Source organism: Petromyzon marinus, chromosome 8 (assembly GCF_048934315.1).
Source record: "Petromyzon marinus isolate PM22_M1 ecotype Great Lakes invasive population chromosome 8, UKy_Petmar_22M1.pri1.0, whole genome shotgun sequence".
In the NCBI taxonomy this organism is placed as follows: Eukaryota; Metazoa; Chordata; class Hyperoartia; order Petromyzontiformes; family Petromyzontidae; genus Petromyzon; species Petromyzon marinus.
The window spans coordinates 20,846,238-20,990,416 of record NC_133674.1 but is presented as its reverse complement, the minus strand read 5'-3'; the positions used below and the strand labels follow the sequence as shown (position 1 = coordinate 20,990,416).

General features: G+C 50.1%; 5 protein-coding genes across 13 annotated transcripts in view; 1 reads left to right on the top strand and 4 right to left on the bottom strand.

Moving 5' to 3' along the window:
* Nucleotides 1-7,667: 7,667 nt before the first annotated feature.
* Nucleotides 7,668-19,256, bottom strand: LOC116940371 (heterogeneous nuclear ribonucleoprotein F). 5 transcript variants are annotated; one of them, XM_032950144.2, is made up of 12 exons: nt 19,165-19,256; nt 17,712-17,823; nt 16,780-16,935; nt 16,265-16,414; nt 14,103-14,241; nt 13,332-13,510; nt 12,654-12,791; nt 11,777-11,898; nt 11,540-11,675; nt 10,239-10,322; nt 9,154-9,321; nt 7,668-8,085 (listed from the first exon to the last, which is right to left on the bottom strand). In XM_032950144.2, the coding sequence occupies exons 2-12, from the start codon at nt 17,800-17,802 to the stop codon at nt 7,967-7,969; spliced, it is 1,482 nt and encodes a 493-aa protein (XP_032806035.1). In that variant the 5' UTR covers nt 17,803-17,823; nt 19,165-19,256; the 3' UTR covers nt 7,668-7,966. The 5 variants fall into 5 exon arrangements, with proteins under 5 accessions (XP_032806035.1, XP_032806038.1, XP_032806037.1 ...); XM_032950147.2 differs by having other exon boundaries at nt 9,154-9,282; XM_032950146.2 differs by having other exon boundaries at nt 11,777-11,874.
* Nucleotides 19,257-25,334: 6,078 nt separating this feature from the next.
* LOC116940370 (MOB kinase activator 1B) lies at nt 25,335-37,484 on the top strand. Its single transcript, XM_032950143.2, has 6 exons — nt 25,335-25,618; nt 29,961-30,127; nt 31,825-31,918; nt 33,637-33,770; nt 34,450-34,613; nt 35,525-37,484. The coding sequence occupies exons 1-6, from the start codon at nt 25,605-25,607 to the stop codon at nt 35,600-35,602; spliced, it is 651 nt and encodes a 216-aa protein (XP_032806034.1). The 5' UTR covers nt 25,335-25,604; the 3' UTR covers nt 35,603-37,484.
* Nucleotides 37,485-41,792: 4,308 nt separating this feature from the next.
* LOC116940368 (protein transport protein Sec24A-like) lies at nt 41,793-70,503 on the bottom strand. The gene is made up of 26 exons (XM_032950141.2): nt 70,210-70,503; nt 66,908-67,675; nt 66,631-66,699; nt 62,732-63,610; nt 61,559-61,627; nt 59,030-59,089; nt 57,249-57,284; nt 55,870-56,009; nt 55,297-55,469; nt 54,688-54,790; nt 53,872-53,998; nt 53,086-53,195; nt 52,189-52,301; nt 51,767-51,885; nt 51,148-51,203; nt 50,580-50,777; nt 50,226-50,349; nt 49,631-49,789; nt 49,136-49,309; nt 48,492-48,602; nt 47,806-47,981; nt 47,497-47,634; nt 46,957-47,061; nt 46,329-46,421; nt 45,681-45,787; nt 41,793-45,259 (listed from the first exon to the last, which is right to left on the bottom strand). Exons 1-26 carry the CDS (start codon nt 70,256-70,258, stop codon nt 45,145-45,147), a joined length of 4,371 nt encoding a protein of 1,456 aa, XP_032806032.2. The 5' UTR covers nt 70,259-70,503; the 3' UTR covers nt 41,793-45,144.
* Nucleotides 70,504-74,769: 4,266 nt separating this feature from the next.
* Nucleotides 74,770-125,784, bottom strand: LOC116940367 (uncharacterized). 5 transcript variants are annotated; one of them, XM_076065763.1, is made up of 17 exons: nt 125,293-125,784; nt 117,813-118,778; nt 111,798-111,906; nt 109,639-110,059; nt 107,713-108,141; nt 104,512-104,757; nt 104,282-104,362; nt 103,818-103,930; nt 102,787-102,845; nt 96,361-96,450; nt 90,644-90,687; nt 88,267-88,517; nt 87,939-88,009; nt 87,119-87,276; nt 86,565-86,709; nt 83,417-83,560; nt 74,770-82,667 (listed from the first exon to the last, which is right to left on the bottom strand). In XM_076065763.1, the coding sequence occupies exons 2-17, from the start codon at nt 118,671-118,673 to the stop codon at nt 82,146-82,148; spliced, it is 3,744 nt and encodes a 1,247-aa protein (XP_075921878.1). In that variant the 5' UTR covers nt 118,674-118,778; nt 125,293-125,784; the 3' UTR covers nt 74,770-82,145. The 5 variants fall into 5 exon arrangements, with proteins under 5 accessions (XP_075921878.1, XP_075921877.1, XP_075921880.1 ...); XM_076065762.1 differs by having other exon boundaries at nt 117,813-118,775; XM_076065765.1 differs by lacking the exon at nt 125,293-125,784 and adding an exon at nt 125,128-125,216 and having other exon boundaries at nt 117,813-118,775.
* A 15,755-nt stretch (nt 125,785-141,539) lies between these two features.
* Nucleotides 141,540-144,179, bottom strand: part of LOC142924122 (solute carrier family 35 member D3-like) — an 11,109-nt gene continuing 8,469 nt past the window's right edge. The window contains exons 3-4 of the mRNA XM_076065761.1: nt 143,338-143,531; nt 141,540-142,933 (exon numbers count right to left, since the gene is read on the bottom strand). Of these exons, the coding sequence (XP_075921876.1) occupies nt 142,346-142,933; nt 143,338-143,531 (782 nt within the window). The 3' untranslated portion in view covers nt 141,540-142,345. The remainder of the gene's footprint in view (nt 142,934-143,337; nt 143,532-144,179) is intronic.

The following is a 144,179-nucleotide window of genomic DNA, read 5'->3' as shown; positions in this document are numbered from 1 at the left end:
ACCACACACCCATCCCATTCCTCTTTATCTTCTCATTCATCCTTCCACACCTTTTCATCCTCTTTCTCCTCCTACACCACACACCCATCCCATTCCTCTTTATATTCTCATTCATCCTTCCACACCCCTTCATCCTCCTTCTCCTCCTACACCACACACCCATCCCATTCCTCTTTATCTTCTCATTCATCCTTCCATACCTCTTCATCCTCCTTCTCCTACCCCACCCACTTCCACCACCACGACGGCACGCAGTAAATCCAGGCCGCCTGACGCTTTTACCGCACAGATGTCTCTTCATAAAACACCCGCGCGACATTCGCCTGCCCTTGTGCTTGCGCGGCGTGGGAAACATGCTGGAGGAAGAGAAACCCTGGGATCCTCAGAGTTCTGGGGTCTCGAGGGGTCCCATATGGAACCCCTCCCCGAAAACGTGAACTTCAAAGTTTGACCACCTCGTTGTGCAAAGGGCACACCTCCAATTAGCACTTGCCTACGTGCGGTGCAAAAGAAGTCCAACATACTGTACATACATACTGCTCGTCTCACTCTGCGGCACAGAATCCCCAGTCCTCGTTACCCATCCACTCTGTCTCTTCTTAATAGTTTAGCCGAGATGCGTCGCGCAAATATAAATTAGCGGCGTTACGCTCGCTGCACGCGCCCGATGATTTGTAAACCGCGTCCCACAATCACGTGGAAACGCGGAGGAGATCGTGGAGAGGTGGAGCCGTTACACAGACGCATGCACAGATCACAGACATCCGAGTTCTAACCACCCCACCATCCGGTCCACCGTGACAGACTTCATAGGTGCTCGCGAACAGCACTTGCCTCAATACGAACAGCACTTGCCTCAATACGAACAGCACTTGCCTCAATACGCACGCGACGGTACTGCAAAGGATAAGGGCTCGGTTGAAAAACAAGGATATCGACAGGATTACATTTCTTTCTTCGCATCTTGGTTACAATTGAGATGATTCTAATATATACATGAACGAGATAAACCCCATGATAACAACGGAATTGGGCTTTTCTTATCACGGTGATAGGACGACCATCGGAGAGTTGGGGCGATGAGATCTGCTGATGTGGAGGCTTGAGATGGATTGTGGCATTTGATAACAGTGAGAGGTGGCGACGGCATGGGGAGGCCTTCATCCAACAGTGGATATAGGTCGTGGCTGATAAGGATGATGAATACATGTAAGAGCTAGGGTCAAGACTCAGGATATTGTAAATTATGTCTGGGAGTTAGGGTTTAGAGTGAAGATTAAGAGCGGAATTATTGCCAGTATTAAGGCCATCGCGATGATGTGGTTGCAGCAGCCGTGGAAATTCGATTCGGGAAGGATCCACGCTCTCTCATCGTGGCAATCGTCGCTGCGTGTACTCAGGACTTGCTTCTCTCCTCCAATCTCACGCGGCCCTCTGCTTCATCCCACATTCAGCACCTCCACCCCGAACCCCGCACTGGGGCAATGGAAACACCGGGGTGCTGAGTGCGATGCTTCCTCTCTCTCTTGTTTTGATTTCGTTGCTAAGCGGAGAGGCGAGCAGGGAGCGAGCGGGGCGGGGGGGGGCGACTGGAAGGGGAGGGGGGTGTCAATTAAAGGAAACGAATTCACCGCATACAACCCGTAATTGAAATGTACACAGCACCTACCAAGAGTGTACACGTAAACAGAATCGCCATAATTAACCATCATCATCGTCGTCACCTGCATCACCATCATTAGAGCCGTAATCACCGACAGCGAGGAACGCCGTGAACGCCATCGCGATCACCATCATCGCATCGTGATGAACCTCTCGGTGATCACGCTGTGTGTTGTTGTTGTTGTTGTCGCGTGCTCTGAATGCAGTAATCAAGGGGCGCGCACTCAGACACCACTAATTGGCGACAGCTCACGTGACTTCCACGTGATCGTGCCGCGTGCTTTGATGTCGCCGGCCGGAGGCCGATTTCATTGTCGCGATTTCATCATCGCGAGCAACGTCGCATCCCGTGGCGCACTCCGCGGGAAGGGAAGTGGAGTCAAGGATGTAATGAATGGGGAACGAGAAAGGAACGGGAGAGGGAAGAGAGGAGAGAGAAAGAGTGCGGAATGAGAGGAAAGGGATGGGAAAGGAACGGAGAAACGGGAGCAAAGAGCTCAGGAGAGTTGAGGATGGGGAAGGAGGGAGAGGTTGCGTGAGGACCTCCACGCTGCTGCTGCAAGGAGGAGGAGCAGGAGCACGGCGTGGGTTTTCACAGCGGGCGGAGTGGAGAGGGAGCGCTTTCGAGTGCGGGTGGCCACACGGAAGTCACGTGATGCTGGAGCTGGCTTATGTATATAGGATAGTATTTATTTATTTCGCTTCTTTGCCCAGGATAGCCTCACGGAGACTAAAGACTCCTTGTTTAGGAGGGGCCTGCCAAGTGTTCACAGTCCGGGGACGACAATGCTGTCATCACAATGGAGCCATTTGTAGACACGTTTAGCATTGGGGAGTGGAGCCAATGCAGGTTACACTGTGTGGGGGGTTTTAGCTGTGGCAGGAAATAGGAAGAACCCGCAGGAAACCCGTGCGGAAGAGGGGGAGCTCGCACACCCAATGTAAAGTCAGCTGCGATGATGTTGGTGAATTAATGGCTATATGATGAGTAATTCGTAGCGAACATGACAAGGGAGACGATGCTATTATTACAATTACAATCAGAAACCCTCCTGCTGATCTAAAGCAACATCGGTGGGAGAGGCGTGGGTAGATTATTTACACTCCAACCTCGGCCTCCAGGGTAGGTGGTGGTGGGGGGCTGCTGCTGCTGGATGGGGCGTGGGGGGTGATTGGAGATTGTGGATGGAGAGGATGCGAGACGGTGGAGTCAGTAATTAGCAGCCGGACGAGTTTAATGAGGGCGCCAGCTGCTGCATCTTGGCTGTGGGCTAAGGGGACACGGGGGGAGGGAGGATGGGGTCCAGTGGATGCCCCCTCGCCAGGTGCGATCGCCAATGCGTGTCATTGCACTTTCGAGTCGCTCACTTTCGTTTGCAAATTGATATCAATGGTCTCAAGCAGTCGGTAGGCGTCAGTCGACTGCTGGATGATCCGATTCATGACCGAGAGAAGTTGGGCAAAACAATGCACTGGCACGGAGGCTTGTATCTCCAAGGTTTGGGGGCAAACTTTGGTTCAATTTTGGCCGGTTTAACACAGGGTAAAACCCCTCAGCAACACGATTGTATACTAAACACATTATTCGGCGATGCTCTCCGTTGGCAGTGGGATAATAAATATGATGAAAACTCAACACATGTGTCAATAACCCTCTGTGTGGCCTTAAAAATAAACATATAAAAAGACGTTTTGGGAAATGGCCCTTTTTCATAGCACTATGTGCTCAAGTTTGGTTCAACCTGAATCGTATTTACGGGAGATATCATGGTCTCCCATTACAGACGTAGGGACAAAGCGGATGCATCCTGTAGTTTTTTTTAAAGCATTACAAATAGCCATGAGTTTTACCAGCCGACTAAACCGAGGTTTTCCAACATAATTTATTTCACAATGTCCACCTTTTCTGTGGCTCATCATCCACGAGCAGCCACTGCTGTCAAAAGGCGCTTACGAAACACCGCTGCCCATTGTTGTACTTAACTGAACCAACCCGCACTGTGACCAGAGGTGGTGAGGTATGGTCAAACAACCCCCATGATAATCACGACATGGAGGCAACAACAATGGAAACGCGGTGTGGAGCAAGGACTACGGAGTTTGTAAAAGCCCGGCTCAGGATGTGCGCGTGGAGCTGGGATCGCCGTTGCTAAAGGCACGCGGGCTCAAGGTTGCCACCTCCTTGTTACAAAATCCCAGGACGTCATGGGAATAATAAAATAATCTCACCAAAGACGGTGAGAATCTACATGTAGACGCGTCGTCTTGAGTGGTGCATTACTGCATAACCAACCTGGACTTTTAATGTCCCAGGAAGATTTACGATTGTCCAGGCCAGCAGCGACCTTAAAAATAGGTCGTCCTGGGAAAACCAGGAAAGGTGGCAACCCTAAAGTATATCCCGTGCTCCATCCATCCCTCCCGGCGAAAAGCCCCTCCCCCAGATCCTGACTGATGGAGGCTCCAAATCAATGCGAGCCGACGTTTTCGTTCTTGTAATATTATCATGAACTCTCGTGGGAGGGCCCGAAAACTGGCGCCCCCTTTAAAGGGCATCCATATGAGGAAGGGGGCCCTTTTCTGATCCCCAAAGGTACCCACCAGGCAGTGCGGTAATGAAGCAATAGGAGGGTGTGGGAGGTGGGGAGACTGGCGAGGGCGGAACTCACGGGCCGTGGACCGTACGCAGGCCGCAAGAGATCTAACTCCTCCAAAAACGGTCCAGCACACAATTATCCACCACAGCAGGCCACGTAGCTGCACTAATAAGACACGAGAGCCAGGAATAGATTATACCTGGCAACAAGTGTCCAATTGTGTCACTGCAAGAGGCCCGGTGCAGTGAGGTGCGTTTGAGTGTTAATACGTGGCCCATCGAACGGGAGAGTATTTGCAAATCATAGTCGGCACGTGGTAAGGGAACGTTTCACCAGCGCTGTGACCCCTGCAAAGTGACCTTGCTTAATAAACTGGAGCAAGGGGGTGGGGGCACACAGCACAATGTCAAACAAACGTAAAACAGAATGTCAGAGTTTGACTTTTCACGTGTCTTTGAGGCTGCGACGTCCATCGCTCGTCATCACAGGCATTAAATATTACGCAAACATTTTTTCACGAATAGTGCAGAGGTGGGGAGGGTGCGGGTTCAGCCCTCACCAACCCCCTCCCCCCCACCGACATTAAATGGCTGACTGGAAACATGGGTGCAGAAGTGGGTGGTAATGGAGAGCGAGCGGGGCACGCAGGGCTTCGTGCGGGGATGGACACAGGGGGCGTGAGCTTTGCTCCTGCTCCAAAGGTCCTCATCTGTGTTTGAGAGATGCCCTCCGCAGCAGCCTCGCCCTCAGTGTAAACGCGCCATGCTGTTTATGGAACACGAGCAGTAATTTACCGTCACTGTGCAACCTCCCCTTGGCCCTGCCGGTAACTCAGCAACTCGGCGCAATAAACGTCCAGGCCGTGTTCTCCACCACCCACACGTACAAGATACACATACGCACGCACATGCATCATGGTCCCGAGCCGGTGATGGAAATTCAGCATTTCTATGACAGTAGCAAGTACTTTGGAAATGTAGCATTCCTATGAAGCCGATCGGGGGGGAATAATAGCCAAGGGTTAGGGGGTAATGCCCACCGCAAAGATGGAGGCAATGGAATCCAGAGGTGTTGGGCGATTGCCTTGTAGGACATTGACTGCTGGAAGGGGCCTTTATTCTGCAGTGGATTGGCCAAGAGCTGTAAATTTAATAATACACGAGAAAGCGTTTTGACCAATGAGCATTCTTTGAGTAAAGGGCAAACAACGTTTGAACTCTGCCCAAAATATCATCCTTAAAAATGCACGCCGTGTTACACAATCGTCGCACAGTTTTCTTCAAATTTGATTCGAAGCTTTCGTGTTTTGTCTCTCAAATTTGGCAATCTTTGTTAGAACGTAATCAACCAGGTGGGGTGTTGACTGTTTTGTTGGCCGACTGTGTTGTATTGCATATTTCTAAGTTTACTGTTTTCTCATTCATTTGTACCTGATGGTTGTTGCAATGGTATCGTCGTATTCTATTTAATTTATTTCTACTTGACTTTACCGAAAGAACCAAAGTTTTCTTCATTTTAGGAAGTTTTTGCAGTGGCACCTGTTATTCATTCACGATTTTTTCGATGGGTCCCAGTCTTTCAGCAGAGGCGCAGCGCTTGGTCTCCTCTCGCCGGCTTCTTTCATTTTACGCCTCAGACAGCAGTGACATTGACCATGACCAGGGCTTAATTTCACAGGGCTGCAAGACGGAAAATAAATCCGCGAGCAGCACACCACATTCAGTCCGCATTCTGCTGTGGAGACTAGTTATGCACCCACTGCAGTCTAGGAGCAGCACGGTATATAACATGAAGCCATGGCCATCGAGGTTCACCTCAAGGCACCATGCAAAGGGTTTACCCACCCTAGGAGGCGCCGAGTAGCCCTTGATCCAAAACTCGATACTGTGCTTTGTGAAGATGAAAGGCGGTGTGAAGACTCTGGCGAGTCAAGTTAACAAGCCTCTTAAAGATGCAAATCGAAAAGCAAATCTGTCATCTGGCACACACGTGTATTCGGACTATTGCCATGAACCATTTGTACATTAGAAAAAGCTTGCAAAGTGTTAGTGCTTCCAGAAAAGCTACCCTTATCACGAGTCTTCAAATGCATTAAGGGACATCCCAGTTGTCTAGGTGTATCCAAAAGGGCTCGTTTGATTCGACTTTTTTTTCCCTCTTAAGAGTGGTGGGAATACTTCAGTATTCACCCTCAACCAGGGCAATTCGCATGCAAATCCCATCGTCCGAGCCACAGTACACTTGTTAGCTTTCATTAGATTCAAGCACCTTGCTTCTGCGCCGCCTAAGTCTCACCTACCCAATCATTAAAATGTCAAAACGCAACCCTATTTGCCAAAAAGAAAAGCTTTCCACACTTAATCTTCACTATTAAATAGACACGCATCTAATTCATGGGTAGTTCAATATAAAAACCATGGGCAGCGGAATGGAGTTTGTCGGTACCCAATAGCAAAACTGTTTTTGAAAAGGTCTATAACTACAGATCACACGTGGATACACTGACCAAATATGACAATTCACTTTTATAGGCCAAATAAATAGGTACAAAGTTTGTTTTCCCATCTCTCAAACAATGTGTTCCAGCCTGTAGAATAAACACATTTGGATGCGACTCATGTTATTGATCAAGGTACTACACAGCACCTTAGCCTCACATTCATAAACTCCTTTTCAATGAGAGCTGTGATATATGTAAGTGGTCATGCATTTAAATACTGTATAAAGCCCAATTTTAAGTACTGCATATTGGAGTCTATATAATACAATTTCTAAGCAGTCATGCTGGTATTCCAACATCAATAAATTGGATTCCCATTGCAACCAAAGGCCCATGGCTGTATTTTAATTAGGAGCAGCCAACTCCAGTTGACATTCATCATGCCCAGTGAGTACAAATCCTTGAAGGCAACACTTATTTTGCTTAAAGGTCACTTCCTTTTAATAATGGCACAGTGATAAACCAGTGGCCCACTGGCCTCCACTTGCCCCATAAAGTACTTGTGCATTACCCAGCTTCATGTTAATGATCACACAAGTTAATTGCTGCCTGTGCTCGAGTGGTGGTTCCAAACCTTCCTGGACCCCAGAACCACCACCGACTGGTCGGACACATTTTCGTGGAGCACCATGAAACCAAACAGCTTTCAAATTCAACTCTAAAAGCACCGAGATTTACAATTAAAACCCCATTAAGGAGCCATTAGCTTTTATATGTGTATAAAGTTGCAGTTTCTATACAAATGGTTGTGCAACGGGCAGTAAAAAAGTAATGGGTATCTGCAACAGTTCCACAAACCACTGCGGAAGAATGGTCAGACATGGGCTTTAAAACTGTAGATTGGGCACTACCACCACCTGCAGCCCAAAGTGAGAAAATGCAGGGTTGGGAAAACACACGACAAGTCATTGTAATATGAAAGACATTTATTCACACGCACTGCCAAAATGTATGAAGTTGTTCAAGGAAAATTAATACAATAAACAAAAAAATAACAGTATATATACGTCTCTGCCATACATACTGTCAACACAGGGTGTTATAAGCATAAAAGGTTGGAATTACCACAACCAGAGGCGCTTCCACCTATCACAACAGGATTCAGAAACGGGCGTCTCAGAAAGAGCTCAAACTGGCTGGCTATCCACAAAGACCTGTCTACAAACGAGAAAGAGACCAAGCTTTTCACTATGCCTCGGTTTGGAATTCACATGTTCCAGTTCCCCCTGCCCATTTTTCCCATGGCCGAACCACCCATTCCCATCCCGCTGTTCTGCGTACTGCCGCTGTAGAAGCCACCCCCTGCCCCCATGCCGCCTGTGCCTCCTGTGTGAAAAAGGTGTGACACGAAAGGTAGAGATTTAGGACTGAGCATATGCACAGTGTCCCTCTATGTATTTCACTCCCCAGCCACCCTCCAACCCTCAAAAATCTTAATCCCCCCACCCCAACCCCCTTTTCTCTGCTAAACAACCAATTGCTCGTTGCACACCCGCACGAATCCGAGTGCCCAACGGCGAACAGTCGTGAGACTGTTTGATGCCTGCCCACAAAAGCATGCTTGCCCTTGCTGCCGTGGCACCAATGAGAAGAGCGTTGATCCCAACTTCCCACTTCGGCACTCTGACCTCACCCACACCAACCCCCTCCTGGCTACAAGGCTAGCAAATTACTTGGTGCCAGCATCAGTCCAGAGTTAATAATGGGGTGGCCATCACTAAGAACACAAGCCAATCAAAGCTGCTTAACTCTGAAGAATCTAATCATGGCTTACCAATTGGACAGGGCAGCATAATATCCACTATGCATTTAGTCTCCTCCCCTCCTGGTGAACAAAATCATGCCCATACTTTGACAAACCGATGTCACAAACGTTTTGTTTTACAGCAGTGCGTGGCTTCAGTTGGAGCCCGGTCAATTCCCCCCAAAGATGTTGAAAACCAAATGGATTTAAATTCCTCTGGCCAATACCAGTGGAAGGCAAAGTAAGGTGAAATACCACTTGAAATTATAATTACTGACCAACCAGCGAGTGCCTCCCAAGACCCCTCCCCGAACCTCCCTCCCTCAGTGCTCAGATTGAGCAACGTGGGGAAAAAATATATATACGCCCGTTTCAACCTTTACACTCACCAACACAAACAGCGAGAATTGAGATGATATACAAAGTCAGATATTTGTTCTTAAGAACTGGCAGCCACATTTCTCATCCTGACAAAATGTGCAATTTTTGGGGTAAACTGCATGCAAGCGATGATTTAAATTTGATATAACCTAACGAATCCTTTAACTTTCAATTTTCACAACCACGTTTTTTTTACTAGAGCTAAAAGGGAATTTAGTTTTTTGTAACTTCAGGTGAAAGGTTCAAACTGTTGCACTGCCCTCACTCACCATAGCCTCCTCCCATGTTACCGCCATAGCCATCGGCGCTAAAGTTGCTGTTGCCATATCCGCCAGACATGCCAGCGGCAGTTGTGTTGTAGCCGCCCTGGTTACCGGTGCTGAAGCTTGACTGAGAGCCTGAAAAACCCGCAAAACGGCCTCCATTATAACCACCACCTAGACGCACGCACAAACACACACAGGAATATAACTTATGGGGATTTTAACATGTCTTAAACAATGATGCAACACAAAAGACAAATAGCTCAATTTTGCACGCATGTGCCAAGGCTGTGTTGTCGTCGGTAAGTCTGACAAGTGTTATGCCTCATGAGTAAATGGACTTTTAAGCAGAGCTGTCACTTCACTGGCATCACAATTATATGGTAGCACGCCAAATTAATTTGTCAGGTATTGCAGGAGAGCCAAGCACACAAGTGAAGTGTGTAACTACATTACAATAAGCCATTTAGTTTTCTGGTTGTCTTCCTTTAAAAACGATGCAGTTTTCAATCGCAGATAATTAAAACCTAGACGCTTTTTGGCAAGCAAGAGACTGCTTGTGATATTTCAAAACAGATGTTCATAACCTTTCAAAGACGAAAACATTCATTTTGAACTTCTTTTGCACCATACTTAAGTCAACCATGCAAAATCGGAGGTGCGGGAGCTCGACCAAGTATTGGGAAACCTCAAGAGCTTGGGGCGAGCATTAAGTTCCCAATTAGGATAAAAGCCAAGACTATCCACCAAGTTGCTTTAAGTGAGGAATCCAAGAGATTGGCAGAATGAGTTAGCTCTGGCACCCAGCCTATTTGAACAAAGACTCAACACTAAGACAGCACTCTTAAAAGGAAGAGGATTTTAATTTAACATTTAAACCATTGCATTGCCAAGGGCACTAGATAAACTATCTTGCATTTGGTTCTGTATGCCTACTGGTTGCTTGTTTTTGGTTACCCCCGGCAAGGAGAAATAGTTTTAGGGACCACTGCTGAAAGAACTATCAAGACAAAGATATTGGTAGGTCCTGTAGGGGGACCTATACCCCGTGAGTGTGGGAGCTGCCATCCTCCATTGCGTGGGGCACCTACCCATGCCATTGCCACCACCGTAGTTACCCCCACCCATGCTGGCTGAAGCAGAGGAGTTGAGGAACAGCTCGATGTAGCGATGTTCTGTGGAGAAGCAAACAGACGGCACAATGTTATGTCGCAGCCTGGCAAGCATTTGTCAACCAACAAAGCACCTCTCAAACAGTACAAATCCTAAGAATATTGAAACAAGGAGTTATTTTAGCACACGTACAGGCTCAACCAGCCTATTTCAGCTACTGCTATCTCATCATGCGTTAAATCCCGCAACCTCCGATCATCCTCAAGTGGCCTCCTCGTCAAGCCCGTCTCTTGAATCGGACCAGGCGAACGTCGGTTCCGTCGCAGCTTCAGGAAGCCTGAAACGCAATAACTTTCACTGCACATTGGCAGTGTTGACCTCCAGTCAGAATCTGCAGACTTCCTTTAATTCACCTGCACCTCCAAATGTCATGTTTAAGCTCGATACATTTTAATAATGAAATGATCACCAGCAAGCTTGCATCACCATCATGGGTGACCACTGGGTGAACCAGTTGACTGTTGTTTAGTACCTCATTTGAATTGAATAACCAAACAACTTGCATGCAAACAGAGGCCACTTGTCATCTATGAAGTTGTACATTTACAAATCCATTTCACAAGTGATGCCGTTTGTCACAATCCTTTGCTGCACTAGACAAACATTTAAAGTGGCTTCAACATGTCAGGGCTTCTCTTAACAGGTTAACTTTCACAGCATGGACTCATATGTTATCATTCACTCAGAGCTATGCTATGGAACCGAAGTTAAATAAATATGTAGAAACCATAAACACCTACTCACGTACAATAGTCTAAACTACAGATGTGATTAATTTAGGCATTTGTTTGGATCCGAAAAGTCTCAACGCAATTACCAATGAGAATGGCCCCTTTTTAGGGCCAAACAAAAAATATAGGCTTCATCACTAGGAACTATGCAGCGATCCATTTATACAACCCCACCGATTTATAATGACCTACCTATACACCCAATACATGGAGTGATGGCTCCATATCTTTGTGGAAAAACTTAGTGTATTACGATCAGTGGGAGGAGACAGGCTTTGAATGTAAAAATGTTCTCCAATTTCCCTCGTGGGGACATGTAAAAGGATGGATAAGCGGATTGTTCTATTGTTGCAATGTAGGACAGTGAAAGATGGCAACGATTTGGGCAGGCCTTAATCCAGCAATAGATTAGGTCGAACTATTAATCAATAATTCTGTAAAAACGTTCCCGCCGCCTTTCAAATGCCACAGCAGCGTGTGCAGCTTACGCATGTGAGCCTTGTCCTTGGCCATGGCGGTCACGGCATCCTCGTGAGAGGCAAACTCGACGTCACACTCTCCCGTGGGCCTCCCGCTCCCGTCGTACTCGATGTTCACGCGAACAGGGTTCAGCGGCGTGAAGAACTGCAGCACAAAGCACACAAGCAATGACAGATGCAGCTCTTCGACTTCCACGACTGCTGCAAACTGCGGTTGAGCTGCGAGCAGCAGGAATCTGAACCTACGTTGTTAATGTCCAATTCTGTGGCTCTGAAGGGCAGGCCCCGCATGTGCACAAAGTGTCCAGAGGAGCTCTGGTAGCTGGATTCTCCTCCTCCTCCACCTCCATAGCCACGGCCAGACATGCCTGCCACAAAGCAGGCATATACAGAAATACTCAGCCCCAACGTTCACTTTACAAAAGAAAAAAACCAGTGCATTAATTCCAATTCCTTACAAAATAGAGCTATACAAAAAGGAACAACGTATTCCCAGTGGCCAAACCAATGTTTACTTGAGCATAAAGTACACACCTCTGATTATCATTGTTGGCTAGATATGGGGCATAAGTTCATACATACATTTAATGTGCAATAGGAAACCAACAATAAGTTTGACACGAAATAATAACTTCAGGCAAATAGCATAACCATTCCAGAATAAATTTTGATTTAAAGCTTTCGTGATTGCAGTAATTCATATTCTTAGCTCTTTCGGTAAAGTCACGTTGAAGGGAAACAATAAAATATATATAAAACAAAACACAATAAAAATTCTCACGACGTTTCGACCATACACCTGATGACGACCGTTTGTGTTTTGGTCGAAACGTCGTGATAATTTTTTATTGTTTTATATATTTTTTATTATTTCCCTTCAACGTGACTTTACCGAAAGAGCTAAGAATATACATTCTAGAATAGCCAAGTATGGTGCTTTAAGTTTTATTGTCAATGTAGAGATGTCTAAATGGAGAAATTCTCAAACCCCCACCCCCCAAAAGCCGCCTTTAGACGTTTGGGAAAGCTCCGTCAATCAATCACCTAATCTTTAGAACAGCATACAAGGGGTATATGGGGGGGGGGGGTGTAAAATCCCAGCAACACAGGAACATCAACTCACCTCGGGACATGCCGCCACCTCCCATGCCACCCCCCATACCCATACCCATCATGCCCTTCCCACCCTGGTCAAAACCACGGTCATAGCCATAGTTGTCATTGTAGCCATTGAAGCCATCGTCATATCCACCGCCATAACCTTAAACGAGAGACACCACACGTTCGCCACTCAAGTCCATAAAATCGTCACTTTACAAGTGTGAATATAATCAACATCCCGAAGTGAGCACATGGTTCACAAACATAAGTCTGGACATACAAATCAGATTATTCTATTCAGACTGGAAGACTTTGAGCGAGGAAGCCCTTTCCCACAGGTGCAATCGAATGCAAAAACATTTTGCATAAAAACCCTATTTTTGATTGGATTTCCTTTGAGATGTGATCACCATGGGTTTGGAATGGAAACGTTTTAATCAAAGTGTTTAAAGCAATCCATTAAACCTACACGGGTCATACGGTAGAAGACTATACACAAAGCATAGCCCATCTTTAAAAGGTAGTTATATATTTAAATTGTGTGTAAATCTGAATTCACACATGGCTATACATAAAGGACTTTTCTCCTTTCAGTCAATCTCACAATGGTCAATCATGAAGCCAAGGAGTATTCAGGTTAGCATGTGTATAGCAGAGGAATTGGGGAAGAGGGGGGGTCATCGTGCTGCAGTTGCCTCACCTCCATAGCCACCGCCTCGGCGCATGCGGTCAAAGCCTCCACGCATGGGAGGGCCCCCACGGCCACCTCCCATAGGCCGATCGTAGGGCCCGGGCCTCTGCATTCCCATCATTAGCCGCTTTGGTGGGTCGTAGTAGGCGCGTACCTCACCCCTGTTACTCTTGAATACCTCGATGTACCTGCGGGAAACGGATACAATTCAAAGTGAGACTTTGCACGAGCCACATCGCAACGCTTAATGTCACAGTAAAATGTGAACATGTGCACTAACACGAGTCGAGTTTTTATCTTAAATGCTACATTTCAAAATTGCCATTAATTAATTTCACAGGTGTGTAAAGACCAAACTTCTGAATAAGTTGACTTTTTGAAAATGTGTGCAAAGCCAAACTATTTAAAGATGTAAAACAGACAAGTAAACGTTGCGCTGGAATTTACGTTGAAAAATTAATTCAATGTTTGAAGGAGTATGTGAAAGCTAACCAAATGATCTTTACAAGGAGGAAACAATACACCTGTGTATGAACTGTAGAGAGGACACTTGTTTGCCCTGCCATGTTTCACCCACCTCCCACCTCCGTTCAAAGCAATCGCGATTCCCAGGACATCCGTATACCACCTTACCCCGGCCAGTCGCACTAAAGAGGGCCCAGGGGAAGGGGGGATGCTTTGCCCAGCACCCACTCCCCTTCCAGCTCAATGCACAGTCCCACGCAGCCTCCCCCCTCCCCGCCAGGGGGAAAAGAAGTCTCTCTCTTGCCGTCTCCCCACCTGTGCCCTATCCTTTCCTTGTGCTTGCCCAGAGCCTTCTCGGCTGCCTCTTGCGAGGCAAACTGAACGAAGGCCTCCCCAGTGCTCCGCCCCTGGTAGTCCACCGGCAGCGTAATCCCGTTCGGCACGATTTCCAGCCCTTACAATTAGACAAACCCAAAACCAACATCACTTAGACGAGGGAACGCTAGCCCAAGGCCCGCGACGTGTCAGCACTTCCATTCCAGGTAAACAGGTGTCAGGGTCATGGAATCGCGTGTAAAAGCGATGATTAAATAAATCAAGCGCCCGCCGTTCCCTCGCCCGTCCCCCAGCAACTTAGCGGAGGAATCTCTGAAGCAGCAACGGTTTTAATGCAATCTGTGGAAACGTCAGCAAAAGCCATTGATATACTTAAGAGATTAAGGTGTTCATTCAGACCACCCCAACCCATGTCCCGCTGGCGTCCCTGAAATTGTAACAGTTTTGGTCAAAAACTTTGGGCGTCTCTTCCCCCCACCCCTGGAATAAAAAAAAATCAAGGGCTGGGTTGGAAACATCTCCCACCCACCCCCCAGGTCCCCATCGATACTCAGCCTAAAACAATCCCTGAAACAACAACAATGTTATGAATACGACCGAACAGAGTTTGCTTTTGAAATGCAACACTGGGTGAAGGCAGTGTAGAGATGCTCATGGCCTCCCCGCCCCACCCACCCGAACCCCAACCCTGAAAACAGCAATAGGGCATATATGCCAACAAATTAGAAACAGCAGATCATGCAGAACACGGTTGATAATTTTGCACTTGACACAAAACAATGCACTGTTATCTGCATTGAACTAGGATGTGGCCGATGCATTGTTACAATAAAATACGAAAACACTGTCAAGAGAAAAGATAGACATTTTGGACAACTGGCTCTCCATATGATACTGACATTTAAGAGCCTGCAGTATTGAGTAAAGTTGGGTGCTGCATGGTTGGATTAATGCATTTTAGAAAACAGATTGACTAAAGTGTAGTTCTTTAATTGTGCATGTTTAACCGGCCAAATGGGATTAATCAAGTTGCTGCTTCAGCTAACACACGTAGTACAATGGGTTTTCTTTCAGCCCTAGTCTTTACATCAGTCACATTATTACACGTCAGGAAATCTGCATATTATCTTATATAATGAATTACATTTTTTTGTTACCAAGGTTGAAAACCCTAGTTAGTTCAGCTAAAAATGAGTCACTAAAAGTCTAACCCTCTGTAAAACTCAAAATTTCATGAACACCAGATGGTTACAAGACAAATCTTCCTTTCGCTTATAATAACATAAGCCTTTACTTGATTTGGAGCTTTCGTGACTGCAGAAATTACTTTTTGGCTATTTCGAAGGAACCATAGAGTAACATAAGCCTTTATTTTACACAAGTTAAATGAAACAGCAACTTGATAGCTACAGGTCAGCAATTATGAACCACAATTTACTTGACTAACCAGGAACACACAAGCCAGCTATTCTCATGACCAACATGGTGTTTGTGAGGCTTCCTTCCAGCAGTGGATTGTCAAAAGGACAATTATATTCGTCACAATAAATGTTCACCAGAGAAAGTATAAAATTGCAAAAATATTGTATTCCAACGAACAAACCTACCCCACTTGACTTACCTTCGGGTTATATTTTTTCCAGATACAAAGTTAAAAGCCATCTATGAGAATATATGGCATGATGAGGTATAACACCTGTTATTTTCTACCAATTTCCCTTTGTTTATTATTTGTTTTATTATTAATAAGGCCACTTGACAAGTAACCTTGGAAATCCCCAAGACAAAGTATACAAACCATAAACCAACCAAAAAACACAATTCAAACTTTACCAAAACAAATTAAATTGAGGCTATAATGGGTACAAAATCCCTCGGGCAGCCACACTGAAATCAAGCAACAAACCCAAAGCTAAATGCATCACATCTGAAATGAATTAACAATGTTGCAAAAATGTAGTTAAAATCAACTCTTACGTATTTCTAGCCAGTATATGCCATTTAACATTTCCAGCTCAGGACTCAAAACAAGTTTTACATGCTGTGATAGGATTTTTTTGTCTACACCTTCACTGCCCATTTAGACAGGAGCTTTAAAGCTCAAGAAGAGATGCTCTCCCCTTCTCTTGGTGACAACTTACCAGTAAAGAACTGCGCAATCTCCTCCTTGCTGCAGGAGAAGGGCAGGCCGCGCAAACGCACGCAGCCCTCAGCCTCCCCACTCTCGGGCAGCGCCACCGGGTTCTGCTGGTTCAGCACCCAGTTGAGCTCGCTCAACTTCGATCGGAACACTGCACGACAATAATAAACAACCATTAAAATACCATGGGGGGGGGGGGGGCTTCTCGCACTGGTAAACTGCTTAACTTATATTTTTTAAATCAGGATTAACGGAGTGGAAGAAAATGACATTACGTGTAAGCCTGCAATAATATTCAGATCAAGTCAACAGAATTGAGTTCTAGCATACACGTTAATATAAGATATTTTACATTTGGCAGTGAGGCAGTACAAATGAGTGGACCTGGCAGTGAGCAACTTACCTAAAAAGTAACCCGTTAACTCAAGGGCCCTTAACTACTGTGTTCCAAGAATCATACTGTGCCGATCACCCAGGGAATTAATCACCATCGCAGATATGACAGTGTTAACTTGCCTTCAATGTAGCGGTGCCCCATGTTCTTGTGGTCACGTTCCAAAGCCCTATCCAGGTCCTCTTCAGACTCCAGCTCCACAAAAGCCTCCCCGCTGGGTCGGCCTTCACGCGAGTTGGTGAAGTGTACGCCGTCGGCACTATTCACGATGGCACATCCTGCACCGCAAGATCAGCACTGCAGCGTTACACTACTTTTTCCTTATGGCAACATTTTTCAGGATAACATTTTTAAGATTCAATTCAGTTGAATGAAAACCTTTTATTCCTCACCATCAAATGTTAGTCCAAAATGATATTTGCCCTGCTATAGAGTTGTGGGCTGTACGACATCTTTTCATAAAAAAAATAAGCTGTGTGCTCACTTTCACAGTTTTACCCAACGTAAAAGTGGTAACGTCACATGTATGCCTGCACGATAGCGTTGCTGACCTTCACTTACACCGAAACCTATTAACTGTCAGTTAAAATGACCATCATTCACTTTAAGATATCTATTGAAGATGCCTCAAGTAAAAAATAAAGCAAAATACACGACTGCATTCTTTTCTTGACCAATAATTTATTGTAAATTATAAGCGAGGTTTATTTCAAGTCTCCCAAACGAATAATATAATTACATAGTTCACGTAAGTAATGCAACTCGTAGGAACTGGTTCACATTGTAAAACTTGCCACTACTCCTACAAAAATTAGTTTTATCTCACACTGTATTCAACTACGTAGGTAAACACTTCTTGCAGCTTGTTTCCTCGCACTAATCAATTTTGGAATACCCAATCGTTTCTATCTTCTTTCCGACGTCCTTACAACCGTGCTAAATTCAAAAATTAGTATCATCTATTACACCTTCAAAATTGCCTCTTGTTGCTCGTCATTTGGCGCCCTTTCTTAGCAACCATGATTTTGTTAAGACGCAGGCCGCCCGGTTGTACCTGAGAGGAACTTGATGACCTCCTCGGATGAGCAAGACCAGGGAAGGCCCCGCAGCCGCACCACGAACCCTTCCACCACTTCATCAGCCATGACGTTAAGTTGTACTAATTCCTGGAAAATGCAAACAATGGACTAAGTGAAAAGACTGGCACGAGACCACGCGGTTTTCACGCAAGCTCATTTACACGCGACCGCCTCGTGGGTACAATTTATTGTCCGAATGCGAAAAGAGGCTCGGTTAATGAGGCATACATCGAACCTTTATGAATATAAGCAATCCCGAATTCAATACACCTGACATGGAACGGAAGTTGAAACACGTGTCAGACAAACATTTTAGATTGAATAAACTTCGAATATAAAAATGCTAAAATCCAAAAGTAATCTAAATAAGTTAAATTCAGGGTAAACCAATGATTAAAACCGTAAATCGAAACTAAAAACGAGCTCAGGTCTGGGACGGACGAGCCGAAAACAACAAAGCCAAATCGAACACCGCATGGATTTGTAATCAAATTTTCACTAAACCAAATACGAATACAAGTGGAATATCAATTACAGCTCTGGCAATCCAATGATGGTTGATAATACAGTTCGGACAAACTTCGACACTGAAATTGGCATCGACTCCATATAATCCTGTATTCATCCGAAAACGCGATGTAACGATGTATACAAGACAAAAACCCCACACGGCACGTGGAATTTATACCTCCCATGACAACTCCGTGATGAACTCCAATCAACGCTAAATAACCCAAACCAAATTAAATGTGCACTCGCATCATAACGTTTAAGGTTGGATTCGGGTCCCACGGAACCTTCCCGAGATGGCGGCGCGGGGCAGCACGCGTGGCGACTCGGGGCCCAGAATCCCTCAGGCTCCCCTGCCTCCCCACTCTTTCCAAACTATAGGCAGACGACGCCGCACGCAGAGAATAAGCTAACGAAACCCGTCAATTGAACCGCTTAAGTTACTTATTCATCACAAATATCCCGCTTTACTTGAAACCTTGGGATGAAAAAGGCCTAAGCGTAGTCCAATTAGGAAATGGCCGCGCAAGGCCGCAACCTCGCACTCTGCCGGGATCCAGTCCCTTGTGTATTCAAGCTTTGCAATGAATTACCAACTCGAGCCGCACGCTGTGTTGTTACTACTAAGTAACATTAATACAACACCTAGTCGTGCGAGTGCAAACCGAGGCTGGGGGGGGGGGATGCAAGGCCTCGGCCTTCTCGTCCCCGCGCCGCCGCCATTTTACCGCCTCGCGCGCAACAACGAAACCAGAATCCCGACGCCTCTCGGGGTCGCAAAGAGAAAAAAATAAACTTCATACTTAAACAAATCACTTGAAAAGGGCGACGCGCGGCTCAATAAAACAGCGATAAATCCAAATAAAAAATCGCGACCGATTCATTGTCGTGAGGAAACGCAACGCAGCTTTAACGCACCTTACAAACACCCTGACGTTCGCTCGCTCTCTCGGTCGACAAGAACGCGGCTGCGCATGCGCGGGGCCAGCTCCCCTTTTCGCCCCGCCTATTTTCTCCCCTAACCCCGCCTTTTTCTCCCCAAGCCCCGCGCTTTCCTTCGCACAGCCCCGCCTTTTATTTCCTTTAGCCCCGCCTCTCTCGGCTCTGGCTCCGCCTTTTTATTCCTTAGCCCCGCCCTTTTCGCTCCCCTTCCTCCCCCATTTCACCATCCCGTTCTCGCGAGACCCACCCAAGATGTCGCGAGATCTTATCTGCCAGGCGTTGGTCGATTCAATTGGCTGTTGAATGTTTCACAAATCGACTGCAGGCCCGTGGCTCCAATTTAAACAGAGACACTCGCGGTGCAAGCGCAATCTAGAATGGACATGGGATTGTTTTAAGACTATCCAGTGTCCATTATCTATGTAATAATTAGGCGATTCTTACTCTCACAAGCAATAGCAAAACAATCTTCAACACATTCGTTATATATCACTGGTTTAGATATATGCAACGACCCTTTACAGCACATAGGCCCTCGGTGTTAACGGATATTAAGAGAGTATGATATAGATTTATTTTAATGAGCATTTTATTTTATGTTCATCGGATAACGATCCGATAGAATGAAGGAGGCAATATTAAACCAGAAAAAAAACATTGAATTGTAAGTTGAATTGTGAGCTTTTAATCGATCTGATTAAACAATCCTACATGTTGCGGTGCACGTGACAATGGCTGCAGGCGTTGCATGAGCGAATAATAGTTTCAGTTTCATTTATTTGGTATAGCCCTGTGAGCCATTCGGCTCTTGAATCGGGTGCAACCACAACGAACAAAAAACAACATGAACAAGAAAACATCTTAAAGTGACTATGTGACTGTGCAAACAGAAAATCGAGGAAAAAACAGCAAAATATTCCTGAAAAACCACCATACACCAACGCTGTGTGCAGAAATCCCAGTGGGATGCAAGTCAAACAACAACAACCACAAGACAACTTAGATTAAGGCCATCAGTCTAACTCCGTACTACAACAAACATGGCCAAACCAAAAAACGTTTTCGACATCAAAATAAAGCCATAAAAGCAATATAATAGTCATCATAGGAACTGTGACAGAATTTTCACAATAAACGACATAAACAACATGTAACACCAAACCCTAGAGCCATATCTGGCTGCATGAGTCACTCCACAACAGAAGCATCAGTCGGAGTATCAAATTTTTCAATGCACCTTTAAGATCAGCACACTAAATCAAAATACAGATAATACTTTGCAGCGGTCATCCGGAGCAAAACATTTTATTCTATTTTAGGCCACTGAATAGCAGTGGCAGCTAGGGGTGTACAACTCCTCTAGAGCAGTTTTGAGTGAAGATCTCATAGGTCAGTGGTTCTTAAGCTGGGTTCGATCGAACCCCAGGGGTTTGTTGAGTCACTCTCCGGGTTTCGGCAGCGATCAAGACACACACAGTATAGCAGCCCGGTTCGCACTAGCAATGTCCGGGCCGTTTTTGTCGGCTGTCAAAAAATTGGCAACACTATTTTTCTTCGCCGTGTTAGATTACAAATATTTAGTTGCTTAGTAAAAATGTGTCACGCTCCGCTTGGCCATCATTGGCTGCAGCTGATCACGCCACGTTGCGTGATCAGGAACTTGGTGCGCTCAGTAGTCGTCTTGTGGCTGTTGTGATTGTACGTCATTTGTGATTTTCTTTTAATCTTTCAATCCCTTCATACTAACTATGTCAAGCAAAAAAAGAAAGTGGTTGTACGAATACGTACAATATGGATTCACGTGTATAAAGGAACATGATGGGAGTCAGCGTCCTCAATGCATGATTGGCAATGCCAAGTTGAGCAATTCTAGTCTAGCACCGGCAAAACTAAAGGAATACTTCCTAAAGCTGCATAGAGATGGGAAATACAAGAACACAACGCTCGCTGAATTCAAGGTGAAGAGAGCCAGATTCGATGAAAAGGCTACTCTGCCTGTTCTCGGCTTTGTACCCATCGACAAACCGATCCTCACAGCATCGCACAAAGTTGCGTACCTGATCGCAAAGCAGGGCAAGCCACACACCATTGGTGAAACACTCGTAAAACCAGCTGCATTGAAGATAGCGAATATCATGCTGGGAAAAGCTGCTGAAGATAAGTTATCCCAAATTCCTCTTTCAAATGACACTATCAGCAGCAGAGAGCGATGGCATCTTGGCTCAAGTAGTTGCAGATCTGATTTCAAGCCCAGCAAAATTCAGCCTCCAACTCAACGAGACCACCGACGTTTCCAATCTAAGCCAGCTTGTTGTATTCGTGCGCTATATGAAAAACGATGTGATAACGGAAGATTTTTCTATTTTGTAAGCCTCTTACAACAACAACGAAGGCAGTCGATGTGAAGAAACTCGTGGATGACTTCTTCAGAGACAACGATCTTTCGTGGAATATGGTTTCTGCAGTTTGTTCGGACGGAGCTACAGCCATGCTGAGACGACACTGGTTTTGGAGCCCTGGTGAAATCCGATGCACCACACATCATTGTTACACACTGTGTTCTGCACAGGCATGCGTTGGCAACAAAAACCTTGCCTCCAAAACTGGCAGAAGTATTAAAAATTGTAGTTGAATGTGAACTACGTGCAAAATAGTGCTATGAAGCACCGCATCTTCAAAGAGCTGTGTAAGGAAATGGGCTCTGAATTAGAGGTACTTCTGTACCATTCTAACGTTCGGTGGTTATCCCGGGGAAAGGTGCTGAATCGTGTTTTTGCCATGCGTGTGGAATTAGCCCTGTTTTTGTGAGAGTACCAACATTGTCACGCAGATTGCTTAGAAAATTCTGAGTTCATTCTCATTTTGGCGTACATGGCCGATATTTTCGATGCTCTCAATCATCTCAATCGACAGATCAGGGCGGTGGAGTCAACATCATCGAAGCGGAAGAAAACCTGAAGGCATTTTAAAAAAAGCTATCTTTATGGAAACAACGAACAGAGAATGATAACTTCGCAAACTTTCCCCTGCTGGACGACTGTGTAAGTAAGATCGAAGACGTGTCTGGAATTGGAGACATTTCTGTACCTGGGGAGCTGAAGCAAGCAATTGCCATGCACTTAGATGAGCTCGCAAAGTCTCTCGACGGATACTTCCCCACCAGAGAGTCATATACAGCATGGATGAGACAGCTGTTCACTTTTAGTGTTGCAACAGCAGATGTCAACGATGAATACCTCGAGGAAATCATTGAACTTCAGCAGAGCCAGCTTCAACAGCAACTCTTCAGAACAACAACGCTCTCAACGTTTTAGTGTCACCAAATCGTACCATACCCTCTTATTGCTAAGAAAGCCCTTGAGATACTCACACCTTCTAGATTTGAAGCTTTCGTGACTGCAAGGATCCATACTCTTTGGTTTTATTCGGTAAAGTCACATAGGTAAGTGATTTTTGTTGTTTTATTTTTTTACCTACGTGGATACTCATACCGTTTGTTACAACGTTCCTTTGCGAGTAATCTTTTTCGAGGATGGTAGACATAAAAACTAAGAAAAGGAACAGACTTTGTTGCGAAAATGATATGAGAGTGGCACTTGCCAAGGTGAAGCCGCGCATTTCTGAACTTGTATCTGAAAGGCAACAGCAAAAGTCACATTGATTTGCAGTAAATATTCATTGAGTTATGTTTTTGTGTGAAATTCATGTTTTGTTGGTTTTGTTCTTTAAACACAGTGATTTTGTGTGCAACTGATGCATGGTTCATTTTGTGCGCTAAAAAATATATTCCTAGTTTTGAAGAAATCATATTTATTTTTTCCAATTACGAAGGTTTCAGTGAATACACTGATGAAGCTTGCAGGGTTCAGTACCTCCAATAAGGTTAAGAACCACTGTCATAGGTAGTGATTCAACTTTCAGTTTATTGGCAATAGCATTCCAGACCCTGGGGACATCAATAGCAAAGGCCCTTCCTCCAGTTTTTGTACGGCAATAGGGAATGTGAAGCTGGTAAATGAGCGAAGACCTGAGGTCAAATTTGTTCTTTGAAACAGAGAGGAGATCCAGCAGGTAGTCTGCAGATTTTTTTTGTAAGTACATTGTGAATAAAGAAGATCTGGTGCACAAGCCGTCGAACATTAAGAGATGTTAAATTTGACCCAAGTTAGGGAGCGAGTCGCAATCGATAACCCTTTTGTTTTATGTGCAAGAGTGAACGAACGTGCCGTATAGCAATACGAATGTAAACAATGTAAAGAAGGCTGTCTGGTGTAGGCCAAAGCGTTTACAATGCATATACAGTGAAGGAAAAAAGTATTTGATCCATGCTGATTTTGTACGTTTGCCCACTAATTTTAATGGTAGGTTTATTTGAACAGTGAGAGACAATAACAACAACAAAATCCAGAAAAACGCATGTCGAAAAATGTTATAAATTGATTTGCATTTTAATGAGGGAAATAAGTATTTGACCCCCTCTCAATCAGAAAGATTTCTGGCTCCCAGGTGTCTTTTATACGGGTAACGAGCTGAGATTTGGAGCACACTCTTAAAGGGAGTGCTCCTAATTTCAGCGTGTTACCTGTATAAAAGACACCTGTCCACAGAAGCAATCAATGAATCAGATTCCAAACTCTCCACCATGGCCAAGACCAAAGAGCTCTCCAAGGATGTCAGGGACAAGATTGTAGACCTACACAAGGCTGGAATGGGCTACCAGACCATTGCCAAGCAGCTTGGTGAGAAGGTGACAACAGTTGGTGCGATTATTCGCAAATGGAAGAAATACAAAAGAACTGTCAATCTCCCTCGGCCTGGGGCTCCATGCAAGATCTCACCTAGTGGAGTTGCAATGATCATGAGAACGGTGAGGAATCAGCCCAGAACTACACGGGGGGATCTTGTCAATGACCTCAAGGAAGCTGGGACCATAGTCACCAAGAAAACAATTGGTAACACACTACGCCGTGAAGGACTGAAATCTTGCAGCGCCCGCAAGGTCCCCCTGCTCAAGAAAGCACATATACATGCCCGTCTGAAGTTTGCCAATGAACATCTGAATGATTCAGAGGATAACTGGGTGAAAATGTTGTGGTCAGATGAGACCAAAATGGAGCTCTTTGGCATCAACTCAACTCGCCGTGTTTGGAGGAGGAGGAATGCTGCCTATGACCTCAAGAACACCATCCCCACCGTCAAACATGGAGGTGGAAACATTATGCTTTGGGGTGTTTTTCTGCTAAGGGTACTGGACAACTTCACCGCATCAAAGGGACGATGGACGGGGCCATCTACCGTCAAATCTTGGGTGAGAACCTCCTTCCCTCAGCCAGGGCATTGAAAATGGGTCGTGGATGGGTATTCCAGCATGACAATGACCCAAAACACACGGCCAAGGCAACAAAGGAGTGGCTCAAGAAGAAGCACATTAAGGTCCTGGAGTGGCCTAGCCAATCTCCAGACCTTAATCCCATAGACAATCTGTGGAGGGCGCTGAAGGTTTGAGTTGCCAAACGTCAGCCTCGAAACCTTAATGACTTGGAGAAGATCTGCAAAGAGGAGTGGGACAAAATCCCTCCTAAGATGTGTGCAAACCTGGTGGCCAACTACAAGAGACGTCTGACCTCTGTGATTGACAACAAGGGTTTTGCCACCAAGTACTAAGTCATGTTTTGCAGAGGGGTCAAATACTTATTTCCTCATTAAAATGCAAATCAATTTATAACATTTTTGACATGCGTTTTTTCTGGATTTTGTTGTTGTTATTCTGTCTTTGACTGTTCAAATAAGCCTACCATTACAATTATAGACTGATCATTTCTTTGTCAGTGGGCAAACGTACAAAATCAGCAGGGGATCAAATACTTTTTTCCCTCACTGTCGACTCCTGGATTGCACAAACATCTCACATTCCTAAATTCACACGCCCAGCAGGAATCCGACTCTCTCCAGAACGGGCCTCAAATTCACAGTCTATCTCGTGTGTATATACACCGTATACATACAGTATATACACAAAGACTGCATGTAAACTGTCATCGTAAGTACAGTTCAGTAATGTAATTTAGTTAAGGGAATGAGTGAAATGCCAAGCTTCTGTGGCGGGCCACGCAGAAGCGATTACGGGGGCGCTGTCTCCCCCCCGCCCCGCCCCGCCCGCCCTCGCCGGGACGCGGAACGAGAGGAGGGAGGCGGCGAGAACGCGCGGCTGTCATTACTGCCCTCTGTGTGTGTGTCAGTGCCTCTATCTCATCATCCTCCTCCTCCATCTTCTTCTATTCGTCTTCCTCGTCCTTCAGTCTCATCTGCCTGCCTGCTCTCGTTCATCCATTCGTCCGTCCCTCTCTTAATTCGTTCCCCCTCCTCCTTCGTTCCCTCCCTTGAGCGACCAAAGCACAAGACGAGCAGCCGGCGCCATGAGCTTCCTATTGTGAGTTTCGTCTCCAGAAACACACTCTTCAAAGAAACACACATACATCGTGTGTGTGTGTGACTGTTACTAGAAATGGGCTTGGGCAAGACACGTCCTGCCAAGAAGATATGATGAGGGTGATGATGATCGGCAGATAGGGGCTATGGTGACGGAATGGCAGCGCGAGGAGAGAAGATGCGAGCGACCGAGAGGGAACAACCTCCTTCGGCGATGTAGCGATGAGATCTGTTGATGTGAAATAAATTATATGAACATCGTGTGGCATCGCATAAATAGTCAAAGGATGGCAAAGACTTTCGTAAAGACGCTGGTACGGGCAATGGCTACTGCTGATGATCCTTTTCTTTCTGCGTACTGTACGTGTTTATGCGCGGTACGTCGATAAAGATGAAAGCCATTGCAGCATCACGAGGATAGAGGGAATTCACTCAGCAGTGGATAAACAGTTGCCGCTGCTTAATACTATTTAGCCGTGTATGTGAGTGTACATTTGTGCTAGATGGCGTGAAGACGGCAGTGAGATTAGCAATCGTACCAAGAGCTTGAGGGAATGGAGGAAACATGAGATTATTTCCATCCAGCAGTGGATGAGACGATGTCTGCTACTCATGACGATGCTGCTGCTGCTGCTGATCGTGATGCCACAGTGAACACACTCATGAACACCCCAGTGGCCCCGCGATCGCCAGGACGAGCGCCATTGTGCTCCCCTTCCTCCCCGCCACATCGCGACGTGACGCACCCTCCTCACCCTCCTCACCCTCATCCTCCTCCTCCTCACCCTCATCCTCCTCCTCACCCTCATCCTCCTCGCCCTCATCCTCACCCTCATCATCCTCATCCTCCTCACCCTCATCACCCTCATCCTCACCCTCCTCACCGTCATCCTCCTCACCCTCATCCTCCTCACCCTCCTCCTCACTCTCCTCACCCTTTTCCTTACCCTCCTCATCCTCCTCACCCTCCTCACCCTCATCCGCCTCACCCTCATCCTCCTCACCCTCATCCTCCTCGGTGACCAAACGCCGGAGAGGAGACCCCAACAACACTCATCTAGCCCGAGCACTTGGTTGACACAAACTGGCACACACATGTACACGTTGCACACTGACGGGTGTTGTACACACATCCAGTGAATCATTAGCACGGTGAAATACTTTATCACGGTAAGCCAGACGGAGTTAATGACTCAGGCTTTTATAGGGCCTTGAAATCTTCCTCATGTGTACAGTGATGACGGGGTGACCGTTGCTTCGTGGCGTCTTAATTTCTTAAATTAAACACTGCACATTTAATTTGATTGAATGTTGCTTGTTTTACAATGTCAAGATTTTCCTCGTTTTAAATTTCCTAGGGTCGCCTACGTCGTTGCCACTGTGCCGTAGTCATAACATGACTACAGGAGTGTAAGTTGATATCATCACCCAGCACCAGCCCAACTGGGTCTCTCCCTGGCTAAGTTTGTCTAGATTGTAACGTTAGGGTTAGTGTACATACACGCTGTTGTAATTACACTTGTAAAAGCAGACTGCCGGTGGAATGTCACGATTTATGACCCCATCCACAAGACTTAATTTTCCTCGGATGCAAACACACGGAATTCTTGTTGACACAAACATGCAAATTAACACGTGTACTCACATACACACATACTGTGCTTATACACGCATACTGCACTTGGTGTACTTGGCTATGGCTGATTGTGAAGACAGACAAAGATCCCTCGTATAGCCTTAACATACTGTAGGGACAAGTTCTGTGAGCGAGCATAGATGGTGGATGGCCACTCCCTAGTGCTGTTTAAAAATCGCACCAGGTACTCATTGGAGGCAGGGTCGACCTAGGGGAGGCCCAGAACCGATTCAGATAATCGTCACTTGTGTTGGCCGTGAGCTGGAATCGAACTCTGGTCGCTGGGTTGATATCGGAGTGTGCTAACCGCTATCAATTACCGCTCCCCCCTACATACATATACAGTACACACGCACCAACACAGTTATTCAAGTACTCGTATAGAGATTTGTATTATACATATACTGACATATATCAGTATAAACATACATTGTTTTATACATGTAAATAAAAGCTCGTACACTAACGTGCTCATACATACAAAATATATATCATGGGACCTCCTTTGCCAGTACCAAAATATGATAATAGGTTTTCCGCTTTTTTTGGCAACAAAACAGGTGTTAAGATGTTAAAACACCAAACTGAAACCTTTTACAAGGAATCGTGCGCCTTTTGGCGTCCTCTGGTCTAAGACCGTTTGAGACGAGGCTTGAAAGAAAGCTGTATCTGGTGTGGACCAATCAGCTTCAAAGACAATGCCACATAAATTATCAGATTCGTTGCAAAAGGTTTCAGTTTGGTGTTTTAACATCTTAACACATGTTTTGTTGCCAGAAAAAAGGGGAAAACCTATTCTCAATCTATATACTTTACATACGCAGGCCACTCTTGCCCAGTTAGTTCTAACCTGGTTAAACCACCAACTACACACGCTCATGAACACAGTTTTGTGCCAATACACGTACACAGATACTTATATACATATACAGTGCATGTACTCGTACATAGCATACACAACTCGGATGGACAAACCAGTTATGGCACAAATGTAAACCTTATTTTTGTTACTTATCCCCCCCCCCTTCTGGCCCTCATAATTTTCTTGTGGGCCCATGGCATTTCCGCACAGGAATGGGAATCCTTTCTGAAAGAGAGCGAACATTGAACCGTCATGGCTTAGGTGCAATTGTCAGCAGTGGAAACCGATGTCGATTGATCCATTCATTCGGCAGTCCTTTATTTAAACAATGTTAGCACACTGTAGTGGGCAGTGTCCTGAGATAGAGGTCATGCTCACCATCTTTAAGCAAATATGCTGATGATTGTTAATGTATTACGATTAGCAATGTTTCGAGGTACAAAACTGCTTAACTGCGGATTATTTTCCTCTGTGACCACACGCTATAGCTGATAAGATTTGTTTTTAATATGCAGTGCAGTACTTACTGTACTTGTGAAATGTTATTGATGCATTCAAGTGTGGGATTTTGACATGAGTTTGACACAAAACACGCTGTTCAAGGTTGGTTAGTGCGTGTCTTACCAGCAGAGTACGTTTTGTAATTTCCTGTAGAAATGACTGGTTTTCTGTGGGGGGGGGGGGTGCTATGCTGCCCAGAACACACAGCAGAGGTCATGGAGAGAGTACGTCTCTTCCTGTTGTGGTGAACATTGGTTATATCAATAATGTAAATTAGAAACAAAGCTAAATGTTATTTTCACTGCAGTACTCAACAGAGCAGACTTTAGTCTTTGACGGCAGTATTTAGTCTAACGACAGTGTTCAAATATGAGCGTTCCCACTTCCCCACAGGCTCAGCCCTTCGTATTTACCTAAATCTTCCATCCACGTGTGAATTGGGTAATTACATGTGACTTGTCACTACTGAACGTTGTCCTGGACTACAGGGAGGCACGATAAGCTCAGTGAGATGGCTTCGCAGAGCCTTGCACTGGAACAGCATCTGTCATCCGAGCCATGATTTCCTGGGTAGTCCATTGTAATAAGTGGCGATATCATGACTCAAGCCAATTTTTTTCTCAAATCCAAGGCTCAAGCTTAAAGTCCGTGTAATACCACCCGACTCCCAGTCGACACTACTTTCTCACCCAGCCTTTACGGCGGCTACTAGGTCACACGCAGTAGGGTCCCCGCATGTATGTCTATGATAGACAAGCTGCTGACATTGTGGCTATGTCAGTCCTCTTCTTCGCAATGCCTCCAGAACTATGCCTTCAGTCCACCTTTTCCACAAACGTCCTCTGCCTCTGTTGCCTTCAGCTATCATTGTCACTGATTTTGATGCAAATATGTTATATGGCATTATTCTAATATGCCCACACGACAGCAATATCAATTCTTCAGTTTGTATTATAGTTCTTTCCATTTTCAGTTAATTTGTTGATGAATGGATTCCTTATTTTGTCCAGTCTGGTGACAGCAAAATCACGTCATCCCCTTCACAACCAGTTTTCACATTGTAGGTCAAAATACATTGTTTTGCTTCTTCCCTCGCACTGTGTGACCTTGGAGTTCCATCCCAAAGTTTTTACAACCTCGTTCAAATTCAGTAAATGTATACATTTTTATTTTTTGCACATTTAACAGTGCTGTTTTTTTAGTGACTTGGGATTTTGGGCCTATGCTTAAGCAATCGTGATGCCAAATAAAATAAGAGCGTATAATGTGGTGGCCTCGGATGAAACTATTGAGAACCCCCTGTGCTAGAAGCCCTCTCCTTTCCATTTCTTCTGGCCCCTGCAGCAGCGGACGCTCGTCCAAAACATTCAAGCCGCGCAAGGCTCTGCCTGAGGGCTCGCGCCAAGCGGAGCTGCTCAAGCACGCGGAGGCGACGCTGGGCTCTGGAAACCTGCGGCTCGCCGTCGCACTGCCCGAGGGAGAGGACCTGAACGAATGGATCGCTGTCAACAGTAGGCCTTCCTCCGCGTGCCGGTGGTGATCGTAGGGAAGCAGATCCACGTGGTCCCGGTCCCATTCACGTGCATCGAGCGTTACGAGTCTCTTGAGAGTCCCGAGTTTGTTCGTAGTGAATAAATCTACCTGAGCCCTGGGCCTTAAAGGAAGACAAAGTTCAAAGTAAAACACCTGCATGTGTAGTCTTTCCAGGTTAGATTATTTGTTGAGCATGTCTTCTCACAAGCTTTCGCCATAGAATACTGTGGGAATATTCAACTCCTCAAGATGCAGTAGTGAGTGGCCAGAACTTGATAGAAGAAATGCTCTACACTCGACCTAAACTGGAAGAACACATTTTGATTATGGTTGGCTCCAAAAATCTACATGTTAAATCGGTGTTCCCTTATAAATGCATGCCTAATATTGTGCTGGCCTGGCATGAATTGGAATTTTATTGTTGCTCATGAGTGATGTCACAGCATTGACAGTGTGTTAAAACTTTGGAGTGACATCTCTAGAGTGCCACAATGACACTCTAATTTTTTTATTTTAAAGTGTGCTAAGCCTTCAACGTGCATTGCACAGTGTGGGACACAGATCCTAGATATGCACAATATCCAAATCGAATATTAGTTTTTTGGGTTTTGTCTTGTAATAGTGGCTCTGAAACTGTAAATTGTAATAGAACCTTGAGCTTAAATGGCCCATCCATCCTGTCAACATTGTCGCCAGTTTTCCCATGTGTTATATAATACACGTCTATAAAGAGACTGAGCACGTTTCCACACCCATGTTCATAAGAATACACACACAAGACAAGGATGCCTTTCATCGTTGTAACATCTTGGGCAAGTGCCAATTGAGTATCCGTTAAGGGGTTGGCATAGCACATGACACTGCAGCCGGCTCCGATTCCAAGCAAATGCAGATTGCCAAAGCCAGTCATGAGGAAGACATGCTGACACACGCGGATGTATGGAGACACGCACACTCTCATACACGCACACCCAACCACGACCAAATTCCTGGCATCCAAAAATGTGACGGCAAGCTAGACATAATTCGGCAGCAAGTCGCAACATTTGCATCCTCTTGCGAGACATGCAAACTCTCGTTGCCAACTGGGAAGCTTTCCTAATTGTGCACTTGCATGCGCACCTGGTGTTAATTACTGGAGAGCGCGAGCCACTCGGCATTTAGAGAACGGGCGGCAGCTGCTGACGCTGGCCCTGGGTCCACGCCAGGCCGGGCACGCTTGATTTGGCTAACAGCTGCAATGTCAGAAAGGTAAACACACGGCTGGAAGTGGCTGCACGGTTCACTGGTGTCCCCGGGGCCTGTTGCGTTGCGGCATGTCGGCCCAACCCACTGCCACCCAGCCCTATGACCACCTACCCATAGCTCTGATGAAGAATTCATGTCTCACTGAATATTTTATGGGTCGCTGGCAGATAGACTAGAGTAGGTCGCAAGTGACGCGTATCTAAAGCTGTTGTGAGAGGTATACTTGATGTGTGCTGGATGTGGAAATAATTTATGGGGCACCAACCCAAACAGACCTGGCTTCGATAGTGGAGGCTCGACGATGTTGAACCTCTTAATCATGGCAACTCCAGCATCACCCCTCGCCATCATGGGCTTTGTCTGCTCGCTCTGATGGTGGTTTCATTTCTACTTTTTTGTTTTTTTCCTGTTCTGTGTTTTTTCACAGCCGTGGACTTTTTCAACCAAATAAATATGCTCTTTGGAACTATCGCCGAGTTCTGCACAGAGCAGAGTTGTCCGGTTATGTCTGCAGGGCCCAAGTGAGTGCCACCCCTCCTTCACTAACACAAGTTAACAGCACAGTTCAGAAATGGTCGTGCGTGCAAAGATAGCTCGACTGTCCGTAGCGAACACCGGTGTTTTTTTATATTTCATATTAAGCTTGTGGGTAATATTTAAAGCTCGTGACCAAATCACCCGGAATACTTCCGATCTTCTCAGATCTCACAAGTTCTCAAGTTAAGCAGGGTTGAGCTTTGATAACGCTTAGATAGGGTGCCAACCACCCACTAGCGAGTGGTCATAGCGATTGTATAGGGGCTATGTGGTGGGCGGTAGAGGGAAGTGCAGCAACATTAATAGTTGTGCTGTACTTCTGCGTATCCACATCTCTGCTCTGAACCAACACACATTGACCGGCGTGGTCAAGTAAGGTCAACCCACACAGGTAGCGGGGAGGAAAACTGAAATAAATGAAACCTAATCCTGCAATGGATTGGCGGGAGTGCTGTACGCGCACACATTAGAAAGTTAAGGTTTATACTTTAGCGAACGCCGTATTGCCACTGCTACTACTACTATTGTTATGTTACCAGGTAAGGCCCACTGCGCTATATAGCTTTTTTTCAGAAGTGACCTGGTCATATAGCTCAACCAAGGGGCTTATCATGTGGAAATTGATAGCAGCCAAATACTATAAAACGCAAGTTGATTCTAAATGTGCTGGGAAAAACCTGCACTAGCCAGCCACTGTCACAGGAGCCACGGAGACTGTTTTGTTCCAGATAATGCTTCCAATCCATTGTTTGTAACATAGAATGTCCAAGGATGCAGGCCGACAAGTGCGTTTAATATTAAAAGTGCTGTCAGTATTCGAAGTCTGGGCAAGGGTTGATAGCTTAATCACGAGCATGGTGACAGGTGCGTACTAGCCAAATCCTGTAACTCCATTTGTCGCAAGGTAAGAGCATGGGCTAAGGGGAAACTACTGTACGGGTATTTCGTATGTTTTTAGTTTCTGCGCAAGCGGCAGTCACATAACTTCCTGTAAACAGCTGTGACGTTTCTCTTGAGGTTAGCTTCTCGCCATGGCGATAACATAAGGCCTGCCTGCCTGTCGCTTCCTTGTTCGTTCGCTGTCAGCGCTTTACATAGCAACCAACGTGGCCTCCGCTGCCTTTTTGTCCCGGCTCTGTACGAGACACAGACGAGCACAATAAACAGAGACGGCAAGTGCAAACTTAATGTTGGCGATCAATCATTCCCATCTGTTCCAATATGAGAGAGACCTCCACTTTCGTTGTTAACTCTGCCTTGTAATAACACATTGGCTGGAGCGGTGGCCATGGTAGTTAACACATTGCGCTCTGAGCCGGGCAAACCCGAGTTTGACTCCCGGCCAGTGCTATCATCACTTCACATCAATGGTGAGTTATATCCGAACTAGTCCTGGGTATTACCTCCCCGTGGCAGTTTAACTCCCACTGCCAGTTTTGTATTATTTATCGTTCCTTTAATGATTTTGGGAGTTAACATATTGGTTTTGTACCTTAATTTAGACAGAGGCCAATTTTGAACAAGGTTGGAAGAACCCTTGGACAGACACCCTAACCCTGTAGAGTAAGCTGACCGACCCCACGGGGAGAGGGGAGTCATATTGCTTCGATATCATTTTTTACCGCGGTGTTCAAATAATATATAGTATACTGACCCCTGGGGTCCAAATTTTATGAGGTCAACAATACGACATCTCCGGCAGGTACGAGTACCACTGGGCCGACGGCACCAACATCAAGCGCCCCATCAAGTGCTCGGCGCCCAAGTACATCGACTACCTCATGACATGGGTGCAGGACCAGCTGGACGACGAGGCGCTCTTCCCCAGCAAGATCGGTGAGCAGCCGCCGCCGCCACCCTCATTCCGAGAGGGAAAGGGCAGTTTAGGAACTTAATGCTCCCTTTACAGTGTAAATAATTAAGAGTATGCATTCGATTGTTTACAGATACATTTTGAGCTGAAGCATGGGTAGAGAAGTTGAAAATGTAATACTTGGTTAAGACCATTGACTCGTTCATTAAGCCACATCTTCCCCCTGACATGACCCAAACCCCACGAACCTGCTACACAATTTGGCCTGATCACATACATTCTTACACTACAAGTCGGGCATGACAATCATTCGGTTGACTTGCCGTACCTTTTGGGGTCTAACGATCAAAATAATTTACTTCAAGAGTAACGCTCCACAGCTTTGAAATTAGCAATTAGAACTTTGTACTCGATATTTTAAAATATACATTTTTAAATAATCTTAGTAAGTCTGACTTTCCCAAACAAAAAAATCATATATATTGTTTATACAATCTTGTCACAGTAATCATTTATTGTTTTATCCCAGATCTTACTCTGTGTCACTCGCTGGAGGTTGTGTAAAACTTAAACTACTTTGTCTTGTATCTCCGCCGAGACGTTGCGACAGAACATTTATTATTGCTACTACCCAGCCACCCGCGCACCCTGACCATCTTCCAACAAAGTCCGCCCTCACCTGACCCACGTCCCCACCCGCAGGTGTGCCCTTTCCCAAGAACTTCTTGTCGGTGGCCAAGATGATCCTGCGGCGGCTGTTCCGCGTGTACGCTCACGTGTACCACCAGCACTTCGGCATCGTCACGCAGCTGCAGGAAGAGGCGCACCTCAACACCTCCTTCAAGCACTTCATCTACTTTGTGCAGGTGGTGTCCCCATTGCCCGTCGTGCTTTGCGCGTTCCACCGCCACCCACACCACCTCGGAGGAACGGCACGCGTGTCGTCCTTCAGGAGGGACGTCGTTTAAAGCGCATTTGCCGGGCTGCTTTATGGCGTCGTTTTCCAAATACCGTCCCCGAAACATTTTCTCTACGGTGCGGCGCTCCGTGGTTACCGACTGTCAGGCGCATGCACTGTGCAAGTGGATTAATTTGCATAGGAGTGGGAATGGTCATCATGCATGGGCTGAGTGTGGGCAAAGGGTGGGGAAGGGTCACTCCTTGGAGTTGAGAAACATTGACTGTTCAGGGGACCTCTTCTTAAAGCTTTCGGGACTGCAGGAATTCATATTCTTTGAGTCTTTCGGTAAAGTCACGGAGCAACAAAAGGGGTTGATGACGACTGCTTTTGTTGCGATCGAAACGTCGTAGTTTTTTGTTATGTTCTTTGAACATATCTACGTGACTTTACCGAAAGACCCAAAGAATATAAATATTGACCTTATTTATTTGGCCGTTCACCTGTAAGTGGACTCATTTTGATGTCTAGATTTCGAGTAAAGCCAGGATAGAGCAAGAAGGAACCTACGGCTATTTGCTTTTTGTTGTTGAGACTCCGCATCAGCGGAAGTCACGAGACTTCTGAAAAACGGCCGTGGTATTTCTTCTGCAAAGTTGCTCCGAGGTCAGCCTCTGTGTTTCCACAAGGGCACCGGGCCTGCGGCACGGCACGGTTTAAATTTCCACCTCTGCCCAAACGGCAACCAGCACGGCCAAGTGAAACGCCCTCCGTTGAACATCAGCCAGGGGAAGTACGACCGGTCTGCTACAACCGCCGTAACCCCCCAACCCCTCCCGTCCCCTCCCCTACTGCGCACCATCTCATCCTCCTCCTAAGGAGTTCAACTTGATCGATCGGAGGGAGCTGGCGCCGCTGCAGGACCTCATTGAGCGTCTCACCGCCAAGGACAGATAGACGGGACCGCACAGCTCTCACCACGGTCACCGCCACCGTCCGTCGCCGACAAAACCACCGCCCGTCGCCGGCCACGACGAAAGCCCCAGAGTGCACGATCCGCGGCGCGTGCGGTTGAAGCAGCAATACCCGAGGGGGGGGGGGGTGGCGGCGGCGTCATTGTGGGGACGGCGCCACCCGTGCGGGCGACGCATTCCTCCTTTCCTCTCCCGCCCACACGGAGCTCCCATCGCCCCCACCCTGAAACGTTCCGATCCTCTTTCCGTTGTACAGAGTCCGATGTACCAGGTGACCCAACCAGTTGTGCGAGCAGAGGTGTACTGGGGGATTTTATTGTAATTGTTTTCGATTTTCTCTTTATTATTTTTGTTAGCTTCATTGCTTTGTTTAATTTGCGTAATGATTTTATGGCCAGGATCTGTAACAAAAAAAATCCTCGATTTCGTTGGAAAGTAAGAGTTTTGACGTACCACATGCAGGTGAAAGGACAGTGTGTTCATCGTTATTCGTTTTATTTTTTACCATTAATATATTTTAACAATATTTTACTTATTTCAGTTGATGGTAATGTTATGAACAAAGACATACCTAGTTTTAGCAGGCTTTTACGTTTTAGTGCATGTGTGTAGAAAGCTTTGAGCTCACCTCGGATGTGTGGCGATACAAGCGTGCTTGCGTGTGATGTCGTATGACATTCTTGGCGTTTATTGATCGACATTGTCCATTTTCAGCGGAGTGAGGGTGGAAAAAAAAGTGCCTTTCTTGCCGGGTCGACGCGCCCGTTGATGTCTCCCACGACTGCGGAGAATGATGCGCAGCAGCCCACATTTGCGGTGCAGATGCTAACAGGCCTTGTAAACACCTGTACTTGCACAGTTGCGTCCAGAAATGTGTTTCAGGAATCTCAGTTTTGTGCCGGCTTGACAATGATGGGCCGAACACAATGCTGCCTCCTTGACAAACGCTGCCCTGATTTTAAACTGGGGTCAAAAAACTTCAGACGAAAACTTGATGGAAGGAACATGGATTGCTTGCAAATTAAAATCGCAAAGCCTCGTGGAAGAAAACCACATTTCTGGATGAAAACACAGTTGTTTGTAAGTGTTCTGAGCCTTTTAGTGCCACAAGTAAACGCATCTGGAAGACATCGACGTGCGATTTGGCAGGTCTGGGTGTACAATTGGGACACAGAAAACTTTAGCGCTTGGTCGGTCGGTTAGTCCCCCCCCCCGCCTGACGTTCCACATTGCTGCCTGTCGTTCGTGACAGCGCTGCCATAAACTTAACTGCGGAGACATTTCCCCGGCACCGTCCCCTGCCTGGGCCGCTCGTCGGGGTCTCTGCTCGAGTTGCGCCACTGTCTGTGCAGTTTCTTTTTGCGGCTGAATAATGCCGGTCTGGCCCACCAGCACCAGTACAGCTTATGTTGTTTTGGGACGTAGGCTTTTTCATGGCTTATTACAATTTTAATTGACTCGTGCGCTCTTTAGGTTAACTTTTAGCGTCATGAAGGTCATCAAGCATCGGTTAAAAGTGTTTTGCTCGGATTTGTTAACAACTGCCTTAACCTTGGGGGTGCGTGAAGGAGTTTTTCATTGAACTCATTCGGGCAAAGCAGTTACTAACAAAGCGCGTTATTAACTCTTAGGAGGAGTCGTTTGCTCGCTTAAGGATTGCTCTTGGATTGTACGAGGCTCACCTAAACGTGACTGCATGCAGCCCCAAAAACCCGGGGGGTCAGATCCACACCCTCCCGGATGAGCCCAGGGTTTTCCTGGACACGACCACATGGGGGGTATGATTTTTTTATAAGCGTCGTTTTCCGTTCCTAAAGAAATCCATTTTGAGTTCGTTTTAAGAGTAAAATAAAATGCGGTGCGAACTCAACGTTTCCCGCCCGTTAATTGTGTGTGTGTGGGTGCATGCGTGGGTGGGTGGCGTGTGCGTGTGTGGGTTCGTGCTTCAAGTCCGTGCTTGTTTCAGTGCCGCCAGCATTCTGAGTCGGCAGGTTGCTGTCAATACAAAAGCGGAAAATGGAAAGACCATGATTGAGAATGTGGGGAGCGGCAGAGAGGGTGGGGCACCAGGAGACAACTGAACAGTTCAGCAGTTCCACTGCTGGATTATATTTTTTCCGCCTGAGGACGACTGCTTGTGTTGCGATTGAAACGTGATTTATTGTATACCTACGTGACTTTACCGAAAGAACCAAAGGGTATGAATAGCAGCCCCCTTCTATGCCTTATCCTCACCACTCTCTCCTTCCACCCCTACTCCACATCTGTCGCTCTGCCAAACCCAAGATTTACTGTTTGTGTTTAGTGCCCAAGCACCTGTGCTTGTTTACCCAGAAAAGCCTCACTGATTATCATCTGCCAAGTTTTCCAAGCAGGGATTATGATTGCTGTGTATATTCCAATGGAGTACTTATGGGTAATTTTTCAATTTGGACCATGACACCAGCATCAAATCGCCTACTTTTGCAAGTGACATCACCGGATCTTTCACGTCCTCTGAAGTGGACGGCACGCAGTATTTTCATGGCGAATACACCGATAGTATTAGTCGAGGCAGCCTCTGAGTTCGAACCACAAACCTCTTGCAACAAGCGGCGAACTCACTCCTGTACCGCAAGACATTGAGAAATGACTGCTGTCGTGGTGAGCTCGCTGGACTTATAATCCAAGGGTCACCAGATCAGTTTGCCGTCCTGCAGCAAGAATTCAACGGTGCAGCAAGTCTCCTCTCGCCTGTCCACTCAGCAGTAGAGATCGGTACACTCCAGTTAATTGGCAGATCATGTGTGGTGGGGTAAGGTGTGGGTAAATCTTGGCTTAAAGCTTTCGTGACTGCAAGAATTCATATTCTTTGGGTCTCGTTAAAGCCACGTAGACCACTCACCACTGATGTCATCTTCATTGAGTGTGAACACTCGGGTCGACGGATGGGTCCGTCACGTGAAAATTCAGAGACAGCTTCATAGCTCAAAGGATTTCATCCAGTCTAAATATAGATTTTGATCCTTTCTGATTAAGCCACTAGGCTTCAAATGTAAATTGCAATGTCTGAACACGTGTGATTGCGTACAGTACACGGTACAAAACAATCATGTGTAGTACGTAGATCGATTGGTGACGCTGCTTAATGTAAATTGCTATACAAATGGTTTAAAATAATATATAATCGATAATAAATACTGAAAGACCCAAAGAATATAATAAAAATCGGTGACGTTTCGGGAAATATCCATTCAAGGCACATGCATAGCGAAGAGACCAGTGGATTTATAAGAGAGACTGCAGCACACAATGGGGCCTGATGAAAATGAGATATCCTCGCCGTGGCTCTTAGAGAGTTTCAACGTGGCCCTGTTCGTGCAGTGCACAGCACGGGACAGCGGGAGGCAGCAGCGAGCTAGAGAGTGCCGCGCCCTTGGGGCTGGGTGGGTGGGGGGCGGGCTTTAATTACCGTACCCGCGTTAATTTGTGTCCAGCCACTCGGTTCAACAAACGGATGTGTTTAACACGTGGCGAATGTAGCGGCCTATAATGGCTGGGGGTGTAAGCGTGCCAACTCGTTACAAATGAATGGTAAACATTGAATCTTCTTGCGTGATTTGATGCTGGCCCTTTTGTTAAAATCGATGTTTAACCGTAAAATGTGAAATGCTTCCGATGACAGGACGGCAAACATTCCTGCAATCTCAAGCAGCACTTTTAAATAGCGTATCCATCACTTTTATAAAGTTAATGTTTACCCAAGAAGTCGATGTCCGTATTAGCTGGGCGCGGGTGTCTCCTCACGTGTCCTGTAAACCGCTGTGAAGGCAGTCGCCAGGGTTGGTGGATCACACAAATGTTGCTAAAGTCCCTTCCCAGAGAAACCACGTGTCACGGGGCAATGTTCGATCCCCATACACCTGGCGAGGAGTCAGTTTGGTTCACTGGTTCCTCCTGGCCAGCCAGGGTATGACGTCTCGACGCAAGTGTGATCTGCCAACCCCATGATGATGATGTTGCTACCTGGCAACCCTTTTGCACAATGCATTTGTCCTCTTCTGCCATTGAGATATTCTTCTTCGCATAATGTCCCGTGTTTTGATATCTCAGAGATGGCAAGCCGAGACGATGATGCAGCCACGTCTCTTGTTCCCAATGTCCCTCGCGCTCCATCTCCTCTGCGCGTTCAGCAGTTTGATGAACACGATGCGGTGTTGGGTGCAGACTAATTTCCACATGGAATGGCTAGGCACATTACAAATAGCCCACAGCCCATGGTGATACATATATAGATACTGGATGTGGTGTGCCGGGTGCAGTCATAATCCATGGTCTAGGTCTAGAAGCAGAGATTCCAGCTCCTCGCGTGGTGCAGACACGGTAGTGGGGAGCATCAAGTCCCGGTCGCCTCCACCCTTACCTGACCACGTGCCATTGTCACTTTTAAGACAATGCGATCGGAGTTCGTTAATTAGTCATCACGCAATCATTCAATTAAGTAGCGACGCTTCCGTGCAGTTAGGTTGTCGTAAAGTACAGTGAGTCTTTATTAGCAAGTGAGAACCGGTGAGAAGTCTCGTTTTCCAAGAAATGCCTTGCTGTGTACGTGGCAGTGCAAGAACGTGGATGTTTTAATCTCGTTTGCATGTTGCCGTGTTGCGATATCTGCGAGTTCTTGTGCTCCTGTGTATGTGCTTTTCGGTAGCATGCTTATGACCAGATCCGGTTTGGCAGCAGAGGTCTCACTCCGAATCGGTTGGGCAGCTTTATATTTTAATCAGCTGCGTAATGTTGTGTGGAAGTTACCACGTCTGTCGCCCCACACGAAGCTCTGGGTCTTCTCGGTCACAGCCTTCCTTCTCTCCGTTCTCTTTTCTGGGTCACTTGGAACCCTCCAATGGAATATTTGCGCTGGTTTGAAATCTTCAGGCTGGCCTGCCTACGATCAATCCTAGGTTGAACCAGGCTGAATTGTGAGCTCACGAATCCGTGGAAGGCCTGGACACATTCCCATCAATGAGCTCCTCTGGCGGGCAAGACTGTGTTGGCTGGGTCATGTAGCACGCATGCCCAGCCACCGCATGCCCAAGTAGCTTGTTTGGCCGGACGGCGAGGGCTAAACTAGTACGACAGGGGCTGGAAAAGAGATGGACTGATGCGGTAGATGATGTGGAGCGGAGTGGAGTTGCCGATGACTGGTATCAGCGGTTTCAAGGTTGGCATCTATGGAGGAGGCTCGTGAAGGACTCTGCGACTAGGCAGTTGGAGGCAGTCTCCCTCCAACAACAACGCAAAGGAGATTATCGACGCTCCCAACGAGCAGAGCGCCAGGCGGCTAAAATTCTGCAAGTTGGCACAGTGGAGGGCACAGGTTTAGTATCTGCCAGTCATCCGAGTCGGTCAACCTATGGCACCTGGATTTGTCCCGTGACCTCCTGTCAGCCAGCCTTCAACATTTCACGTGGCCTCCGAGTACACCTAGCCTGGCACAAGCACCGTGGTGACGTCACCAGAACTTAGTGGCCAATGGCGGCTGTTGTGGGGAGCGGTCGTGTCGTTAGGGCGCTGCACTTCAAACCCAGCTACCAGTTCGATTCCCGATTACGGCCAACACGAATGCCAAATATGTGAATCAGTCCTGTGGTTCCCCGAGGTCAACTCGGCCTCAAATCACGAATTGGTGCGGTGTGTAACATCAGCACTGGGGAGGAAATGAGTACGCGTGTGTGTCCCTTGCCGCATACACACACCCCGTACAGCCTTAACAGACTGTTGGGGCAAATGCTGTTAGAGAGCACCTATTAAGGCAGACACGACACACAAGCGTGGGTGGCCTGCACCACACCCGACCGCCTTTGTTTCACTGATTGTATTTTTTCGATTGAAAGCTTTCGTGACTGTTTATACACCGCACCAGGTACTCATTTATGCACCAGGTACTCATTTAAGGTTGAGTCGACCTCTATAGGGAGGGGCCCAAGGAGCGGTTCAGATATTCGTCACTGATGTCGGCTATGAGTGGGAATCTAAATCCAATCTCACCACTGTTTGTAGCACACTGCACTAACGACTACACTACCGCTCCCCACACACGCACGCACAAATCCTCTCACATTCTCTCCCACACTCCATACAGCGCACACCGTGACACACGCCCATCCAGTACAAACGCACTGTGGTATGGCCGCAGATCGTACAAGCAGCTTGTTTAATAATTCATACATTTGAAGCATAGTAAATCTTAAATCACGCTCTTTGTTTGCGTCTCTTCTATTATAAAGTAATATCTTAACAGTACGTGAATCGTAAAAAGCCACCGCCATCTGAGAATGACAGCAGACTAATAAGGGAAGCCACTGCAGTCCGCTCTCAACCATCGCTCGTCCCCGAGTCTGTGACTGAACACGCAGCGCGATGGGGGGGGGGGGGTGTCTCGACACGCGCTGCTGCCTGGGTCAGCAGCTGGATTGGCGGTGGAGTTCAGGGCCAGGGGTTCCAAGCACGATTGTGCATTCGTTGTTTGCAGTGGCAGCTCATGACCTCAGCTAGAGGAGGTCGCAAACTCCACCCCGGGTTTTCAAGTCTCACATGGCAATTAGTCAAATGAGGCCAAACCAATTTCACTTGTGGGTTACACTTGTGGTGGTATAACTTTAGCGGTTCCAATTTGTTTACGTGGACATACCAGTGAATTTCGATAACCATTGGAAGTGGGTGGGTTATCACATATTTAACCCTTACGAGCCATATAAATAGTACATCAGTGCTACTCAAGGTTTGCTACCTTGGGGGGTACTAATTTATTACATGATGCGATCAGTTTTAAATCGTCAATGAATCTACCTGCACATGCCGCATCACCCGAGATTGTAAAACAGCGCAGAGCTTGCAGCCTCATCAACCTCGAGCTCTGAACCACCACCAACTTCTTAGAAATTCCAGGGGCGGGCCTGCTGAAACTGCAAGAGCCTCCCTCGCCCAATGTATGGAGATTAAATGTAAAATTGACGTTTACCAATGTTACATTTGCGAACGACTGACTGCAGTAACGCATGGCCAGTTTGGTAAATGCATCATGCTATGCATGACTCACGGGGATCGAGGTCCCAACACTGCCCCCCTCCCCCACGGAGTGCTGGAGACCAAGAACTCGGTGCGGCCGTGTGGCAATCGCCGACCCACAGTGGCACCACAATCGCCGGGGCAATGACGAGCGCCAGAATCTCCTGACCGTCGCATCGCAAAGCCAGTCAGCTGTGAGAGTTCATGGAAGCCGAGAGGAAACACACGTGTCCATACACGGGGCCACACGTCTGTCTCTCATCACCCACCCTGACCGCCAACCTCACCACTGTAGTAAAGTGGCAACCACCCCCCCCCCCCCCCCACGACTGAACAGATAAACCAGGTCGAGCGCTCAGGGAGCGCCCGACTCGGGGAGGATGGATCTGACCGTCACTCAAACCAGGGATGGATTTCGCTGTAGCCCGGACAACACGATCGATCCTCAAGACGCATTCATGTTCCCATTCATGCTGCGACAAGAAGCAGCCTTCACATGATCTCCCAACGCACACTGCTGAATTTACCTTCACAAGTGTCATCCCGCACCTCCGATTAGCACGGTTGGCTACGTACGAGAAAGAAGTTCAAGATACATACGTACATTCGTTTCCACACATCCGGTGTTTGTCTCTCTTTACATAGACTCCACGTGGTGGAAACCCAACACAGGAGCGTTACAGCCTCAGGACACTTGAGTTAAAGTTGCTTTTGGAAGTGCATTTCTCTGCTTTACATTGCCTCTTTTTTTTCAAGCAGCTATTTTTCTCCTTTATGAAATTCGTTTTGGGAATCTAGAGTTGATTTGTAGATGGGGGGGGGATGCTTAAACTGGCCCTTAAGAAATTACTTCACATTATTTCAATTGGATAGGAACACCGAGCTCTACTCGGATTAGCCACCTTATGCTGCGCAGTCCAAAGTTGCCGCACGTTCGTCATTTTGCTGCTGGGCGGCGAGGAAACACTTCCGGATGCAACCGGGACTAATGTTCCGAGGGCTTCACACGAGCGATTTTATATAAAATAAAAACCACAGTGGTGACAGAAGGTGGAGGTGACTACTTGAGAGGCACTCGCAGGATGTGAATGAATGGACACGTGGCTGCCTTGGCCTCGTTCGGGACTCGCGCGGTTTCGGGACTCTGTGTTCGCATCGAGTCCCTTTCGCAAAACTTTCGTGAGAACCGGCTGCATGGGAAACCAGAGACGCCAGCCGTGGCCTGCCCCCTCGCCGAGCCCTGCCCCTCATCCCTCTTGCACCGTCTTCGCTTGCTCGCCCGTCCGCCGCTGCACGACATCACGGAGATTACTCCTCACGGCCGTCGGCAGGATTGGCCGATACAAAGTGTTCCAAGTTTACCCAATTGCACCGGGTTAATCAACACGTGTATTTGTACACGTCTGCGCCCCTCGTCTGATCGAGTTTCAGCTTCATTTGTAAATCGATTGCATAAATACAGTCTACATTAATTCGTAACGCAACTCACGCTAGTTCGTGTCCCATGCACTGCTAATCGCTCACTCGCTTGCTCGCTCACACCACAGCCTGCCTCGCCCCGGCTGGCCTGGCTCGAGAGTTGCGCCGATAATCACAGCGATGCGCGGAACTCGTCAAGCACCACAGGTGTGCGCGCACGACCAGTCGGGCCCCCGCACCTCCCTCCCAGCTACTGCCCGATCTCTCTACTGCCGTCCCGCAGTTACACAGGCACGTGGAATATATCATCGTCGTCATCATCATCTAAACTTCCACCCCCCCTTACGCTCTGAAAACATATTTACGAAGCATTTTAAAGCGTCGAGATTAACAAACCGGAAGGCGGGCGATTCGCAAAAATGAAATTTCACACACTCGCATAACCAGCCTCCTCCTCCTCACCTTGCGAGGAACCAGTCAAGCGATGGTACCACCCGGTGGTGAGATAAGAAAAACCAACAACATCCGCACACCGAAACACACCGTAGCACATCCGCACCTCCTCTTGGGCACACGCAGGAGAGCGACCTCGCTCGACACAGCAACAGGGCTGGGCCCCCCCCCCAATTCGGCACAGACTCCACTGAAGGCGGCGCCTTATTTACAAATTTCTTCCGCGAATCACGCATGCCAGTTACTGGTTAATTAGTCCATTTGTTCACTCGTTTGTAATTTTTGCTTATTCAATATAAAGTGCTAATTTACTGCACTTTTCAACTGGACCAGTGAGAGGCGAGCGGGGCCCGACTGAGTCTGTGGGCGGTGGACCCGGTAACCCGGTGACCCGGTGACCTCCACGAATCCTGGCCACCCGCTCCGTGGTGCCCTCCTCCCGCGAGGCACGGAGACGTGCAGGGCGCCGCTCGGTCGTCGCGAGCCCCGCACCGCCGCAGGACCGCGTGTGGGAGCGAGAAGGGCGGGGGAGGGGGCGGTCGGGGAGATCGGAGCGGCGGTGCCACGGTGGGGGAGCGCGGAGCGCTGTGCCGTTGCCGGCGGGGGCCCTCACTTGCAGACCTGCTGCTGAACATGCAGCAGGAGCTCGTAGTAGGACATGGCGGACTCCGTGCGGTCCTCCACCAGGCTCTGCACGAAGGCCGAGCGGCTCGCACCGTCGTCACTGGCGCGGCGGTGGCGCAAGTAGGACACGGGCGCACACGAGCGCACGCGCATGGGACACACGCACAGAGACGAACATTAATTAGCCATACGTGCAAATCCCGGCCCGGCTGTTTACTTTAAGCTCATTAACAAACAACTGCTTCACTTAACATTTTCCGAAGTGAAATAAGACTGGGTGAATATAAACATTTCGATGTTGAACGTTATCAGCAGCAGTGGCTAAAGAAGGGGGATATAACGTGAAGAAACGTGAGTGGAACTGGACAGGACGGAGTGGAGACTCGTGTTGGAGTGGCAGCCGCAGGAGAGAATGGGGCCCAAGAAGAGATTCAATCAACTCGTGAGATATGGCAGCGGCTTGAGGACACATTCATCCAAGTGGATCGATCGTGGCTGCTGACGATGCCGTAATTACTCACCGAATGATCTGCAGTGGCGGGGGGAAGGCCCGGTGGCGCCGTAGCCACGACACGAAGGCGCGCACGCGCTCCGATGCCGCGTTGGGCAGCTCCGGCAGGGACCATTGCTGCAGGGATGCACAAAGCACACACACAAACACGTGTCACACACATACGTACACGTGTTACATACAGAAGACTTCACACAATATGTAATTTCAAACACAATGAAGGCGGACGAGCACAGGCAAAAGGAGGAGGAACTCAGTGGTGGGATTACACAATGGAGTGGACTCCACTCAGCATGGGCAACTTCGCGAGAGGCACTCACGGACCGTCCATCTCCAAACCCATACCTTCTTCTTCGTCCCATGACTGATCTTGATGTAGAGCAACAGCTCTAATTGTATGTTTAGGTGCTTGAGCACCTAAAGATCTGTTCTGCGGTTCTGTTCTGGGTGGTGACCAGTCACCGCAAACTGTTCGTTTTCCATGTGTGGCCATGGTTTGTGCAGATGTGTATTAGGGGTTACGGCCCATAAGCTTCACGGAAGATCAAAGCCAAGGATCTTCTGCGTCAGGTCTGAGAGTGATGGAAGGATGGACACAGGCGTAACTAGCTAGCGCTAGTGACGGCAGTAGGGGCGCGGGTGAGCCATCGATTGTTACCGTGTTAGTCTGGATGGCTGCGACGTTCTGCACACCCAGCACCTCGTGCAGGAAAGCCAACCCGACGCCCCTGCCCACCCACAGCTGCAGTACCTGGACACACAAAGACAAAGATACCCTGTATAGCCTTAACAGACTGGTAGGGCAAGTGCATTCAGCGATCAAGGCCTGCACGGCACACGAAGCAGGTGGGTGGCCAACAGCATGCCCAGCCACCTTTGTCTCCCAAGTGGTGATATTTACACACCACACCAGGTACTCATTAGAGGCTGAGTTGACCTAGTGGAGGCCATAGGACCTGGTTCAGATAATCATCACTGGCGTTGGCCATGAACAGGAATCGAACTTGGGTCGCCAGGATCGTAGCGAAGCGCACTAATCACTACACCACTGCTCCCCACACGCGCACACACGCACACACATGCACACATCCACACGCATGTAGATGACCCCCATACAGTCTCACAAACCATAGCAACGAACGGCATTAGTGAGCACCTATCAAGACCAGTACCCCGCACGACAGGTACACCTCGGTGTTAGATCGTGGTTGGGTGAGAAGCGCGAGTGTAACGGTGGTGACGCGTGCTGGCATGGCAATGTGCAGGTGGCGCCCGTGCCAACTCACGGTGCCCGAGTCGAGCAGGAAGGCTCCGTCCCCAGACAGACGCTCGGCAGACAACTGCAGCACCGGCGGCTGGGGCACCAGCACGTCGCCCTCCATCACCCCGCCCTGCACACGCCATGAACGCAGAGGTGCCCCACACGTAGAGTCTTTGAGAGACTGTTGGGGAAAATCTTGTTCGTGAGCACCTATGAAGGCCAGCATGGCACACGAGGGGTTTGGGTGGTAAGCACAAATCTCGGCTGCCTTTGTCTCTCCAGGGCTCATGTTTATACAATGCACGAGGCACTATTTTAAGGCCGAATCGACCTATACAGCAGGGGGCACCCCTGGACCGGTTAAAATATTCGACAATTTTTATTGTCCGTGAGCGGGAATCAAACACGCGTGGCTGGATTGGTAGCGCAGTGCGCTATCCATGGCACTACCGCTCCCCACACGGACACACGAACGCACTTCCCAAGTGGTGTGACTAGCTCTGTGGGCGAGGGGGGGTTGTAGGGCGGGGGGGGGGCAGGGGAGGTAAGGGGCAGCTGCCCACACCTTTTCCGTGAGGTTGTCGACGCGGTAGAGGCTGGGGTGCACAGCGAGCATGAGCTGGCCCAGCGGCTGGTGTTTCATCTCACACATGGCAAACGCTCGTTCATCCAGGCGCACGCTCTTTCCCGAGCCAAACGCTTTCTGGAATGAGAAGACGACCGAAGTTAGGATGCGGCAATCGCCATCGTAGAAGCAGTGGGGGTGGTACTTCATCAACACTTACGGCTGTTACATTTGCTGCCCCACACTCAAAAGGCACACCGCCCACCCGCCCCACGGTTCAGCGCCGACACCCTGCAAAACGCCTCCCACCTGCTTCAGCAGCGCCAGCGCGTAGAGCGGCAGCAGCCGCAGGCCGTGTGGCGCCGTGAGCCCAGACTGCGCAGGGCCGCCGCCCGAGCCCCGGTACGCAGCCAGGAAGTCCACGGCGGCGTTCACCAGGGCGTCACGTGCGTCGCTCAGGCTCGACGAGAGCGTGCGGTCCACCGCTACACGCGTACACAACGTGCACACAAAGATCACCCGGGTAGACTCTCAGAGCATATCGGTGCAAGTGCCTTTAGTGAGCACCTGTGAAGGCCGGCATGGCACACCAGCGGGTGGAAGCGTGGCCATCACCAGGCCAGCCTTTGCCACCGCTCTCGAAACGCAACAACCGCTGCGATTCGCCACGAAGTGACGGCGAAGTCACCGCAGCGCTTACGCCAGACTAGGGCCACTTTGAGGCACGTGAAACATCAAAGGATCACTGGCAGGAGGTCACGGGACAGACCCAGATATTATGAGTTAATTGACCGAGATGACTGGCAGATACACCACCCACGCTTCCCACGGTACCAACGACACACCAACACGTGTCCACGCGTGCATATGCACACGCGTGCCCTGGAACCAAGAGCGCTGGCAGAGTCGGTATATTCACTTCGCCGGAGCGAGTGTGGATGCCGTGCTTAAGTCATGGGGGGGCAGCATCTGTGGGGGTGCGCCGCGGGCCTCACCCATCTTGGCGAGGAGCGCCGTGACGGCCTGCACGTCGGCGCCGGCGTAAATGTCGACGAGCGTCGTGACCACGGGCAGGCACAGCGTGTGCACGCGGATCCGCCGCTCGCCTGCAGGGTGCCGCGAGACCACATTGGCAAGAGCAAATAAATAAGCGTGATCGCACAAACATTAACAATGAAAGGTAACCGCAACAATTATCGTACTCATCCTGTTACAATCCCTCACGGTCCAGTGCTGCTACCATCCATCACCATGCATCCATCTCTTACACGTAAACTGATCTCGTCGCTCTCCATCACCAGTCTCATCCGTTGGCCATCAATCACTATCATGATCCCATTTAAGCGATGCGTCTTGGTCCAAGCAGATTTACTTATATTGTCAGTAAATGTGACATCTCAGATTGGTGCTTGTTTCTTAATCCATGTGTTCCTCTTTCAAAATTATGGTGTAACTCCAAACATGCTCCAATCCATACTTCTTTGCAAATTTTGATCAAGTAATCTTGGTTAAATAAAGACCAGCGAATTTAAATCAATGAGACAGAGCGCAGGAGCGAGAGGCACGGGTCAACGTAACCTGGATGGCCTCCCCCATGTCCCCCACCGCACGTCACGCCCCTGGCCACGCCCCCGCGCACCCTTGCTGGACGTGTAGAGCAGCGCCGCCTGGAAGGAGACGGTGGCGGCGTCGCCGAGCGCTTCCTCGATGGAGACCTGCACGGCGAAGCCGGCGTCCGGGTTGACGTTGGGAAGGGAGAGGAGGTCCGTGGAGCGCACGAAGAAGTTCCCGTGGAACGTGTGGATGGAGAGGCCTGGGTGGCGGCACGAGAGCAGCGCACCACGGTCACGCGTCCCGCCTCGCGTCCCTTGGCCCCGCCACCGCAAATCTCTCCTCTCTATGGCCACCCCAAAATCCTTCATCTCAAAAATTCCAGATGATCCTCGCCCGTAACCCATAGACGTGATCGTATGAACCAATACTCCTGATCGTTTCACTGGCTCCCAATCCAATTCGGGGTAAATTTTCAAAATCGCACTCTGCCAACAAGATTCTCCAAGGGAAAAAAACAAAAGAAAGCAGAAAATAACGACTCGAGACACCAACGATGATAGCGATGACAAGAACCGCTCACCCTTGGTGCAGCGAATCCTCATAACGGCCTCGAAACCGATTTTGCGGGTGAGGTAGCGCTGCAGGTCGCTCCGCAGTCGTTCCAGCTGTGCTGGCGCGTGGACGGGATGCGGGGACGGGTAGTAATAGACGGCGCCCGAAGAGAACCGCGATATGCAAGCTGCACGCGACAATCGAGCGCACGTACACACGCACCCGTGGTCAACAACAACAACAGCCGCCAGTTGTCACTACGTGATGGTGATGTCACCACAGCGCTTGTTCCAAGCTTGGTGCACTTTGAGACCATGTGGCGTGTCGAAAGCTTGCCAAGCAGGTCACAAGATAGCCCCACGTGGGTTAACAGACCTCGGGGGGGGACTGAGATGACTGGCGGACGCACCGCCTGTTTTAGCCACCTAGCTCTCTGCTCATAAGGTCACAAAACCATAGGTTGGCGAGTTACAAGAATGAAAGTGAACATTGCTCAGGTGAGTATCATTCGTCTAGCCATGAGGTCGTCTCCAAGAAACGGTGACAGCATCGGTGTGACCAGCTCAAAAGAGCACCCAGGGAGTGCGATATGCGTCAATGTGGGACTGCCCGGGGACACTCACACAGCGTAGCGAGGTCGGCGTACTGGCTGCTGAGCAGGAAGAGATCAACGGCCGTCTGCTGCGCCGAGCAGTCCAGCGCCAGCTTCTTGTAGAAATCGGTGACTGGAGAGAGGCCCTCGGTGCCCTGACCAAACACACGCACGCACACGCACAACGCCACGACCCACGCCGCGTCGATCACCACTCGCTCACACATTCACTCGCTTGCCCTCTCATGTATGGAAACTTTCAGAAGCTTTGGATGCTGTAGATGAGCGCGATGATGATGATGATGTTGCTGCCAAGGACAATGATGACACTGCTACTGTTTTTGCCAATGCTGATGATGAAGACCACGATGACAATGGGACACACCTTGGCCCCGACCTCGCGTGGCTTGAGGGCGCCGGGCCCCACTGAGGGGAGCTGGCTCTGGAAGACGGTGACTCGGCCTCCGGTCGCTCCCAGCAGGCTGTGAGCGGCCTGCAGCGCGGGCCCCAGGGCGCTCTGTGTCTCGCGCTCTGCCCCACTCGGGAACACGGTCGGCAGAGACTGCAGAAGCTCGCGGAACAGCTGGGGAGAGAACAGCGCGGCAAGAGTAAGAGCCACGCATATGGCATGATTCTATAACGCTCTACAACATACGTTTGTCATTGCGTAATGAAATAATCTTGTGATGACACATAATGTTAGCCATGCATTGAGTGGTGAGGTGAAACCATTTAGCACTGGTTATTACTGCAAATTTAGGTAAGGCTTTGATTATGGGTTAACTCCTTAATAGCAACACAACCTTAAACAAAAACTGATTGTATATCCGATCATCTTAGAATGAATTATTGTGCCCCCACTGTTACAGACAGCCAGAACTAACGCACGAACGCTTTCCCCCTTCGTTACTAAATGACGATGGCTGGGCCGGCTTGGCTTTGATGACACTCACCTCTTTGCTTTCCTGCAGGTTCACAAGGAGGCCTTCGGGGCTTGGGATGAACACATCTGCATGGAACACACGACGGAAAAACGCGCAGTCTCACCACTCCGACCGCCACCATCACGAAAGCAACGACGAGACCACCAAACGGCTCCAAAAGCACATTTTTTTCCCGCGTGGAATAGTTTGCTTGTCCATTCATTCTTGTTAGCAAACGAGCTGGTACACGGTTCGTCTCAAAGAGCAGTAAATTTCACCGTGTCTGTGCGTGCGTGTGTGCATGGGCCCTTACAAAACTTAACTGTGGAACTCATTCCCCAAGCCAATCGGGTACTCAAAGAGTCCATTAATGTGTTAAAACAATATTCTAAACGCTCTTTGTTTTGAATTATACAGTAAGACCTTGCTTAATGCGTGTTCACACAACGCGTTTTCGCAATAATGTGGTTCTCCCATGAGGGAACATTTTCCGCGGAATGCGCCCGTTATAACACGGAATGAGTTATTGTGTCTTATACAGTGCTTTGAGACCGTTAATGAAAGGTGCTTTATGAAAATAAATATTAATATTTCTTCTTATTACTCAGGGGTCCGGGGGAACGTTGCCTTTGTTTGTGTGGGTGCATACCGTCGATGTCAGTGACCACCACCATCTGTGGCCGTGCCTGCCCCTCCTGCAGGCTGTAGAAGTGGATCGCGCTGTCAAACGTCACGATGCCCACCTTCGTGCGGCTGTCGCCCGGTAACCTGCGTCAGCACGTGGTTAGGGGGGGGAACTCGTGACGACGAGGCCTCTACCATGGTAACAATAGGAACCAAAACACTTTGAGGAATCATATGAGTTAAGTTTCACTTGCAGATAGACTGCGCTTCATCAATTTTTGATAGGCCTTTTATAAAGGTCGTCCAGTACAACCGCCCTCTTATCGACACTGACACTTGTAACTTGCGATGGAACCTCTATTGGTTTGTCGGTTCCCCCAGGAGCCATGCACGACCGCGCCAGGCGACTGACAGATGCACACACACAAGCACACAGACACCACACACCTGTCCAGGTGCTCCAGGATACTATTGCACACGACGGGCAGGTATCCGCACTCGACGGCATGGAAGGACACGTCCAGCAGGAAGATGTAGACGGCCGGCTGGGGCGGCCGCACCTGCACACGGTCATGCACGGACAACGAGCACGTGCCGGCCTCACCGTCCGCCCCTCGCCACGATCATCCGACGCCACGCGCTACTTCAAACGACCCCGACCCTGGCAAAGTGCTCAGCGGGCGAAAGGAATGGCTCTCTGTCACGGAGCAGTGGTCGGCATCGCCTATCGGCGTTGATAGACGCCCAGCGGCCGAACGGCCCGACGTTCCATGAGGCGGACCCCGCGCCTCGCCCAGCTTACCTACTGGGCTGACTGTCCTTGACCTGGCTACTGGGCCACATTGAAACATACAAAGACAAACCCCCCCCATATAACCTTGTGAACAGACTTGGGGCAAGTGCTGTTGAGCAACTGTGAAGGCTGACAAGGCATATGAGGGGGTGGGTAGATGACCAGTACCATGACTGGCCACCTTTGTCTCCCTCGTGGCATTGTTTACACGTTGCACCAGGTACTCATGAGGCTCAGTCGACCTAGTGGAGGCCCAAGATTGGTTAAAATAATCGTAACTGGTGTTGGCCGTGAGCGGGAATCAAACTCGGGTTGCCGCGTTCATAAAGAGCATTGCACTAACTGCGCCACCATTCACCACACTTATCCACACAAACACAAAGACCACAGTGCTGGTCAACACAAGCCAGCACACAATGCGATACTCATGTCCTTCATGGTCACTCCAGTCGTACGCCTTGAATGGCGGTATCGATGTTGCACGTTTGCTCACATCGCCCAGCACTGCCGTGTAAACCCTCGACATAAACAGACCCCACACCCCTGCTCACCATGTACTCAGAGGGAGCGATGAACTCAATTGTGGCGTTGCGGATTTCGGGCCGCTTCTGGGGTTCGCCATACGAGCGCGTCAGTGGGTTGTACATGAAGTCGTCCGGAACTGATGGCAGGGAATAAGCACAAGCATGGAGTTTTTATTATTTGTTAGACTGCGGTGAACAGTAGCGCCGACTTAGAGGCTATGGCCTCAAGGCCCCTTTGTCAGGCCACTGCTGGGCAAATGCCGGGCAACTAGCGAAACGGGATCATCCGTGTAACAAATCAAATCAACTCAAAGGTGATAATAGGGTTTTTTCCTTTTCTGGCAATAAAACAGGTGTTAAGATGTTAAAAAACCAAACTGAAACCTTTGCAAGGAATCATGTCTGCATTAACCACATATACATGTGGTGAAAATGAAAAACTATGCTCTGACAGTATGTGCATTGTCTTTGAAACTGACAATGCACATACTGTCAAAGCATGTTTTTTCGTTTGCATTTTCACCACATGTATGTGGTTAATGCAGAAATGATTCCTTGCAAAGGTTTCAGTTTGGTGTTTAAACATCTTAACACCTTTTATATTGCCAGAAAGGGGAAAAACCCTATTATACTAATTCAATACTGGCAAAGGAGGTCTCATGATGCAACTCCAAGGTATTTGGCAATGCATTTGCATACCCAGTTGTACGAATCCTACTGAACATATTCGTTGCAGACATACGACTTGACTGATGCGTTGCGAGCATCGCAACCGGCTTTTAATACGAGAAGCGTTACGCGAGCGGCGCCTACCTTCGTTGACGCGGAAGCACAGGTTGCACTTCCAGCGGCGCTGGTCGATGAAGGTGACGAAGGGGTTGATGTAAGTACGGCAAGCGCGGCAGCGCACGATGGTACTCGCGGTAATCACCGGCAGCTGCTGCTTGCGCCGCGCAAACGAGGGGGGACGGAGAATACAAACGGCACGCGGGCAGAGTGAGGGTGGGTGGGGCATGGCGCCAAGTGGGACGTACATCGTGAGCACGAAAAACACCAAACGGAGAATGTAAATGCGATTAAACGGAGCGCAAAATCACACAATACAATATACATACAAAAATCTTACAGTACATTGCAAAAATCACAATTTTTAAAAGCAATTTAGCACCCAATCTACAACAAAACATAGAACATAACCCACAAAAAAATCATCACTTAACATACAACCCACTAAAGACACACTGCATCACATAAACACAACATAAAAAGACATCAAAAACCAAAACAAACAAAAATATCAGTTCCCAATGCAAAATATTAAACAGAAAGACACTCATCACAATACACAACACCACAATAGACAACACGGATCAAAACACACAAACAAGACAGACCACATACAACAAAGCACAACACAACATACAACACACGCTACATCATAAAACACACACACACACCAATAACACACACACGAGCGTGTTAAGAAACGCGAGTCACACAATCGAATCCACGTGGCGTGCCTGATGCTGCCGCTGGCGACTGTACGACGCGTTGTTTTTGTCCCAGTTTCTCAGAGTCTCCAGCTCGTGGGCTCCGGCAGGAGTGGTGTTGGCAAGAGGGAGCGCTCACCTGCAGGTCCTTGAAGGGGTGCAGCAGGAGACCCAGCGGAAGCTTGGCCTTGCTCAATAGGCTTGGCGTCTGTGGTATGTTGGTCAGCGTGCAGCGGAAGATGCTGCCAAACGCGCACAAGGGAACGTATGTGTCAGCGTGGATGTATTAAATGCACGTTCAGCGCACGTGCGCCAATCTGTTGATCCACTCCTGGATGAGGGCCTCTGCGCGCCGTGATGAGTTGTGTAGGTTATTTGAGGATGCTTTATCAGGCCGCTCAGTCTGGATTTGCTCGTGTTTCCTTGCTCTGCACATTAACCGAGCGGCTACGGTTCAAAGCAATTTAATTTTACGCAAAGTTGAGTTGGGGAGTTTAACACGCAGGCTTTCGCGACCAATATCATCCATAATAGAGGTTTTTTGGTTAATTTACACGATCTAATCCAAAAAACCTCTAATATGGTTGAGTTGGGGAGATGCCATAGATGGCACTACAATGTACAATCAATGTCACACCCAGCTTCCCTGACAGGGGCACATCTCTGCAACAAGTTACTTGTACATGTGAGCTCTCTTAGCAGGCTGGCTTGACCGGCTTAGCGATACACGTGCCCTGTCACTACTTACTCAGGATGGCAGTTGCGCTGCTGCATGTCGGGGTGGAGGTTGGGCTTGGGAGGTTCCACCGGCGTTGGGGGAAGGATGTTCCTCTCTTGAAGCAAGTTGACTGGCCGCAAGCTCTCAGGTTGGACCGACAACCCCCCCATTGAGGAGGACAGTTGGTTGGGTCCAAAAGCAGTCTGCAGATATTGACGACAAATTTTACATGCACTGTAAGCACAATAAAACCCATAGAAATACAACCGATTTGTGAACATCATTATAACCCTGAATCAGGGAAACCCATGGGAATCACTGCAAGGTGAACCATTAGGTACCAATTGTTACACAGCCTCGCAGGAGCGCATTTGCCGCTTTTTGCGGCTGAATTAACTGTAAAAAAATACACTGCTTCTACATTACAGTAGACACTGTGGCCTTAAAGAAAGTATAGAATGGGTGACGTCTCAGCCAATGGCCCTCTGTCAAAGCACAGAGAGAAGCCAGAGAGGTAGAGTGTCTGCAAACGCAGCAGCAGCATCACTAAATTATTTGTTTATGAAGGTATCCAGACTCCTGGCGTGGGAGAGCATTACACACCTGTGGGTACTGCGGAGGATAGCCGGACATGGCCGCGTTGTGGAAGGGGGCTTTCTGCGTAGCGTGCGGGTAGCCCTGCGGTCCGAAGCCACCACCACCACCTCCGCCCATGGGAGGTCCCGTAGGGGAATTTGGTGCCGCTGATAACAATGAAGACGATGATGATGCCAAAAACAACAAAGTAATGTCACATATGTCATAGACTTGCTCGTGCAACGCAATGATAGGCAGCTACGAAAATCGCTTGTCATTAATAAAAAAAGGTTATGACATTTTATCCACAGGTTTTGACGGCTGAAGATGGCAGTTCAATTCAAGAATGGGTACAAATTTTGATCATATGTTCTATCTCTCTGCCACAGCAATGGGTGTTGACTTTTTTAACAAGGGTGTTTTACAGATGCTGACGATTCAAGATCGCAAAACAGTTAAAAATTAAATAAATTGTTGTGACATTTGTACAGCAATCCCTATTCTATATTTGTCTGTATTCCATGAGTATTGTCGATATTTTGTGTTCCGTCTCATTAATAGCATTAGCTTAAAGGTGATATTACTGTATGTGATGATAAAAAATATATTTATATCCCTTCGTCCATCCACCACTAGATGAAGGCCTCACATATGTTGTTTGTCATGTATTATTTGCCCATACTTCACCAAGCTGATCAGTGAAGGTTAGTGACGTTAGCCAAAGCTAATAATTTAATTCAGATCAACATGTTCAGTGCTGTGCACAAACTACTGAACACACTGATCCCTTTATCCCATTTTGCATATAGTTTGCATAAAATTTGAATAACTTTGAAGACACTTTACACTGCTATTCAATACACATACATGAGTGTAAAAAAACATGAATTTGTCAGAGAAAATAAGGGAGCACGATTAAGATACCTGGATTTAAATCAAATTTCTATCAAACTCAATTGTTGACTAAACCAGCTTCTCCACTCCTGAGAATCTGGGTTCCAATCTGATTCAGCTGCAAATTACTACAGTGGATTCTGAAACTGTGAGTGTAGTCTCAACCCAGTGAAAGATTTCAGAAAAAAATATATAATCACGATAAATTTGGTGTAATTTCTGAGATAAAAAAATCCAAGCATTTCACTGCCATCTGATGGACATTCTTTGCAGGGTAAATATACATGTGAAAAAGCAGCCTAGAGAAAGCAATTCCAAAGTAGTTCTACGAACGCTGCTTTAGGGGCCGTTCCCTGACACAAGCTGAGAACGCTGCTTTCTTCCAGTTCCAGAAAAAACATTTATTCATCTCCTGACAAGATGTGGACCGCACGCACAAAATACATTTGGTCGTTTTTTGTGTTTATTACCATGCAAATGCATTCCCGTATCTGCATACTTAATGCTGTTACCATTATGTGTGAGAAGACCATGAGAGGCTGTGTCCCCTGTGAAACAGCAGACAGTGGGGAGGGGAGATATGGGTCGGTGGGTGGTTGTGGAGATGATGGTGGCGCTGGGGTACAAGGAACGAGTGCCACATGCACCCCTCGCTGCCGTAAGAGCCAAATAATTATGATCGTATTATCGTGTTCAAAGGCAGCCGCTATTGTTGCACAAATTAATGAATGCTTTCTGTTTCCCCTTCGCACTGATGTTGGCGTGGGGGAGAGGCCTGCTGCGATTGTACGGGCTGTTGCGTAGGTAAGGGGGGGCCCTTGCCCCCCACCCCACCTTGCAGGTAGGTTAATTGGGACAATGTATTTATGGGCAGTATACATAATTGGTTAATAATTAGAAGACCCAACATGGTGACTTAAGGTGTCCCTCCCTTTCCTCCTGGTTCCTAGCCCCAGAATTTCCCACTGCTGCATTGGTTCTAAACAGCACCGTACAATCAACTCACTTATGCACTATTTAAATGTACATCAGGTACAAGTACGGCAAAGTACGGCCCTGTGTTAATGCACTGCTGGATGGGGAACCTCCCCATGCATTGCGGATTGTGGGGGTTATTTGACCGTATTTGTTCAGTGCGGATTGGTTAAGGCAGGGAACAGAGATGAGGGAGTCGTAGCACAGTACAACACTAGATCTTGCAGCATTGTCCTCTGTGGAACACAACATAGGCCCCCGCGGCCGATAATGCCGGTCGTGCACAGTGGTCAACCACGCAGGCACCATCCAGGCTCAACCCTGCTTAGCAGCTTCCTAAATCTGCCGAGCAGTGGGTGCTTTCCAGGTGATTTGGCACAGGCGAATATCTATCAACAGTTTAAGAATAAATATACATCTCGCCACGGTGGTGAGATGTTAACTACCTTGCTGGTATACAGGAGGTCGTGGGTTCAAACCCAACCTTGACGCCTGCTGTATATTTGGAGTTTGCTCGCGTGGATTTTCTGTGGATCCTCCGTTTTTTTCCTCCACAGTTAGAAACACGCTTTGGACTATTTGGCTACTATAATTTTACAAATGATAAGCCACTTAATTTGTGGCCAGGTCACTTCTGAAAAAGAGGTACATAGCTCAGTGGGCCTAACTTAGTAAATTACCAACAAATTAATGTGGCGTTTGAGCTACCAAACCACCAATAGCAGCCAAACTGTGAAGAATTCACCCGGTGAAGAAGAGGCACCGCTTTGCCACCTCCTCACCACCCCCCAGGGAAGGCAGCGCCCGTTTCCAGGGCTGCAAGCTGCTGCTGTCGTCGTCCTCTAGAGGCTTGCACAGCGCACGGCGGCCAGTTCCGGCGCCGGTCGGGAAGCTCGCCACAAGCTGCGGCCGCTTGGTTGGCTAGCAGCAACTGGAGCTGGGCTCACCGAATAGTGAAATAATCGATCAGACAACCGATTATGAGTTTGATTACTTGAATAACACCAACATTGCTGGGGAGACGGGGACGGCGATGAAAACAATGCAGGTTGGGTGCTTCGAGGTGATTCGGCACTGGGTTGGGCCTGCTCAGTGCTTGTTGCACCGTACTTCTATGCTGCCACGTCTATGTTCCTCACTTTCACAAACCCACGCTGACCAGCGTGATGAACCACAATAAATTATAACCCCCGTGGACCTGCACGGGGTTGGGGAGACCCTCATCCAGCAGTGTGTTGATGAAAGAGCCGCATATGTGTACTATTGCACGTAACACAGCTGGCGGCAGAGTGCGACGCAGCGGGCAGAGCACGCTCACCGATGATGCCTCCGCCCTCCACGCAGTCGTAGTTGCTGAGGCTGGACGCGGAGTCACCATCTGAAACACAGACGCCATTTAATGGCAGCCAGCACCTTTAGGTTGGGGAGCCACACCGGGCCGTGTTTGTGGTGACAGCGTCGGCAAAGAATGTGCCGCCTCTAAGTGGTGACCGAGCAAACCAGGACGAGCACAGTGCTGACACTTTCCAGGTTGGAGCCTGCACTGACACCTAGGTATGTATGCATGCACATTGCACGTAGCCAACTGTGCTAATGGGAGGTGCAGAAGAAAGACACTATACAATTCAGCTTAGTAAGACACAATATACTATACAGCTTATTAAGACACAACATACACCGTGTACACACGGGTGTGCACCTATATACATACACACATAACGTGTGCATGTATATATGTACACATGAAGAGACACGCGCAGATACACAGACACGCATGCAGTGTACATGCAGACTCGGACAGCAAAGTGTACACGAAACGGAGATTGCTCACTCTGGAGCCTGCATAGCCTGCTGGGGCAAATGCTGTTTGCAAGCACCTATCAAGGACCAGTGAACAAATGTGTGGCACAACCAGAACCATGCCCGACAGCCTTTGTCTTCCCATTGCTGATTTTTAAACACTGCACTAAATATAAGACCCGAGTTAACCTAGGGGGTGGGCAGGACAAGTTCAGCAGTGGCCGGGAAATGAATCCGGGAAGTAACTGCGAATCCATGTGCCCTATAATAATATGACACAAGAGCTCCCACGTATAAAAACAACACTGTACCTGTCGTACCCCCCAGTGACTAGCCTGCTGAAATTAATCTTCGTGACAACGAACTCTCAAACGGCCAAGCTGCACAGGTGAGATAATCCGATCCAAGACTAGGCACGTACATGCGTGGACATGGGATCAATGTGCCGATCGCCGCACGCACGGCTCCCCTGCGCTCAGCAGCCAGTTCAGAAAATAAAATTCCAAACATCCGACCAACATCGGAGTTTGCCGCGCTTATTCTGCAGTGTGTGTTTGGGCTTGTACCAGAACACCGTGATGACAAAACAGTGGTAGTTACTAGGTGCCACGACAGGCAGATACCCTGCACACTAATTCACAAGTGTAAAGGTTAAATGACAATATCCCCTTTGTGCAGCTGACTGAGCTCCATCACATCTGGATGGTCACGAACACAATTTGTGATGTACGCGACGTAACGATCACTGGAGCACCTGCACACGAGCCGATTGCATCGCTCTGTTTCTGCCAGCTCACCTGCTCTTGGGAGATGTGTCCTGCCCAAGCTCAATTATTATTCGTGACAAAACGTTTTCTTAAAAAACATTTCCACCCATCCACCAAGTTCTGGACAATAAAACTGACCGCGGCTTAAGAGATCCCCAATCCCCTCCACATGTTGCTGTCACTTCACGATGCCGCCTCCGTCACTGTATCCCACATGGCCCACGTCTCCCCTTCTCCTAGAAATGGTGCCAAATTTAGGGCCCCTCCATGCATCACACCACACACTCCCCTCCCCCCAACAATGCCACCCCCATCCCACGTCAAACCCACCTGCCCGAAACGGGTGAACTCTTTTGCGCTTGATTTTAAGCAGCAGCAAAAGCGTCATCGTTGACAAGCGGCGGCGAAGAACACAATAAAAAAATAGAATACGACTAACAGTGAAGACTCAAAGAACGTTATCTTGCTTGCTATAAATCCCAGGCACCGGAGGGAGTCGAGACAGCTCTCCTAACACAATGGCAGGGACGGTACAGCCGGGAGCGAGGCTGGCTGCTGCCTCGCCCAAGCCCTCCGCGGCGGTTGTGATGCAGATCGCCCGTCCTTTCAGCTCTATGCCGGGACAGCAGCGGTGGCGGTTCAAAGGGAGCGGCGCAGAGCGTGTTGCCAAGGTGAGGGGTGGAGCCTGGCTCCTGAGTGCAGGTTCACGGAGCGGAGGAGGGAGGGGGTCTGGAGGTACTAACGGGCACATGCTACGAGATGCTGATGGAACCCCGCAGGTATGGAGACACACAAACTACACACAGACATATGTAAACACACATGTATAGGGACACGCATACCCGAAGGCATACGCATTTGGATCCTAGGATGGAATGCGCATTATCAATTGAATTATTATTACTAACTTGTACAAAAACCAAGATCTCCCGTGTGGCCTTAACAGACTGTTGGGGCACACGCTCTTAGCGAGTAGCACCTATGAAGGCCGGCACTGCACACAAGAGGGTGGGTGGTCAGCACCACATCCGGCCACCTTTGTCTCTCTCGTGGCGATATTCACACATCACACCCAGGTACTAATTAGAGGTCGAGTCGATCGAGGGGAGGCCCAGGATCGGTTCAGATAATCGCCACCGGTGCTGGCCGTGAGCGGGAATCGAACATGGCGGCACGCAACCACACACAGACACGCCGACACACAGATTTGGGCGTGATCACATGGAGCCGCAGGCCGTGTGTTTACCTGTCACCCCCCCCCCCACCCCCCGGTACTGCACCTGAGTCGTTGTCCCCAGCGAGGCCGGGAGAAACGTCATGCGCCAGACTTTGGTAACCGCGGAGCAAACCTAGTTGCCCCGTTTGCGACAGCGCAAATAATAAAAGCCGAGATGGATAGCAAATCAAAACAATGATAGAAAATAAGAGAAGGAAGTGTTTTTCAAGAACTCAGAATTAACGAAAAGGGAAGAGAGACAAAATAAGAGAAGTTGTTAGGCAGAGGCAAGCGACAGGAATTCCATAAGATGGTAATTTACAAAAAGCTCTGTAAGCCAATTAGTAAAAAAAAATACGGAGATTGAATGTAAAAGCTCTTATCTTGTAGTTACACATCGAAGCCGTGCGTTCTGGGTAGTCACACATGCATAACGAGCTTAATTAATCGGGAGAAAGACTTTGGTAATGGTCAGAAACGTTATTATGTCACCCTCATGACATCGCTGCAATGACCATTTTGTACATTTTAAGAAACACTCATGCAGTCCCGTCACTCGTGGCATGACATTGCACTGCGACTGTAATGTAAAATATATATAAATGTATGTTTTAATAGAACCTTCTGATGGGGAATTCCTTATTAGCCGTGGTGGATTTGATAGATGCCTGCAAACAGCACTTGCCCCAACAGTCTGTTGAGGGCAATATGGGAGCAGGGGTCTGTCTTTATGAAGGCCTGCAATGGATGGTGGGGGTTGCCGCAGCCAACACGACGTCTCCCAACACCACATCTGGCCGCCTTTGTCTCCCCAGTACTGATATTTACACATCACAGCAGGTACTCATTTAAGATTGAGTCAAGGTAGCAGGGAAGCTGAGGACTGGGTCAGATGTCACTGGCCACTTATGTTACACCGATACAATACATATACACACACATGGCCACAAAAAACACATACATACGTACACAAACAATTATACATTCGTGTTGGGCAGCCAGGAATACAGCATTGATATGTATATTTTGACAAGATGAGAGCTATTTGTTTCCTTGGGTCGCATCTTCCTCAAAGAATCACATTTAGTCACTTATAATCACAGCAGACCAGGATAGTTAATTGAAGTTGCGTAACTTGTACTGCATTGCCACAATGTACTTGCAATGAGATAACAATACTGCTGGGAATTACAACTGACCCCAGATCTGAATGATGGAAATGTAAGCATTGGCCTACCAGCATCTGGACCGCGAGACATCTGGGCCTGTCCATGTGGAGGCGGATGGTATGAAGACGACTGAAGAGATGCAGGACCCAGCTGATGTTGCTGCTGCTGTTGTTGAGTGGGTGGAGGCGGCAGCTGCTGCTGATGCTGCTGCTGAGTGGGTGGAGGTGGCACCTGCTGCTGCTGATGCTGCTGCTGCTGAGTGGGTGGAGGTGGCACCTGCTGTTGCTGCTGCTGAAACTGCTGCTGAAACTGCTGCTGAGTGGGTGGAGGTGCCACCTGCCGCTGCTGCTGAGTGGGTGGAGGTGGCACCTGCTGCTGCTGTTGATGCTGCTGCTGAGTGGGTGGAGGTGCCACCTGCCGCTGCTGATGCTGCTGAGTGGGTGGAGGTGGCACCTGCTGCTGATGCTGCTGTTGATGCTGCTGCTGAGTGGGTGGAGGTGGCACCTGCTGCTGATGCTGCTGCTGAGTGGGTGGAGGTGGCACCTGCTGCTGATGCTGCTGCTGAGTGGATGGAGGCTGCACCTGCTGTTGGTGCCACGACTGCATGGATCCTGGTGCCATTCCGGTTGGAGGTGGGGCAACCAGTGGTGGCTGGGGCCTCCCACCCATAGCCATGGGAGGGCGGCCCGCTGATGGAGCACCTGATGAAGGAGGGGCCATTGGTGAAGGCCCCACTTGTGGACGACCCAATGATTGAGGGCCCCCAGATGGAGTGCCAATTGGTGGGAGGCCTAATGACGGAGCGGTCATTGGTGGAGGTCCTAATGAAGGGGCCCCTGATGCAGCTGCCATTGGTGGAGGGCCCACTGATGGAGGGCCCAGTGGAGGAGGTGCCATAGTTGGTATCGCTCCATATGCTTGCCCGGCCTGCGGTGGTCCTGGTTGGCCTGAGACGCACACGATCATCAGACAAGTAAGTTACATGATGCGTAACGACGCATCGATTAATCAAATAAAAATATAGGATCCTTACACGCTCGCGATAAATACGTCATATCACGTGTGTAAGGATCGATTTTTTTACATCTACGTTATATGCAATGAGTTCATGCGGTCACTAAGGGCTGCGATTTTCACAATGAATTGGATTGGAGGAATCATTGCATGCATACCAGTCACACCGCATTAAACAAAATGACATGTCTTTGCATTAAACACTTCCAGTGAAGGAGACCTTCCGCGACAGCTGAAAATGCTGCATTCGCCGGGCAGATGTTCCGGTCACGTTACGGCTCGGAGCCCAGCACAAGCAGTTTCAACCGTCTCTCCAGTTTCATGCCACGACCCGCTGCTTACTGCCCCTAACGGCAGCGCTGCTCGATGCTGCCACGCCAGGAATTCTAATTCAGGCCCAGATTATTCACGCTGGCAAGGAGTCCGTTCCGCGTATTTAGAATGTCTTAAAACTTGTGTGTGAAGTTGGAAATCACAATAATAAAATTTCAGTTAAATAATATATTTACTGGCTACATTACGGACAACGCAGTAAAATCAATTGTTGTACAGTGCTAAACTCTCAAGTCTATGCTCCCCATCATTAACCAACTCGTGCTCACCAGCGTGATGAAGAATGTTGAAATAATTCCCCACAATCCGTATAGCATGGGGAGGCCCTCAATCCAGCAGGGGATAGACAAAAGGGCAGTACATGTACATGCACTTCCATGGGCATTGCCAATGAAATCCGCATAAGCAAGCACTGAACTAACTACGAGGCTACTTTAAACAGTCCGCTATTCTGACAAGAAGTCACAGTCGTTACGCTGCAGCAGCTGCAGGGTCCGCATTACTACTGATGGGGTAGCTCTTTCCATATGCAAACAGGCTTCACCTAATACTTGCACTAACACTGCGTGACCCCTTTGTGAACAGGAGGAAGATGACCCCGTTTTTTTGCGAATAGTTGAAGGTTTATTGAGCAATACTGCATCATGCATTGGCATGCACACACAGATAGGCACATCAATATAATGGATAAAAAAACTGTATTGCAAAACGATTTTTTTTCCATACCTTTTCAATTATTTTACAAAATACCCACTTTGCAACAGGAAGAAAATGACTTGCTCATGATTGTGCTAAGATATTTTTTTTAATGAATTCCATCTTGAAACAAAAAAATTTGATTTGTGAATAGATACACACACGTGCACGAGGCATGCCCTTCATTCTACTGTTTGTAAAATGTTCTCATGTATAAACGAAGAGCATTGCGGAGCCCCAGCGGTCTGTGTCCGCGTGCATAGAGGCATTCCTCCCATTACCTACAGCAGCCGCCTTCCTTCAATCATTCACTTGCGAAGGAACTTGTTACGCGACTTACTAATGGTGCAGTAAAGCTGCCAAGTTCCTAATAAGCGGACGTGTAAGAGTCTGTTTTATCAACTAAGTAGCAATTGTTTAAACTGGGAACATCTTGGAATGTTGTTGACTCCTCCGAGTCATCAGCAGAGGTTATGATGACCGTAATGATGACCATCATCATAACATCATCAGCCATGATCTAACCACCGCTGAATGAAGACCTCCATAAGTCATAGACAATATTACGGTCTCACGATGCATCAATCCATCTAGCGCCTGCACAGAAGAAAAACTCATCACTCCATCTCCCCTGTGGATATTTTATAGCATATTTCCTCCTCCTTTGGCTGTTTTTAGTCTCGACGACCAGCCATCATCTCTTCTCATGACATTAGAATCATGACCTGCCCAAGCCGACTTACTTTTCTTCACAGTCAATGTTGTCTCTAACTCTAACTTAGATCTTTTCTCCGATCCATGAATTAATTTGTCTCTAGGTGTAATTAGATGCATGTACCTCTTTATGCTTTTGTTAACTTTTAAACTTATCTTCTATCTTATTTGTCATTGTCCATGTTTTCAATTTACATGTCATAGCAGGTAATATACAATTAATTAAAAACCTTAAGAAAACTTTCCAACATCTGCAGTGTGGCCTGTTAAATAAATGCTGCTTGGTTACTTGGTGTCCTAGGCAAGAGAGCTCCACAACAACTGAGTGCTTATTCAGCAGAGGACTGAAAACTACAAAATCATGTTATGTCTTGGTGGACTGTGGGTTTTCCCAAAATAATTATGACAAATTAACAAGCAAAAATGTGGAATTGCCAAAATGTTAATAACAATGTCAGCCAACCACGGGGTATTTAATTAAGTTCACATGTTGCGTTACAATCATGTTCTGATAAGGGAATGCTATAGTGTCACGTCTGCAAATGCACTTTTGGCACGGAAAATGTTAGTGTCGATTTGAGTTACCGCAGCATCTTAATGTATTTAAATTGAAAGGAAGATGAAACCTAAATAAATAGTTGTCACCTTGCAGACGAGTGCATAGGTGGCCTCTCCTGCTATCCAACAAATTTCTGAGGCTTTGTTAAAGGGAAAACTTGAAAGTGATTTTTTTATTAAACGTCTGTTCCCAGGCACTTGCCTACATCTCACTGACAGTGATGTTACGTTGGAACACACTGCATTTGATTTTAAAGTAAAAAAATAATTGACGAAGCTTTATATTCGTATCGTACAGACACCTGCACACAATTGAGGGATACATATACGTGAACTATGTTTGTTTTTAAGTAGCACCTTCCTTCAAAAACACTGACAAAGGTATTCTTGGTTCGTTCGGTAAAGTCACGTGACTTTACCGAAAGAACCAAGAATATGAATCCCTGCAGTCACGAAAGCTTTAAATCAAAATTGACAAACGTAGTTTAAAAAAAGATCACACAGTCCAAAAGTCAAACATCAATAACTAGTTAGTAACTATTAAGCGTGCTTGGTGTAGTTTTAAAATAAAAAAGCATAGCTATGGAGGTTGCAGATTTTTTTTTTTGCAGTGAATCAGACAACCAGTGAGCCAGCAATGTGACCCCATTACCTCGTCTTTGACCTACAGACTTGAGCAGAGAAATGGGAACATCCCCTAAATAGACACACCCTCTCTCCGCTTCACAGACACACACAGAGAGTGCGGGAGAGAGAAGGCTGAACACACAAGCTCACTCAACGAGTCCAAATAGACAACAGCATCACCAAATGAGCATGAACATGAAACTCAAATAAGGATTTCCTTGTAAAACAAAAGGAATGAAGAACACGTAGAAAGTGTGGCTTAATGCTGCATAAAAACCTTAAAGCAAAACCATTTCAAGTACCTGGACGTGGTGCGGGGTACGGCGCAGCAGCCGCGTGCGATCTAGGCGGCTGATATAGCCCAGCACTCTGGCTGCCTGAAGTCGGGGGAGGCCCTGGCCTGGGATTGAACCCAGGCTGCTGCGCTGGGCCAGCGGTGACATTGGTGTTGTTGTTGTGAGGCGGAGGTGGCGGAGCCACCGCCGATGATGCCGACCCGTACTCGTGGCTAATGGGTTGCGTGTACATGTAAGTAGGCATGGGCTGAGAACCACCCATCTGATGCCCCTGACCACCTTGAGCAGGAACGTAGCCGTTCCCCGACATCCCTGCAGGCCCCAAAGGTCCATTCGCCGGCCCAAGCCGAGGGCCAGACATGTGGTTCATGCTGGTCCCAGGCGTCGGTGCCCAGTGGTTGACAGGCGATGGCTGCTGCTGGTGCAGCTGAGGAGGGAATGGCTGGCACGTGCCAGGCATTGGAGACACCCGAGTCATCATGGGTGAGCTCCGGTTTGAGGGCGGGCCCGAACCGCCTCCTGCGTGGTGGTGGCCCCCTGTGCTGTTGGGCGCTGTCGGCGGAAGGCTGTTGGGTATGGGAGACAGCCGGGGTGGCTGTAGGGTCGCCAAGTTGCTAGGGTTGAGTGTGGCAGGGTGGCCGCCCATGGGATTGTACGGGGGAAACCCGGGCATGGCAGGAGGGGGCGCGTGCTTGCCGTCCGCTGGCAGGTGAAAGGTGCCTGGAGGTGGCGTTGCCTGCTGTCCTTGCACAGGCGAAGAGTTCTGATAGGGTCCTGTTGTGAGGGAGAACATGCTTATTCAATTAATTTAATAAGGACGTGAGATGAATACCATCTAATATATCCGGTTTGCAAAGCAATTCACTCGGTCTGGGGGGTTTCCAGTCTGGGAGGACACAAGCAGGTGGCTTCATTGAGTAGCTGAAATGCAATGGGCACTGTAGTAGACAATGCTGCTGCTATAAATGTTGTGGATTTACTCTCAAACACACCGCTGGGATGAAGTAGTAACTAACTGGCGTGTTTTGTTTACATGACAAACCTTATTGACTGTGTCGGGTGGTGGAGGGTTACGACATATTTATATTTATGGGATCTAACCCAAAAACCTTTATTATTAATTATATTGGTTGTGAAAGCCTACGTGTTAAACTAATCAAAATTAGTGTTGGAACCATTCGGTAGTGATATTCCAAGCGCTAACAAATTCTCTATCAGTCCCCATTTTCCCCTCTCATATACTGTGCCCTACAAGGTCCAAATCAATCATGGTTGGTGGTACCAATATATTTTACATCCGGTGTATGTCACTAAAGCAGATTCAGTCTTTACAATTTCCCAGAGGAAATTTTCCCAGAGTAAATTGTAAAGCAATAATGAACTATCACATGTTGCCTGTGCATTATAATTATGAATTAATGAATCCACCTGCAAGCATCACACCTGACACTAAAAACAGCCAGATGGAGCTCCACGCCTCCTCCACTTGAAACATGATAAATCACTACACAAGATCGTTGTTAAAACACAACTATGGCTGGCCATTCTACAAGATTATAAAACAGGCTCAGGGTAATAAACATCTTCAACACTCTTTCCCCAAATCATTCCGGCCTTGGCATCCTGTGCTGCGTTCAGCTCCTTGTGCGACCGCTGGCAGCGAGTGAACTTTGGAATGAGAACGGCGTCGTGGCCGCAATCACTGGCAGCCCCCACCACCCAACTGCTGGAGCTGCGCCGTGCGATTATCGGTGGCATAGCTACTGAGTGTGCAGGTGGTGCGACTGCAACGCAATGCATGGGCCAGAGGGGACGCCCAGGCACTCGTCTATGAAGAGGTGGGGGAGACATTGGACAGCGAGCAGAAAAGTGGGGAGGGGCGGTCTATTCCATACACAAACCATGCTACGCTGCTGGTAGTGAAGCATCAGATTAATTATCTATTCGTATTCAATCTTAAATTTACGATACATGCATTGAATAGCACATGCAATAATTCATTATTTTAGATTGGTAAATGCGTTCAATGGCATGACCATTACATTCCCGACCATGCAAAATGTTTCAATTTTTTTTTTATTGCGGTCTCTCCACATACAGATATAAAAAACCAAGTCCATCGGCCTATTGTCTTCGAGTTTTAGCTGAATTGCAACCGTGAATTTCAAATGACAAATCATTGAACTGCCATGATTGGGGAAGTCGGACGGAAACTGTTACACCTCTGCCGTGTGCCACCACCTTGGGCTACTACTCCAACACCGGCAAAGCAAACAGACTCAGAACGAGTGGGCTTGGGCAGGACACATCGTGAGAATAGATGACCAACGATGGATAAGACTGGGGAAAGAATGTCAGTCAACTGAGGGTACACACGATGCACTCAAAACCTCTACCTCATGACCTCTGAAAAAATCATTCACAACATTATCATTCGTTTCCCTACCTATTCACTCACACATCCATTCGGATCACATTCCTCTAATATGTCCCTAGGAGTATGTGCAGCCTTTATAAATAGTTGCTATCATATTCAGACATAAAAAAATATTGATTGTATTACATCACTCGTGATCTTAACGATGACCCTCACGGCGATAATTGGGTGAACGCTAAAAGTGATTTTGCCACTTAATTCGATGTTTCCTCGCACAAATAAACTATGGTCCTTACACCGGTCGGACATTCCTACAGTCGTGAAAAAGGCGGGGTGGTCTCTTTGCTAAAGGGAATCCGGCCAGAATACGCGTTAAGCTTCCCCTTCTTAGATTCTAAGCCTCACCCTGCCTAGCGGCGCGCGGCTTAAGTCCTTTACTGTTCCCCGCCTGAAGCAAAACTCTCACGCTGTGATACGAGCAATGCGTGAGAGCGGTTAGCAGACTTTGTGATACCGACTGGTATAATCGTGACATGAACGAGTATCAGCGTGAGATCTGAGTGAGGACGTGGACTCTGAGTGATTGAAGTAGCCTCAATGTACGACTGGGTAACAGAGGCCTGAAATTAGCGTCGGTAAGAGATTGACGAGTGGCGGCGTGAGACGCTTAACAACTAGCTGTAGTCGAGAAGGGTGGCAAGTGTGGCATCACAACATTCGCTACACACAAAACAAGTAGTACTCCTAACGTACGTCCTACCACCACACCGAGAGACCCCGCATATCACACCCGAAAAGTCAGTTTCAGACACAAATCTCGCGTAACTCCCTTCCCCCAAACCCCGCAGCCTAGGCCGCAGACCACGACACTCGGCTAGTCACCCTGCCGAGTTCTGTGCACCCTCCCCGGTTGGACCGAGCGGCCGCGCACCGTTAGCGTGGGGCCTCTGCCCACCGGCGTAAGGCGCCGTCGCTGACATCCCGAGGCGCCGCCGCCGCCGAGTCTCCGCGTCGCTAAGAGGCTGAACCTCCTCGTCCCGTCCCCGTCTCTCCGTGTGGGGCTCCGCGCCGCTGCCGCCTTCGTGGTATCCTCCGTCTCCGCCCGGAGTCCCCGAGTCGTCACGTCCCTTGGCGGGGTGGGGGGGGGCAGCCGCATCACTTCCGACACCCGCAGGAAATGACGCACCGCCCCGCGCGTGCGCGCTTGGGACACGTGGCAGTTTACCCAGGGTGCGCAGCGATTGGGGAGGAGGAAGGAGGGGGCGGGCGCTGATGTCACGTGACTTGGTAGTGACGGGGAGAGGGAGGAGCGATGGAGCAGCACGTGGCAGTGAGCGCGCACATGGTCCATGCACTCAGTGACTCGTTCGACTGCAGCAGGAATCCGATGAGCTATAAAGCTCATTTTTTACAGTTTCAGTTTATTTTGCTATAGCCCTATGAGCCATTCGGCTCTTGAATCGGGTGCAACCACAACAAACAAACAAACAAAAACACGAACAAGAAAAACATCTTAAAGTGACTATGTGACTGTGCAAACAGAAAATCCATGGAAAAAAAACCAGCAAAAATATTCCCGAAAAAAGCACCGTACACCAACGCTGTGTGCAAAAAAATCCCAGTGGGATGCAAGTCAAACAACAACAACCACAAAAACTTAGATTAAGGCCATCAGTCTAACTCCGTACAAAACAAACATGTCCAAACCAAAAAACATTTTCCATATCACCAAAAAACAAAGCCATAATTGCAACGTAATAGTGATCACAAGGACTGTGACCGAATTTTTACAATAAACTACATAAATAACATGTAACACCAAATCCTAGAGCTATAGCTGGCTGCATGAGTTACTCCACAACAACAGAAGTATCGGTTGGAGTATCAAAATTTTCAATGCACCTTTAAGATCAGCACGCTAAATCAAAATACAGATAATACTTTGCAGCGTCATCCGGAGCGAAACATTTTATTTTATTTTACGCCAATGAATAGCAGTGGCGGCTATGGGTGTAGAACTCCTCTAGAGCAGTTTTGAGAGAAGATCTCATTGGTAGCGATTCAAGTAGCAGTTTATTGGCAAAAGCATTCCAGACTCTGGGAGCATCAATAGCAAAGGCCCTTCCTCCAGTTTTTGTACGGCAATAGGGAATGTGAAGCTGGTAAATGAGCGAAGACCTGAGGTGAAATTTGTTCTTTGAAACAGAGAGGAGATCCAGCAGGTAGTCTGCGGATTTTTTTGTAAGTACAGTAGGGGCACGGGGTCAGAAATGTACAACAACAAACAATTCAAAATACGATAGAAGTGCAAAATATAGAAAAGGTAACCAAGTAACTAAATATAAATAACTAAAGGTATATGTCCGATTTTACAATTCTGAATGCAAGTTTGGACAAGGCAGCAGAACAACAACAAAATCAGTGCCAGACCACACCAAGAGATCGCAGAGTTCCTCAATAAAATGTCATCTTAAAATTGTGTACGGAGCAAAGGTGTAGTGATTAGCGCACTGCGCTACGAACAAAGAGGCCCGAGTTCACGACCAAGGTCAGTGACGAATACCTTGAACCAGTGCTGAGTCTCTCACCTATCGATGTTGACTCGTCCTTAATTGGGTATCTCGTGTGGTGTGGAAACATCATCACTCGGCAGACAAAGGTGGCCGAGCGTGTTGTTTGCGACAACATCCTCGTGGGCTGTGCAATTGCCCCAAGAGCCAATGTAAGCTATACGCGGGATTGTTGCGTATATGTCAACACAGATTGGCGCGAAAAATAAAGTTATATTTTACACATCCGCTGGGCCTTTCTGGGAGTGCATTTTTCTCACAGCATTGGCTTCGTAAAAGTAAGCTCTAGATCAGTTTCGACATCCAATGTCTCATCAGTAGTCAGGCTTACTTAAAGCAATGCTGGTGAGCCGCCAATTTCCATCTCCATGGAGAGCAGTGGGTCTCAATCGGGGGTGATTTATAAGGTGATTTATAAATGTGTCAAATTATATCGGAAATTTGAAACTTTAATTGCATCAATTCGTGTGCAGTTTGTAAGGGCGCGGTGACACAGACCTAATTCATTTAAAGGGGGAGGAGGCGCCTCGCCCCCCCCATGTGGAGTGACGTCATCCACTAATTAATATTAATAGTTGGGGTGTCCATTTGGAAGACGTCACCACTTCATGATTATTAATGTACGGGGCTGCTCGATGTGGAGTGACGTCATCTGCTCATGATTATTAATGAGGTGTGGCGCTACATGTGGAGTGAAGTCACCCGCTCATGATTATTAATGAGGGGGGGGGGTCCATGTGGAGGGCGTCACCTGTTCATGAGTATTAATGAGGGGGGCTGGCCGACGTGGAGTGACATCACGAGCGGGACACACAGACATTGGCTCATTATAGTAGTCAATTAGAATCATTGGTGAATAATTATGTATGAATATGCCAATACTGTATAACATAGCTACGATAAAAATGTAAATCCACATGGTTACCTAGAATGATATAAAATACCTTTATAACTCATGGATCGTAAACAAGGTGGTTTCCAAGAGCAACCAGCGAGCGTAAACGAATAACCTTACCCATGCTGAGCGTCCGTTAATTTGTTTTATTCGCTTGCAATTAGAAGCTAGTTAGGACACTTCAAAAAAATTACCTCATAGTACCCCGGCTCTCGCATAATGTCCGTGATGCAGTCATTTTTAGTCTGTTGATGGTCGGCGATGCAGCAATCGAGTCATCTCGACGAGCTGTACACGATACACTATTCAAAGTTGAAATTTTCGATAACGGATTTTGTTATGCTGATGTTCAGCGTTTCGACATCGCAGAGTAGCACTGATTTCGGATTGATTGGTACCCCAGTCGCGGAGTTAAGTACACCCCTGGAAAAAATAGTGACCCAGAAATACAATATTAAATTGCCTCGGCCATTTAGTATTATTTGGTACCCCGAGTACCGTCATAAGGATCAAATGGACAATTGGTTAAAATATTGATGTTCATTATTCATACATTTATTTCTCAGAACCATGTTGGGTCAGGCAAGGGGGTACTCGGTTGCGCGTTACAAGTTGAAATTATCATTAATTACTGGATATGTTTAATTTTAACATACAGTTCTTGAGACCTGAACTTTAATTCCTGTATCTTCCTGTGTACTGAGTCCACGCACTTCTCAGGAATGCGTGGAGGAACGCAGTGGGCGGGCCATGCGGCGGGGGGCGCTCACGTGGTGTTCCGCGTGCGTGCAGAACCTGACGCACTTGCGTGACGTCATGACTCATTCACAGGTGAGGTCGCGACTGAGTCACGGTTGTGTTGCGTGAATGCCCAACGAAAAACACCGACGCTGACTGTGTGCGCACAAACAGAAGTATGGGCAGCGGTAGTGTCGCGGTTAGCGCGCTGTGCTACGAACCCGGCCACCAGAATTTGATTCCCGCTCACGGCCAACACCAGTGACGATTATCTGAATGGGTCCCGGGACTATCCTAGGTTAGCCTCAAATGAGTACCTGGTGCGGTGTAAACATCGCCACTAGGGAGAAAAAGGCGGCCGGGCGTGGTGATGGCCACCATAAACCTCGTGTGCCGTGTCGGCCTTCATAGGTGCTCGCTAACAGCACTTGCCCTAACTGTCTATTAAGGCTATATGGGGGTCTTTGTATTTGTGCCTGTCTCATGCCGCGTATGCCTCTCCTCTGTGTGCGTGCTCAAATGTGTAAATGACCAGGAACACCCGACAAGAGTGTAACAGTGCTGGCTGGACAACCACACGTTTCAAACAACAATAGCAGCACCACCACCACCACCACAGAAACGCGTTAAAATCTTCTGCATTATGCAAAACACCATCAGCAGTTCCTGTTGCTCACCTTTATTGTGATGGTGGACAAAGACAAGAGGACTAAAATGCAGTTCTTCAGGAACTGATCATATTCTTTGGGTCTTTCGGTAAAGTCACGTAGATAGGTTCAAAGAAAATAACAAAAAACTACGACGTTTCGATCGCAACACAAGCGGTCGTCGAAACCTCGTAGTTTTTTTTTATTTTTTTTTATTTTATCCTGTCTACGTGACCTTACCGAAAGACAAAAATAATATGAATTCCTGCAGTCACGAAAGTTTTAAGTCAATATTGAACTGCTAATAGTTTGTTTTCATAATGCACTGAGGCTGAGTGGCCTTTATACATTTCTGTTGTTTGAAACTCCGTGTGTGCGTTTGCCTCACTGTCTCTGTCTCTCCGTGTCTATCTCAGTCCGTGTCCATCTCCACAGCTTCTCTTTCCCCTTCAGCATGGGGCCTCAAGCACCAACAGTACCCAGTTTCATTGTTCATAGAATGTCAGTCAACTGAGGCTACGAAGTTTGCTGCCAAAGTTTTGCTTCCTTAGGTGGTACCAATTAAATTATTCTTCTGGCTCATTCACTATATGCGCTGGCAGTATTTAAAGGACGTACAATAAGTAAATGCATAACAATAATTAGTAATTACACGATTTATGTTTTATTAAAATCTCCACCAGAGAATCGCGTTTCTTAAGCGACGAACATCCAACGGTAGAAAGCAGCTTAGACATCCTCCTACACCTCCCGTGGGTTGGTGGATCACGCAGAGATCTGTGACACTATTCCCCATGGGTCGGTGGATCATGCAGACTTGTGAACACTCCCAAACCCCACGCTGAACTGCGAGGTGCACAGGAGATGGCAATACAGCACGTAGGTTGACGAACCCAGGATGGCGTTAACCCCCTCTCGTCCACGTGGCGGGTTGTTTTGGGTTCTCCGGTTTCATCTCCCACGTGAAGTTAAAACAAAAAACCCTCCTTATTCATTTTAAGGTATTCCCAAATATATCAAGGTTCTTGTGAAAAAAAAGTATTCATAAAAAATATACTTTAAAGTTACGGTCAAGGGAATCATTACAGTCCTCTATTGATGTCACGTTGGATTGCCGTATAATGAATAATATAGTCCATGGGGATTATGCCACGGTGATGCCAATGGGTCATTGTAATGGCACGCTTGACCAAACTTTCAAAGCCATCTTTGCGTCGCAATAACGAATTTTGCAAACGTCACGTGGGGTAGCCTGGGACCCACCGCCGAGATTGTGTGTAGCTACAAGAGCTGCATAATAGAGTTTGTTTTGGATTAGATCGCGTAAATTTATAAATGTGTCGTTAAAACCCGCCACCACCCGACACAGCCAACTAGTAAGGGTTGTCACATAAACAGAATATGCCAATTCGTCACTAGTACAGCACACCGGTGTGTTGGAGAGCCAAGCCACAACATTTACAATCTGAGTACGACGTTTCGCCAGTAATTACATCTAGCTTCATCAGGCGACAGCCAGATTTGTGGAGAAGTCTTAACTGTTTCGTTCCTTATATAGAGGCGTAGATGTGGTGACCACACTTCTGCGCTCTTGCGCAATGTGTGTGGGGGGGGGGGGTAGTTTACCGAGTCAACGTACATTATGCATGTACATTATGTATGTTCTGTTTACGTGACAACTCTTACTAGTTGGCTGTATCGGGTGGTGGCGGGTTTTAACGACACATTTATATATTTACGCGATCTAACCCAAAAAAACCTCCATTATGGATAATATTGGTCGCGAAAGCCTACGTGTTAAACCGACAAGATCTGCGTTTATGAGTGGAAGCCAAGCAGGTTTAATCCCGGATAGAGCTTGTGGTGGGTGATCAGCATGCATAAACAGCTTGATGCAGGGCTGCATGGTGGACAGTACAGGAGGCAGTGTAGCAAAATCAATTGTTGTTTTGTACTTCTATGTCTCCAAGTCTATGCCTTCCCCAGCTAAACAAACCTGCACTAACCAGCATGGTGAAGTATGGTCAAACAACCCTCCAGGACCCACGCGGCGTGGGGAGGCCTCATCCACCAGTGGAAAGATAAAAGGGCCGCAAATGTGTTTCTTTGGAGGGCCACACACGGATTAGGTAATATGAAACTGTGATCACACTGGGGGGAGGTATGCATCGACTGTGTTCGATATGACTTCAAAGACAACAGGTGACAGACACCGCGTGCTAAATTAGAAAGTTTTGTCAGGCCAAAATGATCCCCTCTACTACCCGCTTAGTGCACATCACGAACTTGCAGTGATGGTTAAATATCGCTTGCTGTCCTTTAAGTATCGTGGTATGCCTCATTTGGCCACTGGCCGTATGCGGTGATGTCACGAATCGTGTGAAATGAAGTCACGGGCCGCGTGAGATGAGTTCATATAATCTGAAGTCGCGGGGCATTGACGACCGTCAGTTACCGTCCCTGATTTGAAGTGTAGGGACGTGGAACTCTTTCATGCGAGTGCGTGCCATTGCCACCAAAGTGCCCTCTCTCGAGTGTGCGATGTGTGCACAAGTGTTCACTTGTGTTTCAAGTGCTTCGCTTCATTCCACGTCACAGTGTACAACACAAGTGGTAACCACTTTAAATTATGTACAGTAGTATACACGTGTATGCGTGTGTGGTCTTTCTTTTTTAAATTAATAGATTTTTAAATACGTTTCCGTTCTCATCAAAATACAAACCTCATTTGAAATTACAAATAACTGGGGAAAACAACTTCTAATCACAAGAAAAATTGGAAATAACTTATACCAACGTACAATATATACATACGCAATGCACAAACCACAGTGATGACTGATGGATAAACCACATGGCAACGATGGTGCTGCCACGTGAAGATGATGGTGCTACTACGTGGTCGTGATGGTGCCACCACGTGGAAACCATAACGGTACAAAGTGGCTGAAACGTTCTGCCACGTGGAAAAGCTGCGATACGTGTTGTTGCCGCATGACATTGATGATGGTGCTGGTACGTGGCGACGATGGTGTCACGTGGTAACGATGAGGTGTTCCATCAAATTACTACTGATGGTACCCGCCAAGTGGCAACGGCGGTTCTGCCACGTGGAGGATATGGCGCAGCTACGTGGCAAGGCAAGCAACGGATCTCCGTCATAGCTCTCACGGCACCGACGTATTACAACTTTTTTTAGGGCGATTGCGCGGTGACGTCACTGCAGTGCCAAAACGACGAGCCTGAAAGTAACTTTTTTGGGGAAATCAATAAGGAAGCTTCAAGCTCGCACGTGCCAGCACTGGGCACACAGCCTACATGCGCGTAGCTACGATCTAAGAGCTTCCTGTAGTAATCTGCCAGAGGAAATCTTGGCGCTGATAATATCCCCTGTCGAAGATTGTTGACATCCAATGGCTCGCGCGCACATGTTAACGCGGCTGCCAAATACAAACCCAGACCATTGCTAATCTCACGATCCTTCACGGTCCACCACCACCACCACCAATATCACCACCCTTGCCCTGTCTCATCCCAGAGTCTCCTCTGGCGTTCCCGAGCGCCCATAATTACAGGGTATTTTGTAGAGTTTGCTGATCTATAGTTTTGGGAAACATTCATACAGAATAAAATTTTGGGTTTATATAACGTCGTAAATTCGACCCCCATAATCGCGATGCTGAACAGCAACAATTGGCATATTTTTTTAGGTTTTTATGTAGACAGATAGTCATAGGTCTCTCTGTAAGTTTATGGGTCTCTAAACGAGTCTATCGGTCTGTGTGTGTGTGTTGAGGTGGCCGCATGGCTAAGTGACTGGTTAGCACTCTAAGCACGCACCAATGTTGAGATCTCAACAGGTTTAAACAAGCCTCATCGGCCACACGGCATGGGGAGGTCTTCATCCACCAGTGGATTCACCAAGGGCCTGTGTGTATGACTTTATTTTTTACTTGATATGTGTGTCATGTGTGTGTATTAGATATCAAAGACAAAGATCCCCCGTATAGCCTACACAGGCTGTTGGGGCAAGTACTGTGAGCAAGCACATACTGAATAAATGCCGGCAGGGCACACGAGGGGTGTTTGGCCAGCATCACGCCCGGTCGCCTTTCTCTTTGTCGTACTGTGTACGTTAGAATATACTCTCTGATCTCCAATAGGCTTTATCCAGTCCATCTATAATTATCATCTCACTCTCTCCACGAACAGTGATGTTTACATCAACTATACTCGTTTGAACACGTAGAGCATTTACAATAAAAGATACATCAATCCACTCGCTTACAAATATCTATAGAGAAAAAATATCATCACTCGTGATAATCGAAGAAAATTAATTGTCTCACAAACGTGGATAGATTGGGAGGAAAGGTGGAGGTTGTTTAAATGTAAATATACAAGCCCGAAGCAACAACACGACCTCAGCTCTTATCTCGTAGCTCCACCGTACACTTGGCCGCGTGTCCTGGGCTACCCCCATCGGCTCCCCGCTGACCAAGTCTGGAACTCACAGCAGTGATGAGGCGAGCGCGCTCTGGTGGCGGGGTAGCTACGAGATACGAGGTCACGTTCTTGCAAGGTCGTGTTTCGTGTAAACTAAATACTACACGGAGATGGAGGCTGTGCCAGGGGGGTCCAGACCAAATGCCCCGCACGCCCCACTCTCACAAGATCAACTGGCGATCTTTTAAACATAACGAACTGTAAAGTCGACGGTAATTTTAAGGCCGGCGGATCAGCTATGCATTGGTACCCCCGACCCCCCGCCCGACCCTCGTGGTGTTTGGACTCTATTCATATTGAGCCCCAACCCCCAAATCTGAAATATCCAACGGGTTGGTACCTACAAATACTGTGTAGTATATAGATCCCTCTGTTCAGCCTTAGAGACTGTTGGGGAAAGTTCTGTGAGTGAGCAGCACCCGTTAGGGTTGGTGCACAGGGTTGGTGCACAGCAAACACAACCATGCCGTGAACAACACAAGCACATAAGCACTCATGTACCAAAGACAAAGATCCCCAGTATAGCCTCGAACGAACTGAGTGCAAGTGCCACTCTCGAGCACCGATTAAGGCCGGAACGGCACACGAGGGGGTGGGTGGCCAGCACCACGCCCGACTGCCTTTGTCTCCCCAGTGTTGATGTTTACACAACGCACTAGGTACTCATCTGAGGCTGAATCGACCTAGGGAAGGCCTAGGACCGGTTCAGATAATCGTCACTGGTATTGGCCGTGCAGCCACCCTCATCCATCCACTCCCGTGCATCGAAGCACACCTCCAATGCTCATAGAGCCAACCTAAGGCACCCCTATTGTAAGCAGGGAGAAGACCCCTGCCGTCACGGACACAAGAGTTCGTGACAAGAGACGGGGGTGGGGGGGGGGCTGATTACAGAGGTACACGACTCTCCCTGCTGGTACTAGGCGAGGGGAGCCGGCGTCGTGACGGAGAACTGGGTGAGGGGGTCGGGGTCCAAGTCAGGGTTTAACTTCAGCCGCGCACGGCACACCACATCCAGTACACATCTCGCTATGGTCGTGGCTACTAGTCACATGGCCTGCTCCTCCAGTCTACCAGCGACCCGTAAAGCACTCTGTGAGAAACACGGAGGCATGGGGTACAACGGGGAAACGAGCCCCTGCCCCCTTCTCCTCCACCGGGTAGAAAACGGTGACCCCTCAAAGGTCACAGTAGTCACGAGTCACGTGGGCGCTCGGCCACGTGGAATTAGTTCCAGGGCAGATGAAAGGAGGGGAAGAGGTCTGGCGTGCTTTGTCTCGCCTCAGTGAGCAGCACCAGCGCGCACAATGGTCACGTGAACAACATCTAAGGGAATTCATTTCAGACGGAGCTGTCCGGGGCTAAACTCCGGAAACGAAGTGGGGGGTGGCGGCGGGTGTGGGGAGGGGTCTGGTGGAATGTAGGCTTGCGGGACTACTGGAAAATATTCCGTGAGAAATGAAACCCCCTCTTCATATCAACGAGGACAACAAAGCGAACGTGAATGGCCAATAAGGAGGCAACGTGACGCCCCTCAGGACGCAGGCTGTGAAACTAAAACAGCCTCAACACATTGCTCAATAACCCTGCCTGCACAGGGAAAGACACGTCTCGGGCAATGGCCCTTGTTCGTGTGCTATGAAGAAGGGCCATTGCCCGAAACGTTGCGTGGTGTGTTATTTTAAGGCCATAGTGTTGACGAATGTATCGAGTTTCGTGTTGTTTGTGCGCCACTCTCAACACAGCAGCAGAAGCAGCACCACATACTTGGTGACAGATTAACCAGACGCCTGTGTCTTGTGGATATGCATCCTACTGCAACCGAATCTCCCTGAATGATGCTCATCTCGTCAAATTTCAGAAGCTAAGCAAAGTCGAAGCCTGGTGAGGTCTTGGGTCTGGTGACCACCAGGAGCTTGGCAGCTGTCGAAGTGGCGCTGCGATGCCTGCGGGAAACCAGTAGATGGCAGTAGAGACGGGAGATACAGTATGACACGTGGTCTGCTGGCTCGCATTGCACGGGAGATACAGTACGACACGTGGTCTGCTGGCTCGCATTGCACGGGAGATACAGTACGACACGTGGTCTGCTGGCTCGCATTGCACGGGAGATACAGTACACGTGGTCTGCTGGCTCGCATTGCACGAGAGATACAGTACGACATGTGGTCTGCTGGCTCGCATTGCACGTATGTGGATTGAATCTGTGCGGAGCTTTGAATGGAACACTGAAAACGCGGAGTGGCTAAATAGAAAGAACATGGAATGGAACAGTGAAAAAAATCACGGAGCGGATCAGAGGAAAACACGAAGTGGATCACTCAAAAATATGGAGCTGATAAGTGGAAATCAAGGAATGGATATAAAGTAAACACGGAGTGGATCATTTACAAAAACGGAATGCATCTGTGGAAAATACGGTGCGGATCACAAGACAACAATGAAACACGTGGACTATATCACAGGAAAACAATGAATGGATCACTGAAAAATGCGGAGATTAGACCACTATTCCCACCCCAGATCTAAAGCTGCAGTCTTCTCAGTCCGCCCGCACTGCTCGTGTATTAAACGGCACACAGCAGAAGGGAGCACGCCCCTCTCCATCACACGGATAGATGCTGGAAACTGAGGCTCCTTACTCCACTGGGTATATACTCCAGGCCGCACTTCACGAACCACACATCATTATCGCAAGTGCACACTCAGTGGTGATTCTATTTTGGGTATTCTAGGGAGCTCCGTTCCCACCGCCCCCCTTCCCTAACCAACAACAGTGCCCCCAGAAAGTCGCGTGTGCTCCCAAATTCGGAGGCAGCTGGGGGGCCACTCGTGTCAGGTTCAGAGGTCATTTCCGACACCGCTGTTGGACTCCAGCTCACTCCTCGCCAACGCTTCTTTCTTGCAAGATACCGCAGCAGCAGCACGGTCGTCACCACGCAACCCCTAGGTCCGGAGTCCCACTCGTTGAGTCCTAGAACCACCGCTAGCTGCTGCCTCGACGCAACGGCGCAGAAACAGCGCCAGCAGCCGCGAGCCACGGGCGCCTCTGGGTTCATAATGTCCGTCTCTCCTCACGGCGCTAGGAGCCTCCGGCGCCGAGATGCTGCAGGGCTCTCAAGCCCAGAGTCGGCCCATGGAGCCGCGCGCTCACGTCGAGTGGCGATTCCCCGTGCTCTCTGCCCGCTCAATTTCGCTTTGGCGTAATCCTCTTCTCATCCCACTCGGGGTGTGGATAGTTATTATTATTAGCCCGTGTGCCCCCCCTCCTCCAAAGTTAAGTGATGCCCCCCCCTCCCATTCCGTTACCCCATCTTCACTGGGCACGACACCCAGCACTGGCTCGCACACACAGCGCGTGGTTGAGAAGCCCCTGACAGAGACAGCTGGGCGGAGGTGAGCAAGGGGTCGGTTGTGGTGAGCGAGGGGTCGGTGGGGGAGAGAGCCAAGCGATGATCCCCTCTCTCCACGGACTCTTGAGTGAACTACCTCCCCCCCGCACTGAGGTCGCTCACCTCCGCAGTTTCCCGTTGATGGCCTGTCTGTAGCTGCGCCGCTCAGACACGTTCCGGGGGGCTCCTTTACCGCCCGCCGCGCCCGACGCAGTCTGTCCCTGCTGCTCCCCCTGCTGCTCGCCCTGCTGCTGCTGTTGATAATCTTGCTGCGGCTGCTGCTGCTCACTCACAGAAAGGCTAGAACAGGTCTGGGGCAGGGTGCCAGGACTCTGGCACAACTCCCGCCCCTCTCCTTGCCCTTCCTCTTGCCCTTCTCCTTGCCCCTGCGCAATCCCTTGCTCCCGCCCGTGCCCTTCCTCCAGGCGTTGCCCTTCCTCCTCATGCTGCTTCGGGTGACGCTGCTGAGGCTGCTCCGCTCGGTGCCGAGAGCCTCGCCTCCGCTCCGGAGCCGCGCCCTGCTCGCTCTCCTGCCCCTGGCTCTGCCCAATGCCCAGGGCAGCCTCCACCACGGCCAGGTCGTCGGTGCCGGCCGCAATCTTGTGTCTCAGCAGGCGTAGGTACGTCTCGTAGCGCGTCTTCTGCTCAGACGCACGGGGAGCGGAGGGGGGTGGGGGATTTGGGATCGTTTATCAATCACACGTGGGCCGCGCACGGACCGCCCACAGTGGCCTGGCGCTCGGTGACCAGCTCCTGATGGAGTGCTCGAATGTGACAATGCAGACCCTGATTCTCCTTCTCGTGTCCTACCACCACCGTCAATATGTTTACCCAGTATTGGACACGTGACGATGAAGACAATGATGGTGACGATGATGATTATGACGTGGCTCGGTCTGCAAGCCCTGACGAGATTCCCCACGGTGCACCGGTCCCGGGGGAGCCGGCACAGCGGTGTTGGTGCGGCGCTGTCTGCGTCTCTCCGCGGTGACACGCCCGCCGGTGTCGCTAGAGTCGCCACACAGTCCGCACGCTGACTTTTAACCCGCCCACTCCGAGGAACATCCATCATTCGGGGTTCGCAGATTCAATTCAACTCACTGGGGCCGTGACGAGAGCGTTCCTGCTTTGGCCCCCGAGACCCCCCCCCCCCCACCTGGTGTTGAAAGGTGCCGTCCCGTGTCCGTGATACGGATCCTGCCTCCAGGGGGAGCCCTCACACAGCGCAGCTCAACCTCAGTTAAGTAAGGACAGCCGCTGGTGCGGTTGCTTAACGTCTGTGTGGTGCCGGTCACCGACCCCCCTTGAGAGGCGCTCGCTACCAGTGCTCATCCCGACGTGCTGTAGAAGGCTACGTGGGGATCTTTGGCACACACGTGCAGGGGTGCACCTCGAGCAGCAGGTAGGTCTCGCGCAGCCGGTGCTCGTGCTGCTCCTTGGAGCGCGAGCGCCGATCCGGCCGCGCCTCCTGGTGCTGGGCCAGCTCCGCGCAGAGCGCCGCCAGCCGGTCCGCGTGGCACCGCATCTGCTCCTCCTTCCAGCGCCAGCAGAATCAGCGCCAGCAGAAGTATCGGCACCAGTCGTACGCGCATCAACAGCGGCAACAACACCAGCTCAAGCATCAGCAGTATCGAAACTAATTGTATATTTTCGGGCGTCTTTACTCAAGGCGCTGGACATGGCTTACAAAAGAGTGACAGGGGCGTGCTACAAGGATTGAGGAACGATTGACAGTGATACAGGGGTACTTAGGGAACAGGAAAGGGCTTTAGGGGTGGGAAGGAGTGGAGGGGCGAAAAGGAAGAGAATGGGCGATAGAGAAGGGGCGAGGCTTTAAGAGGGGAACGGAAGGAGGTTACGGAAGGGGACTGCTTCATGTACAGGGGACATTGATTCCAGTGGAGGGGTGCAAGGAGGGAGAAGGCTCGAACATGGCGATTGGGCACAGGGGGACGGAGGGACAGAGAGAGAGAAGATTGGGAACGAAGAGGGTGAAAGCCGACATGGAAGGAGATGACAGAGTTCCAGCAACACATTCACCGTCATCAGAAGCAATGTCAGCAGCAGGAGCATTCGCAGTATTAACAGCAGTTTAATGCAGCAGTTGCTTCAACAGTATCAGCAGCATCAGTATCAGCAGCAGTAGTAGCAAAAGTGTTGACACCAGCAGTACAAAGCATCATCATCAGCAAAAGCAGCAGCAGTATCAGCAACATCACCATCATCAGAAGCAGCATCAACAACTATTGCAGCAGCCGTGTCAGAAGCAGTGCCATCAGGAGTAGTGATCTCAGCAGCAGCAGGAGGATTAGCATAATTGGTTTGAGTAACAGCAGGCTGCTGCAACAGCTGCACCAGCACTATTAACACCAGTAGAAGCAGCAGCAATAGTATCAGCAGCGTTATAACAATTATCAACATGTTATGATCGTGCTAATTATCATCGTCATGTTTTGGTGGTTCATTGTAATCACCAACAGCATCAGCATGTCATTACTTCCACCTCCATCATCATCAGCACCATCACATACTCATCCCATTATCCTTACTGTCCCCCCCCCCACACTCACACTCCCCCCCACCCCGTACAGCCGTCTCCATCCACAGCCCTCTACCACCCCCACAGCCACCCCAGCCTCTCTCGCACGAGGACATCGTTAAACCACAACGCTTCGGAGTCAAATATAAAATAACTCCCCCCCCCCATCCTCCTACTGTGTAAGCCTGCAACACCTGGCAAGTTCACCAGCATTGATTCCAGCAAGCTCGACTCTGCTGATGAGAAAACTCTGGGTGTCAACACCGGTCCAGAGTGCTGCTTGTCTTGCATCGATGCTGCTGACGTGAAGCACTCCCAGAAGGCCGTGCGGCTGACGGGTTGTGTAAACAAAATACTGTTTTACTTTGTGGAAGGGCGGCTATGTGAAGGAGGCGGCGGATCGTCTGCGTGAGTTTATTTTGCGTAAGCATCGCCGCTTCAGCGGATTTCAGCTCTAATAGATATTTGAAAAATAAAGCTGACATTTAGCGCGAATATCGTCCTGCCTGTGTAAGTTAACGATACAACCATTGTTGGCTTGTGCTTGGCATGATCTCAAAGGCAAAATCTTCACTTCCAGGCCCATTAAATATTACGGTCTGCCGGGTGATTGATTTCCCTACGAGGGCAGGGTCAGGCTAAAGTCCTACATCGCTCCACGTCTCGTGCTAAACACTCACGCTCACCATCCCCATCACTCGTCCGCGCACCAAGTCACTTCCCCCCCCCCCCCCGTGCAGTGTGACTCCGTCGCCAATAGAAACCGGATGAAGCCGGCGAGCACGGACTGGTGACGAGAATGGAGTGGTTGTATGTTCCATCGAGCTAATCCTCCCCCATTACACCGGGGGCGTCTCACATCGCTGCACATCATCGCATCTCAACGCGTTTGAAAGGGCGCACCCCCAGTGGCAGCTGTCCCTGTGCAGCACGAGGCGACTCGGTACCTGACGTGCACAGGGGCTTTCGGCTGCCCGTAGGCAGGAGAGGGGGGCGGTGATGGCCGCTCCGCATCATCCCAACTGAGTGACCTACGGGGGCCGTTTTCGAATTTGGGCAAATTTGGACCCTGACGTCAGTGTTCTGTCAGCCAATTAGTGATGAGTGTTTCTACACGTGGGAAGAAACCGGAGCACCTGGAGAAAACCCACTCGTGCGAGGGGGCAACACTCTATCCCATGCAGTAGACAGTGAATACATTAGTCCGCCACATTGGTGCGCGATACACCAACCCTCGCGGCCTCCACCATCGCCCGGCTATGACCTGGTGGCCAGGAGATGGTAGTACAGCAAGTGGGTTCGCGGACTCATCTCTAGGCAGACCTTTAGAGAAGGCCATCCCCTTGTTTGTGTCGCGAGCCCCTCCGGTTTTCTCTCACTCAAAGCCAAAGAGCTCTGTGTGTAACCAGAACGCGAATTCTGAGCTCCATAGCCAATAATGGCTCACCGGGGAGCAATTAACACAACCTCCAGGACCACACCGCCCCCCCCCCCGGGTGTTAATTTGTATAGTACAGAGAGAGCGCAGGGTGAGAGATTGTGATGGGTTTGATGTAGGTCACCATGGCAACCGCTGGGCTTACATATTTACAGCCCACGGTCGATCCACTGCTGCATGAGGGCCTCATGCCGTATCGGTCATGGTAGGGCGGGGGATGTTTGGCCATACTTCCTCGGCCACGTTTAGCCCCACCCACCTGAACCCCATTGGGCTGGGATTTGGCCCACGAGACCAGACCAGACATTTCACTTTGTCGGTACCACCCGAGGTGGAGTGACCCCAGCAATTCCAATTAATTTTTTCGACTATTAGTCGGGTTATCAAATACGTCACCGTTATTAGCTGTATCAATGAATCAGTATAGCTAAAGTGTTGCTACCTCAGGTGGTACCAATATCTGCTCTGGTTCATGGACGAGGTGTGTTTGGAGTGGTGGGGTTGTCGCGTTCGGGGTGTTGGGGTTATGGCGGTAGGGGTGTAGGTTTTGCGTTGTCTCACGGGAGGCAGCTTGGTGGCCATGGACGGCAGAAGAGGGCGGCTGAAGCGTTTGGTGGAAGCCGTGGCCGCCGGGAACGGAGGCGAAGAGAACTCCGCAGCCACCACATTGATCCGGAAAATCCACGATTCCATCTCCTCGTGGCTCCTGGGAGGGAGGGGAGAACTCAATTTGTGGTGTTGGTGTTGGTAGTCGAAGTGGCGATGGTGGTGGGTGTGGAAGTGGTGGGGCTGTAGTTCTGCTGGAGGTGGTGGTTGTGATATCAGTTGTAGTTGTTGCGCTGCTGGATGCCACCGCTGGCATCGCGGTTGTCGGTTGTAGTGATTGTGGTTGTAGCCGTGCGTGGTGCACAAAGTAAGGAGGAGGATGTTGGTGATCATCCTCATGATGTTGATGATGTAGGAGGAGGAAGTCGGTGGTTATGAAGATTATGATAATGGTAGAGGAGGAGGGAAGAGAGATAGGGGGAAGGGTGGAGGGGGGAGGGTGGAGGAGGGTGGAGGGGGGGCAAGGGGAGGAAGAAGGGGTGTGGCGCAGGGGGAGAGGGCTTCCTCACGGTGCCTGCAGGAGCAGCACCCTCCAGTCGGCCGTCACGAGGCGCAGCACGTGGGGCCGCTTGCCGTAGTCGCGCGCCATGGAGGCGGCGCCGTGGTGGATGCTCACCGCGTTGCGCAGCTCCTCGTCCGTCAGGGGACCCACGGGGCCCTTGTCCCCCTGCAGCGCCACCACAACCGCCACAGCCGCACTGACAAATCCGGCACTGCGGTGGCACGCGCCCGCGTTCCGGAACTTTCGAAGCAAAGGGGTCGCCGGATCACGCGAAGATTCGCGAAACTTCCCATCCTGCCAGGCTGCGAGGCGTGGGTGGTGTTCTCCGGCTACTCCGGGCACTCCGTCCGCACACACGGGGTGCGGGGTGTTCAGTGAGCACGGCGGGCCCTGTGACGGTGGCCTCGCTGCACTTTGCCTGCAGCTCTTTGCAAGCAAGAAGCTTTTCGGGGAGACGGCGTGCTGGGGGGTTAATGGGGATGTGGGCAGGGGGCCTGGGGGGCAGTTACCTGGTGGAGGGTGAGGGGCCACACCTGCCTAGACTCGAGTCCCCCCCCACCCATTCTGCCACCGCCACCGCTGTCTGCTCTTCCGTGCGTTTTGTAACCGAGCGCTGCGGCCAGCTGCCGTTGTTTGCATGGAGCGAGCGACAGCTCGAGAGGTCGATCGTCAAATGTGCAACATCTGCGGGACCCTCGCAGAGGGAAGGAAGCAACGGCGTGCTACGCTGCTGGCGGTGGTGGCCGCCAAGGAGCTGTTACAACATTTTACCGGGCCGCTCCGCGGCCCCCCACACCACTCCTCCACCACCCCCCACTCACACTCACCTTGTGCAGGTAAAGCACCATTCCCCGCAGCGCAGCTGTGAATGCCTTCCAGCCGCGACGACCTTTGGGAGCTGAAGGTGTCGGTAATGGAGATAGGGGACACAGCAGTGACTCACACAGCCAGTAACTGACCAACCTGCCTATCCACCCACCCATATAGCCACTTATCTACTTATGTACCCACTCATTCAAGCATCTATCCACCCGCCCACACACCCTTCCAACTGCCCGCACACCCACACACCCAGCCACCCACACACTCAGCCACGTACCCACCCGCCCGCCCACCCACCCACATACCAGCCCACCCACCCACGACCACACTCACTGCGCCGGCCGTCGATGTCGGCGTGGGTCTTGCGCACCAACAGGCCCTGCTTGTGTGTGGCGGCGCCGGGGTCCGGCACCAGGTCCAGGAAGGGGTTGCTGCCGCTGCTGCTCAGGCGGCCGGGCGTGGGGCGGCTCCCGCCGGAGCCCCCCAATCCCAGGCGGCCCCCCGAGCCGTCCCGGCCGCCCCCGGGGCGATCCCCGTGGTCCTCCACCAACTCCGAGAGCGAACGGCGCAGCTCCTCATCGTCACTACCGGGGGGTGAAACACGTGATGAGGAGCATGATGATGATTGTGATGATCGTGGTAGAGGTAGTTATGGTGATTATGAGGGTGATAATGGGGATATAAATTATTTTGGTGGTAAGGATGGTGGCGGTTTTGATTATTGTAATGTACAGTGAGGGAAAAAAGTATTTGATCCCCTGCTAATTTTGTACGTTTGCCCACTGACAAAGAAATGATCAGTCTATAATTTTAATGGTAGGTTTATTTGAACGGTGAGAGACAGAATAACAACAAAAAAATCCAGAAAAACGCATGTCAAAAATGTTATTAAATGATTTGCATTTTAATGAGGGAAATAAGTATTTGACCCCTCTGCAAAACATGACTTAGTACTTGGTGGCAAAACCCTTGTTGGCAATCACAGAGGTCAGACGTTTCTTGTAGTTGGCCACCAGGTTTGCACACATCTCAGGAGGGATTTTGTCCCACTCCTCTTTGCAGATCTTCTCCAAGTCATTAAGGTTTCGAGGCTGACGTTTGGCAACTCAACCTTCAGCTCCCTCCACATATTTTCTATGGGATTAAGGTCTGGAGACTGGCTAGGCCACTCCAGGACCTTAATGTGCTTCTTCTTGAGCCACTCCTTTGTTGCCTTGGCCGTGTGTTTTGGGTCATTGTCATACTGGAATACCCATCCACGACCCATTTTCAATGCCGTGGCTGAGGGAAGGAGGTTCTCACCCAAGATTTGACGGTACATCGTCCCTTTGATGCGGTGAAGTTGTCCTATCTCCTTAGCAGAAAAACACCCCCAAAGCATAATATTTTCACCTCCATGTTTGACGGTGGGGATGGTGTTCTTGTGTTCATAGGCAGCATTCCTCCTCCAAACATGGCGAGTTGAGTTGATGCCAAAGAGCTCCATTTTGGTCTCATCTGACCACAACACTTTCACCCAGTTGTCCTCTGAAGCATTCAGATGTTTATTGGCAAACTTCAGACAGGCATGTATATGTGCTTTCTTGAGCAGGGGGACCTTGCGTGCGCTGCAGGATTTCAGTCCTTCACGGCGTAGTGTGTTACCAATTGTTTTATTGGTCACTATGGTCCCAGCTTCCTTGAGATCATTGACAAGATCCTCCCGTGTAGTTCTGGGCTGATTCCTCACCGTTGTCATGATCATTGCAACTCCACGAGGTGAGATCTTGCATGGAGTCCCAGGCCGAGGGAGATTGACAGTTCTTTTGTGTTTCTTTCATTTGCGAATAATCGCACCAACTGTTGTCACCTTCTCACCAAGCTGCTTGGCAATGGTCTTGTGGCCCATTCTAGCCTTGTGTAGGTCTACAATCTTGTCCCTCACATCCTTGGAGAGCTCTTTGGTCTTGGCCATGGTGAAGAGTTTGGAATCTGATTGATTGATTGCTTCTGTGGACAGGTGTTTTTTTATACAGGTAACAAGCTGAGATTAGGAGCACTCCCTTTAAGAGTGTGCTCCTAATCTCAGCTCGTTACCTGTATAAAAGACACCTGGGAGCGAGAAATCTTTTTGATTGAGAATGGGGTCAAATACTTATTTCCCTCATTAAAATGCAAATCAATTTATAACATTTTTGACATGCGTTTTTTTGGATTTTGTTGTTATTCCGTCTCTCACTGTTCAAATAAACCTACCATTAAAATTATAAACTGATCATTTCTTTGTCAGTGGGCAAACGTACAAAATCAGCAGGGGATCAAATACTTTTTTTTTCCCTCACTGTAGATGGTGATGATGATGATGATGACATAAATTATGTTGGTGAAGTCAATGATGGTTTGATTGGAATGGTTATGGTGGTGTTACTGGTTAAGATAATGGTGGTAGTTATGATGATAATAATGATGCTGATTAACATTATTCATATAACGATGATGATTCGGCAATAGCTGTAATGAAGCTTCTGCATCTGCTGATTATGCTAGATGCTGTTGCTGATGATGAATGCCTTTCACTGAACACGCAATGTGTTTTACCGAACTCCAGTCCCATCACCTCCACTACGTAAAAGCATTTAAATGTTTACAGTGGCAATAACGCATACGGCCAATGACAACAAATGCAATAATTATATGAAATTAAATAATAACAACAGATGACATCACTCACATGGCCCATTCAAGCTTCTCGTTCTTGATAGAGTTGTACAGTGCCTGCCACCCACACAAACAACAAACAACAATAAAGCGCTTAATCCAAAAGAATCCGATTCCAGATCGAATCACGATGATCACAAATCGTGACGATGAACCGAGTCTCCAGGAGCAGGTGTTGTTGGGGGGGGGGGGGGGTATCACGTGATTAAAATTCTCTCATCATCAACATCGTCAACATAATTTTCACCGCCATAATCACCACCACCATTGACCCCACTACAACCAGCACCATCATCAACAGCATCATCACCTCCACCACAGCAACAGCATCATCACTCCACTATCAACATCGTCAACATCAACAACAACAACAATATCCTTCGATTTAAAGCTTTCATGACTGCAAGGATTCATCTTCTTGGTTCTTTCGGTAAAGTCACGTAGAATGAAGAAGGCTACCTGTGTTGTGGCCGAAACGTTGTGAGAATTTTATTGTCTTATTTAGTTTTATTGTTTTATTCTCATTCTACGTGACTTTACCGAAAGAACCAAGAAGAACAACAATATCATCAACAACTTCACCATCATCCCACCTTCCTCTCCGACTCGGGATCGGCTTTGCCCCCTCTCGCAGTGGGCGCCCCACGTCGCCTCGTGGGAGATACCGCCGGAGCCCTGCGGGGAGGCCGAGGATTCTGCTGCTGGTGCGAGGGGGGCCCCACCGAGCGTGCCGAGCGAAACTCGGCGACTGCCACAAGGCCCCCCGAGCCCCCCGTGCCCCCTAAGCCGCCGAACCCCGAGCGGCCCCCCAGGTCGAGCGGGGGGTGCAAGCGGGAGAGGCCCACGCACGAGTTGGCGCTGTTCACTCCGATCATCGTCGGACTCGTCGTCACGAGTCGAGGCGACGCGGGAACCCAGGGGCGCGGCGGGGTGGAGGTGCAGACAGCAGTGCTCACCGGTCTAGATCACCAGCTCTAACTATCTCTAACTAGCTCTAACCAGCTCTAACTAGTTCTAACCAGCTCTAACTAGCTCTAACTACCACTAACCAGCTCTAACTAGCACTGACTAGCTCTAACCAGCTCTAACCAGCGCTAACTAGCGCTGACTAGCGCTGGCTGCTCTGGTAACCCGCAATATTTCATTCATTCGCTCTTTATTACATTAACATGGCGCAACCATTCAACTTGGAAAGCGCATTCAGAGGCGTGGCAGGCTCGGCAGGGGGAGGCCACTGGAGGCGATCAGCCTTGGGGAGACCCACAACACCAATCACTGTCACACCTGGATCACCAGCAATAATTAACCAGAACAAACAATCCTAAGCAGCCTTAACCAGCACCGACAACGCTGATTAGGCAACCACTACCATCTCTGATCATCCCTGCCGCGTGAACGATCCGGCAAAGAATATCTCTCTGGCGTTGACCTTCCGCGATGCTTATGGGACCACAACCCCTAAACTGCATCCATTGGACAAACCACGCCAGCAGCAGATGATGCGGATACCTGGTGACGACGACGATGATAATGCACAGATGGGAAATTAAAACCCCAGAACAGATTCAGAAATACGAATCAATAGGAGACATCATCACCACAGCGATTCACCACCACTCCGCTACTCCTGACGCAATCATCTGGCTCATTAACCACCTCGAAGTAAAATTATAGATGTTGCTCAACATCAATATCAGCCTCGCGAAGATGAAGATCATCAGCCCTAACTAACGAGCTCTCTACTGAACCACATCAGAAGATCGCGCGGTGGATCTGGCTGTCGCCTCCTACACCAATTGACGATTCCGAGTATCCCTGGCAGTACGACTGCGGTGAGCGCTCTCACGCCATGGACCACATAGCTACGCCCAATCTCAGCTTTGATCAGTCGCCGCCGTCAGAATTCAAGATAATTCACCACGAGGCAACTCCTCCTGGAGCCATCCTCTGGCTCAGCCACCAACCTCGACACGACGCTAGGGACGCAGAAGAAAACCCTTTACGGTCCATAAGCAGCAATATCAACACCGATCAGTAACCATCAGCACTAACAAGTGACAGCGGATAGCCACCACGCGCATGGCAGGCAGGGACCCCTCAGCCCTAACCACTGCCCCAAGGCTGCGGCTCCCCGCCGCCCCTACAGCCCCCCCCCCCCCCCCCACACACAGGGCGGCTCCCTGTGAATGGCTGAGCTCACGGCTGAGTGAATGAATGAGCGAGTACGGGAGAATCACAACGCGAATGTAGAACGCGGTGACGTGCGACACCCCCCGCCGCGCTTCTCAAGAATGAATGAGTGAATCAAATGCCGAGCGAGTGTATTCGGGAACGAACAAAATAAATGAATTATTGAATGGCTCAACGTATTAGTACATCAATTAATGGATGCATATCCGAGATAATTAATTGCACTGCAACGAGAGTTCTCATTTATTATTATCAAGCGTCTATAAGAGCTCACCTCAACAACACATGTACCAGTGAATGACTGAACGAACGAGTACGTACATGTAAGAATGACCGAACAGAATCATTAATGTCTCAAGCAACGAGCGAATTCGTTAACGAATCAAATACATAAATTAAATCGCAATTTGGATTCACGAAGCGTCTTAACGCGACCGCCTCTCAACAACGAATACGCGGCCTGAGCGGAATGCGTCACCGAGCGAGCGAGCGAGCAGCAGACCGAATGGCCGAGTGAACGAATCCACAAATAAATAACCGACTGAACGAGCGACGGAATGAATCAACGAGAATGTGGTGAGAGACGACGCTATGCCGAGACCCAAAGCGGCGCCACCGTCCACGTGTTGTGAGCAGATGAAACGAGCTGTGTGTGCTTGCACCGAGAGCAGCAGCAGTAGTCACCCGAGCTCTGCTTGCGAGAGCAATGATCTTAGACTATGGACGACTGTGCTCTGATAGGCAGCACCCAGCGCATGCATTGACAGTTGCTGGATAACCGAACGCAATCGCTGAATGAAGCAACGAGACGAACGAGTTGGAATTGTCGTTGTTGGATGTACATCACCAAGTGTGTTTATTTCAATCTACGAATGAATTAAGGAACGAAGATTAGGTTAACAATGACTGAGTTGACGAACGGCTGCCTGGAAATGATATGGGCTGAGTTACTGACTGATGGAATTAATGAAGAGATGAATTACAGATTAAATTAATCAATAACGGAAAGAGTAACAATGCATTAATAATAATTAAACTTACTTGGAGCGTGTAGAGAAACGGACAAAGCAATTTTCGATTACAAACTCGGAAAAATGATTGAGTGAATGAATGACCGAGTAACTGAATGACTGGATGAATGAAACAACAAACAGCAAACCCTCTCCCGCCGCCTTCTTATCTCCCACCCCCCACCCCTCCGCCCCCCGCCCCCCTCGTTGAGCGTTCCCGGACCCCCCTGAGTGCACGAATCAACCTCACTGCGGGCTCCCCACTGAGCCCACACCGTTTACGTCGACACAGAAAATCATAGAACTAACAACAATAACATCAGCCGCGACATACGACCACGTGTTGCTAACCCGTCACCGCACGTGACCAGCACGTTACTGGAGCGTTACTGCCATCCCCACAGCACCACGTTACACGCACAAACCGCGCTACTCGCTGCACCGCTGCGCCTGTTGCCGAGAGCGATTGGCGGTCACGGCGAGCGAGTCCGGCGGACGGAGCGCGAATCTAAAATGAAAGCGCAGATTCACAGGGAGGGGGTGGGGAGCAAGGGGAGTTTCGGATCTCTGCTCCAACCCTTTACCCTCCCCCCTCTCCCCTTTCCTCTCCCCTCCGCTCTCTCCTCTCTCCCCTCCCCTCTCTACGACACCTCTGGAGAGTCGATGAGACGAGTCTGGGCGACAAGGTGCGGCGATGATGCTTCTCCACTCCCAGCTCCGCTCTCTATTCTCGGCTCTTCCCGTCTCCCGCTCATCGGATCCCTCTCCCTGCCCAGCTCAGCCCCCTCAACGCAGCAGCTGCAGTCCCCCCCCACCCCTCTACCACCACTTTCATAAACAGAATTCACACCACCACTCTCTCTGTCTCTGTAGCCCCTCTCTCTTCCTTCCCTCTTCCTCGGTGTATGCGCCGTCCAATCCCTCCCGAGTCGCTCTCTCCGCTTGCTCCTCGCTCTCTCCGCTTGCTCCTCGCTCTCTCCGCTTGCTCCTCGCTCTCTCCGCTTGCTCCTCGCTCTCTCCGCTTGCTCCTCGCTCTCTCCGCTTGCTCCTCGCTCTCCCTCGATGCACACTCGCGTCGTCGTCGTCATGGCAACAGCCTCACGCTCCTACAGCGGGCCCCACTCGGAGTGTGCGCTGGAGAGCGGTGGCGCAGTGCTTAGCACACTGCGCAACCCGAGCTCGATGCCCGCTCACGACCAACAACAGTGGCGAATATCTAAAACGGTCCTGTGCCTCCGCTAGGTCGACTCAGCCTCAAATGAGTACCTGGTGCGATGTGTAAACATCGTCACTAGGGAGACAAAGGCGGCCGGGCGTGGTACTGGCCACTCCACCCCCTCGTGTACCGTGCCGGTCTTTATAGGTTCTCGCTAACAGCACTTGCCCTAAATGTCTCCTGAGGCTATGAAGGGGATCTTTGTATTTGAATGAGTGTGTGCTTAAGTAAGCGGGTGAGTGTGTGTGCGTGAGTGCAGCAGTGTGCATGAGAGCGAGCGTGTGCGCGTGTGCGCGCGTGTGCGCGCGTGTCAGAGAGTTGGTGTATCTGCGCACCGAGCGGATAGATGCAGGTGGTGCATCTGCCAGTATTCTCAGTCAGTCAACCCATGACACCTGGGTTTCTCCGGTGACCTCCTGCTGTGGTTACTTCACCGCCTTAGAGCGTGAGTGTGTAACAGCGAGTGTGTAACAGCGGGTGTGTAACAGCGGGTGTGTAACAGCGGGTGTGTAGCAGCGGGTGTGTAACAGCGGGTGTGTAACAGCGAGTGTGAACGCGTGTCCGGGAGTGCGTGGAGGGAGCAGCCCCTCGCTCGTGCAGCAACAGCAGCAGGGACTGGTGTGCACTCGGGCTGGGAGGGGAGCGAGAGACAAACAGACGCCCTCCCCTTCTCATAATAAACAAAAGACAAATACTCCCACCACGTAGCCTACATAGGCTGGTGGGACAAGTGCTGTTAGGGAGTACCCATTAAGGCTATCTGACACTCTCACCACTCATATTACAGTCACCTGATTGTGCTGTACACACACACGCGTGTATCCAACGCTGTGGAGGTCACGGTTTGACTGATCACGCACCGATTTGTGAAACTCTGAAACGCGTTGGCTTGTGCAGTGGCCATGAGGTGGCAGTATCATCAGGTGGCCTCGTGAACTCATCCGTGCGGACCTTTCAGTGTCACTGCCTCGTATGCGTGGGGGAGTGGTGGGACAGTTGTTTGCACACTGTGATAACGTCACTGGAAAGAGACATCTAAACGGGTTCCTGCCCCCCCCCCCTTCCATATTTACCTCTTTGCAATGACCAGCATGGTGAAGTATAGTGAAACAACCCCCAACATAAACACCGCGTGAAAATAAATCATCCAGCAGTGTATTAATGAAGGGATATTCGTGTTAAGTATTACACCTGTTTTCGATCCACCAACCGTCGCTGCTGCCTCCACAGCGGCTGGATTCCAGACAGCCACGTGCATAGCCACCACCACCGCCCCTCGGATGTAAGTACTCTGTCATCGTTGTTCACAATTACCTTGAGTAGGTCCCGGGGAAAATCCTGCCCGCTGTCCAGTCCCTCCAGGTTCCCGATGAACTCTTGGCAGGTCATACGTTTCCCGATATTCTGCGCGCCAATCACGAGCACAACAGTGGCCAACGATTAACCAATCGGAGACATCGATTCCCCAATTATAGACGTCCGTCCCATTCATCAATACTCTTGCAGATCAACGGACCACATGTGATAATGACCGTGCTGACGATAATGTGCACGACGTGTCCTTTAATTATTTTAATTGGCTGCTAAACGGAACGTGTTCCACACGGTTAATTGAAATTAATAGTTCTGAATGGAGTGTAACTGTGAAATGATTTTTTTTCTGTCACAGATGAGTGGTGATGTATGGGGAACGGAGTTCACTATAAGGCAAGATTCTGCAATGCGTGCTGAGATCACGACTATAACTGTCATAATGATAAAGTCATATTCTTGGTTCTTTCGGTAAAGTCACGTTGAAGGGAAACAATAAAATAATAAAAGATATAAAACAATACAATTCTCACGACGTTTCGACTGCAACACAAGCAGTCATCATCAGGTGTGAAAACCAACGGCAAGAACATGTGAAAGAAGTGGCGGTTTGTATTTATTTATTTTAAACGTTAGCACAATGGATAGCGATTTGACAGTTTGTTTAGATGGACGAGTCCATCTGTGTTCGGAAAAGAGGGGGGAGACGAAAAATTAATGTATGCTATCTGAAAGCCACCGTAAGCGTGAATAATCAATTAAGACCCGAAATGGTTTATCAAATCCTTCCAATGATTGCTAAGCCAGAATCCATCTTCTCGGTTGAAATTGTCTCTGTGTTTGTATATGTGGATAGCCTCATGAACGAATATCTCATGGTAGCCAGATGGCTTGCAAAGAACCTCTGTCTTGGAGAAGTCAATGTCATGTGACATGGATCTTGTGTTTATTCAAGATTTTGGAGATCTTTTTTGTGATCCCCGCAATGTAGGGTAAAGTGATAGTTTTGAAAGGCTCCTCAAGAGGGTCCTTCTTCATGGTTTGAGTGATAGCTTTGCGGATTGTATAGTCGGAGTAACCATTAGCCTTAAGAGCTTGGTGTACGTGCTTGAGTTCACTGCCTATGTGTTCCTGGTCGGATATGTATTGGGCTCCATGGTGCAGAGTCTTGATGAGAGAATTCTTCTGTGATGGATGGTGGTGGGAATCCCGTTTCAGATAAGCATCCGTATGGGTAGCTTTTCTGTAGACAGAGTGGCTCATTGAACCATCAGGTCTCTTTTTATTAGGACTTCTAAAAAAGGTAGCTTGCCATCTTTTTCGACTTCCATGGTAAATCTGATGGCTGGGTGTATGGAATTGATGTGGTCGAAGAATTGGTCTAGAGCAGGCCGGCCATGTGGCCAGATGACAAAAGTGCCATCCACATACCTCTTCCATAAGGTTGGGCGCAGAGTGGCAGTCTGGATGGCGTCACTCAAATTTCTCCATGAAAATGTTGGCTATAACCGGAGATAGGGGGGAGCCCATTGGGGTGCACTCAGTTTGTTTGTAGAAAGTTCCATTCCAAGTGAAGTATGTATTGGTTAAGCAGTGTCTCACCAGGGGGGGTACCTCAGTGTTTAGTCCTTGATGAACCAAGTCTTCAATGATTGCGATGGTGTCCATCTAAACAAACTGTCAAATCGCTATCCGTGGTGCTAACGCAAAAAAATACAAACCGCCACTTCTTTCAAATGTTCTTGCCGTTGGTTTTCACACCTGATGATGACTGCTTGTGTTGCAGTCGAAACGTCGTGAGAATTTTATTGTTTTATATATTTTATTATTTTATTGTTTCCCTTCAACGTGACTTTACCGAAAGAACTAAGAATATGAATCACTGCAGTCACGAAAGCTTTAAATCAAAATAATAAAGTCGTTTATTTTTCGAAGAGAGCCTCGCCGAGGAACCTTGTCACGAGGGCTCTGCTGGACGGCGACGGTGATAACACTCAGAGATTCGCGCGGTCGGGTGTACAACCCACTCCGCTGTACTACCATCTCCTGACCAACTCTGATCCCGGCGAGTTTGGGAAGATTCACCGATCTGGTTACGAACCACCAACCATTGCCTCCAAAGCTCTGGACCGTTGGCTGTGCCACCACGCCCGGCTCACATTGAGGCCTGCTACGGAGCACTTCGGGAGAGCGATGGAGGCTTCGGGCCAGTGCCAGCTGACGTGCATGTCCCGCTATTTACGGCGCACGTCGAGACGCGATCGCATTTAGACGACTAATGTGAACAACAGCATGTTAGTGATGCCGCTACTGCTGCGTTCGAAGTGGTGCACAAGGACAAACAACAGCAACAAAGTTCAACATCTTCATTAATATCACCCTGTGGCCCTAAAATGAAAACGCATCTAATAACTGACGCTTTGGGCAATTAATCTTCATCATCATGTATGTGCCATGAAGAAGGACCATTTCCTGAAACGTCATGTATTATATAAAGTGTTATTGATCGGTAAACCTAACTTACATTGTGTTCATATTCATGTGACTGGCTGTATCGACTCCACACAGCAATCAGATTAATGCCTTGCGTAGTGAATGACTCACGCCACTACAATTCTGTACTTTTCGTAAGCAACTCAATTCTCAAAATGTATTACTCCATATAGTTTTATGTATCGCGTCGTCATTCATGCAAATTGCATCTCACAATCGTTGATGTAGCACTGACAAGGCTGGAAGGCAGAAGCTGTGCTTCGAGCCGGCGGCTACCAAAAATTGCCCAAGCTCTACAGTCCTCTATATATGACGATATTTTTTTGCCAATTATTGACTGTCTACATATGATCGATTTGTCTTCTGTGCTTGTAGAAGCTTTGCTGGTGCAAGTAATTGGAATATATGGCTTGTGATTCATGGTGTGAATTCAGATAATCTATAGCAGTGCGAATTGATGTGGAATTACGTCAATCTATAGGACAGTGTTATATATTTACAGAATCCTTTATTTGAGTGACTTGAGAATCCAGAGAGTTGTTAAAAACCTATCGTATAGTGCGCCAATATTATTTAGAATGTAAACACAAAGGATTTGGAGATAATATAGTCGTACACGCAGAATTGTAATAAATGAATAAGTTCATCTTCATTCCCCAGGTTTATTCGTGTTAATCGGTGTTCGTGGTCAAGAATGGTGCTGTCCGTGGTACTGAATGGCGATGTTCGTGATAATGAACCGAGTTGTCCGTGGTACTGAATGGAGCTGTCCGTAGTACTGAACAGAGCTGTCTGTGGATACTGACTGATACCGATTGGGGCTGTCCACGGCACTCAATTGAACTGCCCGTAACCATTGGCTGGAACTAACGAGAATTGTCCATGGTGCTGAACGGAGCTGTTCATGTTAACGAATGATGCTGTCCTGAAAATTGAATGGAGCTGTCTGGATGCCCTTGGTATTGAATGGAGCTGTGTGGGATATTGAATGCAGCTGTCCGGGGTACTAATTGGAGCCATCTTCATGGAATCGAATGGATATGTCCGTGGTACTGAATTGAGATGCCAATTGCAGTGAATGGAGATGTACGTGGTTCTTAATACTAAAATACCGTATCGTGATAACTGTGGTAAAGAGTGGAGCTGTCCATGGTACTCAGTGGGACTTTCTGCATGGTACAGAGTGGAGCTGTTCGTGGAACTGAAAGGAAATACCCATGGTAGTGAATGGAGATGTGGTTCTAAAATGTATTCTATGGTGCTGTCCGTGATGCTGGATGGAGCTGTCCGTGAGACTGAATAGTGCTGCATGTATGTATGTTGAACTTCTTTGGCACCGTACGTAGCTAACCGTGATAATGAGATGTGCGGGAGGTGCTGTGTGTGTAAATGAACGCCAGGTTCGCTGTAGTGCAAAACAGTGCTGCCCTGAACAGTTCTGCAGCCAATCTCTATCCCTAAAACCCAATCTCTAACCCTGCAGTATGCGTCCCATTGTTTCCACACGTGATTATGCCGCGCCCATTAATTTCACATTCTCATTACCGCGTCCTTCCCCACGTCCCCACCACCCCCTCCCCCGTGAGACCCAGTATCATTTCCGATTGGCTGCAGTGGTGTTTTTAGAGCAGCATTTTTACACTCGTCCAAGACGTCCGATGCACGTGGAAGAGTAGACTAAATGCCTTCTCGAGTTCACTAGCAGTCGGGTAAGCAAGCGATTGTAGATTATTCCACACCACACAGCAACACTATAATTGTAAGAGCGAGAAGCGAATGAAGAAGGGCAGGGAGACAGGGTGGTGCTGATGGATTCCGGGAAAAGCGCCAGGATGTGGGGCTAAGCTTAGTAATAGGATTAGCGGTACAAATGGGGCTATTGGTCTTATAGGCTAGTGTGGTTATGCTGAGGGTATGATTAACTGTGGATACTGGTAGCATCTGGTTGGATAATTTGGTCAGGATATCGAGCGTCTGATGGCCTACAGTGGTTAGTGATAGAGCTAGGACTAGTGTCTGATTGGCTACAGTGGTTAGTGATAGAGCTAGGGCTTGTGTCTAATTGGCTAGAGTGGTTACTGATAGAGCTATGGCTAGTGTCTGATTGTCTACAGTGGTTAGTGGTAGAGCTAGTGTCTGGTTGGCTAGAGTGGTTAGTGTTAGAGCTATGGCTAGCGTCTGATTGCCTAGAGTGGTTAGTGGTAGAACTAGGGCTAGTGTCTGATTGGCTAAAGTGGTTAGTGGTAGAGCGAGGGCTAATGTCTGATTGGCTAGAGTGGTTCAATCTTGATTTGAAGCTTTCGTGACTGCAGGAATCCATACTCTTTGGTTCATTCGGTAAAGTCACGTAGGTATAAAATAAATATACCTACGTGACTTTACCAAAATAACCAAAGAGTGTGGCTAGAGTGGTTAGTGGTAGAGCTAGGGCTAGTGTCTAATTGGCTAGAATGGTTAGGGGTAGAGCGAGGGCTAGCATCTAATTAGCTAGAGTGGATCAAAAGAAAGCTATGGCTAGCATATGTTTGGCTAGAGTGGTTAGTGATAGAGGTAGGGCTAGTGTCTGATTGGCTAGAGTGGTTAGTGATAGAGCTAGTGCTAGTGTCTGATTGGCTAGAGTGATTAGTAATAGAGCTAGGGCTAGTGTCTGATTGGTTACAGTGGTTAGGGATATACATAGTCCTAGCCTCTCGGCGTCCTCTTGCTAGAGAGTACGGCTCACTCACCGCATCCCTCAACGAGAATCGTTCATAATTAACGCTCATAATTAATTGGATACGGTTAATTTATTAAGTTCAGTGCTGCTTGCGGCTACGGCACCGACGTTCAGAATGATAATATAATGCTGTTGGGTCGCGCACTGCAACTGAAAAATCACACAGAGACCTAAGTCCTGAGCCTCGTCATGCAATCTCACCACGATCCTACCCCTTACTCTCCGTATTCCCATAACATAGCTGGTCCTGAGTGCCTTTCCAGAAACAATACCACCTAACTAACCCTGACAACAAACCTAGAACCTAACCCTGAGCCGACCCACAAACTCAACCTTGATGTTAAACATACATCTAGCCATGACCCTGACCACAGACCTAACCCTTACCAAAACCACACATCTGACTCTGATCTATAACCAAAAATATCATGCATATCCTTTCTACATACCTGACCCTGATTCTAACCACAGACCCGACCTTGATCATAACCACAGACCTGAGCTTACTGATGGCTTTGGATTGCCCTAAGCAATGTGTACAGGTCACGAGGGGGAAGGAGGGAGGTCACTCACCGCCTGGGTGAGGGAGTAACGGGCGCGGGTGCGGTGAGGAAAGGTGAGAGAGGTGAGACAGAGAGACATGGTTAGTGCGAGGAGACATCAGCCCCACTCACGGCACACATAAGACGTGGAGGTGTGCGTGTGTCCAAGCGAAGAAATTATCATGTAGGTGTGTGTGAGTTCACATGTGTGCAATTGTTGGTGTCTGCATGTGCGTGTATGTGTATGTGTCTGCATGCGTATGTATACAAGTGTGTCCGCACGTTTCCATGCAAACGTGTGTATGAATGTTTTCAACGTATGAGAATATGCACAGGTGTGTGTACGTGTGTTGTGCACACACCTGTGCATGTGTTGTACACGTGTTGGGGTGTTTGTACATACACCTTCATCTACACACGTGACGAAGTGGTTCGGGCACTGTGCTACAAACCCGGTGACCCGAGTTCGATCCCCGCTCACGACCAACAAACTTCAAATCTAGAATCAACAACAGTGGCTAAAATCTGAACCAGTTTTGGGCCTCCCCAAGGTCGACTCAGCCTCACAAGAGTACCTGGTACGATGTGTAAACATCGCCACTCGGGATGCCAAAGGCGTCCGGGCGTGGTTCTGGCCACATACCCACTATGTGTGTGTGTGTACACCTGCATACGTACTCGTCCGTGCAGGTCCGTGTTGAGCAGCATGAGGGCACACGTGAGCGTGTGTACACCGTCTGTCGAGACAGCAAGTTCATCATTAGCCATGGTTAATCCACTGCTAGATGACGTTCTTCCCAAGCCACCGCCAATTTGTTTTCGCGCGATGAAGAAATCCGACCAGACTCCAAAACGGCGGCAGCACGACCCGAATGGTAACAAACAACTCGGTGGTGATGCTGCTGCTGCGTTGGCAGTGGTGCACAAGCACTGTCAACAACAACAACTCAAGACGTTCATCAATAACAATACAGGAGGTGTTAAGGATGTTGATGTTTGCATTGCCTTTGTGATGTTCGCCTTTTGGTGTCCTCTGCTCTAATACTGGTGGTGAGACAAGCCCATTAAGGAGGCTCTCTCTGGTGTAAGCCAATCAGTTCCAAAGACAATGTGTACATTTTTATCAAAGTATGTTTGTTTGCATGTCTCACCACAAGCATGTGTAGTTTATATTGACTTGGTGATGCCTTGTGATGGTTGTAGATTATGTTTTCATCATTTTGGTACGGGCAAAAAATCTCCCATAGCTAAAACTGTGTGTGGCCTTAACAGGAACATATAATAGGCGACGTTTCGGGCAAGGATCCTTCTTCATTGGACATATGTTATGCAGAAGGCACATTGCTCTGGTATATATATGGTTATTTTTAAAGCCACAGTGTTATTGACGAATGCGTTGGTGCTTTTCCTTCACACTAACGTGCGTACTTTTCATGCAGACGCACGTTTTAATACAGCACTGCAGTGACGTCACCAGAACCCAACAGGAGCAATCTGAACGATAAGGTTCAGTGACTTTATTTCTGCTAAATAAAGCTTCCGACAGGAATGCACAGCCCAGGGATGTCGCTACAGGATAACAGCTGCTTGGGAGTGTTTTATTTTTTCAGAGGGGAGGGGGGGGGGGAAAGTTGCGGCGTCACTGAATGAGTAATAGGTGCTCGCTAACATCGTGGCTGCCCGGCCGTGGAGGGGGGGAGGTCGCGTACCCTCGGATGGCACCGTGGTTGGGTGGCACGCGTGGTAGCGCCGAGAGAAATGCGCCAGGATGCGCTCCCTCTCCTGCGTCTCCCCCATCAGCGCGAACGCCTTGAGGAAGCGCCTAGGGAGAGAGGGAGGGAGGGAGGGAGCGGTGGAGTGAAAGACGAGGGGAGGAGGGGGGGGAAGGAGGAGACGAAGGAGAAAGGAGATAGTGACGGACGGAGGGAGGAAAGAGGGGGGCGGGCGAGATAGGGAACGAGGGAGGGGAGAATGCGTGGGGGGAGAGAGCACGGGGAGGGGTGTGGGGGATGGAAGAAGCGAGCCGCGAGGGAGCAGGGGAGTTAGAGGGAGAGAAGAACAGCAAGGGAGGAGGAGCGAGAAGGAAGCAGTACCCTCCTGAAAAATAGTTTTTATACTCAGCAAAAGTTTCCCAACAAAATAGCAATATTGTTATTGTGCCTAATGCACTCACCTCAGCGCTTGGTCCAGAGTGAGTCCCGTGAAGTCAAAGAACCGCAAATACTCCTCGGCCACGAGACGAGACGACTCGTTACTGAGGGGCACGCGCGCACCGAGACACGAGTACTCTCTGAAGAGCGAAACTCAGAATCCACAATCGCATCGGGTTCAACCCTCACATCGGGACCAACCCTCGCAAGAGAACGGTGACTGGAGGGTTGAGCCCCCTGCCGCCCCACTCACTTCTTGCCCAGGTGTTTGGCGACGTCGGAGCGCCGCACTCCTTCCAGGTGGAAGAGTTTGGCTGCGAGGCGCCGTGCGGCCTGGGTCGGCGACCCGCGCGAGCCCTCAGGGTCCTGAGGGCCCCCCGGGCCCCCCTCGCCCCCCCCATCGCCGTTCGCCAGCGTCCCCGGGCCCTCCAGCTCGGCCGCGCCGCCGCCTCCCTCGACACGCTCCAGGATCGCGTGGAGGTCGCGCAGCTTGCCAGGACTACGGGGGGCGAGTGAAGTGTGCGTGGGTTAAGCGTGGATGGGTGTGGATGGGTGTGTGCGGGTGTGTGTGCGTACGCATGTGTGGAGCGGTGGTATAGTGGTTAGCGCACTGCGCTGAGAACCAGCGACCCGAGTCCGATTGCAGCTCACGGCCAACATCGGTGACTTCCCCCTAGGGCGACTCAGCCATAAATGAGTACCCGCTTGCGGTGTGTAAACATCAGCATTGTGAGGAGACAAAGACGGTCGGGCATGGTCCTGGCCACCTACCCTCTCTCGCGTGTTGTAACGACCTGCGTAGTTCTTGCTGCTCACATTACTTGCCTCAACGGTGTGTTCAAGGCGATATGGGATGGGGATCCTTGTCTTTGATTGGGTGATGTGTGTGGGGGTGTGCATATGTGAGTGTGTGAGGATGCGTGGGCGTTTGTCTACATTTGTTCACATATGTATACGAGTGTGTGTGGGGGTGTGGGAATATGCGTGTGTGGGTGAGTGGGAGGGTGTCTGTGTGTGCGCGTTTGGTCGTGTGTGCGTGTGCATCAAAGTGTGTGCGCGTGTGCATGTGGGTGGTCCACAAGTAATCGTTTGCAGACGACGACTATGATTATAATGATGGTAATAATGATGATATATCAAGTACGACGTTGACGATAATAAAGAGAATGATGATGATGGTAAGGATGATGATGCACGGCAGCTGGCGTGGTGTGGAGCGTGGGAGGCGTTGTTGAGAGATCAGAGCGAGTGATGATGAAGCACCGCTCCCCGCTGGTGGGCGTCTCTCTTCTCCCCCCCCGCGGGGTTTGGAGTCAGAAGACAGAGGCCGGACAAACGAGAAAGCGCGGCAGGCGGTGATGCGACGGCGTTCCCGTCGCTTGTGAGCTACATCCCTTCATCAAGCACGAAATACACTGCGGGAAGAAATCATTCCCATGTGCCATGAATAAGGGCCATTTCCCGAAACGTGGCCTATTGTGTTTCCTTTAAAGGCCACAGTATCGCCTTAAACAACTGTTTTGAATGTTTGTGTGTGTCTCGAGGATAATTGTGTTGACCATACTTGACGATGCTGGACAGTACAGTTGCAGGTTTTGGAAGCGAACTCATGTCACCGGGTTCACCACGCAGTGCTCTCTCACCACAGCTGCTGTGGGTCACCGCTCGAGCGCATAGACACAAATCATCGACCCTAACTCACCCGCTCGTGGACGGCTCTACCCCCCTACGCCAGACAACGAAGCAGCAGCATTTGTTTAACAGGCCGGACTCTGCTGGCAAAGCCGGTCCAGGGTTTGGCTTGCTTAAACAAATGCTGTTAGAAAACATTTGTCTCAAAGGCCGAATGGCTGATGGACTCAGAGCCGACCCCAGGTCACAGCGCAGTGATTAGCGCAATGTGCTGGGAACCTCGTGACCCGGGATCTGTTATACGCCACGGCTAACATCAGTGGCGAGCGATATCTGAACCATCTCTGGGTACCACCTTCACACTGAGCTGCACTGAGGAGCGCGGTGAAGTTCGCCAAACACCAACCGCCCCGGGATCGGCACGGCGTGGGAAGGCCTTCATCCAGTGCTGGGTCGATAACGAGATTATTTTGTGACGTTGCTGCTGCTGCTGCGTTGGGCAGTGGTGCACAAATAAAAACACACTCAAGACATCCTCAAAGAACACCTTGGCCTTAACAAGACAAGAATACAACAGGCGACGTGTTAGGCAATGGCCCTTTAGGATTGCACATTAAACTCGACCTCTGTGGCCTCTCTATGCGCTGTGAAGAATGGTCATTGCCCGAAACGTCGCCGATTATATACTTGTTATTTTTAAGGCCACAGTGCGAGTGACGAAAATGTGTTGAGTGATTTTGTTATTTGGATTGATGGAGGGCTGCCCACTTGTTTCTGTGTTTAAATTTAGAACATTCGTCGCGAGGCGTGGCTACTGCAGCGTCCCCCTGAAGGCTTTGTGGGATTCCAGGAAGCAACCTAAACTCGATTTCCAAAGACAAAACTCCCCCGTATAGCCTAAAGCGATTGTCGAGGCAAGTGCTGAAAATGAAGACGTATCCATTAAGGCCTGAACAATGCTACCACGTCGTGTAAGCCTTGCAGCACGCCCGGGCTCCTTTGTCTCACCGTGAGTCCTGGCGTTTACACACCGCATCTGCTGCTGATTGTAAGGCTGAGTCGACATAGAGGGGTCGGGGAGCGGGATAAGTTAAAATACCACTTGCCATTGTGATGTTAATCTTGGCTGTAATCGAACTGAAGTCACTTGATTTGTAATGCAGTGAGCTAACCCAATGTACCACCGCCCCCATCTCAAACACGCCACACAGATACACAAGGACAAAGATCTCCCGTATAGCCTAAACATACTCTTGGGGCAAGTGCTGTTAGCGAGTAGAACCTGTGAAGGCCGGCATGGTACACGAGGGGGTGGGTGCCTAGCACCACGCCCGACCGCCTTTGTCTCCCCAGTGGCGATGTTTACACACCGCACCAGGTACTCATTTGAGGCTGAGTCAACCTAGGGGAGGGCCCAGGACCGGTTCAGATAAACGTCACTGGTTTTGGCCTTGAGCGGGAATCGAATTCGGGTCGCCAGGTTCGTAGCGCAGCGCACTAACAATTTCGCTATCCCTCCCCGTAGGTAGATACACAGACACATACTTGCACGAATGCCCCACACAGAGATACACACAGATACGCACACACATACACACACACGCACACATGCACACATGTAAAATAGCGACATAGACAAGGGCACGTGCATAAACAAACCCGTACCACCACCACAACAACAACACAGACGACTCAACCCATCGACTCTCGCTCTCACGCACACTCGACGCGCGCATGGCGCGCTTAAACATTCGGTGTCAATCAACCCACCGAACGAATCTACCAATCGTCCCCTGCCCCCCCCCGATCGCACCCACAGCACCTGCAGGGCGTGCTCCCGGCCCCACGCTTAGCCACTCCTCGGGCCCCCCCCTCCGCTCCTCCGTCGCCGTACGACCCGTTACACGCGGCCGCCCCGGCATCGCCGCTCGCCGCCGCCGCCGCTGCAGAGGCCCCCGTCCGCGAGCCGTGGCCGCTCGTAGCCGGCGGCCCGGGGGGCGCCCAAGCCGCGCCCCCTGCGGGACCCGCGCGGGGGAAGCCCGCGGCGCGGCGCGTGGATGGCGGCGACGCGAAGCTGTCGAGGGAGCTGAGGCTGAGGCACGAGGCGGCGCGGTTCCGCTGCGCCTCCACGATCTCCTCGAAGTCGCGGCTGAAGGCGTCCTGCAGCGAGGCGAGGCTTGCGCGGCCCGGGGACGCGACAGCAGCGAACGCCGCCGCCGTAGGGCGGGCGGCCTCGCCACGCGGCGGCAGCCTGGTTGTCGCGTCGACCAGGGTGGGGGGGGGGGCAGGGAGGGTTACGCAGGTGAGAGGGCGGCAGCGTCAACCGAAACGTCGCTGTTGGAAACTGCCACTGGACGTCCTCGTCAGAATCTGAGGTCTTTTTGAAGATGCCCCCTCCCTCCTGAGCACCCCCCTCGGCTCTGAAGCCCGGGGAACCCTGCCCCACCTTGCCAGCCCCCCAATCCCTGGAAGGTGAAGAGGGGTCCCGAGACAGTAACACGTGTTGACCTCAAGATCCTGTCACGTGATTTCGCGTTGATCGATCGGGTAAACGGCAGCTGGGTGACATTTAAACGGCTCAACTCTTATTGAAGCAACTTTACAAAAAACTCTGCCAATATAACCAGTCAGGGTTGTTCTCCTCACACACACGGTGATGCACTGCTCGCTCCAAGGATCGCCTTCATGGGAATGTACTCCTATCGTGACATGAATGCTACATCACAATTGGAAACCAATGAGGAGCGGAGAGTGAAATATTAAATAAATCTTCCGGTCGGTGGTGGCGGCGGCTACGCCGCTGCACGTCGCTGTTCGTAGCCCAGCACTGTGGAGGCAGCAGCAGCAGCGAGGGTTAGTGGATCACACACAGATGTCGTGAAACTCCCTTCTCTGATTCGCACGGTTGGCTACGCACGTTGTAAAAGAAGTACAACATGCATACACATGGTGCAGCAAGTGGACTGATCGCCATCTGTTTCCATCTTTGCGAGGATAAAGCGTTGCCCCTGCGCGCAATGCGCGGTGCTCCAGTGTCCTCTCCACGTATATAAAATAAACTCATCAGTCATTGTCTGAAAACATCTTACAAATATGAACCCTGCCACTCAGCGTGGCTCTCCTGGATATCGAGGTAATTATTATTATTAATACTTCGATTATATATACGATTTCCTCTCCCTCACCTGATGTTTGAGTTTCTCAGGAATGCAGGTTTAAAAACAAACATTTATCGAATGCTCAAGGAGTATAGCTGAAGCCCTTGCTACCTATCCATGTCCACGCTACGTCTCCCTGTCTACGCTACGTCTCCCTGTCCACGCTTCGTCCCCCTGTCCACGCTTCGTCCCCCTGTCCACGCTTCGTACCCCTGTCCACGCTACGTCCCCCTGTCTACGCTACGTCCCCCTGTCCACGCTACGTCTCCCTGTCCACGCTTCGTCCCCCTGTCCACGCTTCGTACCCCTGTCCACGCTACGTACCCCTGTCCACGCTACGTCCCCCTGTCCACGCTACGTCTCCCTGTCCACGCTACGTCTCCCTGTCCACGCTACGTCACCCTGTCCACGCTTCGTACCCCTGTCCACGCTACGTCCCCCTGTCCACGCTACGTCTCCCTGTCCACGCTACGTCTCCCTGTCCACGCTACGTACCCCTGTCCACGCTACGTCACCCTGTCCACGCTACGTACCCCTGTCCACGCTACGTCACCCTGTCCACGCTATGTACCCCTGTCCACGCTACATACCCCGGTCCTCCGCCGTTAAAGAGAGCTTGCTCCACGAACGAATCATCATCATCGTCGTCATCGTCTTCATCCTCGTCGCCAGCGCCGCTCCGCCCCATCCGCGCCCTCGTCACCTCACTCCGTGCCTTCCTCTGGGCCCCGGTGGCGGCGGTGGCGGCAGGGAAAGTTTTGCTCGGTTTTATTTTCTCCGGGTTTCTCGCCGGGTTCCCGACTCCATTGCTGGGGATTCTGGATCCTGCCGCTGCTGCCAGGGCTGTGTGGTTTCCACCATCGTCGTCGTCACTGCTGCTGCTGCTGCCGCCGCTGCTGCTGCTACCGCTGCTGTTGCGGTTGTTGTTGCTGCGGTTGGCTCTGGCTCCTCCTCCGTCCATCACCCGCGCTGTCGCCATGGCAACGTCACCATGACGACCCGGAGGAGAGGCTGAGGAATGCGACAACGAATTTGCGTCGTTCGAGAGAGAGGAGAGGTCGAGAGGATGGAGAAAGCTCCGTGTTTGCAGTGGTAAGGCTGGGTTAGACTCAGAGGTCAGAGGTCATAGGCAGCTGATCAACTGTGATTGAGCCAAGTTCTCAAGTGTAGCGAGTTCATAGTCTTGGCCAGGTCACCAATGATTATGATAGAGACCCTTAGACTTACTTATAGACATCGACATATACATTGAGACACACATACAACAGATAAACCGTGGACTGACATGGAAACCCATAGACTTACGTAAACACGCATAGACACACATAGGCTGGGTTGTGATGAAACCGAGTGGTCACTGATGACGGTACACGAAACGAATCAAGATAAGTTAGGTTGTTTTTACCTTAATTTTGCTTCATTCAATTCAAATGCCGTGCCATGGCCATGTCTCTGTGGTGCAAAGGGGGCCCTCTATTGGTTAAAATCAGTCACGGAGCAGAACCTGCCGTGGAGGGGAATGGATCTATTGAGGTTTAAACAGGAAATGAGAGTGCAAGTCAAAGTGAACTGCGAAACAGAGAACCTCGTCTCTTATAGAGGCCTCATCCCCTCCTCCGGACCCTGCCCCGCACGCCCGTAATCTCGCGCTGGCGGAAAATTCAGGAAGGCGCCATACCCTGGCTCGCCAGGTTATGACGGTACAGCAACGTGCGGACTCCATCTGTCCCTTCTGCACGGGGTTAGAGTCTCGCCCCTCTCACACACGTGGCTGTTGCTCCGGGTGCTCCGGTTTCCTCCCACATGTATGAACACTCACTAATTGTCTGGTAAAATCGTAATATATAGAGGGCCGCAGAACTTGGGAAATTGTGGGTAGCGCCAGCTCGCCTGGTTGCAAACTTTCAGCTTTGTCTGTGCTTCCTCGGCGATTGTGAGATGCAATTTGCATGAACGATGCTCACGCTGCACGGTAAATAACGGGAAACATCATTGCAAACGGCCAAACCTCGCTGCGACACACTCCCAACAATGGCAGCATTGTTTACATTGTGCAGATTAAAATTAATAGGCACTCACTTGCCTGCAGAATCAAAATACGAAGCGTAACGCACAGCTCTTCTAGACGCGTGCATTTCCGGGTTGCACCGCGTTTTGTTCGTCAAGTTGTCCGACGTTTCGGTCCACGGTGCTGATGGAGCTTATCGGGGAAACTCACTCAGGTCCCGACACGTTGAGTGAAACGTCGGAGATCGTGTCGAACAACGGACGCGTGGTTTAATCCAATTTAATTGTATATTTATATAGAGTGCTTTCTTCACTCAAGGCGCACGACATGGCTTACTAAACGATGACAGAATGGAATGATGTAGATGGCAGGCGCGTGCTACAAGGATTAAGGAACGAGTGACAGAGATAGCGGGGTAATTAGGGATCACGAAAGGGCTATAGGGGAAGGACGATTAGGAGTGGAGTGGCGAGGGGAGTGAAGAGGGAGAGAATGGGCAGTGGAGAAGAGGCGAGGCTTTGAGAGAGGGACGGGAGGAGGTGAAGGAGGGGGATGATTCATGTACAGGGGCTAAACAGCAGCAGCAGCGCGACGGTGAATACCAACACAGTCAAAATGTCACCGCGCTTTCCATTGAGCCCTCCGGAGTTCTGGGCCCTGGGTATGTGTCCCGGATGCACCCCGAGCCTGACCCATCCCTGCCCTGCCCCACGCTGCCCTGCCTGGCCGTGCGCCCCGTACCGTGCGTCTCCGGCTGGGAGCTGCCGAAGAAGAAGTCGTGTCTGGCCTGGGCGAGTCGCGACGCGCGGGGAGACGGATCGGAGTGCGGCGGCGAGAATCGCTCCGTCTGCTGCACGGGGGGGGGGGGGGGGAGGAAGAGGTGCGGGTAGGTGGGAGGTTGCAGAATTAGAATGTCCGGCTTTATTGGACTTAGTGGTTAGCGCGTTGCACAATCAACCCCCCCACACCCCCAGGTATCTGAGTTCGATTTCCGATGTGGGATATGTATAATGTGTCGGGTTGTGTTCACGCGTGTGTCTGTGTATTTGTGTGTGAGGAGCGGTCGTCGAGCGGTTAGCACTGCACTACGACCCGTCGACCCGAGTTCAATTCCAGCTTACGAACAATGACAGTAGCGGTTATTTGAACCGCCCCTGCCTTCATGGGCGCTCGCGTAGAGCCTCAACAGCCTGTTAAGGCTGTACAGAGCATCTTTGTCGTTGTGTGCACAGTGGGGAGCGGTGGTGTCGCGTGTGGAAGTTTGGTCTCCTCTGCCCCCCACGGGCCACACAGCACGAGGAGGCCTTCAGCCGGTAGTAGATTGGCACGGGACTGTAAATTACCGTGATTATAATTCTCTATCTCTCTCTATCTCTCTGTCAAACCATCAATATTCGTCTAATTGCTCAATGCTCGACTCCCCCCCTCCCTCCTCTCCGCCCCCCACAGTCCCAGGCCCGCTGTGTCGCTAACGCCTCGTCATTATTTCCGCCCACGAGAGAGATAATTGCCCCCCCCCCACCTCCCCAATGTTTATGGAACGGCTCGGGTTGCCTCGAGTCGAGGAACGGGTTTAACCGCGATGTGCGCGTGAAACTTGATAAGCTGACGGTGTCGATGAATCTACAGGTGTGGGCGTCTCTGCCCCCCCTCCCTCCCTGCCTCCTTCGCAATGAATCGCAGCGACCGCCCACCTGCTCTCCCACTTGACCCGCGCGTTGCCCTCCCCGCCCCCCAAGTCAGATCTTTGGGGTGGCCTGGGAGGTATTAAAGGTCAAGAGGTCATTCATAAGAGCATACGCAACATTACAAGCGAGAGATGTAGGCCCATTTGGTCCATCTGGCTCGTCCCCTGGTTAGATTCTGGAATCGCTCACGCAGGCGTTCCTTGAAGAACCCCGACGAAGCAGTTTCCATGAATCACGTGCGTGGGGCTCCAACCATGCCTCCCAGCCGGCCTCGGCCCTCGCGTCTCATCACGGACAATGCCGTTCATGCCACCACTCGCTCAGTCACTCACTCCTCGCCATCGCTTCCTTCTTGGTGACCTTTACAGCAACGTGTGTGCAGTCGAGGCCTGTCGCATCCGTGGATCTGCTCTTCCTAGAGCCCCATGCTACCCATAGATGTAGCTACGATACACGTGTAGTTGATAACAAGGAGTTGACAGCAAGTAGTTGATCCAAAGTAGTTGACAGAAAATAGTTGATAGCAAGTTAGCCACATTGGCTACTGTGGCGGTGTCGTTCCTATAGCTCAGGGCTATCGAGAAGGAAGGTGCTGCTGTGCCACACAAACACGTCTTCTGCAGTAGTTCCACAGGACATGGCGATGTTGCTCCGTGTGTAATCATCCCAAATGAGCGATTTGCTTTGCAATTTTTTCGAATTTGGCAAATGTGGCCCACGGTGCCGGCACGCAATGGCCGACTAACTTCGAATGACGTCGGGGGATCTGTAACGGAGCGAAGCACGCGGCGCGTGGCGCTACTTATTCAGACACCCCCAGTAATACTTACTCTTTGGGTCAAAGAAAATAACAAAAATTACGACGTTTCCTGCTGACGACCGCTTGTGTTGCGATCGAAACGTCGTAGTTTTTGTTATTTTCTTTGAACCTATCTACATGACTTTACCGAAAGACCCAAAGAATATGAATTCCTGCAGTCACGAAAGCTTTAAGTCAAGGTTTACCCTCAGTAATAACCAGGGCGGCATTTTGGATTCGAACTGCGAGCCTCTGCGACAAGCGGGGAATGCTTGTTCAGGGCCACCGCCCACAGGTTCAGGAGCCAATTTATAAAACATATTCCGTGTTTTATCAAACATATTCCGTGTGTCTTTGTCGACTGTCCGTACAAGTTCTGACACGGCGCACGAGGTGGTTGTGTGACCAACACCACATCCTGCCGCCTTGGCCTCCCCATGCACTCCACACTCATTTTAAGGTTGAGTCGACCAAGAGCAGGCGGTTCAGGACCGGTTCAGATATCACGTGCTATTGATGGTAATATAACTCATGTGGCCGGGTTAGTACACTAGCTCTGTGCGCTAACCACTGTCCCACCTGCTCATATACACACATGCATAGGATACAAAACAAAGATCCCCTTTTTAGCCTCGAACAGACTGTTGGGGCAAGTGCTGCTAGCGAGCGCCTATGAAGGCCGGCACGGCACACGAGGTGGATGGCCAACGCCACGCCCAGCCGCCTTTCTCTCCCCAGTGCTGATGTTTACACGCTGCACTAGGTACTCATTTAAGGCTGAGTCGACCTAGGCTAGGGGGTGAGGCTCAAGACCGGTTCAAATATTCGCCACGGTTATTGATCGTCAGTAGGAATCGAACTCTGGTCACTGTGTTCGTAGCGCAGGGCGCTAATCATTACACCACCGCTCTCCACGACACACGTATGTATACACAAACACACACAACCCGCACCCACCAGAGTGGTGAAGTATGGTCAGGCAGCAGCGGATTGACAACGGAGCTGTACATTATTTTACGTCATTCTGATTGCCCATTAATGATACAACACACACACGTACACAATATCCCACGAATCCTATTCTTTCTCGAGAGAACCAGAAATGTAAGTTCTGCTCGCGTCTCAAAAATACAAATACACGCTGGCGTACATACACACACACGGGCACCTTACACAAATTACATTTCACAATTATACATTTACATAAACATGTGAACACACACGCTCACGACCAATAAAAGTGGCCAATATCTGAATCAGTCCTGGGCCTCCCTTAGGTCGACTCAGCCTCAAATGAGTGCCTGGTGCGATGTGTAAACATCGCCACTCGAGAGACAAAGGCGGCCGGAGGTGGTGCTGGCCACCGACTCCGTCTCGTCCTTAACGAGTGCTCGTCACGAGTATTATCCCAGTCTGTTAAGGCTGCAGATAATTAATGTGTATTTGTGTTTGTATCTGTGTCTATGGTGTGTGTCGATAGTGTCGGTGTCCGTGTGTCTGTGTACGTGTGCATATATCTGTGTCTATGTGTGTGTGTCGTCCGTCCTGCTTACCCGGCTCCAGACGACAACAACAACAAGACCCCAGTTGGACTGCAGGTGCGGCAGCAGGGGTAACCCACAAACAGGCGAACGAAGTGCGTGGGTGAGAGGTCAGGCGAGAGACACTGCCCGCCCAACAGAGACGGCTCGACCGCTTCTACCTCGTCTCCTTTCAACCCTCGCCTCCTCCTGCTCCCCCTCCACATCCTCACGTCGCCATCGCCACCCCAACCCCCACCCCGATGGCAGCGGCAGCCTCCCTCTCACAACCCGGATCCTGCAGACTCTTGTCCTCTTGTCGTCCGCGTGTCTCCCTCCCTCCCTCTCTACCCACACGCGCAGGACACCCCTGCCCCTCTCCTTTCTTCCCAGAGATCCCCTGGGTCCCTGTATCCCCGAGCCAATACCTCCCCCACCCCCCGTATTTCCCACTCAAGTGATCCCTCTGTCTCTGCGTCCCCATGTTCCCCTTCCGGTGACCCCTATAGCTCCGTGCCCCCCCCCCCCAACCCGATTCTGTGGTCCCGTGTTCCCTTGCCGTGTGAAGTTGTGAGGTGGTGGAGAGCGACGCGCTGTAGCGTCTGTGTTTGTCTCGCGTACGCATACCTACAGGACGCATGCGATAGACCACGTACGTACGCACATACACGAGTTCTCGACCTGATATATACGTACACAGGACACGTAAACATGCATACACGCACTCACATACCGAGTTGCATGATTAATACACGCTACGAAAATCACAGGCATGTACATTCATAAAATATATAAAATATATAAAGACCCCGCGTGTCGGCTTCAATAGAATTGAGGGAATTGAGACGAAATTTTAGTTGCACCAGGAAGTATACCCAGTTGAGGCTGAGTCGACCTAGCGGGGGCTCGGGGACCGGTTCATATATTCGCCGCCGTTATCCGTGGCCGAAGATTCGGGCTCAAGAGGCCCGGGCTCGTGAGGTCATCCGCTAGTCACGACGAACGCTTCCAACAGCGTACAAAGACGAGACAAAGATCCCCCGTATAGCCCTAACAGACTTTTGGGGCAAGCGCTGTTCGCGAGCATCTATAGCAACATGGGTAAACATATACACACGCACTTCCTGACAATTATACAAACAAAATTTGTTATGTCAACATAGCGCTCCACACAGTACGTCGAAAACAAACAATCGTGACCAATGTAACCTCAAATGATGATCTTGACATTTCAAGTTGAGTCGATTTCGGGGAGGCCCAGGAATGGTTCGGAAATTCGTCACTGGCATTAGCCGTGAGCAGGAATCGAACTTGGGTGTGCCAATTCCTAGTGCAGTGTGCCTGCTCAGTGCATAACCCATGCATTACGTTCGTAAATACTGAACATGCAACGACAACGACCCCCCGTATCGTCTTAACACACTGTAGGGGCAAGTGCTGTTTGCTAGCACCTATGAAGACCGAAACGACAAATGAGGAGTGGGTTGCCAGCACCACGCCCGGCCGCCTTTGGCGATGTTTACTACATACTGCACCAGCTACTCATTTGAGGCTGAGTCGATCTGGGGGAGGCCGATGGCCGGTTCAGATAATCGTCACTGGTGCTGGCTGTGACCGGGAACCGAACGCTAACCGCTGCGCCCACCACTCCCCACACGATGTATGCAAATATAAGCACCCACTCAGTCACGCACAGACAGCTCTTATTTGCAAGAGGGACGTGGGTCACAAATATGACAAAAGCTAAACAAATGAAGTACGGGAGTTGAAGCAACGAGCAATCAGGGCAAAAAAAACACGTGCGTCACATGAGAATTTGAAAGCACTGCACAAAGTTTCACATCACGAGACGGAGAGTGAATTCGCTTCTCTGGCAGACCAGTGAAAGCCCTTCGCGTTAGGGAACGGCCCACTGAAGCGGCTCACAGAGAGCGACCTCTGTGGCCACACAGTATCGGGCAGCACTCCCACATCGACCACCCCGCGACAAAGAGCAATCCTCATCCCACCGCTGTCACATTTACTGCATTCGTGCTCTGAGCTGACATTTGGAAAATTAAGTGCAGAACCAAATTAATGCAATGAATTTTGTTTTGTGTGTGCAGTCGCAGATGACCGGTCAACTTGCTGCGCTCGGGGGCCTATGCTAACCACGCTGTCGTGTGCCGTCATTAAAACCCACTCAGCACTCACCTTTCAATATTCACAATAGACACCACATCTCTGGACTCATGGCTAAAATGCCATTGCCGTTTGTTCAGCGCCCTTACGATGGCTTGCCACGTTACGGCGCTATACACATAGTCGTTATCATCATCATCGGTGACTTCGGCTAAACACTCCTCCGTTAATGCCTCTGTACACCAACACCTCTGTTCCACTTTCCCTGACGGGACATGTCCCCTGACACCGGCGCAGTACCGAGAGCAGGCGGCACACGCAGCCGAGTTCGTCACGTGGTCGGGAACAATTGCGACTCGAGTGGAGAGCGCTGTCCCTGGTACCGCATCCGGACGTCTTGTTTTCTATTCCTGTATACATTTGATCGAACTAGAAACCAAATCTTAAAGAGAGGGGGGTGGTGGGGACGTGGGGGGGGGGGGGGGGGCTATGACCAGAGCCTAACCCTCGCATTATGAACCCAAGCTGTTACCTTATCCCGATCCATAACAACACCTCAAGCGCTATCTCCGAACCCGTTACCCCTATACCAAAGCAACGGGGTCTTGCCGATCACCATTGCCCTTACCGTGGCCGAGTCCGACCGTGCCGGGCTGCCCAGGACGCTGCTGTCAGGTCCCCTGACACCCGGGGTCCCGCGCTCCTCCCTCTCCCCCTCCTCCTGCTCCGCTCCGCTCCCCGCGCGCAGCGACGCGGGCCGGGGCAGGCGCGAGACTCGCGCCGTGAAGGAGGCGAGGCGCTCCTCCCCGCGGACCCCCCACGGCCCCCCGCGTCCCTCGGGACTCGCAGGGGGAGGGGGCGACCCCAGGGAGACGACGGAAACTGCGGCGGAGTCCGGGGAGGAGATGGCCGAGCCCCTGGGCCCTCCGAGAGGGGTGAAGACGGCGCGGCTCCGCTCCACGTAGCTGATGCTCACGACAGAGCAGGAGGACGTGGCGCTGGTGCCGGCGCGCTCCCGGTGTAAGGACTTCGTGGTGATGGTGGCGGTGGTTGTTGTGCTGCTGCTGCTGCTGCGTGCGTCTCGCAACCGCCTGCCGCGACCCGACGGCGGCCACAACCCGGACCCCGAAGCGGCGGGATCGGCGGGGAGACGTAGGGGGCCCGGGGAGGATGAGCAGGAAGATACCACGCGCTCCGCGGAGGGTCGCGGAGTCACCCCGCTGCGCTCTCCTCCTCCTGCTGCTGCTCCTCCTCCTGCTGCTGCTGCTCCTCCTGCTGCTGCTCCTCCTGCTGCTGCTGCTCCCGCCGTCGCCTCCGCCGCCGCAGCGAAGGCGCTGCAGAGCTCCTCGAAGCGAGCGCGGTAGAAGGAGGAGGAAGCGGCGGAACCCCCCGAGAGGGGGGACGCGCCACCGCTGGGGCTACGTGGGGAGCGCGGGGGGCTCGGCGAGGCGGCGGGGCCCCCCTCGAGAGGCAACGGGGAGTCGCTCATGGTCGCCCCCGTGCGGTCGCTTCCAACTTCAGGGCGAGCACGATGGGTCACGTCGCGTCATCCCGATTCCCATGCGACTCCAACGCTCAATTGGCGGCGGCGCTGCTTCAATCAGACGAGAAATCAATGAGCTACACGGCGAAGGCAGTGTTAGACGAACGTGTAGAGATGTACATAGCAGCGGCGTAGCGTGGTGGGCTTGGACCCTATTCCTGAGAATGCCATGGGCTCACCACCGGTCCAATCTCTACTCCCCCTTCCCTCCCCCGGCCCCCACCTCTTCGTAGCCCGCGGCCTGGACCCCTCCGGCCCAGGTGCAATTGCACCGCCCGCCTACACATTCGATATCCCAAAGGCCACTAACTAATACCCCCCCTCCCCATAGCCCCTGCCCGATGAGCCCATGAGCTAAGCAAGGCGCACTATGCAGAGCTGGGCAGGTTCCAGTTTATTCGTGTGGCCAATGAATGATGAGATAACCACGTGAAACGAGTGGGGGTGCCAAGTAATTGACTCCGATGAGCGGTAGACACGATTGTGTACAACTAAAGGTTTACTACCATAGGTGGCACAGACTTCTGGCCTGGCCCATGAACTGAACGGGGGCGAGGAGGGGGCTCAGGAGGGGTCGGCAGTGGGGAATGTGGAGGGTTGTGGCGGGGCTCTGCCCCCCTTTTCCCCGCATGCCACAACACAGCAACAACACAACAACGTAACCGACAAAAACATCAACAAGGGAATAAACAGCGTGAACAACAGCAATCACAACGTCAATATTATCAACAAAGGACATCACAAACAAAAGTATGAACATTATCAAGAAAACATCAACAACGAGAGAGATGATGACATCAACTTTAACAATGGTAGCAACATCAACAACATCGTCATCGACATCACCCACACCAATTACTGGACATCTGTGAAAATAGCTTCATAGCTCATCGGATTCCTCCTGCAGTCTAAATAACGTTTCGGATTCTGACACTGCAGGTACCATGATGGCCATGGACACGAGTAGGGGAACAGTGTCACCGCACCGATTTATGGCGTGAGCTCTCATCCACCTAATCCATCACTCGTAATCCCATAACGCCCTCTTGATGCGGGAAGCAGGACAGACACATCTTTTCAACCGCTGATGAACAATTAACATCATCATCTTCAGCAGTAGCATCATGGTTAGCATCAGCAGCAGCATCGTTATCATCATCAGTTTCTACAGCTGTAGCATATCACCAACAGCAGCATGAGCAGCAGCATTGTTATCACATTATCATCTGCTGCTGTTGCAACAGCATAAGCAATACAACTAGCAGCAGCTACATCATAATCATCAGATACCTCAGCAGCAGAAGCATCATCAGCAGCAACAGCTGCTAATGAGCAGCAGCTTCATCACAATTCTCGGATACTGCAGCAGATGTAATATGTTTATCAAGAACAGCAGCAGCATTAACAACAGCATCGTTATCATCATCATCATCTGTTGCAGCAGAAGCAATATCATCATCAGCAGCAACATCATAATTACCAGCAGCATCATTATCAGCTTCTGCAGCAGCAAAATCAATATCTTACGAATCATCAGCAGCATCGTATTTCATGATCAGCATTAGTTGTTGCAGTAGCAAAATCAAAGCAGCAGCAGCAGCACCGTTATCAGCATCATCATCATCTGTTTCTGCAGCATCGGCAATATCATCAGCAGTTGATTCATCATGATTATCATCAGCAGCAGCATCAGCAGCGGCATCGCTTTCATCATAATGACAATGATTTATTTTTATCAAGCAGGCCCTCATCTCCACCAGGGCGTATCAGAGCGCTGACATCTCTCATCTGAAACATGTTGTAAAGGGCACCCCCAGTGGCAGATGTCCCAGGTGGGCACAGCGCGACTCGGTCACTGACCTGAAAACGTGGATTAGTGTGCCAGTCAGGGGGCCATAGTTGCTATGTCTCATCCCAATTGAGTAATACATCATCATTGTAAACATTATCAACAACAACGTCGTCATCGTACTGTGCGAATGAAGTTCAACATACATAGTGTCATCATCAGCATCGTCATCATTAGCAGCAACTACGTCACCAGAAGCAGTAGTATCCTCATCCTCAGCATCATCGCTACATTATACCATCACCAACAGAATCACCATCAATATTATTATCGCCAATGACATGATCATCAGCAGCAGCATCCCACATACACATCATCAGCAGTAATCAGCAGCAAAATCGTATCCACACCAACACAGTCATCAACACCATCATCATCAACATCAGTATCAACACCATCATCATCAACAACAGCAGACGCAGCAGAATCATTACCAAGAGCAGCAGCAGGAGCAGTACCACTACACAACCAAGAGAAAGACAAAGATTCCCCGCATAGCCTTAACAGACTGTTGGGGCAAGTGCTTTTGGCGGGTACCTATGAAGACTGGCACAATACACGAGGAGATACATAGCCAACCGTGCTAATCGGAGGTGCATATAAAAATGCACATGGATACACACGGATATACACAAATACACAGAGATATACAATGACATACACACAGATAGCCATTGGCACAAAAGACAAAGATCCCCACTAGAGCCTTAACAGATGCTTTAAGAAAGTGCAGCTATAGCGAGCAGCACCTATGAGGGCCGGCACGGCACACGGGAGGATGGGTGGCCAACCCCACGTCCGGCCGTCTTTGTCTCCCCAGCGCTGATGATTACACACCACACCAGGCACTCATTTAAGGCTGAGTCGATCTAGGGGAGACGCGGGACCGGTTCAGGTAACCATCACTGGTGTTGGCCGTGAGCGGAATTCGAAATGGGGTCACGGGTTTCGTAGCGTCGTGCGCTAACCACTGCACTATCGCTTCCCATACATACATCAGTGTTAACACACACACATACACGCGTGTTAACACACACACATACACGTGTGTTAACACACACACATACATGCGTGTTAACACACACACATACACGCGTGTTAACACACACACATACACGCGTGTTAACACACACACATACACGCGTGTTAACACATACACGCGTGTTAACACATATACACGCGTGTTAACACACACACATACACGCGTGTTAACACACACACATACACGCGTGTTAACACACACACATACACGCGTGTTAACACACACACATGCATGCGTGTTAACACACACACATACACGCGTGTTAACACACACACATACACGCGTGTTAACACACACACATACACGCGTGTTAACACACATACACACGTGTTAACACATATACACGCGTGTTAACACACACACATACACGCGTGTTAACACACACACACAAACACGCGTGTTAACACACACATACACGCGTGTTAACACACACACATACACGCGTGTTAACACACACATACACGCGTGTTAACACACACACATACACGCGTGTTAACACACACATACACGCGTGTTAACACACACACATACACGCGTGTTAACACACACACACACATACACGCGTGTTAACACACACATACACGCGTGTTAACACACACACATACACGCGTGTTAACACACATACACGCGTGTTAACACACATACACGCGTGTTAACACACATACACGCGTGTTAACACACACACAAACACGCGTGTTAACACACACACGTACACGCGTGTTAACACACATACACGCGTGTTAACACACACACATACACGCGTGTTAACACACACACATACACGCGTGTTAACACACATACACGCGTGTTAACACACATACACGCGTGTTAAGACACACACGTACACGCGTGTTAACACACATACACGCGTGTTAACACACATACACGCGTGTTAACATACACATATACACGCGTGCACGTGAACACGAGACCACGTGGGCGTGCACAGCCGTGCGCGTGCACAGCCGTGCGCGTGCACAGCCGTGCGCGTGCACAGCCGTGCGCGTGCACAGCCGTGCGCGTGCACAGCCGTGCGCGTGCACAGCCGTGCGCGTGCACAGCCGTGCGCGTGCACAGCCGTGCGCGTGCACAGCCGTGCGCGTGCACAGCCGTGCGCGTGCACAGCCGTGCGCGTGCACAGCCGTGCGCGTGCACAGCCGTGCGCGTGCACTCCGCGGGGGTGGAGGGGGGGGGGTGAGGGGGTGCAAGGGGTGAGGTGGGTGCGGGGTGAGAGGACTGAGAGGGCTGAGAGGGCTGAGAGGGCTGAGAGGGGTGAGAGGGCTGAGAGGGGTGAGAGGACTGAGATGGCTGAGAGGGGTGAGAGGACTGAGAGGGCTGAGAGGGCTGAGAGGGCTGAGAGGGGTGAGAGGGCTGAGAGGGCTGGGAGGGGTGAGAGGACTGAGAGGGCTGAGAGGACTGAGAGGGCTGAGAGGGCTGAGAGGGGTGAGAGGACTGAGAGGGCTGAGAGGGCTGAGAGGGCTGAGAGGACTGAGAGGGGTGGAGAGGACTGAGAGGGCTGAGAGGGGTGAGAGGACTGAGAGGGCTGAGAGGACTGAGAAGGCTGAGAGGGCTGAGAGGGCTGAGAGGGCTGAGAGGGGCAGTGCTGACAGATCGAGGCTGTAATCTCCCTAATCCAGGTCACGGGGAGGAGCTCGTCAGAGCCCTGCCAAGTCGAGACACAACAACCACCACCACTCTACACCAACACAACCACCACCACCACCACCACTCTACACCAACACAACCACCACCACCACTCTCTACCAACACAACCACCACCACTCTACACCAACACAACCACCACCACTCTACACCAACACAACCACCACCACCACCACTTTACACCAACACAACCACCACCACTCTACACCAACACAACCACCACCACCACTCTGTACCAACACAAGCACCACCACTCTACACCAACACAACCACCACCACTCTACACCAACACAACCACCACCACTCTATACCAACACAACCACCACCACTCTATACCAACACAACCACCACCACTCTATACCAACACAACCACCACCACTCTATACCAACACAACCACCACCACTCTGTACCAACACAACCACCACCACTCTACACCAACACAACCACCACCACTCTACACCAACACAACCACCACCACTCTATACCAACACAACCACCACCACTGTACACCAACACAACCACCACCACTCTATACCAACACAACCACCACCACTCTATACCAACACAACCACCACCACCACTCTATACCAACACAACCACCACCACTCTATACCAACACAACCACCACCACTCTGTACCAACACAACCACCACCACTCTATACCAACACAACCACCACCACTCTACACCAACACAACCACCACCACTCTACACCAACACAACCACCACCACTCTATACCAACACAACCACCACCACTCTACACCAAGACAACCACCACCACTCTATACCAACACAATCACCACCACTCTCTACCAACACAACCACCACCACCACCACAACCACTACCACAATCTCGACCATCACTACAACCACCACAACCACCACTTTTGCCAATAGAAAGACGACGAATCGGTTCGTTCACGACGAAACATTCCAATGGAAGAGATTTCCGGCTTCTGGCTACCGGAACCGGTCATTGAGTCTGAACCGGGTACCACCGTTACCACCACCACGGCTATCAGCAGAGATATCATCATCATCATCACAATCACAACCATCACTATCACAAACATCATCAACATCCACCACCACCACCTACAGACAACAACAACGACCACAACAACGAGCAGCGCTCATTCCTAAACACGCAGCGCAAACAAAAATCAACCCGCTGTCTCCCTGCCTCACCAGTCCCCTGTCTCCCTGCCTCACCAGTCCCCTCTCTCCCTGCCTCACCAGTCCCCTGTCTCCCTGCCTCACCAGTCCCCTCTCTCCCTGCCTCACCAGTCCCCTCTCTCCCTGCCTCACTAACCCCCTGTCTCCCTGCCTCACCAGTCTCCTGTCTCCCTGCCTCACCAGTCCGCTGTCTCCCTGCCTCACCAGTCCCCTGTCTCCCTGCCTCACCAGTCCCCTGTCTCCCTGCCTCACCAGTCTCCTGTCTCCCTGCCTCACCAGTCAGCTGTCTCCCTGCCTCACCAGTCCCCTCTCTCCCTGCCTCACCAACCCCCTGTCTCCCTGCCTCACCAGTCCCCTGTCTCCCTGCCTCACCAGCCCCCTCTCTCCCTGCCTCACCAACCCCCTGCCTCCCTGCCTCACCAGTCCCCTGCCTCACCAGTCCCCTCTCTCCCTGCCTCACCAGTCCCCTGCCTCATCAACCCCCTCTCTCCCTGCCTCACCAGTCCCCTGTCTCCCTGCCTCACCAGTCCCCTGCCTCACCAGTCCCCTCTCTCCCTGCCTCACCAGTCCCCTGCCTCACCAGTCCCCTCTCTCCCTGCCTCACCAGTCCCCTGCCTCACCAGTCCCCTCTCTCCCTGCCTCACCAGTCCCCTCTCTCTAACGGTCTCACCGCCTCGTGCGCACACCCGGACACCGCCCAGACGCGTGCGGGGGAGCACAGAGGGGACACAGTGGGGTGGGGGTAGAGGTGGAGGAGGAAGAAGGCGAGCTGTGGGGCGGGGGGGGTCTGGTGGTTGGGGGCTGTAGTGGCTGGTGGGGGGTGTGGAGGACTCACCGCTGAGGTTACAGTACTGGCAGTCCTGATGGTCCTCTCTTACTCGGCAGGCACGCTCTCTCCCACCCGGCTCTCTCCCACCCGGCTCTCTCCCGGGCTCTCTCCGGACTCTCGCACTCGGCTCTCTCCCACCCGGCTCTCTCCAACCTGGCTCTCTCCCGGGCTCTCTCCGGGCTCTCTCCGCGCTCTCTCCCACCCGGCTCTCTCCCGGGCTCTCCCGGCTCTCTCCCGCCCGGCTCTCTCCCGGGCTCTCCCCGGGCTCTCTCCCGGCTCTCTCCCACTCGGCTCTCTCCCACTCGGCTCTCTCCCACTCGGCTCTCTCCCACCCGGCTCTCTCCCACTCGACTCTCTCCCACCCGGCTCTCTCCCGGGCTCTCTCCAGCCCGGCTCTCCCGCCCTGGCGCGCTCTCGCTCTCTGCAGGCGATTGGGACCGAGTGCGTCGATGCGTGCACAGGTTTAATGGAATGAGGAGCGAACCAAGGCGAGAGAGGGGGGTGGGAGAGGGTGGGGACGAGAGCCGGGGAGAGGGAGGGCAGGCAGGGAGAGAGAATGGAGAGAGGGGAGGAGAGGCAGTGAGAGGATTGGATTGGAACAATCCGTTCTGTAGGCGGAGAGAGGATGCACAATGGCTGGGACTGCTGACTCTCCGTGCGAGCGGCGGCGGTGTGCGTAGCGCACTCGCTACAAACCGTGAAACATGGGTTCGAGTCCTGGTCACGCCTATCATTATTACCATGAGCCATGAGCAATCCACTGCTGGATGAAGACCTCGCTGACGCCGTCTCTCTCTATCACGATCCTGCGATTTACTCTTAATGAGATAACCTCAGTGGCGAGAGATATCTGAACCGGTCCAGGGCCTCCCTAGGTCAACTCAGCCCCAAATGAGCACCCGGTGTGGTGTGTAAATATCAGTACTCTGGGAGATAAATGCGGCCGTACCTTACGGCCTTAATAGGTGCTCGCTAACAGCACGCGCCGCAGCGATCTACAAGGCTATACAGGGCATCATTCATTACTCTAGGTGCAATGAAGCATGGATCAACATCGATTATTTAGCTCACGATACGGGCATTGAACAGCGCCTATTTGAAGCCGGTGTTTTTTATTTTGTTGAAGATGAGTGATGATCACGTTGTATGTGAAGATCACGTTGTATGTGCACGTTGTATGTGATGATCACGTTGTATGTGATGATCACGCTGTGTGTGATGATCACGTTGTGTGTGATGATCACGTTGTATGTGATGATCACGTTGTGTGTGATGATCACGTTGTGTGTGATGATCACGTTGTATGTGATGATCACGTTGTGTGTGATGATCACGTTGGGTGTGATGATCACGTTGTATGTGATGATCACGTTGTGTGTGATGATCACGTTGTATGTGATGATCACGTTGTGTGTGATGATCACGTTGTATGTGATGATCACGTTGTGTGTGATGATCACGTTGTATGTGATGATCACGTTGTATGTGATGATTGCGTTGTGTGTGATTATCACGTTGTGTGTGATGATCACGTTGTGTGTGATGATCACGTTGTGTGTGATGATCAAGTTGTGTGTGATGATCACGTTGTATGTGCACGTTGCGTGTGATGATCACGTTGTGTGTGATGATCACGTTGTGTGTGATGATCACGTTGTGTGTGATGATCACGTTGTATGTGCACGTTGTATGTGATGATCACGTTGTATGTGCACGTTGTATGTGCACGTTGTATGTGCACGTTGTATGTGATGATCATGTTGTATGTGATGATCACGTTGTGTGTGATGATCACGTTATATGTGATGATCACGTTGTGTGTGATGATCACGTTGTATGTGATGATCACGTTGCGTGTGATGATCACGTTGTATGTGATGATCACGTTGTGTGTGATGATTACGTTGTATGTGATGATCACGTTGTATGTGATGATTACGTTGTGTGTGATGATCACGTTGTGTGTGATGATCACGTTGTGTGTGATGATCACGTTGTGTGATGATCACGTTGTGTGTGATGATCACGTTGTATGTGCACGTTGCGTGTGATGATCACGTTGTGTGTGATGATCACGTTGTGTGTGATGATCACGTTGTATGTAATGATCACGTGTGTGATGATCATGTTGTATGTGATGATCACGTGTGTGATGATCACGTTGTATATGATGATCACGTTGTATCTGATGATCCTTTGTATGTGCACGTTTCGTGTGATGATCACGTTGTGTGTGATGATCACGTTGTGTGTGATGATCACGTTGTATGTAATGATCACGTGTGTGATGATCATGTTGTATGTGATGATCACGTGTGTGATGATCACGTTGTATATGATGATCACGTTGTATCTGATGATCACGTTGTATGTGATGATCACGTGTGTGATGATCACGTTGTGTGTGATGATCACGTTGTGTGTGATGATCACGTTGTATGTAATGATCACGTGTGTGATGATCATGTTTTATGTGATGATCACGTGTGTGATGATCACGTTGTATATGATGATCACGTTGTGTGTGATGATCACGTTGTATGTAATGATCACGTGTGTGATGATCATGTTGTATGTGATGATCACGTGTGTGATGATCACGTTGTATATGATGATCACGTTGTATGTGATCATCACGTGTGTGATGATCTCGTTGTCCGTGACGGGGTGGGGGGAGGGGTCGTTACAAGTATCCAGTGGTGACTGCTGTCATTGTGACGTGTCGTGTGTGGTGGGGGTGTGGATGCGGTGTGTGTGTTGGGGGTGTGGGTGCGGTGTGTGTGGTGGGGGTGTGGATGCGGTGTGTGGTGGGGGTGTGGGTGCAGTGTGTGTGATGGGGGGTGTGGATGCGGTGTGTGTGGTGGGGGTGTGGGTGCGGTGTGTGTGGTGGGGGTGTGGATGCGGTGTGTGTGGTGGGGGTGTGAATGCGGTGTGTGTGGTGGGGGTGTGGGTGCGGTGTGTGTGGTGGGGGTGTGGGTGCGGTGTGTGTGGTGGAGGTGTGGATGCGTGTGTGGTGGGGGTGAGGGTGCCGTGTGTGGTAAACATCGCTACGAGGGACACGTGGCGTTGGCCACCCACCCCCTTGTGTGCTCTGCCGGCTTTCAGAGGTGCTCGCTAACAGCACTTTCCCCAACAGCCTGTTGACGCTATACGGGGTATCTTTGTCTTCGTGACTGAGTGGATGCGTGCGTGCGTGTGTAAGTGTTCAAACACAAATATATATTCCGCTTGCTCTCCCCGTCCGCGAGTGCTGTGTGGAATATAAACACAAATATCTCGCGCAGTGATGCGCTCACATTCATACGAGAGATGCGTGTGGGCGTGTGGATGTTTGTGGATCTGTACGTGTGGATGTGTGTGCACGTGTGTGGGGGATGTGTGTGCGTGTGTGTAGATCTGTACGTGTGGATGTGTGTGCACGTGTGTGGGGGATGTGTGTGCGTGTGTGTAGATCTGTACGTGTGAATGTGTGTGCACGTGTGTGGGGGATGTGTGTGCGTGTGGATGTGCGTGGATGCATGCGTGTGGGTATAGACTTTCAAAGTGCACCTAGCATGGCACATGCGCCGTGGTGACGTCGCTGCCACTTAATGAACGGCGGTTGTTGTTATTGTTATGGATATGTGTAGGTGTGTGCGTGTATGGATGTGTGTGCGTACGGATGTGCGCATGTGGGCGTGCGTATGTGTGTGCGTGTGCCGGACGGGCAACTCTGTCGTGGACAGTGCTGTGGGGGGAAGGCCAATTCCGATTAGCCCCTCCTCTCATGGCGTCTGTGACCACCACAGTGGCTAAACGGGGGCTCTGGACGGGTGCGAGGGGCTGGTAACCCCTCCACCTTCAACATTTTAACCACGAAACCACGAATAAAATTTTTAACTAATAAGCTTTTGCCGGAGGCCCCGGGGGGACAGGCGTCTATGACGTCTCCTGGCCAAACCCCAATTGGCAGAGCCAGGAGCTTGAATCTCTACCCTCGGGGCTCCTCCAGAAACAACGAAAAGCCACTTCGTGTGGCCATATTGAATGTTCGAACGCTCACTGCGGAGGAGAGGCTGCCACTCCTCTGTCGGGAGCTGGACCGGTACTGCCTGGATCTCTGTGGCCTTCAGGAGGTCCAGTGGACCGGTTCTGGCTCCTGCCACCATGAGGGGTGGACAGTCCTCTTCTCGGGGCAGCAGACTACCAAACAACAGGGTGTGGCTGTTCTTTTGAACAAAATCATGAAGGGGGCGTGGGAGCGTGGCGGTGAGGTGTGTGAAGCTGTAAGCCCCAGGCTACTTTGGGCTCGCCTTCCCATCAACCGGAGGCGAGGAGTGGTGGTCGTGGTTACTTATGCCCCCACCGAAGACGAACATCCGTGGAGGGATGCAGGCAAAGCGGATGAGTCAGATGCCTTCTATGACCTGCTGTCACAGGTGCTGGCTAAAGTGGCCCCTCGGGATAGAGGCATCTTGTTGGGTGACTTCAATGCCCGAGTTGGTCATGATGCTGGCACCTGGTCTGAAGTGATTGGAGGGCATGGGCCAGATCAGCTCAATAACAACGGTAGGAGGATGCTAGATTTTTGTGCAGCCCATGGGCTTGTAATTACCAACACGCTGTTCCGGCATCGGCACATCCACACAACATCATGGATGCATGCCGGGTCCAAGCAAGAACATCTGCTGGACTACATAGTGACGGACCAGCGGATGCGAGCCCATGTCCTTGACACCAGGACCTACCGTGGAGCTGATCTGCCCTCTGACCATCGACTTGTCATCTGTAAGATGCGCCTGCCATTCTTCCACTTCGGTGGTGGGTGTACACCCAGGACCCCATTCCAACCTAAAGTGGCCTGGTCTCAGTTATCTGATGAAAGTTGCAAGCGAGAATTTCATCATCGCTTGCGGCTGGGGTTGGCATCGTCCCCCACTTCTCCTGATGTCGAGGGAAAATGGTCGAGGTTTAGGACTGTGACTCATGCAGCTGCAATGGCTGCTTTGGGTACGCGGTCCAGACCTGCCCAGAGACCCTGGCTGACAGAGGAGGTGTTCAGGATAGTTGAGAAAAAGCGACAGGCGAACTGTTATCGGCTATAAATCCCACATCAGAGAATGAGGAGGCTTACCGCAGCCGTCGCTCGGAGGTTCGGAGAGCCGTGAGGCACTGCAAGGACGGGTGGTGGTCGCGAGTTGCTGAGGAGATGGATTCTACCTCAGTGGCCCCGCGATCACAAATCTTTATTTAACTCCATCAAAAAGTAACCTGTAGCGCCACACCTATTACCATCATTAGGGAAAAAAACGGTGATCCAATCTCCGACCCCCAGGAACAGGTTTGCAGATTTGCTGAGCATTTCTGTCAGGTCCTGGGGGAGGGGAAATCCCTCAGCCAGGAAAACATCGTGGCACAAAGTGGGGATGACCCTCCTGAGGCTGCTGTGCCTCAAATATTGGAGGAAGTCACCCCCTGTGAGTGGCTGGCTGAGACGCCATCTGTTGAGGAAGTACTGAAGGCGATCCGGAGTCTGATACCAGGAAAGGCACCGGGCAGAGATGATATCCCAAGCGAAATGCTGAGGGAGGGTGGCGTTTGTGCACAGACTGCCCTATATGACATCATGAAAACAGTCTGGACCACTGGACGGGTTCCGCAGGATTGGAAGGATGCCCTGGTGATCCCCCTCTTTAGGAAGGGGGACCACACAGACTGTAACAACTATAGGGGATCTCACTCCTCAGTGTGCCGGGAAAGGTCCTGGCAAGGATTATTCAACATCGCCTTGCCAGGCACGCTGAGGAGAGGCTTGCGGAGCCCCAATGCGGTTTCAGGAAAGGGCGGTCCTGCACAGATGCCATATGTTCTGTCCATCTGCTACAGCAGAGGTGTAAGGAATTCCAGCAAGACGCTTGTGCCAGGCTATGTGCACGTTGAGGCCACGTGAAGTGTCGAACGCCCGCTGGCAGGAGGTCACGGGGCAGACCCAGGTGCTACTGGTCGACTGACTGAGATGACTGGCTGATGCACCACCTGTGCCCCCTACTGTGCCATTTTGCTGTGCTTTAGCCACCCAGCGCTCCGCTCGTTGTTGTGAGCGTCGCTCCTCCGCCCTCCGTTGTTGTTGGAGGGCGACTGCCTCCAACTGCCCAGTAGCATCCTTCACGAGCCTCCTCCACAGAGGCCGATCTTGACACCGCTGGTACCAGTCATCGGCAAGTCCACTCAGCTCCACATCCTCCTGTACCACATCACTTCATCTCTTCTCTGGTCCGTGCCGCGCCCATTTAGTCGCCTCTATCCACCCGAACAAAAGCTGTTTTGGCATGCGGTGACTGGACATGCGGGCTACATGACCCAGCCAACGCAGCCTTGCCTGCCGGAGCAGCTCATCGATGGGACTTTGTCCAGATCTTTCAAGGATTTGTGAGCTCCACACACAATCCGGCCTGGTTAAACCCAGGATGGATCGTAGGCAGGCCAGCCTGAATGTTTCTAACAGGCGAAGGTGTTCCATTAGTCCACGTTTCGCAAGCGTAGAGAAGGGAGGGAATGACCGTAGCCGTAAAGACTTGAAGCTTCGTGCGGAGTGACAGATCAGGTAGCTTCCACACAGCATTACGCAACCGATGAAAAGATAATGCCGCTCGACCGATTCGGAGTGCGACCTCTGCTGTCAAACTGGAGCCGGTCATGAGCACACTGCCCAGGTACAGTGAGGGAAAAAAGTATTTGATCCCCTGCTAATTTTGTACGCTTGCCCACTGACAAAGAAATGATCAGTCTATAATTTTAATGGTAGGTTTATTTGAACAGTGAGAAACAGAATCACAACAACAAAATCCAGAAAAACTCACGTCAAAAATGTTATAAATCCATTTGCATTTTAATGAGGGAAATAAGTATTTGACCCCTCTGCAAAACATGACTTAGTAATGGTGGCAAAACCCTTGTTGGCAATCACAGAGGTCAGACGTTTCTTGTAGTTGGCCACCAGGTTTGCACACATCTCAGGAGGGATTTTGTCCCTTTCCTTTTTGCAGATCTTCTCCAAGTCATTAAGGTTTCGAGGCTGACGTATGGCAACTCGAACCTTCAGCTTCCTCCAAAGATTTTCTATGGGATTAAGGTCTGGAGACTGGCTAGGCCACTCCAGAATCTTAATGTGCTTCTTCTTGAGCCACTCCTTTGTTGCCTTGGCCGTGTGTTGTGGGTCATTGTCATGCTGGAATACCCATCCACGACCCATTTTCAATGCCCTGGCTGAGGGAAGGAGGTTCTCACCCATGATTTGACGGTACATGGCCCCGTCCATCGTCCCTTTGATGCGGTGAAGTTGTCCTGTCCCCTTAGCAGAAAAACACCCCCAAAGCATAATGTTTTCACCTCCATGTTTGACGGTGGGGATGGTGTTCTTGGGGTCATAGGGAGCATTCCTCCTCCTCCTCCAAACACGGCGAGTTGAGTTGATGCCAAAGAGCTCCATTTTGGTCTCATCTGACCACAACACTTTCACCCAGTTGTCCTCTGAATCATTCAGATGTTCATTGGCAAACTTCAGACGGGCATGTATATGTGCTTTTTTGAGCAGGGGGACCTTGCGGGCGTTGCAGGATTTCAGTCCTTCACGGCGTAGTGTGTTACCAATTGTTTTCTTGGTGACTAGGGTCCCAGCTGCCTTGAGATCATTGGCAAGATCCTCCCGTGTAGTTCTGGGCTGATTCCTCACCGTTCTCGTGAACATTGCAACTCCACGAGGTGAGATCTTGCATGGAGCCCCAGGCCGAGGGAGTTTGACAGTTCATTTGTGTTTCTTCCATTTGCAAATAATCGCACAAACTGTTGTCATCTTCTCACCAAGCTGCTTGGCAATGGTCTTGTAACCCATTCCAGCCTTGTGTAGGTCTACAATCTTGTCCCTGACACCCTTGGAAAGCTCTTTGGTCTTGGCCATGGTGGAGAGTTTGGAATCTGATTGATTTATTGCTTCTGTGGACAGGTGTCTTTTATACAGGTAACAAGCTGAGATTACGAGCACTCTCTTTAAGAGTGTGCTCCTAATCTCAGCTCGTTACATGTATAAAGGACACCTGGGAGCTAGAAATCTTTCTGATTGAGAGGGGGTCAAATACTTATTTCCCTCATTAAAATGCAAATCAATTTATAACATTTTTGACATGCGTTTTTCTGGAATTTTTGTTGTTGTTATTCTGTCCCTCACTGTTCAAATAAACCTACCATTAAAATTATAAACTGATCATTTCTTTGTCAGTGGACAAACGTACAAAATCAGCAGGGGATCAAATACTTTTGTCCCTCACTGTATGGGAAACTCTCCACTCTCTCCACAACTGCCCCATCACCATTTGGGAATTGTGGGGGTGGAGTGTTTGATGGTACAAAATACCCAGGCAGGTGCTTAGTTTTGGTGGGGCTGATGATAAGGCCCCACATGCAAACAGATACACGCTCAAGTACTACACATACAAAGGCACACAAAGAGACATACGCACGTGCACATATATACAGATATATGCACACCGACCCACAAAGACACACACGCAGCATTTCATACATACAGACAGACATACACACAGACATACGCAGATATGACAAGCAACATCACCATTTCGAGCCCGTCCCCAATTAAACCTTCTTCTCTCTTAAAGTCTTCTACCGCTCAGGATCTGTGCGTGACAGCAGGAGCTCTCGAACGAGGCCCTTCTAACGCGAGACGTCAACGACGACACCAGCTCCCTCTCTGCCTCCTCCTCCACCTCCCACATCCTCCCTCATATAATTCACTCCATTCTCCTCTGTCTCTCGTCCATCCCTCTCTCACTCCATCATCCTCCATCCACCTCCCTCCTCCACTCCACCCTCCTTTCATCCTCCTTCATCTCTCCCTCTATCATCCGCCCTACTGCATCCTGCATCCTCCTCCATCTGCCACATCACCCCTCCTTCACTCCTTCTTACTCCATCCATCCTCCACCTCCCTCTCCATCCCTCCCTCCTTTCAGCTTCCCCCTCTCTCCATCTATCATCATCCTGTCCCCATCTCCCACCCTACCTCCTCCACCTCCTCCTTCACGCCATCCTCCTCTCCGCTTCACTGCACATCCCTCCTGCTGTCCATCCTCTCCCTCCATCATTCTACATCCTCCTCCTCCATCCCTCAATCCCTCCCTCCATCCTCCATTACCCACGTCCCTCCTCCCGCTCCCCGCTCTCGCCCCCTCTCTGTCCCGATCTGAAGAGCTCTTCACGCTCTTCTTACAGCGCCCACTTATGGAATTATGCTTTCAGGGTGTGGATATGGCTATGTCTGCATGTGCCTCTGTGTGAGTCCGTGTGTGTGCCTATATCTATATAATTATGTGCATGTATGTGCCTCTGTGAGTATGTGTCTATGTGTGTGTCTATGACATGCGCGCGTGCACATGTAGAAGAAGTGTGGGGAGCGGTGACGCAGTGGTTATTGCACTGCGCTACGAACTCGGCGACGAGCGTTTGCCCTGAGCCTCCCCTAGGTCTACTCAGCCTTAAATGAGTACAGTACCTCGTGTGCTGTGTAAACATCAACATTGGAGATACAAAAGCGATCGGGCGTGGTGCTAACCACACACACTCCTCGTGTGCCATATTTCACCTTCAGAGGTGTTCGCTAACAGCACTTGCCCAGACAGCCTGCTAATGTCTATACGGGGGACCTTTGTTTGTGTGTGTGCATGCGTGAGTCTCAAGGCCGTTGTGCGTCCCTTCTGACGCGGGGCCGTGCCTCCACGTGGAGTCAGGCGCCACACTCGGGGGGCCCGGCAGCCGCGTCTCGGCGTCTAAACGGATCAGCCGAGGCCCCGTGATTTACACTGACCCACTCCTCCTCATCTCGCTGAGTGCTAAAATCACAATGGGGTGGTGGGCTGGGGAGATGCGTGTTAAAGAATGGGGGAGGCCGCTGAGGGGTGTGCGCTTGTGATGGAGAGCAGCGGTGTAGCGGTTCGCGCACTGCGCTCCCAACCCGTCCAGGGCCTCCTCTAGGTCGACTCGGCCTCACATGAGTATGGGGGGGGAGGAGGGGGGTGCTGAGGGGTGTGGTGGGGGTGTGCAGAAGGGTGTGGAGGCTATGAGGAAGAGGGAACAGGGGATAGTGGAAGTAAGGAAACAGAAAAGCCGGGTCTGGCGGCTCCATTAACGCGCGCTCTGTTGATCTCTCTGTCTGAAAGTGGCGGATCGTAAAACGTCCAAACGCCGTCTCAAAGCTCATCGACTTCTCAGCAAACCAATGGGGGTCGGAGGGGAGGGGCGGGGTGTGGGGGAGGGAAGGGTGCAGCACGGGGTGGGGGTGACGCGGCTCGAGTCGGAGGCGCTGGGGGGCGATGCGAGGGTTTGAATCCTCGTCTCACCGTGACTCCTGCTCGCATGCGTTGTCTCCCCTCTGTGTCTCTCGGTGTCTCTGTCTGCTATGCCTCTCTTTGTCTGTGTCTCAGTGTCTGTGTGTTCCACTGTGCATCTCTTTGTCTTTCTCTATTTTTCTCTTGTCTCAACGTTTATCTTTGAATGTATCTTCCTCCGTCTATGTTTTCGTCTCTCCGTGTCTAGAATTATATTGTGTGTTTATCTATGTTTGTGTCTCTTTACCTCGATGTATTTTCCCGTGTCTATCTCTACTTATCTATGTGTGTGTCTCTGTGTGTGTGTCTCTGTGTCCATCTCTAACTGTCTATGTGTCTCTATGTGTGTGTCTGTGTGTGTAAATATGTGTCTGTGTTTCTGTATCTGTATTTGTGTCTGTGTGTCTCTTTGTCTTTGGCTGTGTGTCTCTGTGTGTATCTGTGTAGGGGTTAGCGCGCTGCACTACGAAGCTGGCTCACGGCCAACACCAGTGACGATTATCTGAACCGGTCCCGACTCAGCCTCAAATGAGTACCTGGTGCGATGTGTAAACATCGCCGCTAGGGAGACAAAGGCGGCCGGGCGTGGTCTTGGCCACCCACCCCCTCGTGTGCCGTGCCGGCCTTCATAGGTGCTCGCTAACAGCACTTGACACCTACAGTCTGTCAAGGTTATACGGGGGATCTTTTTCTTTGCATCTGTGTGTATCTCTCTGTGAGTATCTGTGTGTGTGTGTATCTGTGTGTGTCTGTGTGTGTCTCTGGTCCGTTCAGCCTATGTTGTCCTCGTTAGCTCCACGAGGAATCGCGCGCGCCGCTGTGCAGGTGGCGGCTTCGCCCAAGGAATGTCTCCGCGGCGCGGAGCCACGTGGTTTGCATCGTGGTTTTAATGCCACCGCAATCCCGAAGCGCCGCACGTAAACAATGGACATATTCATCTCACGGAGCGAGGGGGAGATCGAGGCAGACAAACAAAGGATAAACGAAAGGTCTTGAGCCTGAGTTTACAATGAGGGACATCGAGACCCCAACCGGCTCACAGAGAACCTCATACACCACTTACACGGAGATCCACAGACGCACACAGAGACCCCACAGACTTACATAGAACGATATACTGTACACTCTACATCACTCACTCGGAAATCAATTGACGTGCATAGAGACCCTTAAACAATCGAATGTGGATGTATGTCGCGTCCAGACGCTGATAGAAAAACAACACAGTGGCCGCATGTCTGTGGTGAAGAGGCAGTCGGTCCTGCGAGCCGTGGGCATGAGCGGCAGCAGCAGCAGGGAGGCGACAGCACGGAGGACTGAATAGAGGGAATTGTATCCCGCGCGGGCAACAGAAGTCAGCTGCGCGCGAAGATTAAATAGGCCATAACTCCTTAGCCAATCAGCCGCTAGCTCTATCTCTAACCCGAACATAGTTCCATAGTTAATTTATTTGGTATAGCCCTGTGAGCCATTCGGCTCTTCCATAGTTCATTTATTTGGCATAGCCCTGTGAGCCATTCGGCTCTTGCATCGGGTGCAACCGCAACAAACAAAAACATGAACAAGAAAACATCTTAAAGTGATTATGTGACTGTGCAAACAGAAAATCCAGGAAAAAAACATCAAAATATTCCTGAAATAGCACCGTACACCAACGCTGTCTGCAAAAATCCCAGTGGGATGCAAGTCAAACAACAACAGCCACAAGACAACTAAGATTAAGGCCATCAGTCTAACTCCGTACAACATAAACAAAAACAAGGCCAAAACAAAAACAAACCTTTTCGAAATCACCAAAATAAAAGCCATAAATGCAATGTAACAGTGATCAATAAACTACGTAAATAAATTATAACACCAAAATCTAGACCCATGTTTTAGGCCACTGAATAGCAGTGGCAGCTAGGGGTGTACAACTCCTCTAGTGCAGTTTTGAGTGAAGATCTCATAGGTAGTGATTCAAGTTGCAATTTATTGGCAATAGCATTCCAGACCCTGGGGGCATCAATAGCAAAGGCCCTTCCTCCGGTTTTTGTACGGCAATAGGGAATGTGAAACTGGTAAATGAGCGAAGACCTGAGGTCAAATTTGTTCTTTGAAACAGAGAGGAGATCCAGTAGGTAGTCTGCGGATTTTTTTGTAAGTACATCGTGAATAAATAAGATCTGGTGCACAAGCCGTCGAACATTAAGAGATGTTAAGTTAGACCCAATGTAGAGATCACAGTGGTGAGTCCTATATGGGCAGTTCAATGCAAATCTTAAGGCCGAGTGATAGATGGAATAAAGCTTCTTCAGTACAGTACTTGGGGCTGATTTATACACGATGTCACAGTAGTCAAGTAGAGGGAGTATGGTAGCTTTAATCAATTCCAAACGGAACATTGGGGAGAAGCAGTGCTTGTGTCGATACAGAAAAACAATTTTTTATTTTTGTCTTTTTACCAATATAACCAATGTGATCTTCAAAATTAAGTTTTGAATCCAGGATGACCTCAAGATACTTATAGATCTTGACTTGCTCTATTTGATAATTATTCAAGGAATGTAATTGGGGAAAAAAAAAACTTCCTGCTTTAGTCCCGGTGAGAAGCATAGCACCTTGGTTTTGGAGGTATTCAGGACTAGTTTAAGAGAAACTAGCTGATGTTGTAGTTTGTTGAAATCACCCTGGAGCTTAGCAATCACGTCATCCGGAGAGCGGCCAGCAGTAATCAGTATCGTGTCATCTGCAAAAAGATTTACCCTGGAATGATCCAGGTCAGTGCCCAAGTCATTGACATAAAGAGAGAACAAGACGGGGCCGAGGATGGAACCCTGTGGAACCCCTTTTGTTATCTTAACACTGTTTGACCTCCAACCATCTGTGAACAAACAAACTATCCAATCAGACGCTAGCGTTATCTGTAACCCTAACAAAGTAGCCAATCAGACGCTAGCTCTATCTCTAACCCGAACAAACTATCCAATCAGACGCGCGCATTATCTCTAACCCGAACAAACTATCCAATCAGACGCTAACGTTATCTGTAACCCGAACAAACTATCCAATCAGACGCTAGCGTTATCTCTAACCCTAACAAACTAGCCAATCAGACGCTAGTCCTATCTCTAACCCGAACAAACTAGCCAACAGACGCTAGCTCTATCTCTAACCTCAACAAACTGGCCAATCAGACGCTAGCCCTATCTCTAACCCTAAAAGACGACCCTACCAGACAATAGCACTATATCTAACCCTAATGCTCGCCACACTAACCTCTTCATGACATTGGCTCCACGTCCTGGAATACAGGAGGTCGTGGGTTCGATCCCGACTCTGAGACCGGTATATTTGGAGTTTGCATGCTCTCCCCCTGGTCGCGTGGATTTTTTTCTTGGTCATGTGGTGTTTCCCGCCACATTAAGAATCAACATCACCACGCGTTTAGAGTATTTGGCTGCTGCTATACATTTCCACGTGATAAAACCACTTCGTTGAGCTATCCTTTGTGGCCAGATCACTTCTGAAAAAGAGCTGCATAGCTCAGTGGGCCTGACCTTGTAAAACTAAAATAATTTTGTTTCGTTTAATAGTTGTATGGCTTAGTTTAGTAGTTTAATAGATAGGTTTAACCCACGCTCTGAGTCCAAGCTGTAGCCCCTGCGCCTGGCGCATCGCCCGCTGCTGGGCCGCGCTCTTCACGGTGGCCCCTGTTGGGGACTTGCAGTGGTCGCGGTGACTTTCCGCGTTATTGGAAAACGCAAAAAGTCAAAGTCCTCCCCCACCCCCTTCAGCTAAACGTGGACGAGACGCTCAGCTCTGCGAGCGACCCCAAGCCAGTGGTGGAATGTCCACATTCCCATTTGACTCAGTAAATATATATTCATTTATATATTTTACAACGTTCCCAAATTCGTCATTGATTTCCGACAAAGTTGTACTCTTGTATCGACCTCGCAGGGATGATGATGATGGATTGAGTCGATTTAAACCACAAAACGGGATTTGAAATGTGCGAAGGATGAAGAGAGGTGCACGCTTGGATCGACACTGAGACAGGGGGACAAATAGATCAGAGGCGTCCAACGTGGAGATGGAGCGAAGGAATCAGTGGCGTGCTCCGGACGGGTGGAGGGAGCCAGGGGGGTTGTTGTTGAATCGCAACGACGTCGTCACCTCAAGCCCTCGCGCAGTAAACGAGATAGAGCCCTCTCGTGGCTGCCGTGGGGATTGAAGGCATGCCGCGAATTAATATAGAATGCAATGTCACGTGCTATGTATGCATGGTGAACTTCTTGCGCACCGTACATAACCAACAGTGCTAATCTGAGGTGCGGGAGTTAATCGGAGGTGCTGCGAAGAAGGGTCATTGCCCGAAACGTCGAATATTAAATGTTAATTATTATAAGGCCGCAGTGTTATTGACGAATGTTGTTGGTGCACCATTACCAAAGCAGCCGCGTCACCAAATACGTCGTTTACTATGGCTGATGGGATGGGTAAAAACTTTCATCGAGCCCCGCTCACACCCCCAGGTCGACTGAGCCTCAAAAGATGACCTGCTGCACTTGGGGGAGACAAAGGCGGCCGGGCGTGGTGTTGGCTACCCACCCCTTTGTGTGCCGTGCCGGCATTCATAGGTGCTGCTCGCGAACAGCACTTGCCCCTACAGTCTGTTAAGGCTACACGGTGGACCTTTGTCTTTGAGGGGGATAGGGCGCCAGCCGCGTTGTGGTTATGTATGGGGAGAGAGGGTGATGGTGTCAGGGTTATCGGGAAGAGAGCTTGTGAGTGGGGTTCAATAACCATGATCAATTCACTGCTGGATGGCGGCCTCTCCAAGCTGCCGATCGATCATGCAATGCGAAAATCCACGTAGCACCTGGCCCACAAAGATGTTTTTGTTGTCGTTGCTCCGTTTTTCTCTGCGGACGTCCTCTCTGGCGTGTCCCCTCCTGTCTGGACTGCCACTCTGACGATATTATTCTTGACGACAGACGATCGTGCCCTTTAGCCGTGACCCGTCCTGCCCAAGGGCCCACGATCTGAAGAGATGCTCGCTGCTCAATTCGAATGACATTGAGACACAGAGAGGTTAAGCCCGCACGCAGATTAAAGACATCATTCAAACTGGTAAGAGAATGTAGAGAGGGTTGCTGCCATAGTGGTGTAACTAGTTAGCGAGCCTCAACATTGCACCCTCACCATCCAATATTTATAACCGTCATCATCTTCCTCATTAACCTATCACTGATGGGATGGCTGGCGTGGTGTAATGGTCAGCACCCTGGGCTTGCAACCCAGAAGTCTCCGTGTCACTCTCTAGGCGCGGCAGCTGAAACAGCGGAGGGAAGTTTCATAAATGCCGCCCCCCCCACCTCCACTTTTGTCCACGCACAATTCGTTGATCGGCGTGTGGTGGTGGGGTAAAGTGTGGGTACTCCCACTCTTTCAAGACATCTGACCAGTGTGGAAGAGTAGGCCAAGTAACCGTCTGGAGGGTTTCTCTCTAGAGCTCCCAGTGGAGGGCCTGCAAGCCAGCAGTAGCGTGGGAAAATAATTGCATTGACCTCGTAGCTGGGGCTGTAAGTCTTAAGAATCCTCGCTACCCACTGCGTTATTTCGCAGAAGCAACTACTCTGCGGCTTTATTCCCGATGCACCTTACCCCTGAACGCCCACACATGAGGGCTATAGCCTCCTGTAAAACAAACGTTGCACTATAAACTCGGCCACCTGAGTTGAATTTGTGACCAGAGACAACACCACCAGTGGCGAGAGAGAGATGTCGCCTTGACCGGTCCTGGGCCTCCTGCCCCTCCTCCCCTAGCCAGTACTAAACCAGCGTGGTGAAGTATGGCCTTCATCTAGCAGTAGATTGACAAATGACTGTAAATCAGTTGTTATTATTTTCATTTAATTGTCAAAATTTACAGAAAAAAAACTGCAGTGCAAAACAGGAAATGTCGCATCGGGTGTGATGCAACTGCCACTCCTCGCGTAATCTACCAACCCCAGCCACACGCCGGGTGCTAAACAGACTCGCGACTACCATAGCGGAGCGCTCGGCCAACAACGTTGGGGGAAGGTTCGGCTCGAACCCCCGTACGCCGACGGGTACACATGCAAAGGTGAATTTTGCGATAACCGCTTCATATGAGCTGGATTATCGAGCAATTTACTCGTATTGGCCGTGTAAATAAATCGGTGATACCTTAGATAGTACCAACTTCTGATCTGGCTCATGAGCTAATTGTCATTACCGCCGAGTTTCAAGTTCACACAGCCTCAACGGTGCAGTTACAACGTAAGACCAAGGCGTATATGGATAGATTTTGTCTCATCTCTGCCAACGCGGATATCTCAGCGCTACTTCTGAGCTTCCTTCAAGTGACCCCCGATTTAGCACAGTAGAGGGCAGCACTTTCCAAACCGCGATGAGAAAGTAACTTTCATCACATGACGGTCAAAGCGATATCTTTAATTCTCAGACGTGGAATTTAACCAAATCGAGAGCAGAATCAAATTTAACGTGATGGGTTTTTTTCATATGCAGTCATTGGTGACCGGGCTGAGTCCCTTCAACTCCCTGCACTTGAGAACCTGGCATAATCACAGGCAGCTGAAACCTGTAATCGATCCCTAGCTCTCTGACATAAGAGCCACCCGGCCTCCTCTGCGTCGCCGTCCCTCTAGCCGCACTCATTCCACGTGCACCGCGCAGACCGCGCGCTCATCCACCGGCACCGCGCCGGCACCGGTCCTGCCCCTCCAACCGCGCAACCCCCGCAGCCACTGGAGCGGAGCCCTCGCCACGGCCTGCCCATTACCGGGGGTTAAACAGAGGGGGTCCTGGACAGCATTTCCCGGAGTCACCGCGCGCACCCCACCGCCGCCATCGCCGCCGTCGCCATCCGCCGAGCCGACGCACTTCTGGCCGAAGTACGCGCCGGCACGCGCCGTGCAGTCCCGGAGGAGGCGGTGAGCGAACACGGCCAGCCCGGCCACGTCCAGGCACAGGCCCAGCACTAGCTGGGCCCTGCCCCGCCACGCAGGGCCCTGCGCCGTCCGTCCGGCGACGGCGCCGACGCCGGCGCCGGGCAGAGCCAGCAGAGCGGCCCAGTCTCCGGCCGTGGTGCTGTCGAGGAGCGCCGTGCCCAGGCCGGAGTTGAGGCGCACGCAGAGCAGCGTGAGGAACTGCGAGAGGCAGCCGAGCGTGAGCGTGAGCGCCAGGAAGCCCAGGAAGATGAGGCTGTCCCAGCTGCCCCCGTGAGCGGCGCCCAGCGCCTCCTGGGCAGGGAGAGAACAGATGGGGGAAGGGGGGAGGAGGTGAAAAATCCTGCTGCTGCTGCTGTGAAAAATGCTGTGGCAGCCAGTAATGGCTGTGTCCAGGTAAAAGTGTTAATGGGCTTGCAAAAACAATATATGGGAACAAGGGGGGGTATAGGTTAGAGTTAGGGATAGGTTAGGGGTATGTTAGGGATAGAAAAGGTTCGGGTAGGATATGATTAGGAATAGGTTGGGGTTAGCGATAGATTAGGAGTGTGGATAAGTGGAGATTGTCTGGCGCTTAAAGGCGGCTGGGCATGGTGCTGACCATCCCACCCCCGCTCGTGTGCCATGCCGGCCTTCACAGGTGCTCGCCAACAGCACTCGCCCCGATAGCCTGGTGAAGGCCACGCGGGGTGTCTCACCTGTGGGTGGAGCAGCAGGAGGCCCAGCAGGAAGGGCATGCTACCCAAGTTGAGCAGGTACAGGGTCTGCACGGCGGGGCGCGGTGCCTCCGCAAACAGCCGCTCGACGTGCCACAGGAAGAGCCCGCGGGACAGCAGCGCCGGCAGGGCCCGCAGCCACGCCTCCCACGACTCCAGCGCCAGCCGCTCGTGGCCTGACGCGGCACAGCGCCACCCCCGACCCCTGTCAGCCGGCTGAGCGCGCGCCGCGTGACATTGCGCCTACCGTGGGGGGCCGCGGTGGCTGGCGTGGATTTTTCTCCGGGTGCTCCGGTTTTTCCCTCCGCATTTAGAATCAATGGCTGCGATACAATTTCCACGTTAAAAGCTAATTCGTTGCGCTATCATTTGCCAAATGTTGAAAATGTCCTGCAATTCACTCAATTGGGACTGCATAGCAATCAGTGCTCCTTACTGGTAGACCAATGCCCCAGATCGCTCTTGCAAATGAGCCCCATTCTGGTCTCTTGAGCTCTCAGCTGATTAAAACAAGTCCCAAAACCGCAGCATGAACTCAATGGGCTCACATTAACAAACCGCTTTGCATGGCCGTTGACAACCAAGCCCGGCAGACCAGGCTACCAAAAGAGCCTCAGGACCTCCAGTGTTGGAACTGGAATGGAGCCCAGGTGTCAGCAGTGCCGGCTCGTTGGTCGGACCGCTGGGCCACCCGTCCACCACACTCGTGAACGTTGGCCGGGGTGTGGGTGTGACGGCGCACCCTCCTGTATGCCGGGGCATCTCCGGGCGCTGTCCATCCCATCTCAACATTTGACAGGGCACCCCTTGTGGCAGCTGTCACC

Bases quoted from the DNA above. Each gene is read 5' to 3' on its own strand.
- LOC116940367 (XM_076065763.1), bottom strand. From the start codon at position 118,673: ATGAGCGACTCCCCGTTGCCTCTCGAGGGGGGCCCCGCCGCCTCGCCG. The intron at 88,518-90,643 runs GTGAGTGATGTC...ACCCCCCGGTAG, and splicing joins GAGAAGCTTGAATGGGCCAT to TGACGATGAGGAGCTGCGCC. The intron at 87,277-87,938 runs GTGAGTGTGAGT...GTGGCGCTGCAG, and splicing joins TGGTGCTTTACCTGCACAAG to GGGGACAAGGGCCCCGTGGG.
- LOC116940368 (XM_032950141.2), bottom strand. From the start codon at position 70,258: ATGTCAGCGACGGCGCCTTACGCCGGTGGGCAGAGGCCCCACGCTAAC. The intron at 53,196-53,871 runs GTAGGCGCCGCT...CCCTGCCATCAG, and splicing joins GTGCTTCCGCGTCAACGAAG to TTCCGGACGACTTCATGTAC. The intron at 52,302-53,085 runs GTGAGCAGGGGT...GACCGTGTGCAG, and splicing joins TCGCTCCCTCTGAGTACATG to GTGCGGCCGCCCCAGCCGGC.
- LOC116940370 (XM_032950143.2), top strand. The intron at 31,919-33,636 runs GTGAGTGCCACC...CATCTCCGGCAG, and splicing joins GTTATGTCTGCAGGGCCCAA to GTACGAGTACCACTGGGCCG. The intron at 33,771-34,449 runs GTGAGCAGCCGC...CCCCACCCGCAG, and splicing joins GCTCTTCCCCAGCAAGATCG to GTGTGCCCTTTCCCAAGAAC.
- LOC116940371 (XM_032950144.2), bottom strand. From the start codon at position 17,802: ATGGCTGATGAAGTGGTGGAAGGGTTCGTGGTGCGGCTGCGGGGCCTT. The intron at 16,415-16,779 runs GCAAGTTAACAC...ATTGTCGTGCAG, and splicing joins GGGGCACCGCTACATTGAAG to TGTTCCGATCGAAGTTGAGC. The intron at 14,242-16,264 runs GTAAGTTGTCAC...TCTAATTGTAAG, and splicing joins GATTGCGCAGTTCTTTACTG to GGCTGGAAATCGTGCCGAAC.